This window comes from Myiozetetes cayanensis, unplaced genomic scaffold (assembly GCF_022539395.1).
Source record: "Myiozetetes cayanensis isolate MyiCay16 unplaced genomic scaffold, myiCay2020 scf3, whole genome shotgun sequence".
Lineage (NCBI taxonomy): Eukaryota > Metazoa > Chordata > Aves > Passeriformes > Tyrannidae > Myiozetetes > Myiozetetes cayanensis.
Genome location: NW_026087521.1, coordinates 29,558,453 through 29,702,631, shown reverse-complemented (window position 1 = coordinate 29,702,631; position 144,179 = coordinate 29,558,453). Strand labels below are relative to the sequence as shown.

General features: G+C 37.5%; 1 protein-coding gene across 1 annotated transcript; it reads left to right on the top strand.

Annotated features, from left to right (window-relative positions):
* Nucleotides 1-31,042: 31,042 nt before the first annotated feature.
* On the top strand, nucleotides 31,043-125,258 carry ADAMTS20 (ADAM metallopeptidase with thrombospondin type 1 motif 20). Its single transcript, XM_050324484.1, is given in 40 exon segments — nucleotides 31,043-31,150; nucleotides 31,479-31,825; nucleotides 43,965-44,127; nucleotides 46,670-46,929; nucleotides 58,918-59,001; nucleotides 59,680-59,804; nucleotides 60,704-60,744; nucleotides 61,065-61,170; nucleotides 62,259-62,405; nucleotides 63,066-63,207; nucleotides 64,445-64,549; nucleotides 76,018-76,163; nucleotides 77,549-77,730; nucleotides 77,827-77,963; nucleotides 79,111-79,228; nucleotides 82,929-83,024; nucleotides 83,980-84,146; nucleotides 84,255-84,384; nucleotides 85,461-85,587; nucleotides 86,241-86,451; nucleotides 86,968-87,132; nucleotides 87,839-88,003; nucleotides 89,688-89,810; nucleotides 91,155-91,262; nucleotides 92,391-92,555; nucleotides 92,825-92,984; nucleotides 92,987-93,114; nucleotides 93,446-93,607; nucleotides 95,086-95,262; nucleotides 112,191-112,358; nucleotides 113,527-113,700; nucleotides 117,114-117,284; nucleotides 117,927-118,127; nucleotides 118,256-118,385; nucleotides 118,543-118,637; nucleotides 118,736-118,830; nucleotides 119,228-119,361; nucleotides 120,124-120,215; nucleotides 122,829-122,933; nucleotides 123,598-125,258. Coding segments are annotated over 40 exon segments (5,733 nt in total). The 5' UTR covers nucleotides 31,043-31,059; the 3' UTR covers nucleotides 123,688-125,258.
* Nucleotides 125,259-144,179: the final 18,921 nt, after the last annotated feature.

The window sequence follows — 144,179 nt, the reverse complement described above, 5'->3', positions numbered from 1 at the left end:
CTGAGTCACTGTCAGACTGCTAATCTGAACTGGGTGCTCTTCATAGGTACAGATTAATTTTTTCATAATGTAGACAGTTACAATAGACCAGCTGAGTTGCCTTGTGACAGCGCTTATTTATCTACATTAGCCATGGAGGGACTCCAAGGTGACAGGGCCCTACTTAGTATTGGCCTTTTAAAAATAAACCTTTTGGTGAAGACTCCTACTTAAAATCTCTCTGGTTCTATCTGTAAAAATTATGAAAATACCTTTCTATTCTTTGTTTGCTTTTTCTTTTCAAATGGGATATTTCCATGGAAAAAATGAATGTTTTATCCTGTAAACTTGTGATGTCTACCATGGCTGGAGGGTGGAGGGGAGGCACAGATTCAGACAAGGCTCTTGTTTACTGAAAAATACAAATAATAAGCCATGGACACAGACTTTAATCGAAATAACATTCTCAAATATGATGCACAACAAAGACATTTGCAGTATTGTTAAAGGGTACCAGGAAAGATCACAATGCTCCAGAAAACATTCCCAATAACTGAGAAGAACCTTTGTAAACCTTAGCGATTCATAGGTGTAGTCTTTGTCCCTTTGGTTTACTGAGCTCAGAAGGTTGACCTAACACCAATTGCATCACTGGAGTGTGATTGTTGAAATTAGGTTTTTGATTTCCAGTATGAATTATTGAAAATACGGGAATGAATTACCTGGAATGAGCTTATCTCTTGCAATAGGTAATCCATGTCCAGCTCTCTGAAAATACAATATCCCCTCTGATAGGTAAGTGAAGTTATTTAGTAATTATTTTCCTTTTGGTAGAGCTTTGTTCATGGCAAAATATTTACAATTATCTACTTTGCATTTCTAAGGTCTTGCTCATGTGCCATAAAATGGTACAGGTATTGAATCCCTTTCTGGTGGTTTTGTACAGCTTAGTTAATGGTTCTTCCCATAAATCTGTGTAACTTTTGCTTCCAATCTCCAGTGTTGGAACAAATTTAATTTTTCACAAGTTTTTGTCAAAATAGTTTTATTTTCCTCTCTGGTTGTTTCTAAATAGTTCACAACTGCCTGGTGATATGCCTGTTGCTGCCTAGATATTCTCTTACAGACAGTGGAATACTACAGTTAATGAATTTTATTTCACATTATTCATAAATGGATAAATCATATAAATTAATTCCATCTGATTGTCTTTCATCTAAGAGAGAACATAAGGCACAATGCAAAGTATTTCTAGACAATTAAGAGAGTGAAGCTACTGAGGTTCACACACTTCTGCTGTTTGCCTCCATTACAAAACTGAGTTTAACTGGTCCAAACCAGTACTAGTAGTACTGGTGCATGAGAACATGCTGAGTGGTTGGATAGTGTGGTTTGATATGTAATCTGCCTTCCTCTCAACAACAGATATTGTTCTTTCTCTCCTAAAACTTCACTCCTGAAAAACAAAACACTGTGGAATGATAATTCCATGGGAGGAAATGCTTGCTTCTGATGTTGCAGCTGATGCAGAAACAGTCATTTTGACAAAAGAAGAGGTCTGAGAAAAGCATTCCATCTGTTAAGGTGAAATCAATTTTTTTAAAAAGCAAAACAAAAACCCAAGAGATTGAACTAGGAGAAAGAGAGGATGGTGTGTGTGTGTGGGAAATTAACACTCATGTTCAGGAGTACAGTGACATTGAAAGGAAAGAAGCAAAGAGAATGAGGTACAGAGAGAGCAGAACTGTGCAAATATTTGAAAAGTTTCTCAGAAGGGCTACATAGAAAATAAAAATACAAATGAGTAAAGCAGAGTGAACCACATGTTCTGAGGTATTTAGAGATCCTTGTTTCATTCAACATGATGAAACCTTTTATTTATAACAGTTCACTCTGCCATCACTTAAATAAGCCTGAGCTGATTCTATTGACATCATTAGCTTTCTGTGTAACAATTTTCAAATTAAAAAAAAAGTCAGAAAAGTTAGATGAGTCTCCTGAAATTCATGGTTTATGCTGCCATATAAACTGAGAGCAGAATTTACTGAAGTAAGTTGAGTCAGTGCCAGTAGTAATAATTTTCTGTGCTACATTATTTTGGGATTAGTCCCATAAAGACATGAGGTTTGTTCAGACCTTACTTTGTGATGTTACTTTCATCACCCTAAGAGGTATATTTTTAAAAAAACTCATAGAAATGCAAAAAATAAGCCTAAATCTGACAATTTCTATTAATTATGTTAGTAAAGCAATATAATATGCACTTAATACATAAATATTTATGAATCAACTCTTACCCAGCTAGTTATATACACTCATCTTTTAAGATATAAGCTAATTTTTTATTCACATTTTTTAAAAATACTGCTCATAAAAGATTTTCATGTGTGCTTTTCCTATATTTTTCTTTTGGGATCAACAGTACCCTGAGAGTTACTATGCTCAATTTGTTATTCTTGATGGAGGTTGCTGCAGGTCCTAGAGACCATCCCTCTGAAGTGGGAACAAAGGCAATGCTTCAGCATATCCTTGAAAGAAAACAGTGGGAAAGAAAATTCCAGGCTCTTGGACTGGTGTGAGAGGCTGGAGCATAGGAAGAGTGTGAACTTCTCTTTATACTCTTTGACACACAGAACTGAGATGGATAAAGAGCAGCCATTGTCCAACAGATGTACTTTGAGCTAAGCCTTTATCAATCCAATCATCATTGCATTAATGAAGTCAGATAAAGAGATTGCCCCGAAAAAAGTGACATAAGTCACTTTTCCCAGCTCCCTAATAATTTCCTTCCTTGGTTTTCTTCTATTGCACAGTCTCTATTATTAGATGCCAAAAGTTCAGAGGATTTGGCAGACTGCTGCTATCATGTGGCAACCCCCTTTGGTGCGCAGTAGATACGTTGTGGGTTTACATTGTGTATGTCCTTTCCACATGCTTGAATCAGAGGACTCTTTTTATCCCGTACAATGCTGAAGCATTGCCACACAACTGCAGCTGGAGCTGTAAAGAACAGCATCAACTTGAAGGCCAGCCATCAGAGCAACTTCACTGGACAACAAGGCAAGATTTTAAAAAGAAAGGAACTAAAAAAGGCAACAAGCACAGTGGACTTTTTCTTCCACTTATCAAAGGTGGAGTTTTCGAGTGGGGTTGCAGATTTCCCTTACTAGTGGGCTGTAATGCTTTGCCAATGGCAAGCACCTTAATACCTCCAATGTGATGATTAAAAATTCTATTTAGAATATGTCACATTCTATTATTGTAAGAGAAGATGAAATCAGCGGCTCTCCAGACACTGCTTGAAGGGATAATTTGACTGTTTGCAGGAAAGTGACAAATCATATCCATTAACTCTAAAATCTTTGAGTGAAGGATCTTCCATCTTACAGTATTTCTATTAAAAAACCCCACAAAGTAATAAAGGAAAGTATTAGGAAAATGGCAAAACTATTCTTATGTTTAATAATAGAAGTACTTAAAAATCTCAGGGCACCAGGGTGTATAAATCCTTTTCTGAAAGACAGTGTATTTATATTTTAAATGAGATTGGTAGACAAATCTAGCTGTGGGCATGGATATATTATTATTTATTCTATTATTATCTAGAGAACAAGATACTTTGTGTCAAAAGCAATTTAATGTATGACTGGAATTCTCTATTTTCCTCTCAACAGTTATTAGGAATCTAATCTTTCTAAAGATTAAAAATAAACTTGTTTGCAGCTTTGTTATACTGAAAGAGGATTTTTGAAAAAGTAATTTTTAGCTAAATTAAAGACTTTCTAATCCTCACTATTTCCTTACATCTTTTCACTCTTGTTCTCATTCTATCTGAATAAATTCAGTTTCCTGTAGGCATGAAATCTATTCACGAGTAGGCTGTAACACAGTGAGGCAATTGCATTCAGCATTTCTCCTCAGTTTCACTCTGTCTAGAAGAAAGAGCTACTAAAGGCAGACTGCAAACCTGAATACAGGCTGAAGATGTACAAAGTCAGATTTTAAGGTGAAAGCCTAAATTAAAATATAATGCTATAATAAAAATTATAATTTGATGTTAAAAATAACTTCTGAACACTCTCAGTGATTAAACCAATTTGACTCAGCAAAAATATCAGTGTCACGAGCTAGCATTTGACCCTGGCAAATATTTCTGCAATATTAGTATGTCAGATTTATTTTTTGAGATGCCATAGAACACAACTGTATCTCTACAAATGTTCCATAATAAAATACCTGAGTGGGTAAATACTGAATAGGCTTAATTCTTCCAGATTTTTTCCTGAATCCTGTTTATACTGAGGATACACAGAACTTCTTGCTGTAAAAACTTTTACAAAATATTCTCTTTTAAATTCTGTCACAGCTAAAATATGGTCAAATTTTATGAGTGTTTCTCCTTTTCCTTTAAATAAAAATTATTTTGAGAGCCCATGCCTGCAATGTGCTGGTAGGCTTCAACTCTCTCTGGAGTTGAGGGAAGTCTCACTTTGAAGGAGTGGAGTCAGAATAGCTGTGAAGTCTGTCAAATAGAATGACACAAACCTCCAGAAGTCTGGAAACTGTTGTTAGCATGCAAAGTTGTCTTTATGAAAGTATTTTTTCATATTTGCCTAGAATTTAAGTATATGTAATACTCATCCATGGAACAATAAAGAATTTAGTTAACAATTTCTGTCAAATGGAAACAATGTACATATAAAAAACTTGCTCACTCAGTCAGTAATAAATACAACCAACTTCTTTTAGAAACTGGCATTTCAGTTGTACTTGTTAAAGTTTGAAAACTGTTCCAGGCATCTTTATCTGCAATGCCATTCTCTGCTAATAGTTTGGCTCTGGTTTGCTGTAGTGGATCTTCTCAGGGTGAAAAACTGATTGGCACTGATTCACATTACCTGTAGTATACATGAAGCAAGGGAGCGCTGAATGTGAACAGCTTTGAGCAGAATCGAATCGGTATTTGGAAGCAGACTAAGGTGAAATGTAAGGAAACTTTAATTACTGTGTGCAGCATATTTTGCCATTTTATTGTAATCAGCTGTATATGCTTTTTCATTTTTCCGTGAAAAATTTGGTAAAAAATACAAATAGAGAAGACTATTTCCCATTAAAACAATAAGGCCTTAAAACACAATAATTAAAAGAACCTGAAAGCATAAAAATGTTAAAAAGAAAGTTGGAGGGGTAGATCAAACATTGCTGCATCTTGCTTCATGTAAAAGATCTGTGTCCTGTTCAGTGAGAGTTTCTGCCTTTCAAGTTTCAGCCCCCTGTTATCCTAAACCTCATGCAGGTTTTGGTTCATAACCAAACTCTCAGGACACTGGCAAACATTAATAATATATAATCTCTTGTAATCAATAGCACTTGCTAGCTAATGATACATATATTACACATATTTCTTTGCAGTATGTAAGTGAATATCACACCACTGAAATCAGTGAAGAAGAAGAGCTTCAAGAGACAACCAATTGCTTCTGCCATACCATCACCTCCTGTGCTTGAAACTCCACCTCAGAAGGGTTATTTCTTCCACAAAAATGCAATGTTAACATTGACAGCAAGAAACAGAAATTCTAGTGATATCCTCTTGACTCGCCTTTTCTGTGTCTTCTGAAGACAATAAACTCTTGCAGAAGAAGCATAAATGGTGTTCGTGGCCTTCTTTAAATATGCTGTTAAAGATTAATAATTTCATAAGAGAATCTAAATCTGTCACAGGAGTGAAAGATCCAATTGGCAAAACTGACACGACAATTGTGAAGTAACTGTGCTTCAGTAAGTGCCATGAAAATACACTGGTCTCAGAAAGTACTAAGTACTCTTTCAAGTAATTATTACTGTTAGACTACACCAACATAATAATCCAAGTTACTTTAGGCCAGCAATAAAAAGAGACCAGACTCTAGAATAAATCAAAATAATACTAGAAGAACTGAAACTGATGTCACCAGAAGTAGAGCTGCCTGCACTTCCTAGAAACTACAGAGATGTGTGAAGGCTGGCGATAAGAAGGACAATTTCTTGGAAATGGCAACAGTAAAGAGAGCTACAGCCAAAAGTGCCTAGATTTTGTAATGTATCAGAAACGGGACTCTGCTCTGTCCTCTGATTTTTTTTTGCAAACTGTATTAGAGCATAATGGATCAAAGTCTCTGCTGCACTGTAGCTTAACTCAACCAGAAACATGAGGGTCACTTCTGTGCCAGTACAAATCCTAACTACTGCAGAGCCAAGAGCTGCTCTGTAGCCTGACAACTTCCAAAAGCTTTTCAGGAGCAACGCTGGATGCAGCAAAACATGCCTCCTTCTCTGTGAAACAGTGTGGCTCCAGCTATGTGATTGAGATCAGACTGAAACTTGGTAACCTAGATACAGATTCGGAAAGGACATTGATCTTTCAGAGCATCCAGGCAGCTCTACTGCATTAGGGAAAGAGTGATCACAGAAGAAAAAGGGAAGGAAACAGAACTCCTGCACACCTGCATCTTCTATCAAAAAAGACAAACCCATTTTTGTTCATTTTTGCAGAGCTAAAGTTTCCACATTTTTTTCACACATTTAAATATTCTATACCCTTTAAGCACTTTCACCTAAAGAGTTTAAAAAATATTTTCACTTTTCTGCTGTGACTTAATTAGCATGTATATGTTGCCTTGACAGCCATGAAGAATGAATTCTGATCATCCCTAGAACAGGTACAGCACAATCAGAAATGCTGCTTTTTTTTTTTTAATACATTGCTGTAGCAATAAATTTCATCTGCTGCTCAGACAGAGTACTTGTAGGAGCAAAAGGACAGTTTAATCTTCATGTTCATTCAGTTTTTGGCCTCTGTAAAGAGACTGCCAAAAAAGTTGCCAATTAGTGTTAATTGTGGAGAAGGTTTTTGTGATGTGTGATGTGCACCGTTCTCCACCGAAAATTGGATTACAACCATCAAACTCATTTTCTATGCTGCCGATATATTTTATTCAGGTCACCAGCATTTCTGCAGTTAGCCTTTTTAAAAGTCGTGCCTGATCAGACACAAAGAGAACAGAGGTCGAAGACTAATTGTTTTATCTAACTCTCTTTTCTCTCAATGTGTTAGATTTGTTTGAGGGGTTATGGTAGTTGAATTTTCTCAACCACAATACACAAAAACAAAATAAGACTTCAAGAGTCTTTTGGTTCTCATGTGGTTACGTAATAATACATTAATATAAAGGATTTCCATTTTTAGACATCAAAACCCTGACAGATGTTTTTGGATCTAGTTGCATTCAGTTAGTCTTCATTATTATAGCACACTTTGATCTGGAGGATTCCTTGTCTGTGATCAAATGTAAAATGAATTTAGTTTCATTCCCTTTCATCTCATGCAAGCAAGATGTGTGAACCATTTACTTAGCCCTGCAACTCTTTATGATGAGTATTGTGTTTTTCACTGGTTCCTGGTGAGATTTTTTTCTTTTTCTGGTAGATGAACCAGCTCCTTTATATGATCTTACAAAAGACATAGGCAGAATGTCACTTCACATTTGTCAAGAGCAAGCCCCACAATCTCTTTAACAACTGATGTTTTACTATGTCTTACAGGAGTTTTTTAGCAAACTGATGTTAATTAGCCAAGAAAAAAAGGACAGCAATTAAGGCATCAAAACTGTCTTCAGAAAATTTGAAAGGTTTTACTCAACCTTGGAGAGGTAGATATTATGAAGACAAACATGATAAAAGACCCCTTATCTCCTAAAAACTAAGCATTGTAGTAATCAGACAAGAAAGATTGCCCTTGTTTAGGAGCCTTTGCTGCCACTATTAAGGCTCTGCAGAGTGTTATTAAGGCTCCACAGAGTGTGTTAGAAGAGTTTTTCAGTAATATTAGTTTCTTTGTTTTCAGAGGTTTACACCATATCATTTTCATAGCTGTTTGCATTTACTATTCCTATATGTTGTTGTTACAAAGAATATGGAAAAGGCAAATAGGTAAAACAAAAATACTCTTCCCCTCAAAATTTTACCATCAGTAGTTTAAAATAAAGTGTTACTATATGTACTGAACATTTTGTCAACCATTTAATTTGGGAATTCTCAATTTGCCCATAATATTTTCTTTAACCAATTGGAAAAACTAATGTTCATAGAAACTTTGCAGAACAGGTTCTTACATGTTTATTTTGTACATACGATTTTCATTACCTATTTATTCTCAAACTATTTTACTACTGGCTCTTATGCCTTACGCCAACATCTTTGAAAGTGAGATACTATCATGGACTACAATCCCCCAAGCAAGTCAGAGTGCATGTAAATTCAGTGATTTAATTAGCCACTTACATAACATAAGGGGTGCCTGCACAGCACTTGCAGGAGAGACATTTTTAGACAGAACAGGATAGTTTTAAATTTGTGGTCCTAGGTGCTGTGAGCAATTCAGTTTCAGCTGAGATTCATCTCAGTAGCCAAAACTCAGCCTGGCACTGCGTGACACCTCTGCCATTGTGGATTTCCCTGGGGAATTTGGTTATGTTCTTTCCAGATTTGTCTTGCTTACAAGGTCCTCAGCTTCCTCCAGCATGGGATGTCAGTCCAGTCCTCAACTCCCCAGTGCTAAACTTGTTGAGCATCGATGGTATGGGTAAAGGCCCCCACATCTGCCCATTCCCAGGAACCCTCATGCCCTTGGTTCATTCTCATAGAGTGTCTGACTCACCATTTGACCTTGAACTCTTAAACTGAGGTTTATATGACCCTAATGGGAATTGCAGTTTGCTCTTCTAGGATCGAGATATTGCAATATGCCAAATATCAGTACCAAATTGGAGCATAATTTCAACTTTAAGATACATTTTTTGCCCAAATTATTAACCCATAACTTAAAAATATCAAACAAAAAGGTTGGCCCTCTTGATAACATCTGCAGTTATTTACTTGAACATATGTACAATGTTTTAGCTTTAATTCCAACCCACGTTTATGATAATCACTTGGTTTTTTTGTCTATTTAGTGCATTTGAAATAATTATTCAAAGAAAGCTACTTTGATACCATATTATATTGTGAGTTCGGAAGGGGAAGCAAAGTTTATTGAATTCTTGGAAAGGTCAGTGAAATCAATAACTGCTGAATTGAGAGAGTAGAAAAAGCCTGTGGAAGGCTAAATTCATCTTTTCAGCTCCACTTATGTCTGTGTTGGAGCTGCTTCTGGAAGGACAGAGAAATTGCTGGCCAGTCTTTTCGAGTGAAAAGATTTTAAACCCGAGTGTCACATCTGGCTGGACTGCACAAGGAGAGGCCAGGGGGGCATTGTGGGACTGAAGAAGCAGTTTCTGTAAATACAGAAACTAATACTAAATACCAAAAGATGAGTCCAGTTTCACAAGTAGAAAGATAAAAATATTATAAGCTATCTATTACTGTTCTTTTGTTTGCTTGGAAAAACAGATGATTAGAAAGTGCAAACAAATTTCCGGTCTAAATGAGAAGAGACAGTAAGTATGGAGAATTCAGTAAAGTTTTGAAAATCTACTGTTTCTCAAAACAAATCATTAAAAATACAATGTGAAGGAACTTTTTTATCTGCCATGGTCCAAAAAAGCACTCACAGTGTATTGTTGTTGCTCAACCAATGTGGAAATTTATCAAGCTGTGGTACCTGGGTCCCTTGCAAATGCATAGGTTTCCAGTATCTGTCCAAGGCAAAACTGTATTTTTGCTTTCTTACTACTTTGTAAAACTTTCTTCTATTTTGGCAAGAATTCAACTCAGTGAATCTTTCTCCCCAGGATAAGGTTTTGGAAGGGAAGCTGAACAACACACGTAGGGTAGTATGCAGCTATTACTGATGCCAATACTTAAACATAAAGGTATAAAATGATACATGTGGTATGTATGACCTGAAACTTTTATTAGCACAGGATTGAAATAGCTTTCAGAAGCCCTTTTTTGCTTCAGTTATGTGAGCCGGTATAAATCCCAACTTGCACTGGTAAAATCTTAATGTCATGCAACCTTAATCTTATTTCAAATTTATCATTGACCTTTTAGCCATTTTCTGTTGGAATGCAAATTCTATGCGTCCAACAGATTCCATCATTTCTATTTGCTTTCTGATTGGCTGAAAAGCCTTGGCTGAATTTATTCTTCAACATTTTTCTTTCTCTAAAATAGTGTTTACAAGTAATTAATATTAATAGTGATACTGCTTCTATTGTACCTCTGGATGTCAGTAAAGAGGCTGATGTTAGAGGAATTTTTTCACATGGGATATTTGTATGCCACATTGTGCTGAACACTTCATCAAGCACTTTGAATTCCCAAATGATGCAGTTCTGGCATAACAGGAAGGCAGGGAATCTTAATCTGAAACTGAACTGTTCCAGTCTTCAAGAAACATTTCTGGCTTCTGTTTCCTCTCAATAAATCACAACCTTTCTGGTTTGCACACAGTTCCGTAGGTTATGGCCAAATAATATAATGCCACTTGAAATCACTTAAATGTCATGCATGCTTTCTACAGCAGTACACATACTGAATAAATTGAAACAATCTGAAAATTAGCCCCTGAAATGGCAGATGTGCCTGCTACAACTTATTGCTTATGTAACTTAAGAGATATTTCAACCATCAAATTAACAGTCCAAAAGATACAATCATTTGAATTAAAAATGAATTCTGCATTTTGAGTAGCATTACATCCTGGAGAAATGAATACACAAAGGCTACTTTGCAGCTGTGGAAAAGATTGCAAATAGTTTTGTTCTGCCAGCAACTGCCAGCCAGAAAGGGCATGCAGTGTTATGAGCTGCTGTTCTGTACGGCCATAGTGAAATTTTTTGTGCATAACAATAAAGCGTTATGCTTGTAGACAAATTTCATTCAAAGTAGTAGGGCCCACAGAGAGCCCATAGTTTCATCACATAAAGGGTGATAACAAGAACTGTGAGTCAGGCAGACAAGGAACCTTTTGGTTCTCATAAGCATGTCGGAACTGGTTTGCTATTTTCTTTCAGTTGCAGGATGTTGGGATTTCCCCTTCCTTGCATATAGGGGGAAGAAGGAAGTTCAGTGATTGTCAAATGTTATCAACGCAGCCAAGGAGACCCCCAGAGAGTGGCAGGGCTGTTGTGTTGAGCCTAGAATGAGTGATATGTGCTGCTTCTTTAGAGATATCGTCGAGAGGCAGCATCAAAGGCCTCCTGAGCACCCTTCTGAGCTTAAAGAGAGAGTTGTAGCAGGCATGCATGTTATATTTCTGTGTTATACATCTCTAACACAAATCTCCCTTCCCAAAGGAAGAAGTGATGGTTCAGTTACTGCCAGTGAGTAATCGTCTGATGGTATCAGCCATCCATGCCTCCACTGTACTGCACAGTGTAGGGATCCCAAAGGCAGTTTAGGATCTTCCTCAGTGTTGGTATTGAAGCTACTTCTAACCAGGAGCATTTGTTACCTTCCTGGAGAATTGGAGTTCATCCAAAGAGCACATCTCAGGAGAACTCTCTAATATGGTACAATTAGTATGCAGAGCTAGGCCTGTCTTCTACTTAGAATTACAGCTAGGCAATCCTTCATTTCTTCTGTCAGTTGACTTTGACAGAGCCTGCGTTTTAGAAAAAAACAATATCAGACTTGGGAGAAATACATGTAAACTAAAGAAATTCACTGACATTTGTTTTTGCAAATCTGTTTATGTTACTGTGTTATCCCCAGCAGCCATTCTTCAGAATCTTGGTAAGAAGCTCCTATGGAAGAAGGCTATTTTTCCCATCTTCTTTAGGTCTGGACTGGTGTCAACTGTGATATACTTGTGTATGTAGTCATACATAAAACTGTTTTTCCAGTTGGGATTTTTAATGGGATATAGTAAGCAGGTTCTCTATAGTGACCTGTGAAAACTGTTCATTAGTTGTTAGTGTATGCATGTAGGAAAAATTTAGGAAATGGGTTTTGTCTGTTTACTTAATGATGTACGAATCTATCAATAACAGCCAGAATTTCCAGAATTACTTTTATATATAAAAATTGAGAGTGACTCAAATGCATGCAAATGTTTTCAGTATTGCAACTTCCTGACTTTATTTGCTGTTATTGGTTCCTGCTGCAAATATTGCCAAGACAAGATATCCCCTAAGTACTGTTGGAGTGTGATCATTAACTTCCATTCGATGTAATATTCTGTGGCTGTTCCATTTTATTTTTCTGCTGCCACAATGTCAAGTTGTCTTTTATATTGATGCCTCATGACAAGAAGGGGAAAAATTAGCATCTGCCAGTGTCTTCTTGTTAGTCACTTAAAATAATGGCATAGGAAAGGTGTGACAAGATATCTCATGTTTATAGACGAGTTTGTTTTTACTATTGCTGTTATAAAAAGGTGGAAATTCTAACAGAACTCCAAGTCTTTGTCTATTTTCCCAATGTTTTAGCCTACTGCATTTCAGTCCTCAGCTTCTCAGAGCCTCTTAAGGTTTTCCCTTTCCTTATGGAAGCAGCTACTTGGGTAAAGTAACAGCTACTCAGGAAAGAGAAGGCTTCAGGGTCATGTAATTGCAGCCTTCCAGTACCTGAAGGGAGCCTACAAGAAAGAGGGAGAGACACTATTGACAGGAGCATGTAGTGACAGGACAAGGGAGAATGGCTTCAGACTGAAAGACAGTAGGTTTAGATTAGATATGAGGAGAAAATTCTTTACTGTGAGGGTGATGAGGCAGTGGAACAAGTTGTCCAGAGAAGTTATGATGCCACATCCCAGGAAGTGTTCAAGGACAGGTTAGATGGGACTCTCAGGAATCTGGTCTAGTGAAAGGTGTTCCTGCCCATGGCAAGCAGGTTGGAACTAGACGATCTTTAAGGTCCCTTTCAACCCAAGGCATTCTATGATTCTATGATAACATAATTCAATGATCTTCCAGGACTGGAAACTCATATTTGTTCTGAAAGCCACTAAATAAAGCACAACATCCCAGGGTCTGATTACTGAAGAATACTTCTTTTACATATGCCTATTTCTAGGCAAACAGAAGTTCACTGTTATTCAAGAAATTAAAAAAACCCCATCACACTATGATCCATCTGTGTGTCTAACAAGTATGACAATTAGACTAGTCATGGGTATTTTTCAACAGAAACACTTCAGGATTAAAAAAGCTGTCTTGCTACAATTTTTATCTTCCACATCTTGAAGAAAGATGGAAGATGTAACTAACTTTGTACCCGTCCTACTGGAGCACAGAATTACAACCATTAAAATCAGGGTTTTGGATCTCGCTGAAGCACATTCCTCTCCATAGCACATGCCTCACATAACCTCTGGCACATTCAAAGAGGGGTGTGAATGTGGTCTTGCTCAGGCTGGAAGTACAAACTAATATAGCTCTCTAAAGAATGTAAACCCACAGACTTCACTCTCTCTTCACTTTAACACCATTTCTGAGATCTGTGCACACTGTAGTAAGTGATATAATAACAAGGTGTTGATGATTTAGCTAAAGACATTTGTGGGAAAGGTATGTTCATCTTATGTTCAAACAAAGTCTCCCACTATGTGAACAGTGTTTTCTTGTGGGCCACATACCATACAAACGGTAAAGCTTCAAACTGAGAATTTAAATTAAGTCTGAAGTTCTGGACAAAGATCAAATACAAAAGCACGTTGCATTTAAAGTGTAAGACTTTAGACTGACAGTTTAAAGTGTGAAGTCCTCATATCTGGACATGTTTCAGGCTCTGCTATGGGTTTCTTGAGTGAAGTTAAGCGAGGTCGTTTAAATCATGATATGTCACAGTGTTTTGATCCCAGAAAGGAGGATGATGACAACTGCTCATCAGGATGATTAATATTTCACTGAAGCATTTTGAAATCTCTGGATGGAACTTGATATATAAATATGCAGTATTATTACTGTTGTAACTGGGTAATTTATTCTCAGGGGATACTACGGTTATAGTTGAGATACTGCTTTATACCTTAAGTCATTGTTTGCAGTGGTTTTTCTTGACTATCTTGGACTACAGACTTTATCTACCTTAACATAAAAGTTTGAAGGAAAGCCATTCAGCTGTTATCAGGATACTTTTTTTAAAAAAAAAAAAAAAAAAAGTTCTTTCAGCTGTTAGAGAAACTGGGCAGGAGTATTTGACACTTGGCTTCTAGTATGCATATGCTGTAATTTCCACCATGAACTGCTGCTTTGTAAAAAATAGTTTAAGATCCAAATTCAGTCAGTAATGTTTTTCATAAAGAAGAAGCATAAGGGGACAGAAAATATAATTCACACATACCTTTGAATAACTAAAAATACATGGGCACATGCTATGGGAGTATATTAAAAACTTAGAGGTAACAGTGAAGTAAATCAGGTACAAATAAGACATGTTAAATCTTTTATAAATTGGCTTTCAAACTACAGACATTGTGAGAGCCAGAAGTTCTAATCTTCATCCTCTGGCTGCTTCACTTAAGATTTTCCTAAGAGGGTGAATATCTCTGAATCTATGGATGTCTTGGCACTATACTGGTTTTGCTTCTACTTTCTAGAAGTGGAAAGGAACACAGAGCAAGTCTGTGATTTGGCATCCTTAAATGATGCCTTTGCAGGCACTGACAACTCTATCCAAATGCTATGGATATTTTCAAATAAGGGTATTTTTACCATCGGGGAAAAAAAAAAAAGAAAACGAGTTCTTTGAGGGTTTTTTTTGGCTTGAACTCACAAGTTGTTCACATCACAAGCTATAAAACTATATGTTTGCTCACTAGCATGGTCTTTTTTTCATACACTTTACATCTACTCTGATGAGGCCTTAGCAGAGGAAGGTCAGTCCCAGCAGTCAGACTGAGTAATGAGCTGATGCATACAGCTTTTCAGTGTCTTGGTCTTGACAGATCATATCAGTCCTTTGGTTTGTGAAGATAAAATAAGAGACAGACAGGTCTGACTTTTATGTCCTCTGATAAGAAGTGGTAAAGAGCCAGATTGCACAAGTTTAAGAAGAGAATACATGGCAACCGTCTTTTTTTTTTTTTCATTTTTCCCTAAAGTATCTGTCAGTCCAAGGTTCCAAAGTATCAAATACTTATTCACTTGCTTCCTAATAGCTATGGTTGGTAGGTCTTCTATGATTGCTTAGGACTGAGATTGTACAAGGAAACTATTGCAGAATTCTGTTGTCATTGTTCATAACTTAGCAGACTTTGGACTGATTATATTTTAAAAAAATCCAATAAAACATTGTTGCCATCTCTGATAATTTGAATACATTAAGTTGTTCTGTACTTCCTGAAACAGTGCTGCTCACCTAAAAGAAAGTTTCTTGGAGCAAAGAAAGGGGACATATCATAGTGGGTGGGCCTTTGCATTCTCTCGGATTCTGGCAAATTATAAACCTCTGAAAATTCAGACTACACTAGACTTCCACAATATACAAGTTAGATCCTCTATAGATTTTCACAAAATGGAATTTGCTTTATACTTTTGCAGCTTCTATGCTGATCAAACTGCATGTACAGCATCCTCACTTTTCCTAAAAGGATACCAGGTGACTCATTCTGGCACTTGGTTTGTTAACAATGAAAAATAATTAGTTGGAAAAAGCCTTTTTTACCTTTTTCCTTTTTCTTTTTTTCCTTTTTTTTTTATTTTTTTTTTTTTAACAGAAAAAACCCCAGGTCTATTAAAAGTTTTCATTTCAAATTGGAATGGCCGTAAGGAATTCCAGTCCTGGTTTCTGGTCTACTTGGTTGTGCAAATTCCAGACAGGTCCAGTGAGGTGAGGCCATTTGGGTCTTCTCCTTGCAGCATGCAGTGGCTGAATCAGTATTTATACAGCAAACAGGATTCAATCAAGCTAAATTATGATATCCTCTGCCACAGAGATCAGCAGCCTCTCTCTAGCATCAAGTCCTCTTGCATGGGCACACAGCTGGGGAGTGCTGCCTGATCTCTATTTCTACCACCTCTCTCTTATGATTCAGAGGCCTTATAAGCCAAGAACAGTTTTTGACAGCCCTTCACAAACATCAGCATTCAGTGTCTCTTCCTCTGGCTCTGCTCTGAGGTTCTTCCTCCTTTGCTTTTCTTCTTTTGCCCTTTCCCAAGACATAAAGGAACTTTCTCCTGGTTTTTCAGACAGAAAAATTTAATTTTGCTTCACAATTGTAAAAAGCTTTCAGCTGTCTTTGACTTTGTTCCAGGAGAACAGGAAAATAAATAAACAAATAGGATTAGAATAAAGCATATTCCACTAATTAAATACTTAACTACATTTAAAAAAGCAGAATACTTTTAATGAATGCTGTTGTGCATTTATCTTAATGTATTTTAACACTACTAGCTGTTCATGAAAACTAGCTTTAGTATATTTGGCAGTCAATTAAAAAATAGGTTGTATAATTTAATCTTTATTACAGTGCAGTAATTTTGTATCTTACACAAGCTTTTTTTTCATCAGTCAAAATAACAACAAATATCTCTCTAAATAATATGCTTCAATAACTAAGCTCTGGCAGCTTTAGAAGCGCATTTTAAGGAAGTGTAAAGTTAAGCTCTGGCATTTCTTCAGGACACTTTCTTCTTGACAGTGTTTTATTTTACAGAAGTGTAAAAGAAGTGACAGGTTATTGTGTAGTAATCATGGGTAATTTTTAACTTCAAAAACTCCTCTGTGATCTTAAAAGCTTTTCATTGTTCCTACGCACAGGTTTGTACAAGCCCTGTGCAACATCTGTATGCCATTTTAACAAATAGCTGTAGTGGTGGCTCTCCCTCCCAAAAAAGTTTAATTAGATCTGAAAAGCTTAAGCTCTTATATGACTTTGACATGTATGAGCAGCATCACAAATGTTCCCACTCAGAACTGAAAGATGCTATGGTTTTCATGGAAAAATGTTGCATCCCCAAATCCGGTTGAAATTGGTGGGTTTCAAGGTAAGCAGCATCTCAGAAGATGTGGTCATTTGGACTGGGAATAGCTGGGAACTTGGAAATCTGTGGTAAATCTCTCACGCGCTCTGATGTACTTGGTGAATTTTGAGTCACAATGCTCAAATATTTAGCTTACACTTCAATGATATTCGAGATCAAAAGAATAGAAAAACATAATTGTGAGGACCTATGTTCCCAAACATATATTCTCCATTACCTCAGCATGCACTTTATCACAGATACTGCTTCTCTAGATGTATTTTTCCTTTAGAAACCCCTAAACTTTGTCATTGTGAACATCATACAGATCATTGCAGTTGAAATGTATTGTATATTGTTCATATATTGTCGTGTGTATGAAGTAATTTACATTTCAGTCAACATAGATAACTAAATAGGACTGAAATTATTCACATTCATCAGTAATATTTTTAACTTTGTAGTCAGTTTAATGGCATTCAAGGAGCCATATGTCTATTTCAAAAAAGTTTAAATTTTTTAAAAAATTATTATTTTAAAAATATATTAAAATATCAATTTTTAGAAATTCATATAAATTTCCATTCCTTCAAAAAATCTTAAAGTAATAAAGCTATTATTTTCTATTTAATATTTAAGCCAGCAGTACAACTTTAAAGAGTTCTTGATGTACAACCTTGAGAATTACGTTTACATCCTGATAACCATCTTTTAAGAGCCTGAAACGCTTCAATTAAAAAAACTTGTAGTAGAAGTGAGCTTAGGATAGTTATTGAGAATGGAGTTAATTTTTAAACAATTATCAAAATGTATTGCTTCAGTGAAACTATACCTTATGTTAACTGGTAAACTTGATGGTATTTCTGTTCAAGTAAAAATACATTATTACTCTGAAAAACATGTGAGCGCTTTTAGGATTCTTTCCCACTTAATTCAATCCCGTACCCCTTGATTTTAGTTGTAGAACTGCTGCTCCTGTGCCAGGAGCAGCACTGAGCCCATAAAGTTTGGCTTCTTGTGTGGATCCCATTACTCAAAGCCCAGAGCAAGGGGTGAGGTTTACAGTAATACCTATTTATAGCTCCTGCTTGCTCTGTGAGGCACAACCAGAGAGTGAAATATCTGTCCAGTTTTGTGGTTAGGAACCCTTCAGATGAGACAAAAAAGTGAGGACCTCCTGGGCTATTGAGAGAGGGACAAAGTGCCTGAGTCTCTCTCCAGCAGGTCACCCAAAGTGAGGTGGGGATTCCTTGAAGTCCACCCCCACTGCCCACTGTCACTTGCTGTTTCACATTTAATTAGTCTTGCATTTAGGTTGCTTAGTGTATGGCAGTTTTTAATAAAATGTTTAATTTCTAACTTTCATCTCCTCTTATTAAAGTGCTTTTTGGCACACTCCAAAAGGAACAGTCTTGAGCTGCAAGTCAGATTTTGATACAACCAACTCACTACCAAAGCTATAGTAATCAAGATAATCTCCCACCCTGCGCTAAAAAATCTTGGTAAAAGCAGATATTAATAAAGCAGCTGTCAACATTCAGAAATAATGTTTCCTCAGCATTTCTATTTTATATGGTGTATCTCTCTTCAGCAATTGTAAGTCTACAATTTAAAAAAAACCCTAGCAATGATGTAGGAAAATCTACTTATTCACACTACATGAAGATCATCTCATCAATATTTCTTCTAGAGGATGCTGAGACAAGTCTGCTGTCATTGCTGTACAAGGCCTGCAGTGTATCTGAGGGAACTGTAAGTCATGTTCTTTAGTCATGCTGTGATTCATGACTCAATGAGCCACCTAAAACATATTAAACAACATATCCTGATTAAACAACATATCCCCTTCTGGAGGGATCTCATGGCTGTTGCTCAGTGTTGCTGCTTTTAGTTGGTCCTGCATCTTAATGTCTATCATGCCTTTCCATCTGAGAAGAATATGCCATACTGCAATCATTCTGGCACCAAATTGGAGGTCCCCCAGCATGAATGTTTTGCCCCTCCATTTTTGTGCATATAGGAGGATGTTTGAGAGGAGAAGAGAGTCCTTCAGTTTGGCATGACTGTTGGAATCAACTGTTCACAGTAGAAACAGTTGCATTTCACTACTCTGATATCTAAAGATAGAGCTTTCAAATTGCCCAGTAGGAGTTTTTCGGGGCAAAAATAACTCGAGTATTTTCTTTGATGCATGCCTATTGCTCCTTCACTTCACACGATGGATTTCACCACACTTACCTTTCTGCATACTTCCCAGCAGCAAGTTCGTTCCAGATGAGAAGAAAGTACATGCATTGATTTCTTAATAACTAAGAATTTGCAAAGAAATGTTTGCTGCATTCAGCCTGCTCTGCCTTGTAATAAGGGCAAGAAGAATATTCTGTGATCCTGCCCGGTGTCCTGCCCTCTTGTCTCTGAACATGGATGGTCAGTGGCTCTGTTCCTACTTTTCACCTCTACCCTGATGTCAATCCACCTTACCACCCTTTTGTCAGGTCACTGGGATAACTGCTGATCCCTCTAATCTTCTGCCAGGCTATTTTCTTGGCAAGAACCCATGTAGGATACATGACATTTGGTCTACTTTTACTTTTAAACCTCTTGTAAGAGGATACAACTTTCTAATTATCTAACTTCAGAACTTTCTGTTTCAAAAATTTGAAGCTTTCTGCTGCTACCTCCATTCCTATGACATCTACTTATATAAAAAGTACATTAATCAAGGTCCAGAGTATTTAATAAAATAATGCTACCTAGCAGATGCTACAGTTTAAAAAGAAATTTCACATAATTTAATTTTATTTCATAAAGTTTTGTGTTTTATTTTTTATTTTGATGCACTACACAAATCCAAAAACATTAAGATACATTAAATGGATATATGTGGTGAATGTAACTTGACAGTTTATGTTTAGTCATGCTGTGTGTATAGGCAGTGTATATAGGCAGAGGCATTTTCAGAAAGTCAAAGATTTTATAACAGAAAATGGAGAACTACAGGGAATAAATTTAGCAAAGCTGAAGCAACATGATCCATAATACTATACTGAAAGGACTGTCTCCTATGTGTGTGATAAACAGTTCTTATTGTTAGTTACTATACCATAATAGATCTTCCTATACATATATATAGGTATATAGATATATTCAGATTTAGTAGTTCAAGTAAGGATCTATTTGCTGCTGTGTAGGCTTTTTCCCATGGTCACAGAGATCAAGTTCTAGCTACTTTGTCACTTACTAGAAGGAATGACCCGAGTAAGATAGATTTCTGATTGTTTAATGGTCTGTCACAGTCAGCATTGGCAGGTAATAGTTTTCATCTCTGAGACACTGTAATAAAGTTACAGATAATTATTTGAAGTGTGCCTCTGCAAGGTATTAAGCATCTGTCTGTAAATGACAGTGGTATCAGGCAAAGGTGGCTGAGCTCACTGGGCAAGCATGGTGCAATTCTCAGAACAGTTTAGTCCTGGGCATTCTCTAAATGTGGAAGGAGATGATTATTTTCCAAAGAAGAATAAGGTCAGTAATAATAGTAGTATGCAAGCAACACAGGTTAGTTTCTAATTCAAGATAGATAATGTGCTTGCCATATTTCTGAGAGTCTTTTCCTACACCTGAAGTATTATATAATGAGTGAAGATAAGAGAATATTGTTAGTGCATTCACTAATTCAAGCTTTCTGTGTCCAAGCAGACTGCTAAAATCTGTAGGAAAAATTTCCATATATTATAAAAAATTATCTTTTAGCAACTATAGAAGATAGTCCTCCACAGCATGGTTTTAAGAAAGTTGGATGCAAAATGTTCAAAATCAGGACAGTATCTGATAGCCAAAATTTATGAGTAAAAAAAAAACCAAAACCTAATACTAAAGGTAGTGTGCAGCCTTGAGTCAGCTATGAGAGCAATGTGTGTGTTAAAAACAAAACAAAACAAAACAAAAAAGAGTACATTTATCAACAAAATCCTTTAGAAACAGAAATTTAGAGGAATATCATTATTGAAAACAAAGTTACATATTTTGGAAAATACATTATACATAAAGAACTCGTAGAGGTGTATCTATTGCATTTCAAAAATCTGTTTATTTGAAGGAATATGTACTGAATATATATCTTAGTAAATGAATAGCAAGAAAGGTGAAAATTATAAATAAATATAAATATAATATAAATTAATAAATAATAATATAAATATATAAATAGAATGAAAATAAATAATACAAAAATATTGTTTAGAAAAACGGGATAACAGAGCATATGACATTACTTCATTGAAGAATATGATTGGATATTTTAAAGTAAAATTATCTTGTTGCAATGCAATGCAATTATCTTGTAGGAAGAGGAGAGTTGCCAGCACGGTCCTTTATGGCAATCTGAGAGCAGAGAAATTTGCACACAGACAGTGTGCATACACAGATTCATGGAGTCCTGTGAGATAACAAATACAGGGTAATGGACATTAGGCAGTTTTTACACTTATTTTACAGAGCAAATTATAGACTAAGTACTAGAAAAAAACCCTAAGGAAAGTAAGTAATAAACACTGATATGTATAGTGACAACCTTATGAATTCTTACTTCAATATTTTTGAGCCACCATAACTAGTTCAATTATTTGTGAAATGACTCACTAAAACACATGTTAAGGAGGAATAGTGTTTTTCTATGTTAGTGTTAAACTTTCTGATGAGGCCAATTTGCTTTTTATGAAAAGCCTGACTGATGCCACCACCTGCTAACTTAGGGTCATTGTATCAGATGATTTCCTTCTACCACCTGCTGTGCAGAACAGAGATGGACTTCAGCTGATATTTTGACATACTACTGACAAGATTGTAACTGTTTCTGTAGCCTGTTTTTTAATCTAGGTGTTTTCCCTGGAATATTCTGCTAATTTTAGTTCGTTACAACTGCTGTGTTTATGAATTGAAAAATTCAGAATCTGATTACTTGGGTTTTAAGAATTATACTTTTCTTGCTTATAATTTAGTTTGGTTCTATGCTAAATCCAAATACTGAATTTACTTTAGATCTTTTACCTTTTTTTTTACTCACTTTGCACTTGTTTTTTGTAGGGTTAATTGCCAATAAGATACCAAGCCATGGAGCATGGCATAGTATCTGTAATAATATCATCTCATTATGCATAAATTAGGTTGTAGATTGTCCATGTCTTCTAGAAACAGAAAGAGACAGCCATTCAGAAATTACCATAACTACTATTTTTGCCTGAACAGTTTCACAGGAGTGTAAATATGACAACGTCATGTGTAATTTCTCCCTGTGAGCTCTGATTTGATGTGGCCAGTTTTAAAGAATGGCCAATTTCCCGGTAACTCACTATATGCACCTATTTGCAGTTCCATGTTTTATAGCAGCAGTTTTTGGGAGGAAATGTGCATGTGAATAAAGCACTTTTTCTGACAGCCATTTAAGTCCCTTTCAGGACTCTAAGTAATTTGTGCCTAGCGAACAGTCTTACAATTTTATTAAGTATCAAACAAAAGAGCTCATTTTTGTCTCAAAGTGTAATGAGAGAGCTTATCTTTATGTATGTGTGAGAGACTAATGTCAAAATTACAGTAGAACTAAGGGTTTCTCATTCTTTAGTAGGAAATGCATCATTGAGTAAAGAAGCTTAATATTTCCCTAGTTTTATAAATGAAAATGTTTAAAAGAAGACGGGATTAGTCTTATGAAGATAAAAAGGGAATGAAGGTTTGCTCAGATTCAAAGTAATTTTATTCAAATTACTATTATTCAAATATTGTCCATTTTTTGACTCTGCAAGGTCTGAAATCCAATGACTTGATGATTTTGCCTCAGTGCTTAACAAGCAGAGTCTACAATACAACACTCGTTGCTTGGCAAGAAAGTTTTAGGATTGTCAGTAATAGTTATTTTGATTTTGCTTGTAATATTAACGTTTGTGCCCAAAGTTACAGAAAGCACACATATGGTCTCTCAATACCAGCTTTAGACAAACGCCTCAGTTTTGTACCTCTCATTTGCTGGAAGTTGCTTTGTAAGTCTTACACAAAGTGGAACAGTGGAATCTCAAGAAAATATTGCAAGTTCTTATTAAATCAGTTTTTGAAGCACTGAGGGAGGTACCCTTGTACTTCTACACCCAATTCCCACAACTTATAAATGTAGTACACTTGGTGACCTGTCCATTCAGCAGTCTGAATTTCAAATCGGTTCAGGACCACAGATACTCAAGGTATATATTTTGGATCCTGCTAGGCACTATAAAAACTTATTACCCTTTTTGTTCAGTGGTTGAACCATTTTTTTAATTTTTGTTCTTTTGTTCAAACCTGATCTAAATATTTTTTTCCTCAGAATTTTGGACTAGAGGCTGTAAAAGAACTGGAAAAGCTTCCAGATTGATACCATTTCTTTCAAGCTGGTGAGAAAGAAGTTTTGCCCAAGAACGCTGACTCAGAGACTTCAACAAGAATGACATGGGATCCTTGTGTTCGTTTTGTGTTGGTGCCTTCATGAAATATGAAACCATGCAACAGAAAGCTGATCTAACTGCTACACTGTAACAGATTTTCTGATAGGGAAATGAGTGTAATATACAGAGGAACATCATCAAGAAAATGAGCAACAAGCATGCCCACTTTATTGAACAGTTAATGGAAACACAAGATCAAATTTCCTTTGGAAGAAACAGAATTAAACATGGATTTTCTCCTGGATGAATTCTGTAACTGCTGGATGGGATAAAACATTGCTCTTTCTTAATTAGTTTTGTAAATCTGAAATTAAATTAAGCCAAAATCATCTCCTGAATTTAGATTTATTTATCAGAATAACAATTTCTCTGTAATCTCCTTGCCTAGTTAGGACATCACTACTTTCTGCAAAGTCAGTATGTTCAATTTGGCTATCAGGAGATAATCTTTCAGAATTAGTAAAGGTGGAGACACAATATAATTCTTTACAGACAGCTTTGTATTACTTTGCCATGGAAGCCCTCATCCATCCTTTGTCTTGGTGATCAGTTTGATATTTTTCCTGTGAGTCTCACAGCTGGGAAAAGAAGTGTCTGAAGGAAGATTAAAAAATCCTGTATCTGAAAAAAAAAACCCCAAACAAACCAGAAAGAAGACAGTAGTTTCTGGTATGCTAATTCAGTGACTATCAACTGGCAGAGAGCTGACAACTTTTTTCCTATAAGATTCTTGCAAGACATGAAGCACAGACTCTCCAAGAATAGCCTGTTAATGCTATACATATTTCTCTCCCTTTTTGTCTTCAGCAGTGGCATAAGTCAGAGTTACAAATTCTCACATGTGAATGGTATTCTAACAATGAATGAGAATATCTTGCCCAGTGAGATACTACAAAGATCCACGAATTTGTGAAGTTCCCACATTTGTACAATATGACTATAAATGTGAAATTAGTGCAAAACAAGCTCATACCTCCTCTGAAACACAACACTGGGATATGAGGATGTCCCACGATGCTAGTGTTGTGCTCTAAGTAATCCTTTTTACCATGCTACAGAGCCACACATAGCAGAGTGAATGAAGTTCAGATGCCTCTGGATCCTTTTAGTCTTAGTGCAGTTCACTCACACAGACATATACTTTATTACAAATCTCTGGTTTTGAGGATTTTAATTCCTGATAATGCCAGCATTTCTAAATGGCACAGGGTACCACAGGGCCAACACAGATTTGAGTTAGCACAATTAGGAACCATTTCACTTTCTATTAACAATTTGATGCCCAATTTTATGACTGCTGTTTGTGTCTTGGAATGTTAAATTTATGTTCTCTTGTGGACTAATTTTAGGATACTACTGAGACTGGAACTCTGGAAAAGGCTGGTAGCTAGGAGAGTGCTATGTGAGCCAAACTATCTCTGGCATAACTAACAGTGTTGATATGAGAGATGAATTGGGCCCTATGTCTCTTTACTGTAGGGAATACTTTCTCTCCAGCCAGAGTAACAGCTGCAGTGTGCTTCTGAGTAAAAAAAAAAAATTTAAAAGCATGCTTTTTTCACAGAGTGCACATGCCTTTGTCTTCAAACTTCAGTATTTCTAATTTTTCTGAATTATTTATATGGGATCATTTGTACCTCTCAGGTTAGAGGTGTTTTTTTTTTTGAGGCACACTTCTCTAAGAGTATGTGGTGGCCTGCATTTGCCTCCCCTTGAAATTCCTTTGTCCAATACAACAGGTGCTCTGTGCAGATGGAGCACAAAGGCGGGGTGAAGGTCAGAGCAGGATTCCTTCCTCAGGGTTAGCAGAATGCACAGATCAGTCTGCTTCTGTCTTGGGACACTGAGCCTCAGTACATCCATGGTGCTTGCTTGCACATAATAATACCTTGTAGCTGGCATATGCCTCTTCACTTTCCATTCCAGGGGATTTGTAATGACATCAAAGTGTCTGTCTTCACTTATAATGCACAGAAATAATTTTAATCAATAATAAGCTTCTTAAGTTAGTAGTTAGGACTGCTTGGTGTATATTTGCTTGCAAACAACACCTTTTACCAATAAGTTAGTATTTCATAGACAATGCTGCAAAATTATTCATATAAAATAATTCAGGATCCCACTAAAAACTAAGTGAAGCAAGTTGCAATTACATAGTATGATTTTCAGTGCTTTTCAGTCGCTATGTAAGCCTGTATTACACAGGATAAAACTTGACTAACAACTTCATGTTAAATAATATAAAAGGAATCAAACCTTCAGTTACCTTTGATTAAGGAATGAGTAAATGTGCAGACATTAACTTTAGAGTAAGTCAGCATTTTTGAAAAGCTACTGCAGTGTGAATGTAGATAGTAGTGGAAATATATACATACTGTAGGGGAAAATAAATCCTTTTTTTCCTCCTCTACAGTATGTATCAAAATATTTTTTTCCCCAGAAGAGTTTTCAAGTGAACATAAGAATGAAAAAGATTACAATATCAAACAGTTGCATCAATTTAAAATGTGGTTCAAAATGCCTAAAGATTTCTAATGATTTCTGTAAAATTTCATTGGTTTCACTGCCTTTAAATGCTGTGGGTTCATGAGTTCACCTACAGGGTTCTCCTAAATTTCTCCCCTGTGCTCTGGTCTCCTCAGTATCTATAGATGTGCTTCTGGGCTCTTTCTGGAGTGACCAGACTGGTTGAAGGGACAGTCCACTCCAGCTCCAGCCAGCAAGGGTGGATGAGACCCTACCAGGGTTAACTTCGAGGCTCACCTGAGAGCATCTCACATAGTATCCCTGCTGTCCTCACACCCTCCTTTATGTAATACAAAGCTTGCAGACCTTCCCATCCTGCTCTCAGGACTAGAGAAGACCTTAGAACTGTGCTATGCTATCAAGTGTGGGTTGGTTTTTTTTTGCTTCACGCTTGACCAGTGATAATTTTATTTTAAATGCCCTTTATTCGGACCCTATACTCATTTAACCTCTAGTTTAGTCATATCAGTGACAATATATTTATATTTAATTGCAACATATGTGCTGCCCTTGTGTACTGTGGGGTTTTCATGGCCAGATCTTCCCCTTCCTGTCTAAATCCTGGAGCTGCATCTGGGCTGGTGGGTGGACAGGCACTCTGAGAGGAAAAGCTGAGAACCAAGGATGGTGTGGTGTAAGGCAAAGGAAGAGAGACCAGGGTTCAGGATAGGGTGAATAACATCAAACCTATGTCAGTTTTAAGTTATTGGAGTATGCCCGGAGCCCTTGCAGAAAGGCAGTCTCCAATAGTGACTTGAGGATGTTGCTGCTTGCTCTGAATTTCATGAGAAAAGCCAAAGATATCCGCAGTGAAGTGCCTGGTCATGCAGGAACAGCCCAGCTGCCAATGCATACAGACTACCAACTGACCCGGCTAGACATCCTTCCTCAGATCCTGTGGCTGACGGCAGATGGAGTTGTGCAGGAGGCATGGTGGAGCACAGATGGGAAGGGTCATGCGATAGACATCAGGTTCGCTGCAAGGCTCAGTGTTTGCACAAGGGCAGCTTGCTCCAGAAGACAGTAGCTTTGAGCAATGGGAACTCAGGCCACTCTTGACCCGGTACTGCAGGTCAGGTGGCTTCATGGTGTGTATACATATGGTATAAATATCTCAGGATAAGCATCAGACAAGTTGATGAATAAGAGAACTGACTGTAAACTGGGCAGATTTGTCCAATATATTTAGTGTCCTGACAAGATCAGTAAATAAGAGCCTGAAGGTCTGATTTAAATTGTGTTCATTCAGACAGAAAAATGCCAAGATATAACAATAAGGAAGTAAAAGATATACTTCATATAGTTTCCATTTTGAAATAAAATTTGTAATAAGTCTTAGTTTTTATAACAATTTCACTTACTTAAATGGTGCCTTTTCCTTTCTGAACAACTGACTTTTATAACTCTATTACTTTGCACTTTGTGATTTTAAGTCAAAATCACTCACAAAAGACCACTTAAAAATTGGAGGCAATCACAAGTGAAAAGATTTAATAGCTAATCTGTGGTACGCTGTACTGGACCTAAGGAAGAAATTCATTAACTATTCAGTATGCATTTTTCCAAATCCTACGGTTTTATCTGGTAAGCGTTATCTACTGCAGCATGTTAAGTGCACAATACAAATATTTGAATAATCATGACATAATTGTAATCCTAGTGAAACTCCAAGGAGGGCAAGTGGTTTCAGTGGGCACAGAATATCCTTCTATTTTATTCACTTACAAAGTAATTGGCGCAACATACTTCTTTCTAAACATATCCATTGAGAGAAATAAGTGAAAAGAATAAATACTGTAAATAGATGGATGTATTTCACTAATGTAGGAGGCATTTTAAAGGCAACTATTCAGTAGCAAGCTTTAATGGCAATGCAGATTTAATGAAGTCAGAATACATTACATTGCTGGACTGCATTTGCAGATGCAAACCAGCATAGTTCCACTTCCTTAGCTGGAGCTTTACCAGTCTCTAACTTCTAGCCTTAAAAAAAATCTTTTCAAACATTCTCAGTTGCATCTTCTTTCTTCCTCTTCTGTTTCTTTGTAACCTATTTTCTTCTGCTTTTTTCCCCCTACATCTCTGTTCTTTTAATAGGTCTAATGATTCTCTTCTTCATCTCCACTTCAGTCTTCTCAGTTTTCTCCAGGAACCCTTTTTTCTTTATTTCATAGAAACATATAATAATCTGGACTGGAAGGAATCTCTGGAGGTCACCTATGTCAACCTCCTACTCAAAGCAAGACTAATTTCAAAGTTAGTTCAGATTGCTCAGGGCTTCCTGAACAATTGAATTTTGAGTATCAACAAGGATGGAGGCTGCATAACCTTTCTGTGCCCTTACTCCAGTCCTCAACCCCTCTTTTAAAATTTTTTTATTTGTAATACTACAGTATGGGGTTTTTTGCAGTTCTGTTCCTTTAAACAGCTTCCATTAATCTTCATCTTTGTTTCATCCTTGTGCTTGTCTCTGTCTTTCTACCTCTTAAAGTCATAGCAAACATATTATTTTCCTGGTTTCTGAACTTTCTGATATACTTATACTTCTTTGTATTAGAAATATACCCTTTGCTTTGATATGCAGCATTATATTTGCTCCTCACAAGATTCAAACTGATGCCATATGGGTAGAGGTCATGTTGAATGACCACAGCTTATTGCCCAAAGCCTTTCAGGTAACATAAATACTAGAACTGCCTTAAAAAAATCCCCATTTATTGTACTTTGCTCCTGTGCAGTTAACCCATCTTGCATTTGAAAATCAGACATGTGCCTAATACATGTAGAGTTTCAGTGGTTTCTGAAAGCATAGTGGCTGCTGAGTATAAAAAGGTGTTCAGTTGTCTGGCCTGACATTACCTGAATTGCGAGATTCATGTTTGGAAGATTAATTTTTGTTTCAGTTGAAAGGTTAGGGAAAAAAAAGGCTTAGTTGGCACGGGGTTTTGTCCATGGCGCTGACAGGAGCTACTGGAACAACTGGCAATCTAAATAAATTATGTCAATTTTAAATTTCTCTGAACAGCTGATCTTTAGGCAGGAATAGACCTTCAGTGTTTACTATAGAAGAGCTGGTGTTCCATTTTAATGAAAAATATAGGGAAAGTTAAGCACATTAAAATGAGATTTAAGAAAAGGAATTTTATTGGTTTTTTAAATGTTCACATTTGAAATAAGTGTTGCCTTTTCTCAAATAATGAAAATATATACATTGTTAAAAAACTGAGTCATCTTATACTTGCTTTGAAGTGATCTACAACAAAGCTTCGTTCTTGAAGTGAGAACATTGAACCTTTGACTTTCCTGATGTTTAGCGCTTTAGTGCTTTATTTTTAGAACAAGTAATTTTGCAAATCACAAACAAGTGAAACATCACATCTCAATCAGTGGGTATTTGCTTGTGTTTAATGAAGTAGTACCCATTCACTTCATCACTGACAACTGTTTGCCTAGGAAGGAGATAACTTGCTACACTCTGATTACTGCTTCAACAAGTAAGATTTAAGAAAGGGGAAAATTCTCATTTGCTGGAGAAATCTGAGGCATGTGCAACAATTACTCTTCTCAATTTAATGCCTTCCTATTGTTCATACATTTTATGCAAGTAAACTCAAAGCATTCATCTTTAAACTTTGCTCTACTTTTGCTCTACTCTGCCCATAGGTCAGTTTTCTACAACATCTCCAGATACCAAAATGAGGCTTGTATCTCCATGCTTCTGTGGGGAGAAGGATGGAGCTCTCTCCTCCTACCTCCTATTGTTTTTCACACCCAATTCTCAGAACTGGAGTTTCACTTACATATCATGATCAGTCTTCTCCAGTGTGTGCAGTTTAAAATAAATAGTTTGGAATGCTGGCTTCCTGTTGGATTACTTTGATATTCATGATATTTGGAAACATAGGCTTTCTGTGTGCTCTCACTTTGCAGAAGTCTTCAGATTTCAAATATTTGTTTCTTTTCATATGACAGTGCTTATCAGTGACCCTGCACAGAGAAAACAGTTTAATATGCATTTGAGAGTTTCCCTCTTCTGACTAGTCAATAAGAAAATTTGGTAATCCCAACAAGACTCAGTATTCTCAAAATTATGCTGGATACCAATATACATTGGAACAATCCAGATATCCCTTCTACAGTCCTGGACTCATGACAGGGGATGCATAACTTGAGTAGTGGAGGCTCTTCCAGTACCACATAGCTTCACTCAGTACCTGATGTGCCCATTCCCTCATTTCAGGTGAAAAGTATGGCCTCCTAACAACCTGTTTTAAGTAAGGCAAATAATCCACAAGCTCCATGCAAAGGCTGCTGGGCTACCTGAATGCTGGGACAAGCAGCTTCATGAAGACTTTGCCCAGAGAGAACAACCTAAATGGGGGACCCGGCGTTAAAACAAGTCCCATCTGTGTACACCATGGTGTCAGGCTCTGCCTTGAGTTGCCCTTCCATCGCAACTGCGTGGGGAAACGTCTTCACCTCAGAGCTGAGCGGCAGGGCACGGTGATGGGCCGCGGGTGCGTGTGGGTGACACTGATCCTGTGGGACACTGACACCCCTGGATTTCACCACGCGGCCTCTGCCGCTCCTGGGGCTAGTTCGGCGTTGCCAGGCTTCTCAAAAGACCACACTTTCGCTGAAGCGACACCTCCCTGGCGAAGAACCACCAGCTGCCCCGCCACTCAGGGCCCGCCAGGACGGGGCCGAACCCCCCGGGCCGCCCAGCCCACCCCGGGGGCGGGCGGGAGGGGGTGCTACCCCGCCATTGGGCGGCTCGTGGCCTGGGGGCGGGCCGGGCCCGGCCCGCGGTGGAGTGCGGGGATGGCCCCGCCTGAGGGTAGCGGGCACCTCCGCGCCGCCCCGCCGGCCGCGGGGGCAGCGGCACGGGAGGCGGAGGCAGGGACTGGAAGACAAGGGCCGCCCTCGCCCACCTCGGCGGCGGAGAGGGAGCTGGGGGAGCGGAGGCGAGGGGCGGGAGGAGAGAGAGCGGGGAGCGCGGGCGCGGGGCGGCTTCCCGCGGGTGTGTGCGGGGAGCGCGGGGGCGGCGGGACACGACACGACCCGACCCGACCCGAGGCGGGGCGCGGGCGCATGGAGGAGCGGCGCGGTGCGCGGCCGGCCCGGGCGGGCGACAGGCGCTGAGGCAGCGGCGGCCCGGGGGCGCTGCGGGCACGGCAGCCGCGGAGCGAGCCATGCGGGGGGCGAGGCGTCTGGCGGGACTGCTGTGCCCCCTCTCCCTGCTCCTCACCGCGTCGTGGGGAGTCCGCTTCCACCCGGGACAAGGTAAGCGAGCGGCAACAAAGGCGGCGACCGTCCCGGGGGTCCTGGCCCTGCGGAGTACGCCGTGCCCCGCGGGGCAGCCGCCTTTCCCGGCCCCCGGCGGGCGGGAGGAGGCAGAGCTGCCGCCCGGTGGCAGCGGGGCGGCCCTGGGGCGGCGGGGCCGGGCGGTCGCCGCGGGGTCTCTCCGGGCGTGCTGGCGGCTGCCCCCCGCCCCCCGCCTGTCACCGGAGCCCGGGCTGGCGCCACGAGTGCCGTGCCAGGAGCCATGCGGATGCCAGCGAGGGCTTGCTGTGCTGCGGCGGCAGGCTGAGCCTCCTGCGCTCTGTTGCAGAGTCCTTAGTGAAGCAGCTCTCCTCCTATGAGATCATCACACCTGTTAGAGTGAATGAGTTTGGAGAGGTTTTCCCGCACACGCATCACTTCAGAAGGAGGAAAAGGAGCTTGGAGGCACCGCTGGAGCCTGCTGCTTTCCGAACACATTACCAACTCAGTGCATACGGGCAGGTCTTCCAGCTCAACCTGAGTGCTGATGCAGGCTTCGTTTCTGCTCAGTACACGGTGGTGCACGTCGGCGCCCCGAAGAAGCAGTCCTCCCCTGATTTGCGCCACTGTTTCTACCGCGGTCATGTCAATGCCCAGGAGACGCACATGGCTGTCTTCAGCATCTGTGGTGGCTTGGTAAGCATGTTGATCACTGCTTCCTGTCTCCATTCATATTCTCCTCCCTAAAAGAAATGTGGTGGGATGCCTTTGCCGGAGAGCTAAGCTGGAAATTCTTGGGCATCGTTCCAAATAGTTGGTCATGAAATGTCTTGGCATCAGCAGTGTGCAGTCATGATGCTACTTTTTTGGTGGGATATACAAATGCTGCTTTCAAAGGATCTGTTGCTGGCCAGTAATATAGTTGGTTGATGTAACTCCTAACACCAAGAGCATTATAACAGGGGAAAAAGCATGACTTAGAAACACAGTAAGCTATTGATTTGATAAAATGATGCTGTCAGTCGGCATCAGTTATGTGTTTATAGCTTAACAGATACTGTGATTATGAGTGAGGAATAATGGTGCTTGAGATGATGGGAGGGGAGCTAGTGTTGTTTTTTTTTCTTCCTCTACTTTCTCATAAAAGGGAACGGGAAGTTTCCTGCTAATTTCAGTGGGAGTATGTCTATGAAACACTTCTTAAGAACTGAATTGAGCAAACAAATCAAAGCTGCAACGATATGCATTCTTTACTTATCCCTTCATAGAATTTATTATGTCTTCCAAACTGATAATGGAGAAATAGTATCACATAACTGTCTATCAAAACAGTTGTTTGTGTTGCTGAATTTTATAATTTTTTGCCTAGAAGTCATGAAGACTCATATCTAGAACTTTACCACGTCACTATTTATTGAAATGCTGAGGACAAGTCTGTGTGACGTGCATACTGTAAAAATACGATGTTGTAAATCTTACTGAGAATTTAAGTAGAGGTTGTTCAATTTTTTTGCAATCACTCTGCAAAGTAAAGGTGTATTTTTGGGACCTGAAAAAATCCAACTTTGTATTCTAGTCACTTTCTACTAGCCTACAGAAAATAGAATGGAGTTCATTGGATGTGTGTAGGAGCATTTAATGTTTTAAAAGAAGGTGATACATGTGATGGAAGAGAGAATCAAATGTAACTTGTACTTGAGAGACATCTCTATCTTGTGCTTATTCTTGGATATTTGGGTATATACAACCTTGTCTTTGGGTTGAGGTGTGTTGACTTTGTATAGTCCTTGGAAATTACTGGAGAAGTGAGCATTTGAGAACAGTAAGTCTGTATTCTTCTGAGTTTTTACCTATATGTTGTACTTTACAAACGACTGTCCTTAGTTCTTGACTGCGTTATCCAAAACCCAGTTCAAACCTATACCGAACACACTGTGTAACAGAGGGAGTAGAAAAGATGAGGGATCACAAATATGGTTGTTTTTGTTTTACTTTTTTCATGTTTCACGTTTTAATAGTTGCTCAAATACCATTGGATTGAGAATAATATACTTTATATGGAATAAATATGAGAAGTTTTAAACCTTTCTCTTTTCATAACCTTTCTTGCCTGTTTGAATTCTATTCCTGTAAACTATTGCTCTTCATTACTTGAAGGGACCATGTGCACTGAAAACAATTTTTCTGAAAAACATGTACCTACTGCACATAAAAGTTGTCTCAACTACCTATTATTTAGCAATTCGCAAACTCCTCAGCACAAGACCCTCTTCTATTCTGTACCAATTTGAATGTCTCACTTCTCGTTTTTCTCTCCCTTCCCTCTCTGGCCCCTCACTGGTACATTACAGTCTGCATCACATATGTGGCCACTCAGAAATCCCTGAGTGCCTTTAAACTGAGCCTTTGCCTCTTCTAGATGAGCCTTGTGAACTTTCATTGCAGCTTCCACTTGGACTTTGTGTCATCAGTCATTACCTGACTGACAGAGTGCCCAGCCTGAGCCACCAGCAAAGGCCTTTCTGTCCTGATGCTCTCAGGACCTTCTCTTACCTCTTGTTTCACCTTCTGCCCAGGCAAGCACAGACTTTGAGGGCCTACAGCATACCCAACATTATGGCTGCTTTCTCCTCACTAATGATGCTGGCAAGGTTTTCAGAAGAAGAAGCAGAGCCATGCATGGGCGCTGGTGCACTTTTGTGGGACATGCCTATAGTTTCCTTGGGAGGGACTGTGTGGAGACAAAGAGGTGGTCATAGCCAGCTGGTTGCCTATAACTGCATAGAGTGTCCTCCAAGCTGACTCAGAAACCTCAAGCTTATGTTCTTCCTCATCCTCATGGATTCGAAGCAAATGTGACACTCGTCGTATAACTACCAAGGGAGTTCAGAGAAGTATGGATGTGAAAAGAGAGAAAAAGAGGCCAAGTAGAATTGTCCTTTGAGATCTTGTCCTCCCTGAATGCATTTCCCACTCCTAGATGGAGCTACCCTCAAAAATTAGCAAAAAGATGTTTTTATTCTCAAGGTTTTAAAATTTCATAGGTTTGTGCATTCAAAAAATATACCTGCAAAAATACACCAGTCAGTTACTGCTCTTTTACTGAACAGTGCCTTGCTTCATGAATACATCCAAACATTAGTCGGATTGCTGCTGAGGTAAGATACTATTTATTGTGAGTGAGGCAATAGAAAACCAAACTAGTGACTCAGTAACCTTGCCTTATATTTATTTTAAGTAAATCCCTTCATTTTGTAGGATCTGTTCTCCTTGATGCTGAACTTGAGCTTAGTATAATGGAAGTCAAAAAGATATTGCTATGAACTATTATGAATAATTTTGTCTTCCAGCTTTGCATATATAAGCCATTTGCTTATATTTGACCAATGCTGTAAAAGCTAGGGAGGAAAAAATGACTTGAATGTAGATATAAAGGTACAAGAGATGTAACAAGAGAATTTTAAAAATTGCTCTGGAGATGTGCCTTAATCATCTGAAGTGAAACCAGGTACTTGTGTTCATTTTATCCTGTAGGCATCTATCCCCAAGTTCTGCACTACTTCCTTCACAGCTTCACTCCTGCTTCTCAAGTTCCATCTTTTTTTTGCATTATTTTGTGGAGTGTGTTCTCCCCCTCCACTCTGCTTTGCTTTTTCACCCTCAGTTAAGCCTTTTTCTGGGTGTACTAGGGGCATGTACAACCCAGAGTATCCATAGAGCACTGCTTAATGGCTCCTGACACCCTGTATGCAGTTTTGTTGTGTTACATTTCAGAGCAAGCCCTGGGTTCAGGGGTACAAATGGCACAGGGAGGTTAGAAGGTCAGCAGGGAGTCTATAGTAATTGCAAGAAGGGAGTGTGTAATTAAGGAACTTTGGGATCCATCAAAGGCAGAAGGTCATTTGGAGTGATGGCCTTGGTGCCTAGTTGAGTATCTGATCATATACAGACATATTTCTTGCATCTACAGAGTAATTTTTGAGGTTTCATGCTTTATTTCACTTTATTTTCTTACATTCTGTATCTTTTGTTACTTTTATTGTGTTAGTCAGTTATAGCTTTGTACAAACACAGGAAACAAGATCTGCTGAGGATGTCCCTGGATGCTTGTAGACAAAAGAGAGCTCTCAAATGTTAGCCAGACAGCAAAATCAAAGAGATAAAACCCCAAAAGCTTAAAAATCATTTCACTTTTGAGAACATGCCTTACAAGTTTATTGACAAATACAAGCAAATGCCAGTGAATTAAATGTCTTAAAATAAGGGACCTGTCACCATTTATTTACTAGAAAAAGGAGCTGCTTCTTTTTTTTTTTTTTTTTTTTTTTTTAAATCCTGAATGAATGCTATAAAAACAGTTTGTTTAGTCCTTTGAGAAGCTTGGTATTCTTTCTTGGCGATTAGGAGTATGTTGACTGATGCTGAAGATAGTTAAAATCGGTTATTGTGAGCTGGGAGGATGTGCTGAAGGTGACTACTATGAGAGAGGGAAAGGTAAGAAAGGAGGAAAAATGCATTGTTTTGAGTGTATCATCTGTGTTATGTAGAGCAAGTTCACATGCCCACTGACTGGTGGAAATTAAGAGTAGAAAAGTACATGTGAATCTCTTCTTGCGTGGATTTGATAACTGTCAGCTTTCTGCAGTCCGGGAGGGCAGGACTGCTTTGTTCTAATGTAGCTTTGAAGTGTAACAAGGTCTGTGTGACAAGTTCCTTAGCAGCTCAAGGAAACTCCTTGGTAACACTCCTTTACTGTACATCACACTTACTTTCATCTGGAGAATGGCAGGAGTATGAACCTACATGAGGATCTTCAGAATCCTCAGTACAAGAGGTTGTGTTTATTTTTTATTAATATGGGTCAGTGAATCACTTTTATGAGAGGTTTTGAAAACAATTCTGCCTGGTACTATGGATGGGTATAGGAAGAAAAAGTAGGCAGTCCTGGAATTTCTTTTAATGAAATGTGATTTTTTTTTTAAAAACTAGTTGGTAAATAAAACCCCAAAAAAACAAGGCCCAAGAACCTAGTGTTAGCATAGCCAGCATCTGTTTTCTTGTGGAGATCTATTGGAGGTCACAGACTCCAGATTACTTGCTCCCTGGTTTTGTGCTCCTTAGTACTAATAACTTCAATGAGTGAAACAAACTACATCATTTTTTCCAAGACAGCTCTAATACTTGTAACTGAGAGATATGCTTACCTTGATGTAACTTAAAGCATTAACTGAAAAGCTGTCAGCTCAAGAAAGTTACCTTCCAAATCTGAAAGGGAGGATAGTTTTCAGCATTCAGGTCACACATATAAACCTATGAGTATCCGTAAAGCACATGCTAGGTTTTGTAGGTTTTTGTCTTAAAATACTGATTCCATCATAAGCTAGGAAAAAAGTCCTATGAAAATGTCAACTCAAGACAGTCTTTGTTTGAATAAACCAAGTCTTAATGCTAATGACTGTCTGATGTGAGGATCTCCACGTAGTAGTTCTAGTTTCTAGTTTGTCATATAGGTGTACAAGATGAGACTCTAGCCCTGAATCTCTGCAAAACAGGAAAAAATTCAGTGCTTCCATTATAACCCTGTGCATTGTCTCTGATCAGTGGTTTCAAGTAAAAGGATTTACTTTGTAGGTTAATGATACAATGTTCTTTCTTTTTGGCTGTTATTTTTGTATCTAAACAGAACAAAAGGTGACCGGGAAGTAGATTGAACTCTATCTTTACTACTTGGAAAAGGTCTAGATAAAGAATTTTGTCCTTGATAATTTCATTTAATTTTCCTTTTTTCCTGCTTTCTTCTGCTTACTTATTCTTTTGCTCTTGACTTAATTTCTTTTGCAATTTTCATCTCATTTGCTTTGGTTTACATTCCTATTAGTTTTTCCCTAATATGTATTCACACAATTAGGACCAGTTTTTAAACACTTCCACTTCTGTGACACTTGATCTAGCATTTTTCAACAGAAGTCCATTTTAATGACTGCAATTGCCTCAAGTCTTCCCAGTGTTGCTCTGATGGTCACAGAATGAATGAAGTACATCTTATACTATTATCTCATATTTTTTTAGCTTTGTTTTCCCACATGTAGTCACTATGCATATTTCACATACATCTGAGAATGGACCATAACACTTGAATTTACTTCAATATGATTCTGTGTCCCAGAGTCAAATTCTGCCTGCCTGCCTTGGCAAAATCACTATTCATCACACAACTTGTTATAAAATAGTGAGATAGCTTAGGTACCCCCTACAGCTGCTGTAAAAAACCTGAAACCTCTCCAGTATATTTTCCCCAGGCTCCTCTTTTCCAGAAAGTATTTCCACAGGTGCTATACCTTCACACATGGGCCAGCACAGATCAGCAAATACAGTTGGTAATTGCAATTGTAAATGGAGGAAATGTATAGAGTTGCTGATTGTGCAGCTGAAGATCTGCCACAGAAAACATCTTTATTGAAAGCAGTAGGACCTGAGTATGTGCCTTGCTGCTCACCAGCAGTTCTGCATGAATTGTCCTTTAAACAGACTGGGACCTGCTTATGTAACATTTTATGTCAAGGGTGCTCAACCATCACTGGCCTGCCTTTTACCCACATCCTGTGTGTGGTGGCCTTCCTCCCCCATGGCTACTTGGGCACATTCTGTTTGCCAAATAAATTGTTCTGATGACTGTAGCCTGTTGTTAACTACTGCCTTTATAGTTTGGATCTATGTGACACAGGTGAGTTTGCTGGAAAGCTGTGGACAGCCACAGGAAGTTTGGTTTACTTTTATATATATATATTTACATATATCCATGTTCAGTAAACTTCCAGGAAGTACACAGAAGGTTCTGTGCATGAGTGTGAGTGATAGGAATGTCAGGGGAGGGCAGAGGGAAACCACGTGTGGCCCTTTGCTGTCACAAGGTGAGCTAAAGTACTGAAATGGTGTGCATACAGCTTTTTAGTTGGTTGGGGTTTCTTTGGGTTTTTTGTTTGTTTGTCTGAAATTAATGCTTCTATCCCCAAGTGGCAGTCAACAAGTCAAGAGTTAGCTATCATGTATCTTGGGAAACTTTGTACTCTTGGAATAGATAGGCTTTCCACATGAGATAATGTATCTGCGATAGTCTCAGTTCTCATTCTGTTTCAGACATAGCCTCATGTAGAAAATGGCAAGGTTATTGTAGCAAACACAGACCCTGAGAACCGGTTATACCTTCTGGGAATGTACATATTGACAGAAGTACTCAAGGTAGCTTGAGCTTGTGTGGCTGACTAAAGTGAAAATCTAACCAGACCTTGTGTGTACTTGAGTGATAACTGCCTGATGGTGCTTGTGAGGTTGAAAGGACTATGTGGAACTATTCATCTCTCAGTGAGAGAAAAAGGTGGTTCTGCATGTACTTGAAAACATCAAAACTAGGACATTCTCTTTAAATGGAGATAAGTTGCAATTGTAAATTTTCTTGACATTATCTGAGATGGTCGAGGCACGATGATATGATGGAGTTTCCTCCAGGATTAAGAGTATGGATTTCCTAGGTCTGTGCTCTGTTGGAATACTTAGCTTGATGATAGTTTCTGTTAAAACCAACCCCTCTAAAAACCAAAAATCAAAGCCAACAACCCTCCCCCAGAAAACCCCAAACAAAAAACCAAATCCTTTAATGTATATGTACCATTTTGTTTTGGCAGTTTCAATAGATGTTGCAGAATAGCTGCCTTTCTGTAATGGAATCTCCATGCATATAACTATGAAAAAAACTGTTATGCATATTTTTAGTTGACTTGTCTAGCTTGTCCACTGTGAATTGTATATAAAGGTAAAAATAATTAAGTGGCCTCTTTCTCTTCCTTACACTCCAATGAATCTTGTTAATTGCCATGAACCTCTGATCTTTCCAGCTTGCTTTGAGATTGTTATTGCAACATTCTCTGAAGTTCTCTGCTATTTAACCCGTCTCTTTTTGTTACAAATTGTATTTAGAAACTCCTGAAATACTGTTTTCATTAGGTTTCAGCCAGATTTTCTTGCCTAGAATAGCTTTACAAAGTGATGTTCAGGGTACCTATTGCCAGGTTTTATATTTCCTTCTTTCCTCTATATGTTATTTTTTCCTGAGTGAAAGTAACTTGGCAGTGAGGACACTGGATCCAGTGCTGTGGTTATCAGTATGGTTATATAAGGTGTGATCTAAACATACAAATAGATAAGATTTCTTTAGGCATTTACATGGAACTTAAATTTCAGTCTGTAAATAGGTAATTTTATTTAACCAGTTATTAGATGACTTTGCAGACCTGGATGCTTCCAAACTTAGGTGAATGTCCCATCAATTCTTTTCAAGATGTGATTAAGCATACTAAAGATGTGATTACTGTCAACTTACAAAATCTTAACATCACAGAATTTGTAAAGAGATGTAGTTAGATAACAGTCAAACTTACGATGGAAGTTTTTTTTTTTCCTATAACTTTTAGCATTTTATTCTCTTTCTAAGAACTTCAAACATAATGTTGCTTTCAATCACTTCCAGTAAGGCTTTAGATATTTCTTCCTGTGACTTAGGTGGTGTATTATTTATGATTGAATTGCTATTTTCTTATTTCTATTATATTAGCTGTGGTCTTAAGATATTAGCTTGCAACCACTAGCTGTTTTTTGTGTTTCTAGCTGAATTATCTTCTAGTAGAAATGCTCCTTCCGGATGTTGGCAGTGTACCATGATCAGATAGCCTCTAATACTTCTTTCTTTAGTGAAATAATTAAGCTATGCTGCTTAAGTCTTTAATTAGAAAACATAACAGTGAAGCAGAAAGAAAAAGGTGAAGGACTTCTCACATGATTCAAGAGCTCTGAATAAACACAAGAGGGAGGAATGGAAGAGAGGAAGAGAATAATAGAAAAGGAAGGGATTTTGTAATTTACTTTGACCATTAAAGTGCTCTTGCTGTAAACTTACTTGCAGGTTTTTAAGTTGAGTTGAGAAGCCATACCTTGAGGACGTGAAAAGTACTTGAGCATGGGAATAGAGCTTACCTGAAGGGGAATCTGCTGATTAAGAGTCATGTTTTCCAGAACTTCAGTTGTTCTTTTAGAGTTTTTATGAAACCTTTTCAATTGTGCTGTTGGGCATATTAATTCCTCATTTATGAAACCTGCTGTATCTCCCTTATGTTTTCCATGCATTCTGTGAAGTTGCTATTATACACAAAGATGTAACTTGTGTATGGGCCATGGTGCATTCTTTAACCATAATTTCTGCAGTATTTATTTCTATTGCTTTTGTAAGAGAGAAAATACATTGGTTAAGACTATACAGTTTTAAACCACTTTAAACCATGAAGCCATACCATATATAGTGAAGTAGCTGTGTTGATTCACTGAACCTTGATGTAATATAAAGTGTTTAACTCATCCATAGTATTTTAAATCCAAAAAAAATATAATTATAATTCTCTTATGGTTTTCTCATAAATTTCCTCAAATCTATGCATATGCATAGTCCTTGGTAGCACTCTTTCTTTGGACCACTTATTTATGATGTGCAAGAGACCGTTTTCAGTTTTGTATTCCACTTCTGCTGAAGAGGTCTTTTAAATTTACTTTTATCTCTTTACCTGAGAACAGAAATAGAACGTTACAGATGGATTTCTGGTTAGATGATTTGAGAGGCTGTAGTGGGTTGACCCTGGCTAGATACTAAGTACCCACTAAAGCCACTCTCACTCCTCTCTGCAACTAGACAGAGGAGAAAAAAATATAAAAAAGGGTTCATGAATTGACATAAGAACTGGAAGAGATCATTTGCTGATCACTGTCATGGGCAAAACAGACTCAAAGTGGGGTTATTAATTACATTTATTACTAATAGAATCAGAGCAGGAGAATGAGAAGAAAAATAAATCTTAAAAACACCCTCTACCTCTCTTTCCTTCCAACTTCTGTCTCTTTCCCCTTAGTGGCTCAGGGAGATAGGGAATGTGGGTTACAGTCAGTTCATCAGAGGTTGTTCCTGCTGCTGCTCAGGGAGAGGAGTCTTTACCCTGCTCTGACCTGGGGTCCCTCCCATGGGAGACAGTCCTCCATGAACTTCTCCAGTGTGAGTTCATCCCATGGGCAATAATTCTTCACAAACTGCTGTACTGTGGGTCACTTTTCCATGGTATGCAATCATTCAGGAACAGGCTGCTCCAACATGGGTCCCCCACAGGGCCACAGGTCCAACCAGGAAAACCTGCTCCAGCATGGGCTCCTCTCTCCCAAGGTCAGCAGGTCCCTGCCAGACCCCTGTTCCATCATGGGTCTCCCACGGGGTCACAGCCTCCTTCAGGCATCCATCAGCTCCAGCATGGGCTCCTTCACAGGCTGCAGGTGGATCTCTGCACCCTGGTTATCCTCCATTGGCTGCAGGGGCACAGCTGCCTCACCCTCACCATGGTGTGCACCATGGGCTGCAGGGGAACCTCAGCTCCAGCACCTGGGGCACCTTCTCCCCCTCCTGCGCTGACCTTGGTGTCTGCATTGTTGTTCACATGTTCATTCACCCTGCTCTTCTCAGCCTGCAATTTTCATCTGCCCAACAACTTTTTTTTTTCTCCTTCTTAAATATGTTACCACAGAGGCATTACTGTCATTCCTGATTGGCTCAGCCTTGGCCAACAGCAGGTTCATCCTGGAGCCGGCTGGCGTTGGATATATCAGACATGTGGGAAGCTTCTGGAAGCTTCTCACAGAAGCCACCCCTGTAGCCCCCCCACTACCGTTCAGTTCATCTTTTCCAATAGAAGTCTGATATTCTATTATGGAAGTTGAGTTTAGTTTAAAATGTAACTCTATCCTTTTTAGTTCTGGACTACTATTATAATCTGTGTGTTCTTTGTAAAATCCAGAAGTCTGTTTATTGGAAAAGCCATGGAAGAAACAAATTCAGAATATCTGCTCAACCTGTTTGAAAGAATAGAATGGAAATAAAATGTATGCATGAAATAAAGCAGTAGCAATAAAGTTCTTACTTAAATCTAGAAGAACGTGCTTTAAATGTCTGTTGTCTAGAAACAGGGTTTATAGTATGTCAGGAGAAAAGAATTAATTAGCTTGTTAGTGTTGACCAGTAGTGTGGGGTCAAATTTATTATGTTTTGTTTAATGGGACTTTAATAGTATATGTAATAAACACTTAAATCTTAGTGGCAAATATTGATGCTTTGTCCCTGAGTGACATGCTCTTGTCTGTCCCTGTAATTTTTCCCAAAGGTTGCACTGACAAGCTGTGTCATGTCTGTTTTCCTGAGGCCCTTTCCAAGGAGACACATGGTGTTCTCAGTACACTCGCTCTGCTGTCCTCTACAAATCGCATGCCCTGGAAACACTGGATGTGAGAAGGCTAAACTGAATGTAAAAAGGATCTGGCATGAAGAATACTTGCAAAGAATTTAAATGAAGCTGAATGGAAAAAGTGCTTCTATGAGTTAGATTTAAACTGTTAGATTTAGATGTTACATCTAACTCTATGAGTTAGATTTAAAAAGTCTTGAAATGAAAATACTATTTAGCTCTGTGGTGCAGAGGATCCGTTCATGCTGTGTTTGCAGTATCTTTAATAATGTTATGTATCAGGCAAGATTACAGATATTCTGACACATACCTGAAGCCTAATAGACTGTTAAACAAAGAAAACTGGTAACTGCTTAGAAGGATCCCAAATTCGAGGGATATTACAATTCCAGTAAAATACCCTGGCCACTAAGGTAGTCTGCAGCACTTTTTAAAAGACTTAGGTTTCTTTCTAAAACAACCTACTTTCTCTTCTCATTTATCCTTCTCTGCCACTCTCTATAACCTGGAGTTTCAAGGTTGACATGAACACTTAATCTCTTAAAGCATATTACACAGATTATTGCTATTATCTTATTGGTCAACATACCTCACTGGCAAAAGATCTGCCAGGATGCAGTACAACTACTCACTCAAGATGCTTAACGGACTTAAGTGAGGAAGTTACTAAAAACGTCTGAAAATAATTAAATGAAATTCTTGCATGTGTTTTCCTCCTCATGGTCTCCTGAAGTCAAGTTTTTAAGCCATAGGAAACTATAAATTTGGTTGGAAGTGCAGTGAGAAAGAAGTGATTCTGTTTCAGGATTTCATAATTAAAAGGATTATGGGGCAGGGCGGTTGTGTATGTGCCAGTGCTTTTGTTAGTAATCAAGTTCATTTGGTTCCCATTACATAGCTACCCATGTGTGTCTGAGATGGGCGGGGGTGTGTGTGTTGGGGGAATCAAGGAGAAAAACACTTTAATGTCATTGTCATCTTTGAATTCCTAGTACTCATTTCAAAGTCTTTAAAAAGAGTATCAGGTTAACATTGTTTCTAATCTATGAGGAAAATTCAATTTTAGAAGAAAAATATTTTATAAATTATGTTAAGGACAGAAGGCAACAAATCAGTCCAGAATTTAGACCACACTCAAATTATGAAGTTCTTGATGGCCTCTGCTCTCCTTTGCAGAGTTCCCAACTGGTCCTGCTTTGTTATACCTAGTTTCACTTTATTTTTGTGATCCCCTTTGTTTTATTAACTCTATATAGTGATTACCTGTGATCCTTTGTTAATATGCAAGTTAGTCTGAGTTACCCTGGTGGGACAAGTCTCAGAAAGCAAACTTCTCTTACCTTATCTTCCACCTTCCATCTTCAGTGTCCACTGAGGTTTCCTCTGTCTCACATGTAAATGTATTATCATTAACTTCAAAATATTATCATAAATAATTTTTATGTCAATGAAGTTTATTTTTATATCGGTATTTTTATGGAAAATAAATGAATTGCTTCTCTTACTTTCAGATGGGCACCTTTAAGGCACATGATGGTGAATATATTTTAGAACCTCTGATGAAAGCAGATGGAGGTGAACATGAAGATGAACATAACAAACCACATCTTATATACAGACATGAAGAACTTAAAAAAAAATATCAGAAATCCCACAAACCTTATGAGGTTTCAGGTATAGTCATACTTTAAATTTCTTTGTGACTTTTTCAAATGTCAGATTTTTTTTTTTAAAGTGGCAAGATTTAATGTCATAAATAATATTTCTCCAGATTGTTCCATTTGAACCTACACATTTCTTTCACATAGGCTTGACAGCTCTTCCTTTTGTTTTGTGTCAGTGGCTAATTCAAAAGTAGGACAGAATGCGCAAGTAAAAAAAAAAAGATGATATTTCAAGAACTTCTCTGTGAGTTTGATTTTTTACGTATGGGACAATGTAGGTGTAAGAGTAGATCCATGGGAATTGTTTCTTGTATTCACAAAAGATAATGAGCTTATTATAAGTCTAACAGATAATACAGGATATCTGTCTTCCTTAATAATGGAAAAATCTAATATTACCCATTCATGTAGATTTTTGTCCTTACGAGTATTTTAATAATGTATTCATGCTACATTTTAATAATACTTAGTTTTATTGAAAATAGAGTGGAGTAATTTACAAGCACATTATTAGGATATGTGACAAGGGAATGACTGTACTTTCACAGATTCACAGCATATAGGTTAATCACAATCATGGCCCTCTGATTATTACCCACTTCTGGTTTCCAGGTTGGTAATGATGAGGTTTAGAGGTCCTAGGGCAATCAAAAAGGACTGCAGGGCACTGGGACAACTAGTTGAAGGGACAGGATCACAGGTGGTGTTTTCCACCATCCCTTAGGTAGCAGGGAAGAATGCTGAAAGAAATGGGAGAACCCACCTGATGAACAAGTGGCTTAAAGACTGATGCCATCCTAGGGATTTTGGCTTTTTTGATCGTGAGGTGGTTTGCCTAGCACCAGGCTGGAGACAGATGAGGTTCACCTGTCTAAAAGGGGAAAAGGGTTCTAGCCCGTGAGTTGGCAGGGCTGATTGAGAGGTATTTAAACTAGGTTTAGAGGGGGAAGGTGGTAAGACTAGGCTTACTAGAGATGAACCTGGGGATGCCAAGCCTGTGCTGGGGGTGAAATCAATAGCCCAGCTGAAGTGCATCTACACCAGTGCGCAGGGTATAGGAAACAAAGAGGAGGACCTGAACGTCTTTGTGCAGCAGGAAAGCTATGATGTAGTCGCCATCACAGAAACATGGTGGGATGACTCACGTGACTGAAGTGTTGCCATGAATGGCTATAAGCTCTTCAGAAAGGACAGGTGAGGAAGGAGAGGCAGTGGGCTGGCTCTGTACATTAGGGAGTGTTTTGACTGTGTAGAGCTCAAGGATAATGATGATAAGGTTGAGTGCCGATGAGTAAGAATCAGGGGAAGAATAACAATGCAGAAATCCTGGTGAAGGTCTGTTGTAGATCACCCAACCAGGATGAAGAAACAGATAAAATATTCTGTAAGCTGCTGGCTGACATTTCATGAAACAGAAACTCACCATGGAGAGGAGGCAGTCTAGGACGTTCCTGGAATGTGTGGAAGATAACTTCCTGGCACAGCAGGTGAGTGAGCCCACCAGGGGTGATGTCCTCCTAGACCTGTTTATGAACAGAGAAGGGCTGATGAGAGATGTGGTGGTCAGAGGCTGTCTTGGGCATAGTGACCATGAGATTTGAGTTTTTGATTCTTGGTGAAATAAGGAATGGGGTCAACAAAACTTCTACCTTGGATTTCTAGAGGGAGGATTTCGGCCTGTTCAGGACACTGAGACATATTCTTTGGCAGCTACTTTTTAAGAAGGAAATCTAGCTTCCAGAAAGGCAGTGGAGATTTCTTCAGAGGGTTGTAAAGTGTATAGTTAGCTGCGTAAGTTCTGAAGAGTAGTGACAATTCAGGTATGCTTCTAAGTTAAGGATTTTTATGTGAACTGTTGCTAAGGTGATTCTGAAAAATGCATGGATTTTATGTATCAGGCATCAGAAGCCTCTGGTGGCTGGACTATACAGCATTATTGGAAGTATTGCAGTACTTAGTTTGGAGATATCTGAGATTGCATATTTCCTTTAGAACCTGATCCTACATAATGAATATTTACAAAGATGTCAAGGAAGTCACTGAATGTTTTTGATGGGTACTTGTGTATGAAGTAAACTCTATATTTATTTAAATATGTTACATAAATTTAAAAGTCAATAGGGACTTAAATTCAGGAGTTGGACCTAGTTTGTTTTGTTTTTTTCCACTGGTGCCAAAAGTTTGTGTGTAAAAATATGTTTTGTTTAACTAACTTGCTTCCTTTGTTGTACTGCTTAAGTTGTAGTGCTTTTCTCCTTCCAGCCTGCCTGTTTGGATTATACCGCATTCTAGGAACTACAAAATACTCCTGCCTTGTAACTAGTTTTTAACAAAGAATCCATTTATGTTAGAGCTGTATGAAAATGTAAAAGACATCTAATTTGATGTTCCTATTACAGTCTTCTGTGTTTCATATAATTTTCTTTTTAGTTCTTGCACTGTTTCTCTTGGAAATAAGATCATAAATATAACTTTACTTTGTGTTTTGGGAAGCCCTTTGCTTCTTTACGTTTAGAAACTGCATTTAACAGTAAATCTTTTTTGCTTTGCAGATAAAGAGTTGAAGAAGAGCACTTTATTACATTCAACCTTCAGCAGTTTAAATGAAGAGAGCAGTGTTTTACAGAAGTCTCTCGGTTTAAAGTATGGTTTAAATAACCTCTCTATAGAGGATGGTGGCAATCCACATTCCAGGAAAAAGCGTTTTCTTTCCTATCCAAGATATGTAGAAGTGATGGTTACAGCTGACGTCAAAATGGTTCAGCACCATGGGCAGAATTTACAGCACTACATACTAACACTGATGTCAATAGTAAGTAAACTCTGGTTCTTAAGTATTAGCAATTTCAATTATTTCTATTCAGTTGTTCTCTTTTCTACAACTGTCCTGTCTTCTGGTTTGACCAAATTTTGTATCAAAAGAAAGAGATTCTATAAACATAAATTAAAAACTAGGGCCAAAATTTCTGATTGTGGATCTTTTCAGTTTAATGCAGTGTAAGGTGTCTAAGTGAAATGATGTGACTGATTTCCTGATTTTCTGATTTTCTGTTGCTTTAGAAGAATTCTTAAGCTTCAGTGAGTCAAATGTATGGATTAATTACAGCAGACAGATGTTAAAATGCATTGGGGAAAAAAATGCTTGGTTATAGTAATCCTAGTTTTTCAAGTTTTCAAGTAATTTCAGATTAATATGGGTCAGACTTTGAGTTGGCATCATTTGTTTGTGATCTTTCTGTAGTAAATTCTTTTTTGAAACAAAAGTCTTTACTTGTATTGATTCAGAATATGGTGCAATAAGCTTTGTATAATCAAAAATTTACCATGACATCTGTTGAATCATGGAAAAGCCATGCTAACATATTCTACATTGTAATTGTTTCTAGATTTCTGTCCTTATATCTATTCAAGAAGCTTAATTTATATGAAACTGCATCTACCTTGGGGCTTGCAAATTAAAGCACATGCCATATAGGTATCTATAGAGACATCTGTGTTATAGACAGCTATTCACTTGACCAGTCATAGACATCTACTTTTCGATCAATTAATTTACTTCATAGAAGTGCCCAGTGCCATTTAAGAAGCATAGGTCATCTGGGTTGGCCTGAGCTGCTTCACAAAACTCAGAATCACAGGATATGCTGAGTTGGAAGGGACCCACAAGGATCATCGAGTCCAGCCCTTAGCCCTGCACAGGGCCATCCCCAAGAGTCACATCATGTGCTTGAGAGTATGATCCAATCTTCGTTACCCTCCTTTGGACACTCTTTAATAGCTTAATATCTTTCTTATATTGTGGTGCCCAAAACTGCACACAATATCCAAGGTGAGGTCTCACCAGTGCAGAGCAGAGCGGGACAATCTCCTCCCTCGACTTTGATGCCAGCTTCAATTCTGAGCATTGGCTGCATAAGTTTTCTCCCTACAGCAGCAAGCAGCATCTCTGAATTCTTACCATGTCACTAGACCTTGCTTCCATTGGGCATACACCTTCCTTTTTTGCCTTATTTCCAAGAGAAGATCCAAGCTGGCCCTCTGCCTTGCCTGCTTGACTTCTGACATTTGGGAATTGCCTGCTCCTATGTCCTTAGGAGGTGATTTTTGAAAAGGGACCAGCACTTATGGATGCCAGCACCTGCACAAACATCTTCCCAGGGGACCTTACTTACTAACTCTCTGAGCAATCTGAAGTCTGCTCTCCTCATGTCAGAGCTGAGATTTTGCTGACACTTTTACTTCTGTCAACAGAGATTTTAAACTCGATCATTTCATGGTCATTGTGACCAAGACAGCCACTAATTTCCACTTTGTTCACAAGATCCACTCTGTTGACAAGCAGCAGATCAAGGAGGGCACCTTTCCAAGTCGGCTCCCTTAGGACCTGTGTCATAAAGTTGTCATTCAGGTTTTTTAGGCATCTTCTGACCCAGGTTGTACCAGCTGTGTTATGCTCCCAGTTAATTTCTGGCAAGTTGAAGTCCCACATAAGGACAAGGGCAGTTGACTTGGAAGTGTCTCTTAGTTCCTCAGAGAATAATTTGTTTGTGTGATTGTCCTGGATGAGAGGTCTGTATCAGACTCCCACAGTGACATCTTTCATTATTTGTTTGCCCCTTGATTCTTACCCAGAGGCTCTCAACTGTGCCAGTGCCAGCTCTGAGCTCCATACATTCTAACCTCTCTATTACAGAAAGTGCCACCCCTCTGCCCCTTCTACCCTGCCTATACCTCCCGAAGAGCTTGTAACCATCAGCAGGACACTCCAGTCACAGGTCTTATCCCAATAGGTTTCACTTATGCCAATGATGTCAAATCTCTGCAAGTCTCCTGTAAATGGTGAGTCATAACTGCCAGTTGTGTATAGGTGTCCCATAACCTATAGCATGTGAAGGGATGCTGGATAATACGCAGTTAGACAACTAAACTGAATTCTGCTCACTCTAATATCTGTATATCCAGCTGATGGCAGTAGAGGTGCTCTCGTCTATTACACACATGATGTAGGCAAATGTAGAAGATGGAGTTTCCTTTTATTGGTTTATAAAAGAAATAATGGTATTTTAAGGAGATCAGCATACTTTATTTGATTAGGTCTTTTGAATTTTTCTACTTCTAGTGGTGTGAAAGTCTGAAAGTTCATATATTACAAAAAAAAAAAAACCACCAGTGCTGAAAGTTGTTTTTTTTCTCTTTAACTTATAGTACAGACCCAACTTGGGGTTCTTTTAGAACAAGTGATCCCAAAGATGCCATTTTTATAGAGACATTTTTAATAAAGACCTGTTCTAAGAAACAAAGTGGTCAAAACATTATTTTAAAATGTAAGCTGTTTTTTACAGAAGTTTACAATGAGATGAAATAGAACATTTATGTTATCATTTTCATAAGGTGGTGTTGTGGTTATAGGTAGTGTAATTACTGGATTTTTTTTTTAAGATCAAAACATTGTTCCTGCATCTGTAGCTGTTGTTCATTCAACTACAACTCCTTACACTGCAATGTTTCTAAAGTCTCTTTACTTACATAATTGAACTTCTAGGTAAATAAGAGAAGCATTGTATAATTGCTGCTTTAGAGAATCAATATATGAACAAGCATTATACTCTAGTCTTGTAATAATTCTGTAACTTTTAAGGTTATTCAGTTTTGGCTTGGATTTTAAAGAAACCTAAAAACTTTAAGCATATAAATCCCATTAAATTTTAATGAAACTTAGACATCTAGCTCCCAGAAGAACCTTTGAAATCCTGGCCCATTTTTCTGTTATTTTCTTTGGGTTTTTTTATCAGCAACAAAGCCACCAAAGTAAACTTGCTGCTGTTTTGTGAGTGGAAAATAAGAACTGAAATATACTGCTAAATATTTTTAGGGTTTTAAGTGTCTTGTCACTCATCCAATTCAACCTGAAAAGGCTTAACTCTCAGCATGCGAGTAATCCCATTGAACTGGAACTGGAATGCATTTTCCAATTTCTTTAAAGTTGCATAAATGTTGGCAGTATAAGTATTCACATTATTTATACTATGTCTTGGAAATACTTACTGGTTCTGATTGAAATACGTAATTCAAAAGACATGCAATACCTTTGCCATAGAAATTTGTTAAAAAATTTGTACTGAAATACAGTAAAGGGTGGTATTATTTAACGTGAAATTCTAAATAAAATAATAAAGAATTCTGTGATTGCTTAACTTGCACTGTTTTTTATTATTTCTCCAAGTGTTGTATCATCAGAACAGGCAGTAAGCACTGCCTTAATAGATTTAGTAACTGGAAGACTTTAAGATTAAGATTATCTTCAGGAAGTTCAAGGCCCCTAACATGAAGGCTTGATCTTAGCAACTGAAGTAATTAATTAAGACACTGGAGTTTACTATAAAAGCATCAAAACCAAACTCCAATCTGGTTTCATGAGACATTTTGAGGTACTATCCTCATTTTCTGTATAAAGTAGCTGATTATTGGCATCCATTTAAGTACTGTACTGCTTATGTAGTTAGTTTGGTACTAAAAAACGACTTGGTCTGTTCTTAGTCTGTTTGCAGCAAGAACTTTGTAATCTTGCCTTTTTGAAAAGAAATCATGACGTGTAAAACTACCTGTGGTAGGGCTGTGGTGGCCAACTCAGATCATGAACTCGGCTGACTGCCTAGTCACGTGAGTGCTAAGATTGGAGCATGGGTGAGGTGCAGCCATGCATTCAAGGAGAGGATTGAGACAGCATCAATTTAGATCATCTAACATGCAGTGAGACTGTGGAATCATAAAAAGGTGTAATATCATGGTAAAATAGTACTATTATGATATGGTGTTAAAAGCTGGTGGGTTTGATTTTCATCAAGGCAGGTTCCTGACTTGGACTGCACATAAATGACCTTGACTGTCCGTTGTTTTGTTCATTGTGTAGTCTTTCAGATCTGTGCAAATGATGAATGATGATGGTTATCTGTCACAATGGGAAAAAAGTATAAACAAGGCTACAACTAGAAAAAATCTTACCTGTTACTCACTACCTCACTGCCCCCATCATTAAAAACAGCCCAATGATTTTGTCCTAATATATATGGAGTGAATTTTAATAATGTTCTTATGTTTTCTTTACAGGTCATACTATGGGAAAACATAGATGCATACTAGCATTTAAGAATATTTGGCATTACTGATTCTGCCTTATAGTCACAATTTAAAAATAGGCGTTAGAATTGAATAATTTGTAGGTTAATAATATAATTTATATGACTAGCATCTGAAAGGCAATGAATATTGTTACATTTAAAATTTAGACATGAGTACATTGTTCCTTGCATCTGCTACTTGGACTACTAAGGTTCTATATTACCCCTTTTTCTCTCAGATTAGTGTATTAGTACTAATGCTACAGGAATGTTCTGTGCTTTTTGTCTCTCATACAGTAAAATCTAGAAATCCAGCACAAGGCATTTATTCCTTGGCTTAGGCTCTATACCTTATTATGTTTCTTCTGTGCATTATAAAACCACATGATCTTGTGTATTTGACATGGTTAAAATGAAAGTGGGTATTTGTTTATGCACCAATGACTATACATAACAGAAAGCAATTATTTTCAAAGCATTTTTCATATAGAATTCTCTGAGATAGACTTCTTGTTTATCTTGGTATATGGGTATCTATGTGAGTATAAAAAATGTCTACTATTTTTTAAATTGTGACTGTCCTTCTGCTCCAACTCCAGGGTGCCTGTATATAAAATGTCATAATGATACATCACTACATCTTGAGGTCCATCAGATAATACAGAGGTGATAGTGTTCCCAGGTAGCTAAGAAAGCCAATGGCATCCTGTCTGGTGTTAGAAATAATGTTGCCAACAGGACTAGGAAAGTTACTGTCCCCTTGCACTTGGCACTGGTGAGGCTGCACCTCAAGCATTGTGTTCAGTTTTGGTTCCCTCACTACAATAAAGTCATTAAAGTGCTGGAGTGTGTCCAGAGAAAGGCAGGAAGGCTGGTGAAGGATTTGGAGCACAAGTCTAATGAGAAGCAGCTGAGGGAGGTGCAGTGCTTTTTTTTTCCTGGAAGAAAGGAGGCTCAGGGAGACCTTATCACTTTCCACAGCTACCTAAAAGGAGGTTATATTGAGTTGGGGGTCAGTCCTGTCTCCCAAGTAACAAGCAACAGGACCAGAGAACATGTTCTCAGGCTGCATCAGGGAAAGCTTAGGAAAAATGTCTTAATAGAAAGGGTTGTAAAGCACTGGAACCAGCTGCTTGGGAAACAGTAGAGTCACCATACCTAGTAGTAGCTTAGCGACAGGGTTTCCTGGTGGACTTGACAGTATTAGGTTAATGGTTGAACTCAATGATCCTAAGGAACTTTTCCTACCTGAGTGATTCTATGAAGTTTTGCAGTATGTAGGGAGGCACATACTTGCCCACCTTTACACTTCACTGCTGTTAGTACTATTTAACCTAGGTGCTAGTGGTTGTTGTTGATTAGATATCTGATGATTAGACAAGTACTTGTCTCTGACTTGCTTCTGAATAGTACACTGTTCAAGGACTATTTCTAAGGTGAAGCCTTGGTACTTTTTGATTATGACAAAGGTCTTGTTCTGAGCTATTTGGGACCCTCTCATGAATAACGAGCCAAGCAACACTCATGTCTTTCTCTGAGTAGCTTCTAGTGGCTAGAGATGCCTGGCTATGGTTGTATCTTGTGAAATGATCTTGTGAGGTAGTCTCTTTCAGATACTGAAAGGAAGTATTGATATTGATATCTGAGCTGTATGTGATGGCATTTGATATGATCTGATTATAACTGTGGTGCATATTTTCATCAAACAGTTGTAGATGGTGATGAGCATGACTAAGTCATTGTTTGCTGAGTTATTGCAATATTAAAGGGATATCTTTGCACCCATCTCAGTCACAAGAAAGAGCATAGGCATTCCTGACAAGTTGTTGTGGTTTCAGCCCAGCCAGCAACCAATCCCCACTCAGCTACTCACTCATGCCCCCACCAGGATCAGGGAGAGAGTTGGAAGGATAAAAGCTAGAAAATTCATGGGTTAAGATAAAGAGAGTTTAATAGGGAAACCAGAAGCCACACACACAAGCAAAGCAAGACAAGGAATTAATTCCCTGCTTCCCATGGGCAGGCAGGTCTTCAGCCATCCCCAGGAGAACAGGGCCCCACCATATGTAACATTTACTTGGGAAGACAAACACCTATCAATCCAAATCTCTTCTTCCTCCTTCTTCCCCCCCTTCCTGCTTTATATCCTGAGCATGATGTCATATGGTATGGAATTTTTTTCTTTGCTCAGTTTGAGTCACCTGACCCAGCACCTCCAAACACCTTGCCAGCATGGTGCTGTGAAAAGCAGGAAAGGCCTTGGCTCTGTGTAAGCCCTGCTCAGCAATAACAAAAACATCTGTATGTTATCAGCTCTGTGTTCAGCACAAATCCAAAACACAGCCCCATACCTGTCATTTTGAAGAAAATTAGTTCTACCCCAGCCAAAACCAGCACACAGGGTGACTAAGCCTTTAAAAGGGATTTATTCTTTCTTTATGCCTTCACTAAAGCATTCTACTAGGTGTCATGTGGAATCTCTACCTGGTTAACTCAAGGGATAGTAGATTGAAGATGACTTGGATGCGGGGACAGGAGATGACCTAAAACTCTTAGTGGAAAAAATGGTAACTCTGAGACATATAGGTATACTTGTGCAAGTTTGCATGAGAAGTCTCTTCTAGCATTAGGTTCCACTGGTGGAAGCCAGTTTAGTACAGAAATATGCACAGGATAGAGTAAGAGCAACACCAGCAGAAATGACGCAGCTCTTTCTCATTCAGTGAAGCAATGACTTCAGACTCATGACTTCAGACAATTTTGTGTTCTTATGAAATATATGACAGAATAAGGGTATGACAGTGGAACAGGTGAAGGAGAAATCTCCCAGATCCTGGAGAAATCTCATGGATCCTGGATATCTTACATCCTTTCAGCACTACAGTGATAAATAAGAGATAATTGGAGCCTGCAAAAGGCATGTGAGCTATGAAGTGATACCTGTTTCTTCCAAAGAATATGAAAGTCTGTATTTTCCTGGTATCATGGTTGTGTGTAAAAGACAAGAGGAAAAAGAAAAAGAGGCCTTGTGATACAACATTTAGGGGGAAAAACAAAAAGGGAAAAAAGTTGCTGAAGAAGTCAAATTGGTTTTGGGTGTATCATTTATTTATCTTCCAGCCTCTAGGCATACTTGCTTGTTTATTAATCCCTTTTCTAAAAAGGGTATTTTTCCATTATTCACAGTCACACTTTAATGGACAGTTACAACAGGGATGTCAAGAGAAACTAAACTTTATGACCAAGTTACTTCCAGTCAACTGGCAGCCACAGCTGTGATGATGACAAGGTTTGTCTTAATGTTTGAGAATTCCGTGAAAGTAAAAGCTGTGATCCTTCCACCAAAAGCTAACTAGTTTCATTTATATATTTTTTCCCCTTCTTTGTTGCTGTGCAGTCAGAACTCTTCTGTGGTGTGGATGCTGGTTTTAAGAGTCTGAAAAATCTTGAAACTAATTTCACTTTGTCTTAGCTATTACCTCCTACTTTTGTGAAACCTCTATTTAGATCAGTGTAAAGCAAGTAGATCTGGAAATTGTAAAGAAATGGTGTATTCTATTAAATTCTTATCACATTTCATCATCCCTTTTCATGAATACTTCCAATAAGAGATGATGGAGAGAGGTATCTTTAGAATACAGGAGCAGGGAGTACTTATCCCTTGATTTTTTTCACTGAAAATAAGAATCTCATATTCCAGATCTTTGATAGTTCTGTGCATTGATCTGTCATTTCAAGTCTTAGTTGATTACTTTAAGTCTGCATAGCACTCTAGGTTGGTGGTTTGGTTTGTGGTTATCAACTGTCAGGATTTTTCTCTTCACATATGTTCAGCCAGCTTGAGAATATACCTTTGTATATAGTAATATAGTAATATAGTAATATAGTAATATAGTAATATAGTAATTAGATATAGTATATAGTAATATAGTAATATAGTAATTAGAGTTGGATCAGGGGTTGGACTTGATGATCTTGGAGGTCTTTTCCAACCCAATCTATTCTATGATTCTATGATTCTATGATTTGGTGTTAAGGGCAACTAGTTATCAGCAGTCTTGCTCTTCGATCTTTCGAAAGCAGTGGTAATGACTAAATGTTTGGAGGTCATGAAAGTGCCCATGAGGCAAAGAATCCATACTTTGACTCAAATGTAGGATTAATGAAAGCAGTGTTACTTTTACATTTAGCATTAACTTGTCTCCAGTATGAGAGAAAGCATGCTTCAGAATTTGGCAAGAGCCTCTGGCACCTACATGACATTATTTCAGTCCTCAGCTCATCTCCAGATATAACCAGTGGATAATTCAGATGGTGTGTATAGATATGGTGTTGAAAGTCTTGCAACAGATTCTCTTCAGGTGTGCAATGAGATATTCTTTTCTTACATACTTATTCCATCTATGCATCTCCTTGAGATATGAGTAGCTAGTACTGGGTTTTGAAGATATACTTTTGCACAAATATTTTAAATGGACATAGTGTCAACAGACAGGAAGAAGGACTGTTAACTGTGTTTTGTGTTGGTTTCTTTGCCTCCTCTGTGTTTTCAGATTTTGTGAGCAGGATAACCTCATCAGACAGCACAGCAGTAACAGATTTTTGTCAAGGGACTCTTTAATGTACGTGAGGGGACATACATAAACTACTATACAACTGCTACTACAGCCGTGAACTTGAACTCCTAAGTTTTAATCTCAAGAAGGCTTCAGCTTGGACTCCTTGCCTGGATCATTCTAATCACCCAGGATCAGAAATGAGTCTTCTTCTCACATATTATGTATGGTACAGGAGGCCTTTAAGAAACTCAGAGCTAATGTTCCACTGAAGGTTAATAGTCACAGTTTAGGCACTCAGGTATTATTTGGTGTTAGCTGAACCTAGTTAAGCCCCCCATTCATTTTTCAATCCCTTTACCTATTCTACCTGATATATACCCTTGCAGTACTGGACAAATCCTGCATTGTTTTTTGTTGACTATGTCACTACCTCAGATGATTGGCATGCTCTTTACTTGACAGCCAGTGAAATGCATGTTTCTTGAGTTTGAGAGCTTTCTGTTCCAAAACCAGGTGTTAACTAGACTGATTTACTAGTTAATTGAAAGATGTTTCTGACTAATCTAGTGGCATTCTATGATGGAGTGATTGCATCATTGGGCAAGGGAGGAGCTACAGATGTCATCTGCCTGGATGTCTGTAAGGCCTTTGATACAGTCCCCACAACATTCTGGCCAGTAAATGGGAAAGTTTTGGGTTTGGTGTGTGGACTGTTAGATGGATAAGACATTGACTGAATGGCCATGTCCTGAGAGTTATTGTTAATGCCTCAGTGTCCAAATGGAAACCAGTAGTGAGTGGTGTCCTTCAAGGGTCCATACTTGCACCAATACTTTTTACTATCTTTGTCAATGACACAGACAGTGGAATTGTGTGCACCCTCAGCAAGTTTGTAGATGACACCAAGATAAGTGATTCAGTTGAGTTGCTTGAGGGAAAGGGTACCACCCAGTGTGACCTTGACAGTCTTGAGAATTGGGCCCATGTGAACCTCATGAAGATCTATAAGGCCAAATGCAACAACTGGGTCGAGTGAAAGAGGTCTCTGTTAACACTATACACATATAATCTTGTATAGGTTTCTACTGCAACAAATTCTCAGTTTTAAGTGGCTCTTGTATCGGTTTAAATGGTAGGAAAGGCAATCCTTGGAACAAGCAACTTCACGTTATAAGCCAAAGATCCTCACAGATCTCATTTCAGGTTCCTCTCTGACATGATTTTGGAATGCCATATGAACCAATCTTCTGTTTATTTGCTAAATAGAAATAAAACTTGAAAGATTTGGGCTGGAATTAATCTCCCTCAGCCTCGTACATCTGAAAATCTTATCTCCTTCTGTAGTAAAGGGATGAAGTAATGAAATAACTTCTTTTACTGTCTTGTATGAAAATATGTATGTCTAAATACATATCTAGATACTCATGTCTACAGAACAGTTCATCCCTTTTCCTTCTCCTCTGACGATTGAAGGATTTTAGACAACTTATTTACTGTTACTTACGTAAGCTGAGATGAATGTGATAATTATGTTCATAACATAACAGTTCATACAGGAACATGGTTTGTGGCGAGGATAAATATCCCTTCTAAGTTTATCAAAGTGGATCTCAAAGTAGAGAACACATAAGGAGCTTGATTGTGGTAAAGTCATTTTGGTAGTAGAAAAATGGTAGTTTATTCCACTCAAGTTCTACCTAAATGGTACTTGAGCATTTCAAGCACTACAGCAAGCATATCCTTTTCTTTGATAAAGGATTCTGAATCTGCCCAAGCCCAATGGATTCAACTCTTCAGTGAGTATTTGAGACACATTCCTTATTCCCACCTCAGAATAATTGGATGCTTGCTGGTTAGTGACCAAGAAAGGAGTCTGTATGGAAAGAAGCAAACAATAGCTGTACTGCTCTGAAATGTGTTTTCCACATGGATTCTGAAACTCTGGCTTCTTCCCCACCCTTATTGAATCCTCTATTTCCAGCTTGTGTATCAACAAAAGAATGAAGGACAGTGCTGTGCGTTGTGCTCTCTCCAGTTTAGAGAAAGGTGGGGCATGAGTTCAGAGCCAGTGCTCTGTCAGTTCCAAGTTTTAGCAAGGTTACTTGATCTCAGGTAAATAGAATTCATATACTACAAGGCTGTAGTTTCACCAGCAACTTGAGCCAGTTCAAGTATAGGTGACTTTTGAAAGAAGTCTGTTCTTCTTCATCTCCTCCTCTGTCAGCACCTGTATTGGAGGAATTGCACCAGGAATGAGATAACACTGATCAGTATAATGTGATTTACAAAAAAATAATAATTTTGCAACTGGATCAGTTCCTTGATCACTTTTGTAGCCTGGCAGCCTTAACATAAGCTCGAAGGGAGGAAAGTCAGTTCTTCTGTGTTCAGTGGCAACTCTTGTTTACATAAGGTTGTGATTCAACAGCTGCTTTAAGCCAAACTGTAGAATCCATATGGATGAGATATCTGAAGCTGTTATTGAGAAGGTATAAACTTTTATGAAGAATAAAGGAATTTACTTCAGTGTGTGGAACTGACTCATGATTTTTACTATCTGTCTGCAACACTTATGTATAAAAATGCTTGTTGGGTATGTAAATACAAAATTTATGGATGAGAAAAGAAACCTGTGTATGTGTCATGCATATTTGCAATAAAGATTTACAACTCAATTCAGCTTCCACTAAAAGCAAGGGCAAAAATTTACTTGTTCAAAATTACTTTCTAAAACTCTCTTACATGTTAGGTATTGATTCCACAAATCATCCACACAAACCAGCTTATGCCTAATAGTTGCAGTAACATTACTTTTTTCTTTCTTTGATATTTGATTAATAAACTACAGGTTTTACAGTGTATAATAAATGTACTTTTTATATTGTTTCAACATGGTGTCTAAGTATTTGGAAATTAATATAGAATTGTAGTTATTTGCTGTATTAAAAGCTAGGCAACCCTTTTGATTTGTCACCATATGCTTGGGTAGAAGGTATAGAAGGATGCATGATATAACTGTTGTGTAGTGACTTTTTTTCTTCAATTTTCTTTTTCTTGATTAAAAGAGATATAGTTTACCAGATGAATTAAATTTTCTAATCTTCTGAATTTTTTTCTCTATAGGTTGCAGCAATCTATAAAGATTCAAGTATTGGAAATCTTATAAATATAGTTATTGTCAAATTAATTGTAATTCACAATGAACAGGTAAGAAAAGTAAATATTTAAAGATTTCTTTCTAATGTAAGAAACAAAATGCATGAATTTACATTGTAATTGCAAAGTTTAATGTGGTTTAGTTTTAAACACAAAATATTTTCTTTAACTATAAAATTTTGTTTTAAAATAGGAGACTAAATGTCAAATGTGATTTTAAATTCAGGGTGTGTATTTAATGCCTGTATTTTCCTGTCTCTCTAATAGCACCTCCAGTTGACCTATATTGACATAAATCAGATAGTATATGAAAGCTTATGGTGTAACAACCTAAAGCGTGGTTAGACATATGGAAATGTGACTGGGAAATGACAGCTTTTATAGAGTGCTTTGATGGAGTGTTTTCAGCCCTAATAGTTGTAATATTTTAAGATTGCAAGACATATATGCTTTTCTAATATATGGGGTTTATATTTATTTGTCACTTTTTAAAAAATATTTAACACATAGTAAATGCTCATGTGCATTGTTTAAAATAATGGGTTCTCATGTCTAAGGACTTGTGACTTAATTCAGATCTGATCCTAAGGGAATTCTTATGTGCAGTCCTGCTGATTTTCCATGCACAGTCATTATTTTACAGATTAGCAGCACAAATGACAACATAGTAAGCGCAAGTGTATGAATATTAAAACCCTTATTTGATGTTTTTGACCATTTCTTGCTTAGGAAGGACCAGCAATCACTTTCAATGCAGCTACCACTCTTCGTAATTTTTGTTTATGGCAGCAATCACAAAACACTTTGGATGACACACACCCTTCTCATCATGATACTGCTGTTCTCATCACTAGGTACGATATCTAAAATAGCCACAAGTACTCAGCTAGGCAAGACAAATGCTTTAGGGTTTTTTCACAACATCATCTTTTAACCATTCCACTGACATTGTTCATAGCTGAAGTGAATAAAGACTATCTTCCACTTCCCAAACCACTGATTATCAATACATGAGCTCTGACTATGTTGATAAGCATCTGATGATCCTTTCATTAAAGACGATAGAAATTACTTAGACCTGAAATTGTGACAAGGAAATAAAGTCTTTAACTATTGTACATATATGTGATAGGGGCAGTATTGTACTTAATGAAATCAGCAAAGGACACAGTGATGGTCAGCTCCTGATAGCCCACACATAATCAGAATTTAAAAAAGCTTAAAATGGAAAATATACAAATATTAATATATATTCTTCCTGTGCACCAATCACCTTAGTGAAGGTTCTGATGTTCATTCACTGAAATAGAGTCTTTCTTTTGCTCTTCTTTTTCATTAATTTTTCCCCTCAGTGTGCAAGTTGGACACACTCCAACACATCACATTCTTTGATGTTAGTCCTGAATTTTACATTGTTAGTTTGGCAGATGGTCCACAACATAAGGTGATTTCCAGTATATTGCAATCTGCATGTTTTTCAGCAGCGTTTCATAATTGTCTACTGTCTGCATTGTAGAGAAATATCTTAGTATTTTAAGTTTTATTCTTTTCACACTAGAAAGCAGTACTGTGAGCTTAGTCTGATGAATTTAAATTACTTCTTTCACTAGAATACAAATTGTTTGAATGGACTGTAAGATTAAAAATTGAGAATCAGGTTTTCAATTGCTTTAAGTAGTATAGCAACAATAAAATACTTTAAAAATGTTATTTTGCATGCTGTAATAATTTTAAATAAATGTGTTTCTTCAAGGGAAGATATCTGCAGAGCTAGAGAGAAGTGTGATACTCTTGGTGAGTTACTCTTTTTTAATCAGTATGGTTTTATAACAGCATACATGAGAATTTCACTGTACAGAGAAAAATAAATTAGGAATAAATCATAAAATAGATTCAAAATTCAAGTCACACAGACAAAAATAATGGTTTCTTATTTCTTACTGCTGTTGCCTCCTGGCATGTAGTTTGGTGCCAGGAGGTTGTTTGTTTTGTGTAAATTTGATGCATACTTGAGGCATGACTTTCAACCTGAGTGCCATAGTATTTTTTGCGCTGCATGGCACTACATGAAAATTCATTCTGTTAAGCATTTATTTAAGGATTCAATTTTGCAGGTTTAGCAGAGTTAGGTACAATGTGTGACCCACTGCGCAGCTGTTCTGTAAGTGAAGAAAATGGATTGAGTGCTGCTTTCACTATAGCACATGAGCTTGGACATGTGTAAGTACCTATTTCCCAGCAGGTAATTTTTTTAATTTCCTTTTGTATACAATCAATGGGCTCTGTGTTTCTAAGAAAGCACAGTCTGACATATCCTCTTAGAAGAGTCATTATTTTTGCCCCTTTCAGCGAGTCAGCTCTGCCCGTCACCTAGAGGTAAAGAAATTGTGAATTCTGTAACCTGGTTGGTATCTTGAATTATAGGAAAGACTGGCCAAAGAGCTGAATTCTGTTCTTTATTCATATGAACTGGTTGAGACAATGGGACATATTCTAGGCATACAACATAGTCTGTTAACTCCAACTGCATTCTAGCCCTGCTAGGAATTTACCTTTAAGAAAAGAAAATTGTTAATATAACACAGAAATATTCTTCCTTGTGTTTGATCCTTTCAGAATACAGTAGAGTAAGACAAAGAGAAATACATTACACAGAAAAATAAGAGGAGATGACAGCATTTTATTTTATGAAGCATACCTCATCAGTGATGGCAGAAAGGTGCTATACTCTAGCTCCATGAGGCATGCTACAGTGTAGGTAACAATGACGTTACAGAGCTCAGTAGCTAGCTTGTTGATTTTCATGTGCCTGCAAGTTCATTTAGACATGTGCTGTTCATCATGGTACTTAAACTGAGATGTAAAATAAGATGATGTGTTATTTGCATGAAGTATAATATTAATGTGCTCTGTAGTTTTTGTTACTGAATAGTAAGAGTTACTATGCAAATATTGGGGTAACATGTTGTGGACAGTCTGGACATGACCTGTATATGCACTTGAGGAGATGGGTTGTTCCTTTAAAGTGGCATATTCCTAAAACACTGGAATTTTTCTGGTGAGCTAAAATATTAAGTAATTGTAAAATCCTTCCTGTACCCAGGAGGGTATTTGGTTAAGGAGAGAATTATATAAGGCATTTTAAAGATACCTATTGCCATAATATCTGATAGATATATTGAGTTCCATTAAATTTTAAGATATTTTCAAACTCATTTGAGTTGAAAACACGTTTGCTGTTACAGCAAAGAGAGTTTCAGTTAATTATTTCTGAATTTGTTTTGCAGTTTGTCTGTTTTGCTTTTTAGATTTAATGTGCCTCATGATGACAGTTTTAAATGTAAAGAAGCTGGAATTAAACATCAGTATCACGTGATGGCTCCGACTTTAAATTATCATACAAGTCCATGGACCTGGTCAAAATGCAGTCAAAAATATATCACTGAATTTCTCGAGTGAGTGTCAATATAATGCTGTGATTTGGAGTGTTCTTTTTCTTATTTTTTTTTTACTTTTTTCCAATTCAATGTATTTCTGAGAAGTATTTTCAAGGTATTGCTTAAATACAGTTTTTACACTGCTCTTAGGTTTAACCTAAGAGGGCCTTAGTACTCCAGAAAAATACATGATTCATGACTTTGTTAAAGTTGCACTGAATGTGCAAATCTAAAGGATTTTTATTTTTTTAAATGTAGTTTAGTTTGTTGAAAAAATAGTTTCAATAGTTTATTGAAAAAATCTTCAGTATGATAATAGGTTAGAATAGGAACTATCTATTTTCTGAAGTTTTTCGTAAAAATAAGTGAAAAGTACAATTTAGGCAGTAGCATTTTCTTTTTTTTTCCTTTTTTTTTAATGAGAAATGTCAGCCAGAAAAAAAAAAAAAGAACTTCATTTTGTTTGGTGGATCTAAATGCAAAATACGAAAAAGGAAAACCAAGTAACCTCGTTTATTTAATTATTCATGACTTTTAATTAAAGTCATTATATAGCAAGTAGGCATGCAAACCCATAACTCCACTGAGATATACATGTGTAAGTGTTGTGTGAGTAGTGAGAAGGTTTCCAGTGAATTAAGAGCGATTTGTTCACATTTTGTTTCTGTTTTACAACAGTACTGGCTATGGTGAATGCCTCCTAGACAAACCTAGTGGAAAAATATATGATCTTTCCTCTCAGCTGCCAGGGTCAATGTATGATGTCAACAAGCAGTGTGAACTTACGTTTGGTATTGGGTCACAAGTGTGCCCATATCTGGTGAGTGAAAACCAGACAAAGTCATGTTCAATCTAGACTAAAAAGTTACTGAAAATTACTGGTTTGGGAATAATTTTATCCTGAAATAAGTAAAAGTTCAGGTTATATTCTTCTGAAAGGGAAAACATTCAGTGGACAGCATTGCAATTTCATATGCAAGAAATATATAGAAATAAAAAGTAGGATGCATTCATTTTGATTTCCATGTCTGTGATTGTGATAATTTCTTTAAATGATCCCAAACTGCATAAATTAAGGTTTTCTGCAACAAGTGAAAGGGAATTATTTCAACACTTCCTGCAAATGTTTTCACATTATAGGTCATATCTTACATTAGAAGGTCTTGCTTCTCTGCTTCTTTTAAAAATTTGTATCTTTAAAGCTAATATATGATCCCAAACATTTGTTCTAAATGATCCAAATTGACTCCCTACTTTCTCAGAGAGTCAAAAAATACTTTTAAACCTGACAGAGTGTATATATTGTATACAAAATTTAGATATGAAAAGAAAACTTGACTAGATTAATTTTTAAATTGCATTGTGAAAACTTAATGTGGCCATTTCAATATAAACACAAATATAACATTATGATTTTATACATTACTGTCAGGATGTCATGTAGGGTTAGATTTTGTATCAAGTTGTAAAATACCTCTACTAATATTACATGGCTTGTTGGAGCTGTTTAAAGGAGAGAGTTTAAGATCAGATTCAGACTAAATTAAGTGGAGGTGAGATAAATTGGTTTTTTTTGAGGAGTCAGGCTTTATTGGGAATATTATAGAAAAGGAAAGAAAATGGTACTTCGAAGACTGAAGATGGTGTTTCTGTAATCCATATGGGTTATTTTTCTGTTAAGAGTCTTTTAACAATTTGAAAAGGAGGCTTTCTTCTTAATTTTATAGTCAGTGTATTTAATTCTTGCTGAACTCAGAGCCTTTTTTTGGGGGATTATGTGGAAACTGAACTGCATAGTATGAACCATAAGCTCTTATATATTTTAACATTAATTTTTTTACTGAAATAGAAAATAAAGTTATCTATTACTCTAATGGGATCAGTTTCAAATATTCCACTTTCCTGCTTGGCCTTAATCAAGGTCTGTTTTGTTTTCGTGGGGTTTTATCTGTGGAAAATGGTAGTACTAATAGCAAACACTAAGCCCACACAGTATGAGAAAGTACAAATATCACAACTAATGTCTAAAATGGTGTTAAAAGTGTTTTTCTTTTCAGAAACAATGCAAACGCTTATGGTGCACAAGCACAGAAGGTGTTCACAAAGGTTGTCGTACTCAGCACATGCCTTTGGCCGATGGAACAATTTGTGGTGTGGGAATGGTAAGCCTTGATTTGTTTCTCAGTACTTGCAATGTTTGATGTAGGTAAGAAAGATCAGTGCTCGCTGTGTGGCAATACTGTGCCTGTAGTATACTGACTGTGTGAAGAGTGTCTGATTTCACCTGCAATTCTGTAATGTTATGTCATAAAAAACATCATTGTTCAGAGTAATTATTAAAGTTTACAGATACCACATTGGTTAAAAATAGGTGAGAGAACTCAGGGGGAAGTTGCCATCTTTCCCTCTGTTTGAAAAATTCAGGTCATGCATAATAACTTGGGTTTTATCCTGATCAGTAGTGCTCCAAAGTAGAATTATCTGAAATATGACATCCCAAAAGTGTATTTCCCCCAGTTTGTCTTGTTGAGACTGTTTCACTGAGCCAGAACAAATTAAGTATGAGTGTTGTGGGTTTGCTGACCAGTGCCCCCATCAGGACTGAAAATAGTTTTTCCAGGTAGATTTCCAGAGCAAAGCCAATCAAAAGTTTGAATAACGCCTCTGCTAATTACATTTTTAAGAAAACAGAAAAGAAGGTGTGTGGTGCAGACCCCAGGTGTGGACCAGGCCCCTCTCCTACCTCCGGCCCTGGGCTGGGGGCAGGCGTGGCCCTGAAGCCCCCCTGACCAAGACATGTAACAACGTGGAGGAAAAACTCTAAGGAGAAACTGCCTGGACAAGACATGCTGCAGAAGGAATTCCAGGCAGAGAGATAGGGCAGCCTCCAAGGTCAAAGCTGGCAGCCGGAGGAGAGAGAAGAGAGGCCCGAGGTGGAGGGCTCCTTCTCTCCCCGCTCTCTCCCTTCAGCAGGGAAAAGACTGAAAACTAAAGAAACCCTGCCATCTGTGGAAGATTACTGAATGAGGAGACCTCTTGCAGCTCATGAAGGAGTCCATGCTGAAGCAGGTGAAGGCATGTGAGTGCACGAGAAGGCTGTGACCCTGTGGGAGGGCTAAGGTGAAACAGAGTCCTGCTGGAGACCTGTGGCCCATGGAGAGAGAGACCTGTGCTGGAGCCAGTTATCCCGGGTAGGACTTGTGATGCCAGTGAGGGATCCATGCTGGTGCAGCTGAATTTGTGACCCTAAGGGACAGCAGAGAATGGAAGAACTGTTGCCTGAAAGTGGACTCACACTAGGGAAGTTCATCAAGGACTGTCTCTCGTGAGGAGGGACCCCACAACAAACGGGTGGACTCAAAAGCCATTATCCCCTGTAACTATGGTTGAATACCATAGTGAGGCAAGTGTCCCCTTGCAGTCCATGGAAGAGCCCATAAGACCCAGCTAACACCCAGGATGGGGTAGGCCCAGCCCTGAAGTCAACACAGAAGAGAGAGAGACAGTTCCAGCTGCAACAAATTGGAGCTGTTGTCCTAGAGATAATAAAAGAGGAACTTTCAAGTGCTGCAAAATTATTTAGAAGACCTGTAGCTCTGGAAATGGAAAAGAGACTCTCCTCCTAAACTGATACAAGGGGAGAAGGGTATTTCTGTAAATACATAGCACTTTTGCCTAGTTAAAATTGTTGTATATATTGTTCTTCAGTTTTTATCTTGCTAGTAAGAAATACTAATATTATTCTCCCCACATCACATCTCTTTTGTCTGCATAAACCCTCTCTCAACTTATAGCAGTTGTGTGGGGGGTGAGAGAAAATCAGCCCAGAGTATACCCATGACAATGAGTCACTTAGATACAGGTGTACGCTTTTTTGGAAAGAGGGAGTCTTTGGATTAGCATCTGGTTTCAGTAGTTATTTGCACACTGTATCTGTTCCAGACAAAATATGAAAGTATTTCACCTTTACCTAGTCCAGGGAGTGCCTTAACCACACACAACTTTTGTTCATTTTCTGTCTTGCCTATTGTAACATACTTCAGGACACTTGAATCTGTTCAGTGCTAAAAAATGGAACTGTCTTCTCACTTATACCCTGATGTGTAGGATGTCCTGGCTGTCTGAAGTATGGATTGAATTCTTTGACAGATAAAAAAAAAAAAAAGAAGTGGAAACTGTGTTTCCTATACCCTGCTCATTGATTTATTTGGTAAAGATGAGAGTGCCGTTCACTGCTTCCTCATTTGGTAGTTTGTTTTTGAATGCACATCCTGATCTGTATCCTTGGATGATATAACCTTTCTTGAGCTGTCCATAAGGGTCATGAATATCCAATTAGTAGAACCTTGATAGAAACAGAAGTAGTGAGGGAGGCTTGTTGAATCCAGTTACCAGTGGAGATTTGAGGCTTGATTTTGGCTTTGGATTTGTATGTAGTTTGGACAGCAAACTGAAATTAGGTGCTTGAGTTCCTTATTGGTCTAGTATTTGGCTTTTTCATGTCTCACTTCATGACTGGCAAACAGGGTACTGTAAGAAATATTTTTCAGATTTTTTACACGCTCAGGTATGACAGTGATTATCTAAATAGGGATCCTGAGCTGCTTTTAATAGTTGTGTGCTTTGGCAGCTTCAGGGGCTGTGGGAGCAATGTTAAAATTTTTCTAAATAGTTTTATATGTTCAAAGATGATTAAAAAATCTAGTTTAATTTCTATGTATGATAAACTGATACATTTCACTCCATTATTTCTACATTTCCCCCAATAATGTTACAGATTCTGTGTTTGAAAAGACAGTATTGGTGAGAAGTTTGAAAACAGTGTCTTAATGGATAACAATTTAGGGGTTAAACTGTCTCAAAAGGTTTCTTTCTGTCTTGCAAGATTATAAAAAATTATTTGAAGGCTGCAGTGGAGGCTTAGCTTGATTATAGTCCATGTTGCAGCTGGTTTTACAATGTTTAACCCATTTTTCAGTCACTGATCAGAAAGGAAGTTCATCTTTTATGTAAACTTCAAATGTAATCTTCAGTTAAATTGACTCTAATTTGCCAGCATCAGAGGATTTCTTTTATATAGGAATATAAAATCCTGTTTTATGTAATTAGTGTTGTGAAACCATTTTTCTCTAGGAAGTGAAGAGCTAATTACAGTCATTACCTCTGAAAGATGTAAGAAAGAACAGCAATTAATTAATCTGACAAATTGTCATCTGTTTCTGTCTAAGGGACAGCTCTTTTCAAGTTCAGTCCACAAGCTGCTGTTGATGTTAATGGGCATAAGACATAGTGACTAGTAATTGTAATTAATATTTACCAGCAAGCTAAATCAATTTATATTTGGCATTTGTGACATTATTGCTGTGATGAATATAGAAAAGGTCAATGAAAGGCATTTTTTATTTTAGTATCAACTTTTTAAGCCTAAATTTTACAGGTTGTGTGTCTGATTAATGGGTCTTACTCTGGACTACTCTAACAGTCCTTGTGTCTTTCCTTCCCAAAAATTACAAGATAGAAATCTAATAATATCAGAGACTCTTAAGTGCATACCATACTTTTCCTGAATGACTGCACTTCCTAATGGAATATTTTCTTGCCATATGCGATCTATCAACATGTACTCATTTTGAAAGAGACACACATCTAGAGCTCAGTGACTTAATATATATATATAATATCAGCAGTAGGTATGGGTAGCATTTTCCTAAAACATTAAAGGGATAATACAGCCTAATTCTTCAAAGTCTTATAGACAATAAAGAAAATATTTTCTTGGTAATCTGAACATTTCCTGTATTAATTTTACTGAGTTAATATTATTATCTGTAATTATTATTTCTAAAAACACAACCCTTTAATTTTACTTCAATTTACTGACTATTGAGCTGATCAAACTGTACTTTGCTTGTCCTAGAGCTGCCTGTAAAAATTGATTATATTTGCTTGTTTGGCTTCTGCTGAAATATCTGAAAATTTCTCTTCATCTCCTGTTATTATACATTCTGAGTGCTAAGGGTTGACAGTAGCCTCTAAGTAGCAATTCTGCCATGTCTGAGTAAAGTGTCTCACTTCCTCACTACTCATGTTGTGTCTCATCACCTCAGGAACTATTTGTCTATTTGGTTTCACAAAGATTTGTAGGAAGTCCAAGTTTCTGCCAGCTCTTTTAACATCAAACAGACCTTCCCTGAAGCAGGGAGTGCAGCCTATGGCTCACTGGGGAGGTCCCACATGATTGGAAGTTGGCAAATATCACCCCAATCCATAAAAAAGGCTGCAAGGCTGACCCTGGTAACTACAGGCCTGTCAGCCTGACCTCGGTGCCTGGCAGAGTTATGGAACAGATCATCCTGTGTGCAATCACACAGCACCTACAAGATGGACAAGGAATCAGACCCAGCCAGCACGGGTTTAGGAGAGGCAGATCCTGCTTGACCAACCTGATCTCCTTTTACGATCAGGTGACTCACCTGGTGGACGAGGGGAAGGCTGTGGATGTGGTCTATCTGGACTTCAGCAAAGCCTTTGACACTGTCTCCCATAATATACTCCTGGAAAAGCTGGCAGCCCATGGCTTGGACAGGGGCACTCTGTGCTGGGTTAGGAACTGGTTGGAGGGCCGGGCCCAGAGAGTGCTGGTGAACGGGGCTGCATCCAGCTGGCAGCCGGTCACCAGTGGTGTCCCCCAGGGATCAGTGCTGGGCCCAGTCCTGTTTAACATCTTTATCGATGACCTAGATGAGGGGATTGAGTCCATCATCAGCAAATTTGCTGATGACACCAAGTTGGGAGGGAGTGTCAACCTACCAGAAGGCAGGAGGGCTCTGCAGAGGGACCTGGATAGGCTGGAGAGTTGGGCTGGCTCCAATGGGATGAAGTTCAACAAGGCCAAGTGCCGGGTCCTGCACTTTGGCCACAACAACCCCTGCAGCGCTACAGGCTGGGGACAGAGTGGCTGGAGAGCAGCCAGGTGGAAAGGGACCTGGGGGTGCTGATTGACAGGAGGCTGAACATGAGCCAGCAGTGTGCCCAGGTGGCCAAGAAGGCCAATGGCATCCTGGCCTGCATCAAGAACAGTGTGGCCAGCAGGAGCAGGGAAGTGATCCTTCCCTGTACTCTGCGCTGGTGAGGCCGCACCTTGAGTATTGTGTTCAGCTCTGGGCCCCTCAGTTCAGGAAGGATATTGAGGGGCTGGAGCGGGTCCAGAGAAGAGCAACCAGGCTGGTGAAGGGACTTGAGCACAAGTCCTATGAGGAGAGGCTGAGGGAGCTGGGATTGTTTAGTCTGGAGAAGAGAAGGCTTAGAGGTGACCTCATCACTCTCTTCAACTACATGAAGGGAAGTTATAGCCAGGTGGGGGTTGGTCTCTTCTCCCAGGCAACCAACAACAGGACAAGGGGACATGGGCTCAAGCTCTGCCAGGGGAAGTTTAGGTTAGATGTTAGGAAGAAATTCTTTACAGAGAGGGTGATCAGGCATTGGAACGGCCTGCCCAGAGAGGTGGTGGATTCACCATCCCTGGAAGTTTTTAAAAAGAGATTGGACATGGCCCTTAGTGCCATGATATAGTAATTAGAGTTGGATCAGGGGTTGGACTTGATGATCTTGGAGGTCTTTTCCAACCCAATCTATTCTATGATTCTATGATTCTATGATACTTCAGAGACAAAATGATAGCCAATATAACTAGACATGCCATATGTAAACACATATTAGTTTTGCAGGGGTGAATTTCTACACACTATAGGACTACATTAGTCATTACTTGAAAGTGTTTCTGGTCTTTTATGAGAGATATTATTAAACACAAAAATATATATCCTTGAGTTGTCTTCCTAAATACAATTACGTCATAACTACAAAATAAAATTTGTATTAAAATGGTTTTTTTATTGTGAAACGGGGCACAATGCCATGAAAATATTAGATCTTTAGTGCTTTACTGTGTCTTGTTTCTGTCATCAAAGCTACCGTGGGAGTTTCTTTGAAATTAAGAACAGTGCTGTATGATTACTCAGATGTACCCTTCTCACTGAATACCACAATAAATTTTGTAGATACAGTTGCAATTGTTGTCATGGTATAAACTATATATAAATTAAAAGCATAAATCACAGTAAGAACAGTATTTATATGCTGCATTGAGGACCAAGATAGCAGAGGATGCTCCTATGCATTACAAGACATATGAGAGAATTATTTTGCATTAGGACAGAAACTGAGCTGCTTTAATTGGCCTGGTTTTCTTCTCTTAGCCATAATTCTCGTTATCTTGTTCCAGATAGGTGCTAATTTGATGGATGTTTAGGAAACGTGAACATCTTAGAACAGAAACTTCTAGACCTGCTTCCTCTTGGGTTTTCTTGTTGCGTTCCAGTCGAAAATTTCTTTGCGCTTTGAAATTTCTGTAGACCAGCAGACTCTTGTTTGGATTATGTTTTCAGTTGTTTTCTTTTATTTTGTTATCTGTTTCTTTTATTTTTGGGGTTTCTGTAGTGAAGAATTTACTTGCATTTATCCTCTTGGGATAGTATAAATGATTTTTCCACACCTTAAACATGAGAAGTTTTGGAGGAGTTTCCAAAGGAGTGAGTTTGGAGAGTGATTCAGGTTTTGATATTTTGAATATCTTTGTTCATATTTAAATACAAACAAACAAAATTCTAAATCTCAGGGTACCAGTTTTCACAGTGTGCTTGATGACATTCAGAGAAAATACTTAATCCCATTTCATGGTGGATCTAATTAAAAGGAGTAGGATTCTAGAAGTGTTATAGAAAATAAATATCTACACTATTATATGTAACCAAATTAGCTACAAGCCAACTGATATACAAACTCTCCTTACACATCCATCTCCAGCTTACACCTAGTTCAGAATCATGGCTTCTGTATAATGAAGTTGATGCAGTTTTTAGCAGTGTAATTTATATGATATTCATTCCAATAATGATAACTCATCTGTTGGAATTAGTGATATACATCTGAGCCCCAAAAAGAGATCTCCAAAGAGAAACAGTTGTTGAAACCATCTGTCTTCTAGGAGTGGCATTCTCTGAACAAGTTGGTTTTGCTATGAAAATAACAGCAAAAATACCCAATAAAGTGTGGGGGGTTTATAATTACATTTTGAGGCACTTGAAAGGGTTACACTCTGGTCCTTCCTGTGTTCCTGAGGAATATAAAAATATGCCCATACTGCATTGATTCTTTGGACACTGAAATGGAGAAGTAGGAGGTAGCTGTGTGATTCTGACCCAAACTTTTCCATGTCCTGGAGCAGTCCCATTCTACATAATGGCAGTTTGCTACTTAAACATAGGAAAAAAAAATGTCATAGGAGTCTGGAAAAAACTGTGTAACAGCAAGAAGGAATTCACAGGATACAAGTAAAAGTTTCATTGGAAAGCATGTACCTTTGTGTCTTTTAGAGAAATGTTTATCACTTCTATTCACTGTAGATATATATTGAGCCAGCATCTAGAACAGGTATCAAGTGAATTAAGTTTTCGTCACTTTAACACAGAAAACAGGGTTACAGGGACAATTGAGAATGGGGATGCAGAGCAATAAAGAATTACTTTGAACAATAAAAGAAGTACCAGTCTGATTCTGGAGTAGGTTTGCTGTTCTTCAGTTGTAGGTTACTACTCATGTATTGATTTCTATTAAAAATCATTGCATAGCTTGACTACCTCATGAATGTAATACATGAAGATATTTTATCTGAAAGAATAAATCATTTTATGTGTATATATGTAAAGTAAGTATAAAAAATTCAGATGGATTTTATCAGAGCTGGGTGATAGGGGGATATGTTCACCATCTGGAAAGCAGCAGCAGATCTTTTGAACTGTAAGAACAGAGTAAAGTATGGGCTCAAACCAAGAATTTTTCTATAAACTGAGATTTCACAGAAATACTTTTCTGATGAGATGTAATTACAGAAAATTAAAAGTTTCAAGGGAAAAAATAAAGTAAGCAGAGTTTTTGTAAAAACAAATTGAAAATTTGAAAAAATAAAAGTTTGTGGGGTTTATAGATAATGTATTTGAGTTATAAATTTAGACTTGTCTGAGGATCCATGCTACAGAGAGACCTGAGATGCCATGATTACAGCTTCAGTTAGATATCTTTCCAAGCTCCATTTCTTCTGTCTTGTATACTAATTTTATTAACTGCTCTATGAGCAGCCTGGAAAATATAGGCAATAAGAATGAACTTGGAGTTCTTTTCTTGCTGTGAGTCATACAAGGCTGTGTAGGAAGTGCTTGATTTCAGAGGAGCTCTAGTCCTGTTCCACATGCATCTATCACTCTCCTTGATTCAGTCGAAATCAAGCATAGCCTGGCAAGTAATGCTTTAATAATTTCTTTCAAAGTTGCTTTCCTAGAAATCTGACAAATTCAGTGAGAGATAAGTTGGAAGCACTCGATTTATCAAATCATAGGGTAATCCATAGGTAAGAGTCAAAGTGTTTATTTTAAGCAGGTTATTAAAAAATACAAACCAAATTTGAATCATTAAGCCTCCCTCTCATCTCTGAAGATGCAATAATTAGATGCAGATTTGGGTCAGAATTTCTGTCTTTTTGACAGAAAACCAATTGTTGATCTTGGCTAGAGCAGCATTGTCACTTACTGCAGTCAGTGTGTTTGGAATTAAGTGTGATACCCACTTTACATGATACATACGTTATATTTGCCATAAAAAACACAGGAAAAAATTGTTCAGCAATTATATTTAAGTTTATGGAAGTTCTGTATACCATAGTATTCTCAGTGAAGCAATGATTCAATCAAGCACAGAGGAACATCTGGAACATGTCTGGTGCCGGAGTTTTCTACTGTGACTTCATCGTGTTGCTTCAGTAGGAATGCAGCAGAATAATAGCTGAGACAAGTTTGTTGAATAAACTGTTAAATATCCCAGATGTGAACATATGCTTTGCATTTTTATGGATCAAAATAATGCTGTTATGGGTATAAAATTTCATTTCACAACTCTCTCTTTTCCTGAAATTTCCCTTCAAGTTACTGTAAATGTTTTTCTGGATGGAAGAAAAACTTAAATGCTAGGTCATTGTCACATATTAGAATGTAGTATTTGTTTTGTGAAGGAAGATTTAAAATCTTCAACCTATAGTCTAAGAAATTATTTCCTTAGATGCTAATGACAGTTCTTAGAAAGGCAAGTTTTTAATGTTTCCTCATTTATCTTATGGCTGCACTATCTTTTATTGCTATGTACTTGATGTTAAGTAGTAGAAGGTTTGTATGTAAAGGTACTGGTACCGTAAGGGCACCTTGAAAAAAATTATAAAAACTAACAGTAAGCACTCCTGTGAGACTTCATATGCACATATGTAGTTTTTCTTGGTGTTAAGTTAAAACATTAGTCTTAGCATCAAGCAAGTGCTGATCTGGCCATTCATTTAAATGGTTAAATGAAAAGATAGATCTAGATTTTTTCTGTGTTTGCTTTGGGCTTTACGATCACCTGGAATGGTCATGTTCTTAGGGAAAGGCATTCAGGGCTTAAAAGATATGGCCTATGCACAAGAGTTGGTGTGATGAAGAGTTACCAAGCAGGCAGTTTTGTCATCAAGTTGAATTAGGAACTCAGGCAGAACCCTGAAAAGAGAATCAGATTCTGTAACAAATTCCTGTTTTGAGAGCAAAATGATCAATAGCATAGAACGTAAATATCAATATAATAAAAGCATACACTAATTATGAAAAAATTGCATTTAGGTATTATTTTACCCAGTAATAAAACCACTGAAAAACTTTTGAGTTTTGTGCCATTTGGCTATATTCAGAAAGATTGTACACAATTTTTGTGTGTTCAGCAAAATTTATGTTAATTGATACTTCCTACAATAAATTTGTAAAATGATGTAGTTGTAAAAAAAGGGATGTAAACCTTGAATTATTTTATGTTTTGTGTATCAGAGATTCTGAAGTTGTTTAATGTGCCAGAGACTTTAGTTATCAAAATCCTTCTAGACTTTAAGGTAATTCAAGACTCTTTTGTGTTGTGGACAGGCAAAGCCTGAGCTTCAGATATAAAAAGCAGTTGAGTTAACATAATCTGCTCTGATGATTTCAGTGACTGATCCATGTACATACTGCACGGAAAGATGGAATAAGTCACTCCCTGTCAATATGACTAGGAGAATCCCTCCTGACAACGAACCTAATTAATGATCAGTCTAATTCTGAGTCTGCAAACAGGCATCTAAAATGAAGAATTCTCTCTATTATGTACGAGCACTGAACCCATGTATTCAACCCTACCCAGTATCTTGTCTCCAGATATGGGCAGTCTTTGATGCCTCAGGTGGTGTTTGGAGTCCAGGACGAAGTTGACACATTATCCATATAGAAGTCAGCAGGATACATTGTGCTGACATTATAGTATCTTGTAAATATTCTATATTAGTATGTAAACTATTCCACTGTGTTGTGATCAAATATACTACTTGGGATCTTCTAAAGCATACAAGTGAATTAGAATTCCAAGTACCATAAGTCATCAATAGGATTAGTGCTGGTAATTCCTGCCAGTTCTTTGGAAAAAGTCACACATGCACTAATCATAAGATTCTCATTTAGACTTTTTAGTCAGGTACTGCTTGAATAACCACTGAAGCGCAGTCAGATACTGGACAGGAAATATTTAGAAGCAAGAGATAGATCCCTTGATGCTTCTGGGGAAAAAAAGTAACTACAACTTTCTATAAATAATAACAGTTCACAGTTACAGTGTATTGAGGTCTCATAACTGACACAACCACAAAAAATAGTTTTGCAATCTTTGTCTTCTTAATAATATAAATCCCAGCAGATGAAATGAAAATTACTCTTTTATGTAAATTTTTAGTTGGAAATTGGTAGTTCTTCACCAGAAAAAAAATCTGAAGTAACAGAATAGACATTGTAAACTAGTATCTTGCTCTAAGAGTTATTATTTATCTATTAATTCCATTTTAATTGTAATAACAGTTTTTTTAATTCATAGTAAATAAAAACGATTTTGTAAAAGATAAATAAAATATTTCACACCTTTTGTTACAGGTGTGAAAGTCTGAGTTTAAACATGAAACTGTAGCATCACTTTGCTTTACCATAACCAAGGTCGTAAGTGCTTGGCTGCTTTTCCCAAACAATTCCTCTAGATAGTTAGCTTTTGAGATGTTCAAAACACCCTGATTTTCTTGGTGGTTTGTTATAATTTTTCACTTTTTGTATCAGCATGAATTCCAAATTAAACTGGAAAATCTCAAACATAAAGGACAGTTGTAAATCTATTTTTGAAGTTTGTGCAAGAAAACGTACTGGGAATTCAGGACTGTAAGAGTCTTATAGAGACATCTGAGTGAAGTGACTAGACTTAAATATATATTCAGCATCCAGTAGCTTTCATAGTGAGCAAAGAAGTCTAGGCAGAATTTTTGAAAATATGAGTACTGGGTAAGTTATCTCAAAGGAAATTGAACATTTTAGAAAATATTTAGATCCAGATAAGAATAGTTAGCTCTTAAATTTTGTTCTTTCTGTGGCTAAAATATACAGTAAACTTTTGCTTGGAATTAAAAATTTTATTTTATTTGTCAACTGTGCAGCATTGCCGCCATGGAATTTGTGTGAGCAGAGAAATGGAGATGCGTCCTGTAGATGGAGAATGGGGGCCATGGGGACCTTATAGCTCATGTTCAAGAACTTGTGGAGGTGGAATCAAGAGCACCACCAGGCTGTGTAATCGACCAGAGTATGTTTTTTATTCTGTTCTACATTAGTGTATAATGAAGATATTAAGAAAGAATGGATTGGTTCAAATCAAAATTGTGAACTGTGCAAATCAGATTGAAACACCTGTAAAAACATGCTTGTTTCAGCCATGTTGGGAAAGAGCTTTAGGTCTACAGACTCTAATATGCAGAGGACTTTTAGATTACCCTTGTCCTTAAACAATATAATGTATACTTACAGGTGTTTCTGAAGATGTATTTTGGCAGGGTTGTTTTGTTTTGTTTGTTTGTTTTGGTTTTGTTTTTTTTTTTTAAGATTAACTGTTGAGATTTCTTTAAACATTGAGATGCTTTCTTTGGAGTAGGAGCTGAAAAAAGAAATATATGTATTCCCTACTAATCTAATCTCTTTAGTGAAACACTTGATTTGCTTTGATTTAAGGATTTCCCACAACACCGCCACCAGTAACGCCCCACAAGGAACACTGTTTATAGAAGAGTCATTTACAGCTTACCTTTGTAATGAGAAACTTACACTGACCGAAAAATTCCATGTGGGTTTCGTTCTCTGTAATAAAAGTGAAGGAAAACTTTACCCTTAACTTGTCCAGAAGCAGAACCACAGCTGCTCCCTGGGTTGTTTCAGGGTTTTTCTATGAAGTCATGTCCTCTTAATATTATCATTGGGTAAATTAACTTCTATCAGATGGCCCCAGGTTATTTTATTTTCTCTGATGAGCAAGATGCAGTAGACTAGATTGCCATTAGATTTGCCTCTGTTTGTCTGTAGTAATTGATAGTGTCAATATGACATTGATATATTCTTGTCTTCCCCAAGAACATACTGAATTATTTTGTGTCAGGATTTATGACTGTTAGGAAATGTATTTTAGACTTTACAGTAAATGGGGTATTTTCCACAATTTTCCCTTTTTATTTCTTTTGATCCCCAAACTGAAACCAGTATTAGGACTACAGAAAAGAGTGTCTGCTCCTAATTGTCTTCTTCCTTTGTCATTCTGTAAAATAATAATTTCAAATTACTGAGGAGATGATGCTTCTGTAAAAATAAGGCTATAATCTTAGTTCAATTAATAAAAACATTGAAGTTAATAATGCTTTTTCCTAGGCAAATAGTTATAACACTAAGAGAAGTAAAATTGTAATAGGCATTAAACATCAGTAGCTTGATTACTACCTACCTCAGCAGTAGTATTTCACAAGGATTATTTAGTTTTCTTGTCGTGGGTATAAATGATTACACAGTGCAATAGAAGTTAAGTGTGTGTGTAAGTCAGTAAGAGCTGACAGAATGCTGTGTGAGATTTTGCCTTTTATATCAGTGGCTCGAGCCACTTTTAATGGAAAACAGCAATTTTACAAAATGAGTGCCTTTTTTTGTTAGGCCAAGAAATGGAGGAAAGTACTGTGTTGGCCGCAGGATGAAATTTCGGTCTTGTAATACGGATTCATGTCCAAAAGGCAAAAAAGACTTCCGCGAGCAACAGTGCTCTGAGTTTGATGGCAAACACTTCAACATCAATGGTCTTACATCTGCGGTTCGCTGGGTTCCAAAATACAGTGGTAGTAAGTAATTATGCATTTTTTCAACTAACAAAATAAATATGTTACTTTATTTAAAGTTTTAAAACAGACAAGAAACCTGTTGGATTTTCTTTCCAGTTTCTATGAAAGATCGCTGTAAACTTTTTTGCCGAGTTTCTGGAACAACTTCCTACTATCAGCTGAAGGACAGAGTTGCTGATGGTACTCCCTGTGGAGCAGAAACCAATGACCTTTGTGTTCAAGGCTTATGCAGGGTATTTAAATCTAAACTTATTAATTATTAAAATCAATTTTAACAGATGGTAAAGTAGATATTAAATATTAATCCAAATAAACATTAATGAAAATATGATGATCTGAGTTTGCTTAAGCTAATTTTATTCCCTATCAAATTAGACATCTAGAAATTGAGGCAGTTAAGTGAATAACATATAATTGAACCTGAAGACCCAGAGTCTTGCCTCGTCAAACCTCATATGCAAGAGAGTTAATATTGTCCAAGTGAGTAGAGAGCAACTGATCTAAAATGGGCATAAAGAAAAGAAAGGAGCATGCTGTGTGTTTATTACCATTGTATTTCTGGTACCAGAGAAGTAAAAGAGTAGAAAATCCAAGGGTAGATAGATTACAATATTATTATTTCATTGTAAAATCAGGAGGAACTGACTCCTGAAAGGGATCAATTCAGCATTCTTTGCTTAATAAAAACTATGGCATTGCCACAAGATTTTATTGGGAGAAGCAAGATGCTATGTTATAACAATTGAAGACTTTTTTGTCAAGCCCAGGTTGTTCTGCTGATTGCAATGAAACTGAGTAAATTCAGGATGAGGAGCATGTGTAGCTCTTTTTATAGTGTTGGATCAAGAGGAAATGCCAGAGAACTGTTCTTTTTATCATAGCTCAATAAAAAGGGAAGTTTAAGTAAAGATACATAAACAAAAATCGTGCTTGTGTTAGTTTAACCATCATAGTCCATGCATATTCCTTTGCTTACTTTGCAGTAATGACAGACTTTAAAGGAATTGATGACCATGTACACACACATACTGCTTTTAGGATTCCAAGACTTTTAATGTAAATATAACTTAAAATTTATACACTATGTTGATTTTTTTAATACAAAATCTTTATGTACTGTTATGTATTCTTATGCAGTTCTTTACGCATTAAGTCTTCTGTCTGGATTGTACATTCTTAATACAACAGCATCACTGTACTTTGCCCTTATATCTCAGCACCCAAAAACTTGAAAGGCTTTTAATGAATTTCCAAGGAAGATTAGATATATACAGTGAACAAGAATATTTTGGGGTAGTGGGAAGGTTATATTGTTTGTTTTCATTCTTTACCATTAGGCTGACTGACACAGGGCTTTTTTATTATTTATATTTTTTGTAGCAAGCAGGCTGTGATCATGTTTTGAATTCCAAGGCAAGGATAGACAAATGTGGAATCTGTGGTGGTGATAATTCTTCATGTAAGACACTTGCAGGCACTTTCAACAGTGCTCATTATGGTATGTTTGTTTGTGTTTTTAAATCTTAATACATGTTTCAGTATGGCTTAGAAATTATGCCTTGCATTTAAGGAAGTAGGATGTCAGTGTATGTTCTTTAGGGCTTCTATCAATAAAAAATATTTCTAATTTTCAGTGACATTCCCTCTCAAGGATACAGGGACCAGCATTGTGACATAGTAACCCATTCAAGTGGCAAAAAAAATCAATCTACCCTAAGGTCAAAGCAAAAGATATACTGAGAGTAAAAGTATTTTAAAAGGAAGAATGGTTCCTGCTTTGTACTTTTCATTCTCTTGTCTGAAACTATGCAGCTGAAGGACATACTCCAATGTCTCCTTTTGATTGTGTGAAGAAATAGAAAGAAGTCTGTTGTGAGCAGCTGATGAGGTTCCTTTTCTCCTATAGTGAAGAAATAATCTGCATATAATTATTCTCCTGTGAAATGTGAGCCTTATCTTTCCAGAGAACAGGGAGAGCAATATTTATGTTCTTTCCTCTTCATTGGCAGGTACTGAATGAGAATCTTCTGAATAACCCTGGTATTTCCTATTTATTTGATTTAGTTTCTCTAACAGAGCTACTGATAATTCTTCTATATGTAGTCTGTTTTGGGAAGTATGGAGAGATTATTGTACGTGTGTAGCAGTGCAATTAAGTAATTAGAGCATAGAACATAAGGATAGAACTCTCCAGGTTAATATCAGCCTAAAGGCTCCTTCATGCCACTTCACTGGTTAGAAGAGACCATAGGCTAAATGAAAATTATACCCAGAGAGCTACCAAATAGGATCATCATAGAACAAAGGAGTTACTGGTGAAGAGAAAAGTATGCCAAGTGTCCTGTTGGATTTTCTCTCCTCTGGTAGGGGGCTTCCACCAATTGAAAATTACCAAAAATCTTGAAGGTGGGATACAGGTACCCTTACCATACAAATACGTGTATTTTTTCTTGAGTTTGTCCTGAGAAGCTGCTTATAGGCAGTGCATAACTTTTGTCACAAATACATTCATTACAATTCAAGTGACCATTATGTGAAACTGCCATTTATGCAAATATAGCTGTGACTGTCAGTCTCTTGCTGTTCATCAACTTTCCATCGTCACAGACTTATTTGCTTCAAATTGAAATTGGAGGGGAAAAAGCCCCATGTTTTGGGATGAGGAAAACCTTGATTTACTATTTGGCTTTATATTTGTTGAATGTTTAAATTATGTTCAAATTCTTGGAATTATAGCATATAAAAGATGATACTGTGTTATAGCATATAAAAGATGATACTACTGGACACTATGCTAAACATTCGGGATTATCATTTAGGCATGCTCAACTAGGAGTAAAGCAATGCAAACAAGAGGTTGTAGTTAGCTGACCATTAAAACTCCAGCATCCATGGGAGGCCTAAGACATACCTAGGCAGATGACTGAAGACATTGTCTGAGGAAATATTCTTTTTCAAAAAACTTCTGAATTAGAATAACAAGATAAGTATACCACAGTCTGTGCACTTGAGCTTTTTATTTTAACTTCATTTGGTTCTGTTTCATACTGAAATCAGTCATTTTACTTGTAAGGTAGAATTTGGAATTGACAATAGCAGCCTGCGGTATGTGTTTGTATTCATGCAGTTATAATGTTGTCAGTAACTGTTTAAACAGTATGAAGTGATCATCAGAAATTCATTACAGAGGAACACTAATTTACTTGACTCCTATTTTCGGAAATGGTAATCTAATGATGTACACATTATTATCATTATTATGTTGGCTATTATTATTGTGTCCCATTAGAGTATCTGAGGATTTCCTGGACAATGGTCATTCTCATCAGTGCCCTAGTATGTGATCTATTCTCTTTGTGTATCCTTGACAATGTGCTCTGCAGTTTTGTTTATAATTTCCCCCCATATTTGGTCTTCTTTCACTGCATTGTCACAAGGTCTTTATTGTATGAGATGAGGGGCTTTTTTGAGTGTGTTTTGGTTTTTTGTCCCAGTATGCTGGAAGATTGATCAAACTGTATTTATCCGGAGCTTGCAGTGTCAATTTGCAATTGCAGTGCTGCCCCCAGCTGGTAAATGTGATAGACCTGTAATTAGAAATCTTCATTTAAATGCATGGTGTAGTTTTAATAGGTTAAAAGCACTGGAAAGTTAGTGAGTTATGAAATTTTTCGTGGTTTAACCCCAGCTGGAACCACACAGCCACTCATTCACTGCCTCCAAGTGGGATGGGAGAGAGAATTGGAAGAGTAAAAGTGAGCAATCTCATGGGTTCAGATAAAGACAATTTAGTTTAATAAGTAAAGCAAAAGCCACAAAGCCACAAAGCAGAGCAAGGAATTAATTCACCACTTCCCATGGGCAATGAAAGCACGGCTCCATCACAGGTAACAGAGACTTGGGAAGACAAATGCCATTACTCCAACCATTCCCTTTTCCTTCTTTCCTCAGCTGTATATGCTGAGCATGACACTGTGGTCTGGGATATTCCTGTGGTCAGTTGTCCAGGACACAGCTGTCCTGGTTGTGTCCCCTCCCAGTTCTTGTGCACCCTCAGTCTTGCTGCTGGTGGGGCGGTATGAGAGGCAGAAGAGGCCTTGACTCTGATGTAAGCTCTGCTCAGCAGTAACAAGAACATCCCTGAATTATCAACGTTTTCCAGCACAAATACAAACACAACCCCATGCCAGCTACTGACTCTACTACAGACTCTATCCCAGCCAAACCCCATACAAAATGAAAAGAATATTGTCATTTAAATTTTTACCCACAGAGGTGAGTAAAGTTAAATCCCAGCAAGATTGTTAAACACAGTGAAATATGTGGAAAAGTTATCAGAGCTTATGTTAATACTTTAGATTGCATGTTTGTGTTTATTATTTGTTTGCAGGTGTTTGCCTTCCTCAGTTTCTCTCAGCTGTAAGAATCCTATAGAATTTGTGATTAACATCTGTGAGAAACAGGTTGGGATTTTTTAACCTATGTTTATATGCAGAGTGACTGTTTTAAAAAGTAAATCTCAATGCACCTTATTTTGTTACCTCATGACAAGGCTACTATCTCCACTAGTAATTGGAGATATTACAAGAAATGATGGCTCATTTGTGAAGCGTTTGTATTTTAAAGGAAGTGCAGTCAACCTTTAAACAGGAGAATAATGATCAAGCATGGCTAGTTTAACTGAAACATCTACCTATGCATACGGCCTGCAACACTGCAATATTTTAGACTCCTACTTATTATTATTATTTTATTATATTCTTATTATTTAAGACTCATTTTTTAAAATGCTGTCATGAAATACTCTTGTGAGAGAAAAAACTACCTCAACTGTATAAACAGAAAATTGAGATATTTCATGTTAAATGACTTATTCAGATTTCTATAAAAATTTTGTGGTCAAGTTTTGAGGAGTCACAGTGTTTTCTGAGTCCTACTTGATATACTTCACTGCTTTCTAGAGTAGTGCTGCTCCCTAGGGATTTCTCTGAGTAGGTTGAACTCATGTTAGTGATAAGAATTGAATTTATATTTCTGAATGCAGAACCTAACTCTTCACAGAACATGAGGGCATTCAGTATTGTTTGTCTCTGGTGCACTGTAGGGTTTTACGAATAAAACTAGTTAAATCTATGTTCATATTTACTAGTATTTGACTATTTTTCTATATAATTAATTTGTGATTAATTACATTGCAGGTTACAATGTTGTAGTAAATATACCCAAAGGAGCAACAAACATTGATATTCGACAGTACAGCTACTCAGGGAAACCAGAAGATGACAACTACCTTGGTAAAAGCCTCCTGTGTACAACATTGGTGGATAGGTTTTGTGCTCTTGCTGTGGATCTTTCCTAGAGATGTGTATTATCAGAAGTCTGATAAAGATTTTACATGAAATATCTAATTACTTCGTATCTTCATTTGCCTGAGTCTCTCAGTAGGTATTAATTGCCATAAAAATGAGTGAGATATTGTTAGGTTTGTAATTCTTAAAAGAGTGCATTCCTTTGTCAGATAAGAGGAATTATAGCATGTGGCATCGTTTTGTCAGTTTTTTACTTAGTTGTCATAGTGTTAATTAAAACTCCACAAGTGAACTCAGGAATAATGCAGGTATTTGTTGTTTTAAATCTTGGAAGCATACACTATTTTACAAACAAAGCAATCTGACCATCAGCAAACTTATCAGTTATCTCATATTTCACTTTTTCTATCATGTCACCTGAATAACATGCCTGTACTACAAATTCTACCTGATTTCAATAAATTTTAACTTGTCATTCATCTTCATTATTGTAAATTGGTCATTGTATTAAATGGCTATTATAAAGCCTTAATAATTTATTTTTACTTTCAAGTTTATTTTAAAAGCCACTTCACTAGAAGTAGCTGTAGCAAATACAAGGATGTGGGCTGTAGAATAGGACAGAAATACAGATAATTATTGTTTCCTTCTGCATAGCAGAACCTAAACAAATTTAGAAGTCGTGACTGCATTCAACCCTTCAGCAGAACACATATTATTAAATTAGTATAATGCATAGAAAATCCATGACAGTTTACTCAGGTGAAAGTTACTGATGATTAGGATTGAATTCACTTATTAGAAACTATTTGATATGACTTTATACATGGACTAAAATAAGGCTAAGTGTTGATAAGAAGTTATATTATTAAGAGTTTTTATTGAGAGAATCTCTTAACTAAATAGATGCTTTATTTCCAATATTTTATTTCACTTATAGCTTTATCGGATATTCATGGAAATTTTATCTTGAATGGAAACTTTGTTGTAAGCATGTCAAAAAGAGAAATCAATATAAAAGGAGCCATTTTTGAGTACAGTGGGTCAAACAATACGATAGAACGAATTAACAGCACTGATAGAGTTGAAGAAGAGCTAACCTTGCAGGTGCATGTTTACATTTTTCATAAGTTTGAAAATTTCCTACATGAACATTATGTTCATAATTTTATGTTCATGTTCACTGAAAAACAGCTATCATTTTATCTCATCAAGGTTTTGTGTGTAGGGAATTTATACAACCCTGATGTGCGTTATTCATTCAATGTCCCAATAGAAGATGGAAGTGATTTATTTACGTGGGATCCTTATGGGCCCTGGCAAGACTGCAGCAGGATGTGCCAAGGTACTGTGAATTATTTTTTCACCAGAACCAAAGACCTGATGGCATTTAGGACGAGACTAGTCCTAAGTACTCTGAATTTTCACCCCATTTGTAAGGAAGAAATTTATTACTCTCAGTAAGCTTTAAGTGCACAGAGCCTTTAAGGACAGAACAGCTTCTGATTTTTGTTTTTGCTATTTTCAGTACTTATGTAGTGCAATTCTATACTTAAACCTACATTTGTAAACATAAGGAGTGGTTTATTAAAAAAGTTGAATCAAGTCTAATGCATCCTTAGAAAGCGGTATTGTATATCTACTAATATGCATTAGGCTTGCATTATCCTATTTCGAGATGGTCACTGATTTGCCTAGTATTTTTCTTATACATTTATTTGTTTGGGTTTTTTTTCATTATCTGCTACATGAGATAAAACTCTTTAAATATATATTTTACTATTTTGGACTCTTATTCTATAGGCTATTCCAGTGTAAAAATAAAGGCACAATATTTATGAAATGTGTATATAAAAGTGTAGTACAGAGCTTTTTGACAGATACTCCTATTAGTGGGTGTTAGAAAAGCCCCAAGTTATGGGATGATGAGTTTCTTCTGGTTTTGAGTCTGCCTGTAGACATTCTCATGTGCTAGAGAAGCGGAGCATCTGTCAACTGTGCTACTTCTCCCAGCACTCAGGGTATCTTTTAGATGCCCTGTGATCAAATTTTCTGCTTCCTTAAAAGAAAGGATCACAACCTCTTAGTTGACATCGTGGTTTGAAACTATGTTAGTTAGCAAAGGACAGACATGATACATTTGGAATACTCAGCCTGATGAGTGAATGGAGTGTTGCACTTTTGTAGTTCACTGGAATTTGATATCCTGTAAGACTACGGTAGGACAGCTGGGAGATGGCAAAGATCACTGGGACAAGGTTGTTTGCCACCTGGAATGTAGTCAGCATGCTCGGGCAGAATCTGCGGTATACAGTGATTAGTATTAATGGGGTATCTCAGTTAAATTCCTAAATGATGAATGGAATCCATAAGGTACTCCTATTTTAGCCCCTTATTTGCTTTTTTTGGTGCTTTTTCAAGGTATCCGAAGAAGAAGAATGACATGTATACGTAAAAGTGATCGTGTGGTAGTGTCTGATCAAAGATGTGAACTTATACCCAGTGTACCAAGTGTCTTTGAGGAGTGTAATACAGAGTGTGAATTAAGGTAAACAGAGGTTTCTAACTGATGGAGATATTGTGGTCTTATATATTTTTATTGATTGAGATTGAAACAAAGTAATTCAGATTGCTTTATCCTCTATCCATCTCTCCTGCTTCTCCTCAAATCTATTGGCATAATGGGTACATTATATTTACACCTCTGAATCTAAGTAGAGCTAGGGTATTTTTCTAATTTTTATTGGAAAATTACAAAATCTCTTGTTAGGATTGTGAATCCATTCTGTATATCCTGGCAAAAAACTTGTATCACCGTGTGGAAAACATTTTCCATCAGAATTGTACCCACAACTGGAACTAATTTGAAACAGACTTGTGTTTTTGCACTCCAAGAAAGCCCATGCTGAAGTATTCAGAGGATGAAGGGTTAGAATTATAGCTTACATTTTTCAAAGTCACCTAGGAGATTGAGACAAAAGATCCTTTAAGTTTAAGAAGTTGTTTAAAGCCTGTGAGTCAAATCCTTTTATATTGCTTTGAAAATTCTAGTCATGAAAGAGACTTTACAGTTCTGTCTGTTCCCTAAAATGCACATCTGTATTTACATTATAATCCTTGGTACATACTCTGAGTGCTTTATTTGCCATGTTCATATTTTTTAAAACATAGTTAGCTTTCTACAACAGTTTGTCCTTGTAGGTGGCACAATGTTGGCAAAAGTGACTGCACATCAAGGTGTGGTCCAGGTTATCGGTCTATTGAGATCCGCTGCATGAAATACTCTAGTTCCAAAGGACTCAGTGCTCCAGTGGATGATAAGTACTGTGCTGACCAGCAGAGACCACCAGCCAGAGAGCCCTGCCATGGTGACTGTATGTTAACAAGCTGGCACTACACAGAATGGTCAGAGGTACAAATTACAAACTTTATAATTGTACCATTATAGTTCTACTTAGCATTCATACCAAATTTTTCTTTCCTTTTTTTTTTTTTTCAGTTCAACTAAAAGGAAAAAATGTTTGACAAATACAGATTAATTGAAACAGCTAATACCAAGCTTTATATTTCAGCAACTTCCTCATACTTTCGTAAGAAACTGTAGCTTGTTTGCAGCTTGGTTTTTGGAGTCAGCAGAGGTCTGGTAGTTAAAGATGTATGTTTTATTTACAGTCTTAATAGTTTAGTTCTGAGGGTATTTTGGAGAAATGAAGTAAGTACAAGTTCAGTTTTATTCTTCATTCAAGAGTTTTATCTTGGAACTACTAAACAAACTCAAATGGACATATTATCAGTCCGTGCATTATAGGTAGGACACATTTGTCTAGCACAATCTATAATGTCTTACACATTTAAGAGTAATAATGTATTTTGACCTGGTTTTATAGTATTCTCTTTCCTGTTTTGTAATATTGTCTATACACTGCAGTGTTCCAGGAGCTGTGCAAGAGGTGTCAGAACCAGAGAAGCTTTTTGTATGAATAACTTGGGTCGTCATCTTCCTGACCGAGAATGCCAGGAACTTCCAAAAGTTGTAACACAGAGTTGCAATGAATTCTTATGTCCAAGCTGGTCAGTTACTGAATGGAGTGAGGTAATGAAACCATGGAAAACTTAAGGCACATTTGGTCCTGGTCATCAATATTAAAACAAACTGCATTAAGTGTTTAGGGTTTTTTATTCTACTTTTGGGCACACTGCAGTAAAAATTCTGAAGTCTTATGATTTAGCTGATACGCATCCCAGATGTAAGAGAAAAAAAATTGCATCAGAACTTCTGTAAAACACTTCTAGAATTTATTTTTTCTCCTAGATTTTGTTTCACAAATATGAGGTAATGAAGCTACCTAAAGTAAATCTATTTACAGTAATATGCATGCCTTCCCTTTTTATGAAGCAATGAGAACTATACAGCCAACTGAAGAACAAAATTATATTCATTTTATTACAGATTATATGGATATAAAAGAATCATGGTTAGTTTAAACATTTTTCCAGTGAAAGCTGTGATATATGTACTCCTATTTTAAACAAGTATTCCTTATTCTAACGGAAATAAATGATCTGTACATAGTTCTCATATTTTGTATCTCTAGAATCTTAATAGTGATTCCTTTGTATTAGCACCTGAGTTACTGCTTAGAGGAAATAAGAGAACTAGAGTTTGTCTGACTACTAACATTCATGGAATATTTTTGTAATGTATGCAATCTTTAAAATCCGACAAATTACTAGAAGAAATTGAAGCCATTAATGGAGATTCATGTCTTAACAAACTGATGATTCTAATAATGTTACAGTGTCCTGTGACGTGTGGCAAAGGAATGAAGCATCGTCATGTCTGGTGCCAACTTAACGATGAACAAATGAGAAATGACTTCTGTAATCCAAATGATAGACCAGAATCAGTGACACCGTGTGAACTTCATGAATGTGCATCTTGGCAAGTAGGGCCTTGGGGATCAGTGAGTACATAAGGATTCCTAGCTTCTTGTTTTATAGTTCATACTATGAGCGATCACAAAACAGTAGCTTTTAAACATTTTACTTGAATCTTTAAGGAGTTGTTTCAGTTGAATTGGTTCACATGTTTCTTTGCAGGATCCTTTTGGCTTTCTAACTTGTAATTTAGGAACACTCACATGTAAGTTTCATGCCTAAAATAGTCATTGATCCTGAGCCTTAATATCAAAGATGCTTTTGTGCATCAGTGTGTTACATCACCAAAATAATGAAGATATGGATAGCAAACTGTTTGAATGAATAAGACAGATAGAAGACCAAATGTTTATAGGGGAGTGTGCATATTCAAGTAATAGCTACAATTAAGATCATAGAAGTGTATATGCTAATAATAGCAGGCAAAACTTAGTATTTTGTACTTTTGTATACGACTTAGTATTTTGTTGTTATGTTTTGTTTTTACCTTCAGTGATAAAAGATCTGCTATCTCTTTATGTGAAAATGCTGTTGAAATATGTGTTCCTGTGTGTAATGACACTAATGTAAGGTATACCAGAGTGGCTTCAGAATTCTAGAACAAAGTGAATTAATTTGCAAAGAAACATTTTGTCCCCAAATAAGAATTAGTTAAAAAAAATATAAGGTACTCAATTTCATGTAGCTTTTATAAGATCAGGTTATTCAAACCAACAGAAGTGTTAGATTATTCAATGTTTTTTTTATGTTAGCGAGAATTTATAATTGAAGAGACAGCTGATACTTAATTTTTTACATATCTGTTAGTAAAATACAGAATAAATATATCTTTGGAAATTAAATATATTTTCCACTAGAATTTGTTTTATTTTTTTACTATTTTTACCTTAGAGACAACCACCCTGTTGAATGTTGAATTCCTTTTGTGTAACCTTTTGATCACAAGGTGATGACTTTCCATTCCTACAAACTAAATAAAAAAAAATAAAATATAAAATTAATTCAGTCCCATGATAGAATTCTTCTGAATTAAAAATAGCTTGCTGGAATAGCTTGTACAAGCAATTTATCAATCCATGTCACTGGAGCAGAACTTTTTATTGAAGTTTTTCTACTTTACCATTTGGTAATAGCCATTCACAGCCGAGTTTTCATAAGTATTTGTGCTTGAACTAGAACATTTATAGGATAGGATTTGTGTCACGTTCTTTTCAGCCAGCTAACATTTTAGTTGCCTTCTGTAAGTGTGCTCTTGTCAAACTCTATAATGAAGAGAGACATGTAACAGCTGCAACTAGTGATTCATTTGGAAGCCACTCCTTACTCCTGCTTTCCTCCACCTCCACTTTCTCTACACCAATTTTTATTGCTGAGCATAGCATTATATAGCACAGATTGTCCCTTTGATCAGGTCAAGTCAGCTGTTCTGGCAGTGTTCCTCCCTGCCCACCTCCAGCCTACTCACTGCAGGGGATAGGCGGGGAGAAAGGGAGAAAGTTTTTATCCTGCACAAACACTGTTCAGCAATAGCCAAAACGTGTTGTGGACACTGTTTAAGTACCTTATGGTCTACCACAAAGCAAGTTAACACCATCTCAGTAGTCATTGCTATTCATCCTGGAAAGTGTCTTAAAATAGAAGATTTAACAAAAGTGAAATTTGATTATAAATGGTACCATTTCAAGTATGTGAAATTATTGACTTTAACAGTGTTCTGTAACATGTGGACGTGGATACCAGATGCGTGCAGTCAAATGTGTTACCGGGACTTACCGTGCTATTTTGAGTGATGACAGGGAGTGCAATGCTGCTACTCGTCCTAGAGATAACCAAGTAAGTTAAAAAAGCCCTCTCTACTTAGTTAAAAGCCTTTAAATACAAGTGTTGTCTACTTGACTCTTTGAGGGAATTTGGAGGAAATAAGTTCTAAAATGAGAAAAAAAATGTTGAAACTGTCTGCTTTTTTTCACAAATATCAAATTCAGCATCACGAATAAAACAAAGAAAGAGTAATTTGGACATTGAAGGTCTGAAAATTTGGTATATAATCGAAGGGTTAGGGTATATGATTTGAAGGGATCCAAAGGCCTGTGATTATTTGGGAGCAGGAGAAGCTCTAACCTGTAGAATATTATAAGGGCATTGCTTTCCTTTGTGCTTCATAAATAATAGTACCTAACTGGCTTGATATTCCCTAAAATTCTACTTGTATATAGTTCTTAAAAGAACAACACGATTACTTGAAGATTCAGTTGCTGGAATAATACTAATTAAAAACTTTGTAGAAATGGATTACAGTTCAATATGGTTTCTTACCTTTTCTTCTTACTTCAGTTTATTTACTTCATCACTTCACTTGAGTTAAATAATGTCATTTTTCAGAAGAAGTGGTTTTAATACAGTCAGTGGGTTTATCTTTACCTAAAAGCAATTGGTGTCTTAGGTGCTATTAGTTAATATGTCAGTGTGGCTACCACATTGATACATCTCATGGCAGTCCAGCTAAGCCGGAAACCATGTATCTTGTAAAGCACATATTCTACCTTTTGTCTCGAGGAGAAGAGGGCAAAAAAAGCATTCTATGGTCCAGAGTAAACCAGACACAAGTTACCAGCCATCTGGTACATGGCTTCTTGAATAAGATGTCTAAATATAAAAGCCAGTTAATTGATAGAAATTTATTTCCACTTACGCATGAAAACACATGCTTTGTATTTTCAACTGTGGTACTTGTTTGGCTACTGACTGAAACTGGGCAAATTTGTGTTCTCAGTAGCTGAAGGTATAAAGGACAGAACAGCACACCCACTGTGTTTGCTGACTTCTTCTGTACTGCCTGTGGTATGAAACAGGACACTGTAACATCTGTGTCCCTTGTCTCCAGCAAGTTGCCCAATTAACTTGGCATTCTTTCTCCAAATGCCAATATTATTAGTTATTACTAATGCAGTTTTAACTTCAAATAAATTTTCTTTGGTTCTTGATTTGAAACAAAACAAAACAATTCAATGAAAAGTCTCTGAATAACTCCAGGGAGAAGCTAGCAAACGTTATTTTCTTATTAATGAACGCTGACTTATTGTAATAGTAGGATCTATGTCTGCAGAGCCTTTTGCTTTACATTTGGCTCTTCAAAAATGTATATTTTGAAAAGTTTTTTTTTTCTCACCCCCACAGGAATGTGAATTGCCCTCTTGTCCAGAAAATACAAAATTATGGACTACATCACTTCCTTCAGTTCATGTGGGGAAAGTGACCCAATGGAGATATGGATCATGGACACCAGTATGTAATGTAGCAGTCCTCCAATCGTTGACCTATTTTTCTATAAAGCTCTCCTTAATATATTTTTCAGACTTAAATCTACTTGTGATAAATTAAAAAGGAATTCTAATAAATTTTTAAGAAAAAGACCTGTTTCTTAAGGAGGGCACTCCCAGCAAACCATGTGCTTCATATCTAATCAGGGAAAACAAGAGGAAAAAGTCAGGATTCTAGGAGCTGAGATTCTGAACAAATTAGTTTTCATATGATTGAAAGTGTGATAGGAAGTGGTTTTAAAAGTAATTGATCACTTTCTGACTATGAAGAATGTCTTTGATTTTAAATATCATTTAAATCTTTTATGTCAATAGTAATATTAAACAGTTTGGGTCTTTACAGGTCTAATTTACCATTTTTTGTAAAATCAACATTGGTTGATTTTACAAAATGGTTCCTACACAAACTTTCTTCAGTGGAAGAGTTTTTTATTTTGATAATGTGGAAAATTATATTTACTTGATACCAAAGTAAAATTTTAAAATTATCTGTAAAAATGTGTGTGTGTCTGTTTATGATATCTTCTATCTTTGCACAACTATTTTAACTAAATAGTAGTAAAGAGTGCATGGACTGAGGCTACTCAGCAACTCCTCACTAAATCCATCTTGAAATCTTCAAATACAAAGGCATCAGAAAGAGCTCAATGGAAAATACTAATACAAACCATAATAGCAAGTGGATTGTGAATCAGTTTTTGTTTTAATAGTTGATGTAAATATTTCATCACTGTGTAATAACTAAAATGTTCTGGAAGTTACTGATGTTTCTATTGTTAATAAATAAAAAAATTGCCTTTGTAACCATGTAAAATTATTCCCTGTTATAATGTAAATGCTGCCTGTTTATATACACTGAATTACTTCATGAGAAATAAGGCTGTACAATTCAGTTTCAAGCCAACAGGAATTCTTAAGGCCTATACCATCCAGCAGTATTTCACTTTCCTTTCTGGATGCATGGTTCTGTTATTGTGAAACAGAATTTAATTCTGAAGCCAAGTTGATACTAAGCTATGTTAGTATTTTAGATGCTTGCATGATCTTGATTTGTTCTCCTAAAGTGTGATGAGCTTGGATTGCTCTCTGACAGTGCTCTGCAACCTGCGGGAAGGGTGATCGTGCTCGCTATGTGAGTTGTAGAGATGCTCATGGAGGAATAGCCGACGAGTCTTTCTGTGCTCATTTACCACGACCAGCTGAAATTGCAAGCTGCTTTAGCCCGTGTGGAGAGTGGCAAGTTGGAAATTGGTCCCCTGTAAGTATTAATGGTAAAATTTTTTTATGTCTATTTAGTTTATTGGCCAAAGTTTATTATATTTAGTTATTTAGTTTATTGGTCTCTGTTTAGAAATTGGAAGTTCATACTTTGTGCAAGTGTGATTGAAATTGATTATATTGAAAATAATTGATTATTCCTTGAAAAAAACAAACTGTATGTTTCTTCTTATCAAAAGTAAATATAAATGTCTTTGATTATTAATTATCAATTTGCTGTTACAAACACTGTGTTAATTTTTTGGTCAGTGCACAGTTACATGTGATAGTGGAATAGTAACAAGACAAGTTATCTGTGTCAACTATAATCAACAAATCAATGAGAATTACTGTGATCCTGAAGGCCGACCATCTGAGGAACAAGAATGTAACATGCCACCATGTCCACCGGTTTATCATCATATTCCAAAATGCATGACCCTCCAAGCCATTTTCCAGAAATAGATTACCTCCCAATACACCATCCACAAGACAATTTAAACCAGTGGAACCGTCCCTCTGCGGGAGGATATCAATGGAGAACTGGACCCTGGGGAGCAGTAAGAAACTTTTTTAGAATATTATAAACTGTTCTCTCACATGTGTGTTAGCATTTCTAGAAATGTTATTGCAGTACAGACTTGGTTGAAAGAGAAGCACATTAGTTTTAAAAATTATTATTATTGTAGTTGTTATTGTTTTCAGAATATATTAAATTCTAAATGTAATTTTTCAGTGATTTAAAACTTAAAATACTTCTACAAAGTATTCCTTTTTATTTGCAAGTTTTAGTTTTGAAAGTTAACATTTAAAACCAAGTTGTTTTAACCAACATATTTTGTATTTTTCTGATCACGGAATGGCGATACAAATGTTTACATGTTTTGGTAGTGCTCTAGTACTTGTGCAGGTGGATTTCACCGTCGAGTTGTAGTATGTCAAGATGAGGAAGGAAGAAGTGCTAGTTATTGTGATGAGGCAACAAAACCTCCAGAGTCGAGACACTGTGATTCTGGACCCTGCCCGCGGTGGAACTTTGGGAACTGGGGAGAAGTAAGAGCATTTCACTTTCAAGGGGAAACATTGTTTGCCACATAAGCTTAGAAATAGAAACATATTTGTTTGACTGCGAGTGGAACTGAACACCTTTTTTTAACTTATTTAAAGAGTGAGTTTCAACCTGTTTATCTAAACTTTGTAAATATAAATGTAATATATGTATAATGTAATATAAACTTTGTAAATATAAATCCAGAACTGTAGTGGAGATGTGAGTGGTGTAAACAAACATCCAAAAGAAGAAAGTATTTTGTGAGGCTAAGAATAGTGTTGCAGTAGCATCTTGAATCTTGAGACATACAAAATTATATTCTGTTACAAAAAGATGAACTGTATGCAGAAAAACTTCAGTGCAATAGCTAGTCTAAGAAAAAAATGAGCACGAGAAGCTGTAGAGAAACCTTATTACATCTAATTTCATAGGTACTGACTAGAGTAACTGCAAGTAGTAGTAGCTACTGAGCTGTAGTTACAAATTAGAAGTATGAAGATATAATCAGGCATTTAAAAGGTGTGCCTGGGTAAGAATATTTTGATGAAGCATTTTTTGTTATTGGACAAAGAACAGTTTCTCCATGCCATGTGATATCATATCTCGACCATGTGTTCTTGCTCAAACACTATGGAAAGAGATAAAACTGATTAGTTTTGCATTTATTCTAATTTAACCTCAAGTGATTCCTGTCCACTTTTCTTATTCTTGATAAATCAATAAGTTGAGTGGAAAAAAGAAGAAAAATTGGTTGAGTAACTTTTCTATTTTTTTTGCCTTCATTTTGTCAAGATTTAACCATTCAGTTTTCAAGGTCAGTCTGAGTGTTGGTTTTTTTCTGTCTATAGCCACAGACTTGGGATACAGTTAATGCAGATACTGTAGTTTTTGTCTAATTTAGAATCCTTTGGAATACAGTAAAATGCTATAAACTATTATAGGTTGTTTTTATTAGCTCATTAGGAATGAGAATTAGTATTTTTGTCTGCTATTGCAGAACTACAGGCAAACTGAAACCCAGAAAACACGTCCTATAAGTATTTTATGCTTAGTCACTATAAATTAAACTATGTAAAACTGTACCCAGTGTCTGACTTTTCTAAGTTTTCTGCCCAGTGTCTGACAGTGAAAACTAGTTTTAAGACAAATTTCCATATTTTCCTCTTAGTAAAGAAAGATATACATGCACATTTATTCTCACAAATGTTTACTTCTCCCTGACAGAGTAGAGTCTGAGACTTTCTGCAGAAAATTACTTGATAAATCATAAAAATGTAGTTTGGTAAATGCTTTGGTGAGAGAATTTTTTCATTAAATGAGATTAGACTTTGAAGTCCTTATTCTTGAACAGGATGTCAGGGGAATATGGAAATAAACATAGTAAATAATAACATCTACTGATCATTGCTGTATCTTTTGGTTTAATGGTATGTGATGACTCTCTTAAGAAAATTATTGCATATAAAATTCTGTATTTCAGTGTACTCAGACTTGTGGAGATGGAATAAAAACAAGACTGGTGATTTGTCAGCTTCCTACTGGCCAAATGTTGGGTGATCAAAACTGTGAAATTCTAGACAAGCCACCTAATATGGCGCAATGTAATGTGCATTCTTGCCCTGGTGATGTTTCATGGCATCGGGGACCGTGGAAATCGGTACGATAGCATTCACTAATATTTTTTGCTTTCTTGTTCTTTGTGTTACTCCATTTTCCCTTGTCTTTTAAATGTTATATTATTATTTGATTTGATAACAGTGAAATAATAATGCATGTGGAATATAGTCTATCTATTTTTATTAGGAAATTTTTCCTGCAGTCATTGAATTATGTGAGAAGCAGCCATTTCCTTCAGTGGGAACAGTATCATGTTCTGTAAAAGATTATGGGGAATATCTTGAAAATTACCAGAAATCATCATAGTTGTTCTATTTTGAAGGGTTGATTATTATTTGATCTGTGTTTAAATTTAAATGCATATGCTGTAATTTATGCTGTAGTATTATCTACACATTTATATTTGTAAAAAAAACCCAAACTTTTTAGTGCATAACTTTGTTCTTACAGTATATTTACATATGAAATAACTTACACACATGTATATTATACTCTGTCATCAAACATTTTACTACGTATTACCTGTACATTTGTGTATAAAAGTTTATATTAGTAGTTTTAAAATAGGGACTAATTAAAGCTATCTATGTATAATTATGTATGTAACTATAATATGCTATTGTCTACATGTCTATTAATGTGTAAAAATGCCTGCTGTAATTGCCATTAATCTTTAAAATTGCCACTAGCATATTATTAACATACTATAATAATAATAGCAAGCTCTGCAATATAGAATACATTATATTTCCCAAGCTGTGAATTTGATAACAATATTGATTATTATGCTAAATTCTAAGGAGAATAATGACAATCAAAGGAGGTTGGATCCAGTTCTGGTTCCATCAAAATCAACAAAAAACCTGTCATTAACATCCCTGGGAGATGGGCTGGGATAACAGTTGTTTGGTTTTTCTACTAAGATAATTATGTAATTTAGTTCTTTGAATTAATATAGGAACATTTTTAAAGTAGTGTCCAATTTTAAACATAATAATTTACTAGTGTTTATATAATCTATTCTAATTTATTGCAAATAGACTGTAAAATGAAACTTCAAATTAATAGTTTACAACAGTTCTCTCTTTCTTCCACTATGCAAAACAGAGTTTTGGTTTGTGTTTAGCAGGCATTAGAGTATCTTATTTAGCCATTAGCCAAATAATTAATGGTGATTTGCTAATGCTTAATAAATGTGTGTACTTCAGGTGCTGAGAAGATAAACAGGGTTCAGCACACAGTTGCCTTTGAACTCAATGTTTGTTTTCCTTTTAGGGAAAGAATTATTCACAGCCTGTTAATTCCTTCAGTGATGCAGTTTGTCCTGCATTAATGTTACCTGTGAGCTCTTGTATTGTAAATGTTACATATGGCTTAGCCTTATAAAGATTTTCATGTTGGTTTATATCTCAGTTGACATGAAAAGCCATTTTAATCCTTCAAAAACTAAGTTTAGAGTTGATTGTATTTATCAGAGAGATAGTGGGGCTCTGTGGTTAATCTGTAAAAGATTTAATTTCATTACACTATCTCATGGTGTTGTGCAGAAACAAACTTAGCAGATTCAGGAAATAAAAGCAGGCTCACATATTGAATATGCTGTCACATTTTAGTAATTTAGCTAGTTTGAATGCTACCAACACACAATCTTTAGTTATTTTTTGTTGCTGTTTAAAAAGAGCAAAATATATTCATTGAGAATGACTACTGTAAAGGAGCAATAAAAGCTTTAGTCACAGGAACATTACTGTAGCCTAGCACAAACAGCTTTGTTTAGCCATGATTGACTAGTGATGTGTTAGTTTGGCTCTGACTATCTTATGCATTTTTGACATAATACATGCTCTAATATAGAGAACTGTTAAATGACTGGAGACTGAAGTCTTCAAGCCTGTCATATCTATAAAGATGGCAAGAACCAGATAAAACACTGCTTATATTTTTCATAAAAGTATTGAGTCATATTTATGTGTCAGAACAGCAATGCAGTGCACTTTTGTGTCTACTAGTGAGATTCCAGTGTTAAAACTTAAGCAGAAACTGAGATGCAAGAATTTCCACTTGTAGCTTAATTTTCTGTGGTAGATTCTGCCACCTTTTTCTTCTGGCATGCATGGCAGAGATAATATATGGGGAGGCTGAGTAGAAAGAAGGGAATTTCTGACTAATTGCTTTACCTGTAACAACTCCTTGACATTCTCGAATATGGACTCTTCTCTGGCCCAGCTGGTTCAGAAATGTGTATCAAAATTGCTTAAAACTTTTCCTTATTCTGATGTAGCTTTGTCTAAACCATGTCTGAACTAAAAGCTTCACTCATGGAGTATTCCAACTTTTCCATAGCAAGATAGTTTCCTGTTGTATTTTAGATACCAGCAGAAATAGATTGAGAAAAAGTCAAATTAGCTAAGAGTAATTAACACTGAGTCAAGAACCTGATCCCCATGCATAAGGATTGTTCTGGTTTAGCAGTGTATTCTGTGCTTTCTTCTATATTGGGGCATTCTAGCTTCTTTCTAGCCGAGAATTCTACCAAGAAACAACTGGATATGGCATTTAGTGCCAAGGTCTAGTTGACAAGGTGGTGATTAATCAGAGGTTGGACTAGATGATCTTGGAAGTCTTTCAACCTTAATGATTCCATGATTCTAACTTCTTCCAACAGCAATTGCTATATATTTGAGAATAAAATTATAGTCTTCTAAGTACATTTCTTTAAGTTATTGTTTAATTTCACACAATGTAATTAAAATAAAACATATCTGGTAAATGCACAATAGGGCAGTTGCGAGGAAGGCTCTGTTTTTGATTTAGAGCCAGAATTTTGGTTGATGCTTTCTGCAATTTAGGAGCTATGGGCTGTTACACTTTATAAGGTCTGTCTGCGGCTGCTGGAGCTGACCATCACAAGCTTAAAGGCTTTGTATTCTGCTCTTGCTGGTTTCTGCAGTTGTCCAAATGGATGTGAGGCAAGTAAATCTCAAGTTCTGAAGGCTCATACCACTCCAGGAAGCTTTCTCAGAAATGTCATGCATACGTGGAAACTTTGATTTCTTGGTAATCTGTGAATCTTTAATTCAGGCCAGTATTTTCATATAATGATATTGAAAACAGAAAGATTTTCTGAAGTTTTACAGGGAGGATGATTAGGAAATGCATCCTCATACCTGTAAGTTAAATTCATTTGATCTGGAGGTCATTGAGAGACTATGACAATGATCTTTTTAGAATGTGGCTTATTTCTTCGCCCTCCTAGTTTTGTTCAAGTTTCTAAGTGAATTTTCTTTAGTAAGAACTGAATCATTCTTTTTCTTCTTTTGTTTTCTTGATTGCCTTTTTACCAAAATCCAGAGGAAACAGAGAGGGTTTGCACCCAGTCCATTCATCCTGAAGGACTTTGCCTTTTTTTTAAAGGAATGTTGGTGTCAATTTTTAATGTAATTGAGCTTGATAAATATTATACAAGCATTCCTAAATTCAAGTGTTTCAAAATTTGAAAAAATTTATTTCAATTTCATTTCCAAATTGTTATGTATTTAAGTACACCACTTCTTTTTTTGATATATAGAAATGACAGTACAGATGTATACATTTTCATATACACATATCTGTAATGTATTTATGAGTTAAATAATACTTTACGTAAATATGGCTGCTTATTTTAATGTAGCTGCACCACCGCTACTCTAGTTTCATTGGTGAAGGGATTCCAAAACTTCATGAAAGCATAAAAAGTACAAGCTAAAAAGTATGCAAACCATATGTCACATTATCTAATGTCAAGAAAAATCGGATAGCATTCTGACAGCTAGCTAAGAATACTTTGTTCTAGTATAGATTTTTATTGTATCCCTTCTTTCCAGAGTGCATTGTTGGATTTCTGTGTTTAGTCCATGGAGTAAGACTTCTGGTTTATTGTATTAATTTTTATCAGAGTTGTTCTGGTTTTCTGAACTTAATGACAACCAGTTGTGTTTTACATAAAGCATGAAAAGAGAGAGTATTACAAATTTGCAAAGACACCATAAGGTTTTTAACTGAACCATAATTAGTAGATTTAACAATTTTGTGCTAGAAGAGTTGTAGAATAGTCTATCTCAACTGAGTTCAAGAATAATGCTTTGTTACTTTCAATACTAAGGGTTTTTTTCCTTGGAGCAGTATTTCCCATTTGCACATAGCTTCTTACAGAAGATAGTTATATTTTGTTTGTCTGAAATGTCCCTAAAATATAGATTTAAATTTTTTCTAAATCTTTTCCTCTCTCTCAGGATTTGTATGTAATTCATAAGTATTACCTGTGATTCAGGGAAAACAGGCATAAAAAGAGTGGATCATCTTCAAAGTTGCCATTAAGTGTTACTGCTATTACTTACTGCCCTTCAGACACATAATGTAATATTGTTTAAAGTGGCTGCTTTTCTAGTTCTTCAGTTTTCTACTTACCTGCTTCAGAATAATTTCTATGTAATTCTGTCTTTGCAGTAGTGGAAGAAATCTATTATTACTTTTAATGAATATAAATCTATTTTTTTTTAAATAGTCCCAGTATCTTTCCAGTGTTGTTACTGCCAGGCATCCCATTGACTTCTTCAGGAGCAGAAATAGCCCAAATTTGCATAAGTAAAATATTTATTTGTTTTTGTTGTAATGCAAAAATTCTTTCTATGTATGATAAGTGCCTTCATTCACTTTTTCTAATGTGTAAAAAGTATTTATATCTTTAAAAGTAATCTTTTATATTAAAAGGGAATTCAGAATCAGTGAACTTGGTTTTCAAAACCAGCTTCAGTCTTTACCTCTACTTCTGCTGCTGCCTAATGTCAAACTTCAAAATACCTCACTGCCAATACAGCACATTAAATTAATATCCCACGGCCTGAAATCTTAATGTTAGCATCTGCTATCCATTTTGTAAAACTTTGGAAATTGATAGTGGGAGGCCTTTTCAGAGATAACTTATAACATATGTCACTGCCCAAATAATGTCATAAAACAGACTTGGGATAGTGAATTTCATTTAGGTCATTCTGATAAAAATGAAAGAAAATACTTGTTTCCAAAATTCAAAAGCAAATATTTGTGTAATGTTAATCAAGTTTAAAGGAAATTTCTCCTTTTTGGTGCTATGTTGCCTGTATAGCTTGAAATAATAAATAATTTATAATGTATGTGTGATAATTTAATTTAATGACTGTGACTTGTGTCTGTGAAATACAGTTGCATTTTAACTCTTCTTTTTCATGCATGTTGTGTGGCTTCATGTTTATATTTATTGTGCCCTTTATTAAGGAATTTTAATGTTTAAGGTCTTTAAAAAATAAATAAAAGGGTGGGACAGGAACTAAGCACTTTTGCTGAAAGTGAGGGTTTTTTTACTCTAGAGTAACCTTTGTGTTGAAATTAACTACATGTCACATTTTAGTGGCATTATTTTCATGGGGAAAGCTCTTAAACAGAAAAAAAGTACTGTTACTGAAATAGGTAGTTGACCCATGATCTTTGATGACAAAGCTTAAAGATCCTAGCTGTTGAACCTTGTGCTGGAGGTTCAGTTTTGTGGCCCAGTCGTACCTCCACTTAGCGACAAAAGACATGGAAAACTGAGGATCATAACATAATGCTCGGTTCTTAATCTCAAAGACATAACATGGGTTTTTACATTCCCAAAACACTTTTGCAGGAAGAGGTTTACAGAACTTTCAGACCCTGCTTTTAGAAAGAGGATAAGTAGAGGGTAACATAGTCAAAACAAAAATAATAATAATGATAATAATTAAAAACCCCACAAAACCCCAACAACCAGAATATCATGGAAGGGGAAAAGAAACAATTGGTCCTTAATACTGTACCTAAATACATACAGCCATTTAATGAGAATGGAAGGAATGTGAAGTTACTGGTGTCTTTATTAGAACTTTCAGAAAAGCTGAAGTGTTCTAGGTGGTCAGATCAGTGTGAAAATCATTGTGAGATGTGGTAGTTTCAAAAACCACAGTCAGAACTCATAAATGTTGTTTCAAAGTGTTTTTGAGACCCACATTTAAAAGTTGTTAAGCATATGAAAGTGTAACCATTTCCAAGCATTTATGAGGGTCAGTACACAAATATTTTTATTACCTGTCATGGGTTGGAAAATGAGCAATGTTCCCTAGTTCTGTACTGCAGGAGTTCCTAGTCCTTTCTTTGAAAACCAGTAAGTGTGGGAGACTGGTGACTCCACTAAAACAGCCTGATATTCGTATCAGTATATGTTCTAGTGTGTATCTATCTGGCCCTTTCACTTCAGTGAGAGCAGGATTGGGCACTTAGATTTCCTGCTGAACCAGTCAATTGGAAGCTTTCATGCATGCTCATATTTATGCACATGAAATGTAATGTTGGAAAGCTTGATTGTTAGTAAATTGAAAATACACAGAAGGGTGGCTTAGGTTAAAAGCAAACTGGATTTCAACACGTGAAGGTAGGTAAAATGTTTCATTTCTCATCTAAAATATTTTTTCATGCCAAAATAATATTTAATATAAATTTGGGGGGAGGGCGTAATTCTTTAGGTGATATTTAGTTCAGTGACATAGAAAGAGTTATATTTTGTATACTTCTAAAAAAGTTTGAAAAGATTCTGGCAATACTATATTGTTGCAGTATATATTGCTTTGTCTTTTCAGTCTTTTAAAGTTCAAATATGAAATCTTAGATTTTAATAAAATGAAAAAAGTGAAATGATATGAAGTTACTTTTTATAGGGCAGAAAACCACACAAGAGATCATGTATTTGTCAGCCTTTTAATATCTGAGCTACTGTTTTGCTGTCGCTAACATGAATAAAAATGATAACTCAGAGATTGCATCTTGCTGGTATCCAGGATTTCTTCTGCTCACATTTAGGTTTTTGCAAACTCAGAAACTGATTTGCCTACTGTGTAAAACTGCATTATGTCTAGTTACTTTTGTAACTGGTTAATTGAAAAGACCCTATCTCTAAAGATAACAAAATAAAATTTTAAATTGTGAAAATATTATAAACTAATGCTTTTTTACTGTCCAACCTCTCTGTGAAAATGTAACTTCCATAACGGAGATCCTCCATCATGTTAAAAATATGGTCCAACTTTCATTGTGAAGACCTATGAACAAAATGTTCCTCTCAAGGGGCCAAAATTACTTTTCAGTGAGAGTGCAGATTGTGTCATTCCTGTGCATTTTTTCAGTTTTCCCCAGCTTGGCAGGAGGCAGGAGTCTAACCCTCCTGTGATACAGTCTATTAAACTGTGTCCAGTTTTTGGAAGCAAGAAATGGATTCACTTTGGGTTTTCGTGGGGGTTTGTGAACACAACTGCTGGATGGACACAGATACAGTTGTTGTTCTTTATTTGGAAAATGTGTCCGGAAAATTATCCATTTATTGGAAACAGGGAGGGGAAAACCCCATGTTTATTTTTCTCACAGTGGATTTCCCTAAGCTCTTCTAGCTCCATTTCTGCCATCCTTCTGTGGTGATGCTTGCATTCTATTTACTGTCTCCAGTGCTGCTGCCTTCATATAATCACTTAAATGTATTACTAGTGTTACATGACTATGGGATAAAGAAAGATGAGACTTGCTGAAGTCTGGACAAGTCAGCAATTTGACATCTGCAATGCTGTAATGGTGAAAGTGCCTGTATGAAGCTCTTGCAGAATGTATCGAAGGCAAAGAGCAGGACTGCTTTTCGATTTTGTAAATCTGACACAAATTTATACTTGTAGATTAGATTTGCAGAAAGGCCTAATGAGTGTCTAGCTCTGTTCCCAATTGCCACTAATTTCAGAAGGAAGGTAAGGCAGAATGGTTTGTTGGTGATGTTGCTTCTTTGTTTTGGGGTTGTTTTTTTTTTTAATTTACTAATGTTTCTGTATTTTTTATTGTGATTTACCTCAGCCATCTGTCTGTTGTATGTATCATTCAACTGTCAGATAGATGATAAAGTTAGGTACACGTACCAGATGTGCTACAGGAATGCTGGCTGAGCAATGCAGTTTATCTGTTCCCTCCCTCCCAGCAATTAATAAGCTGATCATACTTTTCATCATTTTAATATATACTGTCATGAATGACAGTGATAATGTTGCTTGAATAATGGCTAATGGTGGAGTTCCTACCAGAAGTACATACAGACCCTTCAGTGGCATTTAAGACCTGCACACAAGGTAGCTGAGCCTGCCAAATGGCTGCTGAAAGGAGGCAGAAATACTTACTGGTTTCCTGGTGTTCAGGTGGTAACCAGACAGAGCAGATTCAAATCAAGAGCAAGTAAAGCAGGGAGAATAACTGTGTAACTAAATTTTTACTGTAATTGAGAGATTAAATGGAACATATAAATGAAGAGTTAAATGAGATACCAAATATGTCATTACTATTGAGAACATGTTAGTCATCAACTCATAAAATTATGGTTATTATTTTTAAATCCACATCCAGACATATATCTCCATAATCCGTTGTTCTTGTGTTATTGTAACAGCTAAAAGCTTGTTTGAAGGTCTAATTGTGTTATGTGTATCGTGTAGGTAAAACAAAGAGGATGCTGACTGGAAAAGCTTAGTCTCATTTATGAGATATATGTAGACAGAGTGAGAATACACAGCTGAGTATCACAGTAGGTGGAGACCTGAGTGTGGTAACAGTCTATTTTTCAAATGCCCTGTAGTTGGCATCAAGAAGGATGTCAGGCTTTAGGCAGTGGTGAGCAGAATAGTGGTGTTTATCCTGAGGGGGAAAGATGTGATAGAGCTTTCCTATAAGGACCTGTTAATCTGTTTCATTTGTGCTGAACTCAAGGTAATGGACAGCGTTTTGAGATGTCAGAGAGGCAGGCCAAATTAAGACTTACTCACAAATCTAACTGGAATGAATAAAAGAAATTTTGTGGATGATCATAAAGTGGAATTTCAAGAGTTCTGGTTCTGATTTTTCCAACAGCTGCAAAGAGTATGGTTGTTCATCCGCCATCCAGGCAGATTGCTGTTTTCCCTCATTAAGGCTACTGCCAGTTGCAGATCCACATGAATCCTATAATCTGTCTTTAATCCTCTTTATTCCTTCATAATTCCTGCTTTTTCTGTCCTTATATATATATGTATGTAGTTTTCTCATTTATGTCTGCCTATTAAATAGATACACTTCAGCATGCTTGGAAAATAGTTATTCAGGAGGGGTTTTTTACCCTTCAGATGAAAATTGAAACAAAATTATCTTAAAAAGAGTCTGAAAAAAGCTGCTTTATAATGGAGTGTACAGTACTCAATCCTGAGAAAAAAGATATGGCTAGGGATGGCAGACAGGTTAGCTGAACTCAAAGAGTCAGTACGGTCTCTGTTCTCAGCTGTGACGCCCAGACTGGCTGTTAGGTTGTATTGCAGCACACTGCAGAGTCTCCTACTCCCACACTGGGGCTGATTTGGAGAGTACTGGTGTTAACATCCACAGTATGTACCTGGAAGCCCTGGAAATCAATGTAGGCGTGTGCCTGATTCTAAGCCTGTTACACACCCAGAATATTTAGCTAGGCTAAAAGTAAAAAAAAAACCAGTTCCTCTTGGGCTGACTAGAGAAAATAATTACTGCCTCCTTTTGTTGCTGAGTTAAAAAAATTACAATATTTGATGATAACACGTGGGCCAGATTGTTCTCTGGCTTCCATTCCAGGGATAGCAGTAGGTAATAGCAGTTACAACTGTCCTCCTGAGCTGCTGTGTTGAAGAGAATGGCTTCTGAAAAGCAAATTTACAAACTTCCCTCATGAAAAATAATGAGAACTGACCTTCAACAGTACTTTTCTTTACAAAAATCAGTTATTCTATACCACATTTGCAAGTTTTTAAATTAATTACAAGTAATTGAGATGAAATTGTTGGGGGGGGGGAATGGTCTTCAAATGTAAGATTTTAAAGTAACACTGTAAATAAGATTAACTCAGAGCAGTACTTTTACCAGAAAGCTATCTGAATACAAAAGAAGTGTCATAAGTACTGCAATTCCAATGCAAAAATAATATCAAACCATACTTTCTGGATGAAGTTTAGTCCAATGTGAACTAGAAAAACATGATAGATATCTGGAGAATCTAACTATGATAATTCAAGTGTTAACTATTGTACTTGCAGTACTATGGTATTTTTGGAGAATCCAGTCACAAAAAAAGGAGGATGATTTTCTTTGTGTGTTAGAATAAAGAGGCTCTGAGATTCTTAAACATATTTGCATATTTCCTCATAAAAATGTCCCTACAGGTCACAGTAATATTATTGCTTATATTGGTTGGGGAAGGATCTGGGATAAAATTTAATTCCAAAGGCTGTTTAATGTTTTCTTCCTAATTTAGGTGAGGGAAGGTGGTTGTGGAATCGTAGGCCATCCAGGTTTAGCAAGAATTCAGAAGGGACTACAGGCAGCTCTAACAAATACACGGGGGAGTCAGTGTTGGACAGATAATCCAAATTTGAAGTTTTTTAGGAGATAGTAGTTGCAACAGCTAAAAACTGTGCCTTTTTTGTGACATAAAACTGGCAACCTATACTGTGAAATCTCACTTTAGAGCTTGAACAGAAGAATATCTGTATTTTTGACTCTGCCTAAGGCCTGGGAAAACAAAAGTTGAACAAAAGTTGGACCTGTTTGGCTAAGAGATGTGTGATTAGACCATACATTGCTGGGTTTTCTATGTGTTTTGGTTTTCAGATGCACTACGGTACCTCAGGGCATGCTTTGCAAAAGTTTTTGACAAGTCCAGCAGTAGGAATATGGAACTTTACCTTGTGTTAATGTGTTACTGAATTTGGAAGATCATCTGTCAGTGTCACGGGAGCTCAGTCTGTGCTGTGGGACTGAACTTTGCAAAGTGTTTTCAAGTTTCAGTGCTGGTTTCTCACCTTGCACATTTTGACATACAAGGGGTCAAATTCAATTTAGAAATATAATCTTTTTTGATTCAAACAGAAAAAATATGTTTCTGAGCTTCGAAATCCAGTCAAATTGTGTGGTAGGAACATCATTTAGGTAGTGTTTGGATCAGAGTGTAGTCTTGTAGTATTGCAGCCCTAGTGGGAATATGATTCGTACTTACAAGAGGGAAATGTATTTATAATGCATTTACATCAAAGATCCTATGACATTAGCTGTGGGATTTAAAATATTACTACAGAAAGTGTTAACTCTAGATCTTATCTTCCAAATGCCATCTAGAACTCTGCAAAGTGGGAGGCCTACAAAGAACTGGAATGAAGGAGAATAATACTGGGTATATGCTTTTTGGGTATATTCTTTTTGTCATAGCGTATTTTAACTCTAGTGCTTCAGTTGATATACAGCATACAGTCTTGGATACCTTCTCATAAAAAGCCACACAGACATTTGGAGGGTTTGGAGGGCAGCCACTTAAATGGTAAGAGACTTGGAGGAAAGACTGGGGTAGCTTGTGTTTCTCAAGACTGAAACTATAGAAGAACAGACTGAATGGGGTATTCTTGCAACCCATAATCAGTGGTTATAAAGAGGTGAGTGTTTCTAAGTCTGCTAAGGGTAGTCTCTTTAATGGTAAGAGAGACTGTCATTAAATCATAAGGTACTTTTTCTAACTGTAAATATGGTTATACAGTGGAAAAATACATGCAAGGAAGGCTGTAGCACCCCTGTCATTGAAGACAAGACTGATAAACTGCTGTCAGGAATGGTCCAGATACAGCTGATTCAAACTCTTAGCAGCATGATGGATTGGATGGGGTCTTTAAGTCCTTGGCCTAACCTTCCTCCTTTCCATTGCTATATCTGCAAAAGCATATTCAGAAAAGTGGCAAAGCAGACTTGCAGACTGCAGATGAAAGGAGGATTAATCAAATCAAAAAATTTTCTGAACATCATTAACATTAAAGTTTTGAAATCAAGCTGTACTCAAATGAGATAACTTAAAAGTATCTTCAGTGTAACTTCTGTAGTTGACATATAATTTGGATGTAACAGTAAATCATACATATACCTCTTGGAGTTCAAGACGCTCTTTCTCAGCAGTGATGGAATGTTTGGTCCTTTGGAAGCAGGTCCTTTCTGAGTGTTTGAGGTAATGGCACAAGTGTTAGTACTTGTTTTAGTGAAGAATTACTAACTCGGAATCAAAGAATTCAGTAGGACCTAATCACAGAGTCTGTGTTCTTCTTAAAGGAAAGAACAACTTTTTGAATGCTTTTAGCTAAAAAATGTGCTCAAGCATCACAATAAACCCCTGGGGAAATGCAGCTAGCAGAGGAGGCAGGCACAAGAAGAGCTAGTTCTAATAAGGCAAATGAAAAGTTGAAAGTAACTCTCAACTCAGCAATGCTCAACATTTTGTTTTATTATTGTCTTGTGATCTCAGTGTACTTCTAGAATAGTTTCTAAAAGAGTCCAAACAGACTTTTGGGACAACTAGAAATCATCAAAATGCAGTTTGTCAGACAACTCAAGCAACTACCATGTTTAATCCTGTAGGTTTTAAACTGATCTTCGTGTCCAGTCGCAGAAGTTACTGATGGAAAAAGACAGAGAGGAAGAAAATACCTTTTAAAATTTGGAATAAGTTTTATACTTTTTCATTTCTACTGTTGTGGCTGCACCCCAGTAGGCAGTTAAACCCTTCACAGTCATTCACTCCCTTCCCCCTGGCGATATGGGGCAGAGAATTGAAGGGGTAAAAGTAAGAAAACTCATGGGTTAAGAAAAAGTAATTTTTGTAAGTAAAGCAAAAGCTTTATCACGAAGCAAAGCAAAACAAGGAATTAATTCACCACATCCCATGGATAGGCAGGTGTTCAGCCATCCCCAGGAAAGCAGGGCTCCATCATGCATGACAACTGCTTGGGAAGACAAATACATCACTCTACATACTCCTCCTTCCTAATTGTTCCCCACAGATTTTATTGCTGACCACATCACTTGTTCTGCGATAACCCTTGGGGATCGCTGTCCCAGCTGTGTCCCCTCACAACCACTTGTGAACTCCCAACCTCCTCAGTGGCCTTGATGCTGTGTGAGCACTGTTCAGCAATAACTATAATATCCATGTGTTTTCAACGCTGTTTTAGTCACAAATCCAAAAACTTGCCCTATAGTGGCTACTGTGAAGAAAATTACCTGTGTCCCAGCCAATCCCAGTAAAGTTACAGTACTACTTTTTGTCACGCATTTATATTTTAAATCTTTATATAACTAATATGAATATAAAGAGAAACTGTTGCATGCTTTGTATTTACTGGCCTGTTTTTCAGTATCCAGAAGCCCACTGAGCCACCAGCTAAACTAAAGAAAACACTTTCTTTAAACAAAAGGTTAAGGAAATTTGGTACATATCCAAACTCTTGGAGTTCAATCCACCAAACAATACAAGATCTTCAATTTTTCAATTAAATAATAATAGCAAGAGAATCAAAAAGCTTTTAGTGAAGTTGCATGTCTGCTGCAGAAAGACCCTCAATTTTGTAGGAATTGATGATGGCATGCCTGTATGAGAGTCCATCTGTGCCACAGAAAGCACCAGGAGTTCCATCAGGCTGATCCTCACAGAACTTTATTGCTATGAAGAAAACACAAACAGATGAATCCTAGTTACCAGTGTTATGGAATGACTTTGAACAATAGTAATGAAGTCCAGCTTTTTCTGCAGATTTATGTATTTAAAATAACCTGACATATGGGAAATATTAAGTTTGCCAATGTTGAGACAGTGCTAGAATTTCTGCGCAAAATGGTTACAGGATGGGTTTTTTTCAATTTGCAATTTTTAAAGAAATGTTCAAATTTCTTATGAGATTTAAAGATTTTATGGATTTTTTTTTCTACATGTGCAGAAAATATATAAAAAATTGTACTCTCTCTCCATAAACCTCCAATTGTGTGGAATGTCATACAAGTGGAATCACATTATAGAAAAATTGAGCCATAAATTGAGCTGTTCTTGACCACGTTCAAGTTTGAATGAGAGATATATCAAGCAGCCATAGTTATGTGCAGTTGTACTTTCCCCAGTCTTTCTACACAGACCACATAATAACACTTTGGGAGCTTCAAGAAGAAGCATAGGCTTATGAAGGGTGAAGTTCAGCCTTGTAAGAAATATTCTTTAGGCTGGATGTATTAAAAGACAAGAACAGAGCAAGAACAAAGCTTTACGCCTGTACCAGTGAGAATTCGACACTTCTTACTGATGTTACAGAGCTGAAGGGAAGCTGGTCAGGCAGCTGCCTTAGATCAGTGTTCAATATGCAGCCCTCTAAAGAAAATACTGACAGTGAGGATAGAGGAGGGCAAGAGGTCTCCCTGTAAACTTAGAGGCCTTTAGGCACTTGGGAGTCCCACTCAGGAATCTTCTATAGACTCTATATTTTCATTCTAAGACCTGAGCAGGATCTATGCTCTGTCCTTACAGAAGTGTTGAGTCCTGCCCACTTTATTATATTGATTAAAGCTTTTGATTCAGCATTTGAGCAACTTGGTTTTCTGTCTTTGCTATTCGTTTTCTGTAATGGAGGACAGGCAACACCTACTTGTCAGGAGCCTCCCATGAGAAGTTGTATTGGACAGGAATAGTCTTCATTTCTCTTGCTAAAGGTGAGCCACTATCAGCGAAGAACACAGCTGCGCCTGCCTGCATCTGCTGCCAAGGCACTTGGGGAGGAAATAATCCTTTTAAGTATCTTTTTTTTATAGTTTATCTAAGGAATGAAGCCAGAATATGCCCAATTTCAGGAGAATACTGTACATACAGAGTAATATATCCTCTTGAACTTTCCACTGACGATCCTGGATCTGCTACATCCAGGGCAAGTGTATTAGCTTTTTTATGTGTTAAAAAAAAAAATAATAAATTAGGAGCATTTTTCTTTCTTTAGTTGCACTAAATATCCTTATCACTATGTTTTGTAATGTGCCTCATTCACCTGCTGCGTGTTCAGTATACGCTCAGAGCAATTGCTTTCTTTTTTTAACTTGTTAGTAGAAATAGAGGAAAATCTGTTTTCAGAATGCTGATCATCCTTATGGGCATGTAAAGCAATGAGCTGATAGTCTGTTAAAGAGATTGTGCATGCTGGTAGAGTTAGAGTGTTCAGTTATTTTTCAGTGAACTTTTTTAAGGTCCTTGACTGTGGCTCAGGGCAAATTAGGTGCTTCTGTAACTGGTACCTTTGCAAGGCTTTAAGAATAACAATCCTTTAATTAGTTGCCTAAATTTTATTAAGGTCTCATTGAAACTGTAAAGGATCTGGTCCTTAGAGATAATTAGGTTTCTATTCTTCCCACTGCTGTTGGTGGGAAATGGTCACTGCAGCAGCTGTAAGAATCTGGCCCTGTGGAACCACACTGAAGCAGGTAGGAGCTGTTCCATGATATTCCAGGAGATGAAGTACCCCAAGAACTTGGTTCTAGCAAAACTGCTTGGAGGCACACCCTAGTTTGGTGTTTTATTTGTTTTTAAATTTTGCAATTGTATGTAAGCAGGAGTTTAGAAATGCTTAATGTCTGGAGAGGTCTTTTAGCTTTTGTCAGGAGCTTTCATTCCTTCAGAGCAACAACACATTAGTGTAATGAATTTAACAATGATCTTACATGGATTAAGGTAAAAAAATGCAACTAAAACCACAAAACAACAACAAGAAAAAACAAATTGAAAAGCTCTTAATTTGCAACCCATAATATTAGGATACTGTTGAATCACCTCTTCCACTGTGAAGGTCCTTTTTGTCGGTGTAAGATCTATTCAACAGGAGGTTTGGGTTTAGTGAAACAGAAAATCAGATCTGTATCTTGATGAATATGTGAAAAAATAAGATAACAAATCTATATGCAGAAATGCTGTCTCTGTATTTCTGGAAAACTTACACTTTTTAAGGATTTGATTCATTTAAGATTTTTTTATATAACCCCAACCTGTTGAATGTGTTTTTTTAAGTTTTTAACATAGCATTAAATTAACATGGAATGAAACATTTCCCTGGAAAAAGTTATTTAAATGTGAATATTTCCATGGTATGAGTTGGCAATGTCCTGTAACTTACTGTCATCTTACAGTAAAGAAAAAAAAATAAATTAGATGACTTATACAAAATTATATTCCTGGAAAGATAAACTATATTCCTTGTAATTGATTTTTTTTTTAAATACAAACACTTTTAATAATTGAAAATATTTTCTACCTACAGATTTTAGGTATCTTTCATTTGTGTTTCTGAGTTTTACATTAAGATAACTAGGTTTCAGCTCACTTTAGTCATCAAAGCTGAATGGTATTTGAGTGAAATATTTTAAATAACTGTTCATAAAGCCTCTGTTATTTTTAACATCTAAACTGGTATTTTCCTTTCTGATCTCCCTCTTCAGCTTCCAATCTAATAGCATTAAAAACAAATGTGGATTCTCTTAATTCCTCCGTAATTCTATTGTAATTACAAAATTTAGTAGAACATCTTTATGAAAGAGAAGCAGGCATTGCTCTGGAACTGCTAACAATATCTTAAATAGACTAACTGAACACACAAATCTTCAGTTTCTTTCTTTAGAAGAAGGAATAGCACAAATTATAAAGGCCATTTAAATTAGGCCATTTAAATACAGCAGAGATAACTCAGTTGAATTTGGACCAATGAAGGGAAAAACAGTCCACCTAAAAAAATTCAAATCCAGTTCTAACCTGTGTAGAAGTAAACACATAATGTTATATATCTAGTAGGGAGAGATATGGGAAGATCTTCCTAAGACTGAGATACTGGATAAGCGAGCTTACACAAACAAGCTTATACAAGAGAGCTTACACAGAAATTTCAGATATGTACAGCAGATGTGTCATATTACAGAAACTTATTCCTATAGTCACTGAGTCGTTTTGGGTGACTCCACAACTTCTTTGAGTTTTCTTACTCCTCTGAGACTTTTAGTAAAGTGATGACGTAACACTTTTCTTTTCAGTGTTCTGTTTCCTGTGGAAAAGGTTTGAAGTTTCGTGATGTGCATTGTTTTAATAGCTTCCAATCTAAAATAGAAGAAGAAAACTGTAAACATTTGAAAAAACCACGAACACATAAAATATGTAGAGCTGGAAGATGTCCTGCCTGGAAGGTCAGCAGATGGAAAGAGGTAAGATGACACACTGCTTCAATGGAAATAATTGTCAGGAAGGTTTTTTATATGCACATCACAATGAACTTTACAAATTAGCAAGTAGTTCACTGTATTTTCTTTCTTTTAAGAGTAATGAAAAAGTCTGTAAAAACCAAGTATTTGCTAATCTGAATTTTGTACTGAATAGGTACTTAGGACTCTCCTCAACTTACTTACCTTTAAAGTTTACTTCTTACCTTCTGTGATGGATTCAGTAGTATCACTGTATTTGCTATCTTAATCTAAATATTGAAGTGAAACCAGGTTTGCGGGGGAAGGACAAGAAAAAGGGCTTGTGGGCACAAATATCAGCTTTTTTACTGGTTTGGTCTTATAAAACATCTCTCACCTTGTAAAATTGTGTGTAACTGAGCACATTGCAATATTTTGCATTTCACTCACTCTTTCAACATATAAATCCCTCCATTTACCCCTTATTGATAAAGACATGCTATCACTCTCCACATTTTGGCCACACTTGATAGAACAATGTGAACCTGATGATTAGGCTTGAGAATCTTTAGGTAGGCTTTGGGACCTTCTGACTGCTGTAAAAGGGGGTCTGTCTATCTCAGTAAGCATTAGGGGTATAGTGAAATGCCTTTGGCCAGCAAGAATGAAAAGAAGCATTTGGCATTTAAGTTCCTCGGGTTTCAAAATCCTTAGTACCACCTGCAAAAGAAAAAAAAGTGTCCTCAACATACTGCACCATTTGCAAGATTTTCTAACATGAAACACTGAGGGTTTTTTTTAATTTTGATACTTGCATTTAAAACAACAGACATGACTGACAGTCTCTAATAAAGGCAAGATGTAAACTCAGAGCTGCAAATGTTTGATCTTGCAAAAATGTAAATTTTGCTTTGCATTATACCTATAGTGGTTGTCCATACTGGGAAAAAAGATAAGTGGAGATCTCAGTTAGATAACTCATAAGCACTTGTTTTCTGTCTTTCTTAAAAATTTTTATTTTAATGCTGGTTTTGCATTTTCAACATCAGTTTCTTTAGGTATAATGAAACACCCATAAGGGATGTGAAGTATATTTTGAATAATATCCTAAGAACTTGCAATAACGACAACTGTATCCCTTCTGGGGACAGTTTAATTTCACACTGACATAACTAATTTTGATCAATTTTAGTGTTCTGTATCCTGTGGAGTGGGGATTCAGCAAAGGGACATCTATTGTCAGCTGACAGGCCTGGGGCAAGTGAGCGAAGCAATGTGTAGCCATGAGATCCGCCCTGCTAGCAAGAGGCATTGCTGGCTGCCTGCCTGCATGGCCTACCAGTGGTTGGCAGATGAATGGGAAGATGTAAGTAAGACTTTCAACTTGTATGAAGTAAACGAGTGATGTCATACATCATACTAAGTTTTCTTTTTTTTTTTTTCCCCACATTTGGAAGCATTTTTAATAGCTGATTTTATGCTACTGAATAACAAGTGACCATGCTGTATATTTTGAAATATATTTGCAAAACTTAAAAAGTGACAAAAATGTCTAAGACCTTCTTTACTTTCTTATTCAGGATTTACTTATCTATTGTTGTAGAGAAAAGCTCTGGTGGAGCTCTGAGCAGGTACCTATTCATAGGACTGTTGCTACTTAGTTCTCTACATAGTGCATAAGATGTTTAATAAATCCTCATTATGAAATATCATTTGAAAAAGGAGTCTTCAAAAATAGAAATTCAAAAGAAATGTCATGTGGAAGTAAACAACTTGGAGATAAAACCTTTGGACTGCAGTGTTTTCAAAATGTTCTGTATGGAAGACTTAAAGCATCCTTAAAATTTAAAGCATCTTTTCTTCTTAAAGAAAAGATACGAAACAAAATAAAACTCACTATTCTCCTACCAATTATGAAGCAAGATAAGAAAATAAAGCTCAGCATTCTCCTACCAAATGTGTTTTTTCATATTTAAGAAAATCTACTGTTGCCTTTAGAAAAGAGGTGTCATTTCTCAAAAAGTGATGACTATTTTCTACATGCTAAAAATTTAATAGCTGCTGTTATTTACACAAACATGCATTATGTATAATTCCTGAAAAGGGTTATAAAAGAGCCTGTCTCTTACTGTACAATTGTGGCATCTTAATAATCTCCACTGCTAAAGTTCCTAGGGCAACAACCCCTGAAACCTTGAAAATGAAGACTCAGAAGTCTCCGAGGCACAATTCTGTAGAACTGACAACTGTTAATATATAAAACATTTTCTGGTGCTCTGCAAAACCTGGATTATAGTAATACTGTTTAGACGACATATTCTCCTGTCAAGCTGTATTGAGAAAAGAGTCCAAATATATATTTCTTTCAAGTGTTCTCTTCTCATATGTTGCTGCTAAAATCAGAAATTAGTGAAAGTGACTCAGAACGTCCTTTTAGCACAAATATACACTTTCAAAGAATGACAGTGAGTTTTCCTTTCCCAGAAAATATTTGTATATTCCAACTGGGTATTTGGAGCTCTCCACTACAAATGCATTGTGTTTCACTACGTCCTCCAGCTATTTCATAACCTCTTCCACACAGATATTGCCATTTTCTTGAAATTCCTGTGTTCTGTTCCCTTTTCTCACCACATTCGTATACAGCTCTGTACATGTAGTGTTAGTACACTAGTGGAATCAGACCTAGCCAGCACAGGTTTAGGAAAGGCAGGTCCTGTCTGACCAACCTGATCTCCTTTTATGATCAGGTGACCCGCCTGGTGGATGAGGAGAAGGCTGTGGATGCGTCTACCTGGATTTCAACAAAGCCTTTGACACTGTCTCACATAGCATACTCCTGGAAAAGCTGGCAGCCCATGGCTTGGACAGGGGCACTCTCTGCTGGGTTAAGAACTGGCTGGTGGACCAGGAGAGTGTGGTGAATGGGGCTGCATCCAGCTGGTGGCCGGTCACCACTGGTGTCCCCCAGGGATCAGTGTTAGGTCCTGTTTAATATGTTTATTAATGATCTGCATGAGGGGACTGAGTGTACCATTAATAAATTTGCAGATGACACCAAGTTGAGGTGGAGTGTCAATCAGCTGGAAGGCAGGAGGGCTCTTTAGAGGGACCTGGACAAGCTGGAGAGATGGTCTGATTCCAGTGGGATGAAGTTCTGGGTCTTGCACAAGGCAAAGTTCTGGGTCTTGCACTTTGGTCACAACAACCCCCTTCAGTGCTACAGGCTGGGCACAGAGTGGCTGGAGAGCAGCCAGGCAGAAAGGGACTTGGGGGTGCTGACTGACAGGAAGCTGAACATTTTCGCTCTGTGAGTGACTAGGTTTCTTAAAGGCTTAATGCATTTAAGACTTCCATTGCTGGGCCACAGTATCTTGCAGGTCTTCTGGACAGGTAGGTAAGCCTCTCACTGATTTACTTTCACTGCTTTCTCTGATTTCCTGCCATCCTCACTGTCACCTCACCTTTTCAAGAAAGAACGTTATCACACAGCAAGATTTGGAGATTATAAGCACTTAATACCCTAGTCATGAGTCAATGCTTAAATTTCTCCTTCAGTCTTAGAATCTTACTTCTACCTAATGTAAGTGAATTTTTATCAGATGTTTTTTCCTTAAACTCTACCCCCCTTATCTGGGTCTGTACATGTTTACAGCTGTCAGATTAAATGAAGTTTGTAAGCCTAAGTGTGTATTTTGCATCTTCTTTCATTAGTGTACTTAGATTAGCGAATTTTGTGGAGCAGCTCCTTGGGGCTCAGTGCTTGCTCATCAGTTTGCAGATGGTGCCAAAATGGGGAGATTGTTTGGCTTGCTGGAGGGCAGGGCTGCCATACAGGGGACCTGGACATGCTGCAGGAATAGGACCACAGGAACTTCATGAGATGCAACAAGGACAAACACAAAGTGCTACCCCTGGAAAGGAAGCACTGCTGCAGCAACTCAGGCTGGGGATGAGCGACCTTGGGATCCTGGTGGAAAGCTGAGGGTGGGCCAGCTGTGCATCCTGTCAGCAAGGATGGCCAGCAGCCTATAGACTGTAGTAAGTGGTGCTATTGATTATGGCCTCTGCTGAGACTGGTGAGTTTTTCTTCTTTATCACAGCAAGTCCAAGCAGCTTAGTTGAGGCACCCGTGGCTGGGGACGTGATGTTGATCTGTATTACTTAGCCTGCACCTGCACTTTTCTGGATTCTGGTGGCAGCCAGGTTTTCATCTTGTCCTAGTAGAGCTGTGATGACTCTCCATTCCAACAGTTTACCATGGGGAGAGATTTGAGGACCCTGAGGGAAAAGGCACAGGCTCAGCAGGTACTGATACCCAAAGCTGTCACTGGCTTGATTAATAGGCAGTTCTCTTTTTATTTATCAGTGTAATATGTACATACTTGGAGGTAGACTTTTTGTTTTGTTTTCAAGACCAGCTTACTCCTTTCATATTTTACTGAAATCCTTTTTTGGCTCTTCCCTTCTCAAACAAAAGAGCTTTTACACTCACCCTATCATCTTGGCTTGACATTTTCATTTTCTTCTCTGTCTCACCCAACAGTTACAGTGTTGTTATTATACATTGTTGTTTTTTGTCAGCTGATTAGAGGTACCTGAACTTTGAAAACAATTTAAAGGATTCTGATTCAGTGAGTAATTCAGTCTGACACTGATAGCAGATGTCATAAAAGGTATTGCTGTCTGGGTCTTACTGGTGTGTGGCAATCGGTAGATAACTTCATTCCGTAAATGTCTAGTTTAAGTACAAAACCTGATGGATTTTCTCACTTTTAGTGCTCATCATCATTTAGAAGAAAGAAAATATACCGAAAAATTAGATGTGTGAATGGAAACCAGCTCCAAGTGGATGAAAGCTTATGTGATCCTACCACAAAGCCTCCATTATCCAAAACCTGCAGAGAGGCTCCCTCTAAATATGTTGTGTTCACAGGAGAACTGTCACAGGTACAGTAATTATACTGCTCACACATCTTTTATATAACTTTACGTTTAAGAATATTGTATTGCTCTAAAATGTACTATATGTGTGTAGCAAAAAAAAAAAAAAAGTATGTTTTCATTTGAACATGGTTGTCTTTCTCCACATTGACCCTCCCAGTCAGCCATGGCTTATTGTAGCATCTGTTATCAGTCCTCTGCTGACCCGCCAGGACCTGTGATCACCAGCTATAGGAGAGCTACCCCTACCACAGAATTGCTTTGCTGGTTCCCAGGAAACTGTCTTACAAACTGACATCACTGAAGTAACCAAAATCTTTTCCTTGATGTCAGTGAAGAGATTGATTAGTGCTTTGTTTCCCTTGCACATCTGCACTACCTGTGTGTGTGTGTCTGTGTGTGCATCACAGCTTTGAGGGAATGGCTCTGGAACCTCTGTGAGCTCTGAAAAAAGGGCAGCATTGAGCTTTCCAGCTCCTTGCATGTGTAACTATTGTAGATCTTCACTTCTGCATACTGATGTGCCAGCCCAAGGTGGCACATTTGATCACAGGCTTTTGCCAGAGCAAGATCAGAGCTGATTTATCTGTAATGCCAATTCTGCAGAAAGGTTCAGTTTCACAGAAATAATGTCTGTACTTATTTTAGTGCTCAGCCAGCTGTGGATTTGGTTACCAGCGGAGGATCACGTACTGTGTTGGAATCCATTCTGTTCAAAACCAGCATACCCATGGCCTTCAAACTGTAGCGTACCGAGAATGCCCAGTAGAGCCATCCCCATACATTTATAAATGTAATATCAATGGATGTTCAAAAGCAGCTACCTGGAGAGTGGGGAAGTGGACCAAAGTGAGTACAGATCTGCAAGCTCATTTTTGATAACTGTCTCTAACATAAAAAAGAACTAATTTTCTGACATAATTATGTTAATTATTTACTACTTTCTAAACTAACTCTTGATGACTATCCATGTCTAGTGCTCAGTATCTTGTGGAGTGGGAATAAAAGAGAGAACTGTAGAGTGTATGGCTGAAAATGGCTTATCCAGTGACTTGTGCCTGCCACACTTAAAACCAAATGCCAGAAGGATCTGCCACGAGGAAGAATGTAAGTGACAGCTGTAATTTTCCACTGAAGTTAATATTTTCTCAAGTTGTGTATATTAAAGCTATAAATATATTCAGAGCACAATTATGCAAATTTAAGTCCTAAAAGTAAGCTCTATTCCTGAAATATTAATATGATTTAATCATTCATTTTGAAGGTGAAATTCTTACCACCTGCAAAGATATGCAGATTAAAAAAGGGATTAGAAAGGATGGTGAATACCTACTTAACATTAAGGGAAGCATGATAAAGGTACTGTTAATATTTATGAGCTTTTATGAACTCAAATGTTTATGAAATAACACTTTTCTAATAAAGATTTTGCTAAAGGGTTGTATGTTCTCTTCCAGATCTATTGCTCAGGCATGCACTTGGAGAATCCCAAAGAATATTTGACATTGATAAAAGGTGAAGCAGACAATTTTTCTGAAGTATATGGATTAAGGTACGTAAGCAGTTTTATAACTTTATGAAGTGCATTTATTCCTTCCAAAATAAATTAATAAAAAAATACTTTCTATGAGAAAGATTATTAGGTTATTTGTCCTTGATTTTCTGTTTTAAATATCCAGGCATGTGAATGCACGTATGGAAATGTGGGTACTTTTAGGCTGAAATAATATTAGTTGCAGTAAATGATTATATTTTTTTTTCTATCTTGACTTTAGTAGGAACGGCTTCAATCAACAATAATTTCAGTTAAACCAAGATTAAAAGCTGAACTTTTTGTTCAGTAACTGTTATTTAATATTTTTTTATGTAACATATACACTTATTTTTCACTATGATATTATGTTATGGAAAAATGTCAAAAGTAAAACTAGATCTTTACTATTCTCTAGGTTGCAGAATCCATATGAATGTCCTTTCAATGGAAGCAGAAGGCAAGACTGTGCCTGTCGAAATGATTACCTTGCAGCTGGCTTCACAGTTTTTAGCAAAATAAGATTTGATGTAGCTTCCATGCAAATTAAAAGTAAGCATTTTGTCAGTTTTAGCCAATGTGAGCATTCTATTGACATTGTACATGGTCACAATTACCAAATTACCATTTTGACCCACTTACAGATCCAGCTGTGCCATTTTGGGGCAAAGAAAATTCTTATTTAGTTTAGGAATTCAATGGGAATTTCAAAGGTTAAAAAAAAACAAACAAAAAAACCCCAAAAAAAAACCCGCAAAAACCACAAAAAACACACTACTTCCTATGTTAATTTTTCCCAAGTGGTCAAGTGGCATGAATCTCACAGATTCATATTTTATATGTGAACTATCGTCATTTTATATTTTTTTTCCATTTTAGTCCATGACTTATTTTTCTTGTGGAAATCTTCCTATGCTGTACTAAGTCCCTTCTCAGAGCTTGGCACACACTAAATAAACGGACAGGGAATCTCACAACACTTTCAAGCCCCTGCCTGAAGCTGGCAAGTTGTCCCACAGCCAGCACACTTGACACAGTGTCCAAGTGTACATCCATCTTCCTCATAGCCCCCTTGTATCTCAGAAAGAAATCTGGGCTTGTAGGTTGGACTAGTGTTGCAATAACCAAAATTTAAATAAAGTGTAATTTCTCAAATCAAAACACACATCCTCCCCCTCCAAATAAAGAATAAAAAAACAAAACAAAAAAATCCCTCCCAAAGCCAAAAATAAAACACTGTTAATGACTTTTCATACTGTTTTCACCTGAACTGTGGATGCAGCAGCTTGGGTTGAGTAATTTTCTGTTTTCTAGCCACAGATTTTCTTTTTGCTCAGACTATACTTGGGAGAGCAGTACCATTTGCTACAGCTGGAGATTGCTACAGTGCTGCCAGATGTCCACAGGTATTCAATGATTCAATGATTTCTTATCTCCTTCCTAAAACTTCCTAAGAAGTTTTGCAGATGAAATGTTCGCATAAGAGGAGGGAAAAAATATTTGTGTGACTCATTTAGAGCTGCAAGGTTCTAAACCAATCTCCTAATCTGTGTTGTCAGTGTACAACATTAATAAGTACTCTTTTCTTACTCTCTTCTTCCTGTTCCATTATCCCCTGCTCGCAGTTTCTCCCTCAAATTGTTTACTCTACCCTTTCCCTGTAGGCTTCATGTATGTATATCCAGCTTTTTGTGTGTTTCATTTACTACTCTCCCTCCCTCTCGATCTGATGTATTCTTTGTTTCCTCTTCTCAAGGGCAGTTTTGAAAGACATGAACAGGATGCCTTCTGGGTGAAGCTAAACTAAATAATGAGCTCAGGGGAATTATCATATTACACTCTTATTGCATTCTAATGAGGATTCAGTCTGTGGAACTAGAAGAGAGTTAGTCCAAAGGAAGACCCCTAGTTGTACACTGTCTATAGATGTTGGGCTCTCTGACCCAACGTTTTCACTCTACAGGTCTGCTCATACTCTGTATCCTTCTCAATAACACAGATGTAGTCCTAGTCTGAACTAGTCAACCTAGGCTGACTTTGGAACTCACTGGCAGAAATAGGATTCCCTAGAAAACACTTCAACTAATCTTACTCTGTTAGACAATTTAGTATGAGGTCAGCTGTCCTCTGGAAGTGAATTTCTTGTCACTGATTATAAAGGAGTTAAGTCCAACTGGCTCAGACTTGCACGGACATGAACCTCTGACGTCTATCAGTTCTAGGTGACTAAACTTAAGCTCTGTGGGTAGAGGCAACCAAGGGCAGCTAGAGGCAATTTATGCGCAATTCGTGTGCAAATGAAGGACCTAGGTTCAGCAGACTTTACCCCTGACAAGAAAACAGTTGGATACCTTCAACCTGCAAACTCTCTGGGTGCAGTGCAATACAAATCTTTTTGCCATCTGTAACTTCTGTTGTGAGGTCATTCTGCTTACATGGTTTGGCACTGACACATTTCCATCTTTAAGATCTGCACTGAATCTTACACTTTTGATGCAGTCAAAAGGCCTCCATTCCTGTACTCTCCATCCATGAAATCTGTTCTTGGCCTTGAGCATGCTGCATGATATGTCAGACAGCTGTTAAGCTGTCATTATAATCGTGCATAATACTTCTCATTTATTTTTGCAAAGTCACTGTGAAAGAAGTTACTTTGGGCCTGTTACCATTTGTAGGAATTTCCTCCTTCATTAAATGGAAGTCTTCCACTTTGTGGGAACTTGAAGAACAAAAAGTGCTATCCATAAAAGTTTTTGTTAGCTCTTCCTGAGTTAAATACTATAAGCACAGCAACTTTACACAGAAGTGCTCTCAAAATAGATCTGCCATGCTGAACAATGGAAGACTGAATTTTTGCAAAGGAATTTTAGTGAATCACGAGAATAAAAGTTGATCACTGTAATTTTATACATGCACACATACATATACCCACACAATTTTATATATATATATATATATGTGACATTATTAAGCAATAAAACACAGAAGCTACCATTTGTAATAAAAATTTTACTTTTGCTAAAGCTTTGATCTTGGGGTATAAGCATTTAAACTAGGTCTGAATACAGAAATTCAGACCTTCAGTGAGTGAATAGTGTGGAGGTGTGCAGTTTTCTGACTGTAGTGCAGCCTAAACTAACCATTAGGCTCTTTGTGGAGGTAGTATTTCTTTCCAGCATATTGCACTTCTGTATTAATGCAGTTTAATAGTTTTATGCATCCCAGTTTGTTTACCAAGGTAGTGCAGTTTGTTGCTTTTAATATATTTCCTATTCTCATATGAAGTGACTATTTTAAAGCTAGTTTTTGACGTATTTGCATTGGCAAGTATTTTAGAATAAGCAGCTTCTATATCTGTTTCGAACGGTTTGTATCGCAAAACATTCCATTTAACTACACATTTATTTATTTTAACCTCCATTTATGTTCATGTTCAATTATCTTACTGGTTATACTGAAAAAGAAATGGAAGATGATAAAATGATGATGCTTAGACAGTGTGTCTGCAAAAATTTGAGAATTAGATGGCTAAGAAGTGATTTGTCTGTAATTTCCAAACAGTAGTATGTTTTGACTGTGTTGTTTCCAAAATGTTTTGACACTTTAAAGAACAAAAAAGGTCCTTCAAGAAAACCATACTCATTCTTACCTTTTTCAAGTTTGTACTTTTTGTAAATTAAAATATCTTGTGTAGAAAGGGTAAAAATAATATTAATTGTCTGATGTTAGTTGTGTCTTCAGACTCTGCAGACAGATGCTACAGATCAGCTGATGCACAGGTAGTGCTTACTGCAGAATAACTTGTTTTTTGTGTCTATGTCATGGGAGTCCATAGAAAGGGTATATTGCAGTGTAACTAACTTATATTATTTTTACGCCTTTGAATACTTAACATTTAGATATATCCCAAGTGATACGTGCAGATATGCCAATGTAAAGTGTTTTAGTGTTTTGAACTCTTGCTTATCAGCTCTGTATTTTCTTTTCCTCATCTTTTTCTTTTTTTTTTTTTTTCCTAGGGACAGTTCAGCATTAATTTGACTGGTACAGGTCTGAGACTATCCAGTACAGTTAGGTGGATTGCTCAGGGCAACTATGTGACTGCTGACATACACAAGTCCCATGTAAGTCAGTGATGTTTTCCTTTACCTGCTCTTATGGCTCAGAATATTATGCCTGAAAAGGTACAAGTGTTGACTGTAGTTGTGAATCAAAAGTAGCACTCAAGGTCTAAGTCTTGTTTCAGATGTAATGCAGAAAACAATGTTTAATCACACTGTCCAGTATCTAATTTAGACCAACAGTGCCTGCCTAAGCTTCTGTTAACTGATTTTAAGATTATTGTCATATTAATTAGGTTTATTTGAAGTTTTGCAGATACCTCTTAAAGGGGATCTTCAAGTATCTTCCTAAGATAATTTTTTTTAAAAAACAAACACAACACTCAAAGCCCCACATTTTTTTAAAGATATCGTAGTACAGATGATCCTTATATAGATTGCTTACCTCCAAATTGACTCTCATGGGAAACCAAGACCAGTTGAACAGGAAAAGCAAGCATGCACAGTTTAAGACAACAATGGATGGTAAGACAGGAAACAAAGTATGAAGTGATAGTGATAAAGGATCTCTGTGCCCATTTTTCTAATTTGATGCTGTGTCTTGGTTTAGTATTTTCAGGTGCAATTTGTCAAAATGCCTGTTGTGTGCAAACTTTGAGAAGCTTTTTGTACAACTGTGATTTTAATTGCTTCTCTTGATTGACTGTTCTCTTTGTCTAATTCCCAGGATGGTACTAAAATCTATGGAAGATGTGGAGGATTTTGTGGAAAATGTGTTCCTAGCACAGTTACTGGTCTCCAGGTTCAAATACAATGAGAACTCTGATGTACTATGAGCATCAAAACAGGGACGTCTGCCATTTTGGCGCAAATTGTAGATGCTATGTATATATATTTTAATTCTTTCATCTCTGTAATGCTCATTACTGTGACACTCACTACTAAGAATTCATGTTTTTCTCAGGATTTACTTGGGATCATGTTATCTGTATGTGGGCTAGCAAGAGCATAAATGACAGTCATAAACCTTCAGGTTTTAATGGGGGGCATTAATTCAATATACAGCATATATTAGCAAGTAAATCGCACTGAAGTTACTACCATGGGTAACACTCTAAATTTTACCATAATTGTAATTCTTTACCTGCAGCTGATCAGTGTGATACCTTATGAGATATTCAGTAAAATTTACACTCTACTGGTCTTCTTGATTGACTGTACTAAAATATAGAAAGGAAAGCTTTATTACCGTACAGGGAAGAAAGGTAATAAATTCAAGTCCTTACAATTTTGTGCAAACTTTGAGAGATTGTCTGTCAATAACTTATAGAGTAGTACATAACCAAAATGCTTGAGATAGTTTTATAGATCTGTGTGTTTCTCTGTCAGTAAAAGCATTTTTCTCCATCCCTTTCATTATATTCTTCTTGGTGCTCAAATCCTGGCAGTAGTCCTGAGAAATGCAGTTTAACCTCTGTAGTCTCTATGGCACATGTTAAACATCTGGGTTTAGGTTTGTCGTGGGTACAGGAAAAGAAAATAAGGAAAAAAATTGCTTTGAAAACTGATTCTAAATCCCTGCCTCTCATTCAAGTATACTGTAAAAGCAGTGTATTCTGTTTACCATACCATCTTGTATGTGGTTGTAGAACTATATATTTGCTTAAGCACTTTCCATATACGCCTTACTCCTTTACTCTGGAAATTGGCATATTAGTAAAGGCTGTAGTATATGTCCTTCATATTCCAATTCAACATAATTTTCAATAACCTTAACCAAAAACCTGGACAGAGGCAACATCAAGTCTCACAGTGGTTTTGCTGTCCATCTTCGACTCAGTTTGATTTTTTGATTTTTTGATGTTTGCAAATACAGTTCTAACATCTGCTATTTAAAATTATTTCTTCGAGAAAAGTAAGTGTATGAAAGGGTTACAAGGTTCAGAAAATTATTTTGCTCTTTGATTTGTTGTTTTGTATTACTTTACAGTCCAGAACTGTAGAAATATATGCATATACAGATAATGTGTTTCAGGGCCAACTCTCAGGTATTCAGAATAAAATTTTCTACCTGCATAATAACATATATTATGTACCACATACTTTCTTTCAAAATATGCATTCTGTATACCAAATATTTATTTTGCATGCTAGTAAAATTGCTAGATCAAGTGGCAGCTATATCATATTTTTACCCATGAAGAGTTAGTCATGAATTAGCAATATGTATTAATTAAAAACAATACTGTACCACAGAAGTGTATGCAGCTCCTGTTTTAGATAACACATGTACGTAATTATTTTGTGATCTCTGCATCAGAAATGTATTTTTGCACTATGTGCCTTGTAATAGTTGTAAACATTAATAAGAATATAAAACATTATTTTCCCAGAAGTGTTTACATTTACAATTAAAATCTTGTAATTTATAAAATATTTATGTAATAAATATGTTTGTGTGAATGATACCAGAGTACTTTTGTTTGGAATTTTTTGTTTTGTATCATATGCTTAGTACAAATGTTGCAAAAATGTTTAAACTTCTTTATGCACAGAATAACTGCATTCGTAATATTTCTTCACAGTTGACTTATACTGGAATAACTGCCACACAAGCAGGTTATAGTCATAGGAATATTTTCTATGGAAGCAAATCCTGCTTCAGAGGGACAAACTCCATGTCTATGTTCCCTTTGCTGTTATCCGCTCCTATTGCCCTATACCTTTCTTGGAGGGTTGCCCTGTAAATCATTAACTGAAATAATTCAGAAATCTGAAATAATCTTCCTTTTCCTTGTGCTAATTCAAACTAATTCCCTCCCAGCCTGGTCCCTTGCCAGCTGCTTTAACAGAAGGGAAACTGCAGTTCACCTCTATCCCCAGGAGGACCTTTTTATTTTCAGCCCATCTAAAGGCTAGAAAGCACTCAGCTCTGCTGCCACAAAGGCACTGTGAAAATCCACTACCAAGCAAAATATCAATGCAATATTCAACACATCATGTTTTTCTTGGGTAATACAAATTATTTTTGAGTAAAAATGTATTTTCTATGATTCTAGCAAACCCCGTGGCCCACTTCAACTTCTGCATAGAACAGCACTGTACTTTATTGTAGTTTTTTGCATCTTTTCTTTCTTTTATCATGGATTCGGAGTTTCAGCCTAGTGTAGGGAAAAAGTAATTGCGTGTTCTGACATTTTGTGACTCTCCTGAATTTTGATTTTGTTGGGGAAAAAGGGCTTAGTCAATCACTCCATTTCAACTTCCTAACTTTTTATCCTGAAGGCAATTTAAGGAAAATATAAGCCTGATGATCAGCTCTAAAGAATGTGGAGACTTGATGATGCTGACCAGTTAGAAGGCCCATGCAAAAAAGAAAAAAAAAAAAAGAGAGAATCATGGGTTGTACTTGCAACCTTTAGTTGAAATTGATGTGAATGTCCATCACATGGGGCAGCCCAGATGCCCAACAGAATAGCATGATGCCCCATGAGAGTGCTGTGAGCTCCACCTCATGGGTCTGCATGTGCTGAGCTGCCCATGGCTGGTCACAGTCACACAGGTTTGGTTTGTGCTTAACTGTCCCATCGCTATTCCATACAATAAAAAAAAACCCAAAAACAAATGGTAATAGCTAAAGATGATACATGGCTTCTAGGATCTTTTCAATCCTGTCAATAACAACATATTAGGTGACACAACTGTACTTACCTTGCTTGTGTGAATGCATGCACACATTTAACGTTTATCTGAACATTAAATGCCAAAGATGGACTAGAGGTAAAAAACCTTGTTTCTCACATTAATCTAACAAAATGCCATTTGATGTGCTAGGAAATGGTGTACTGCCATGTGACAGTACCTGTGACTACTCCTGATGAAGTCATTGTTTACATGCCTTCTACTCGTATTTCCCCAAAGGTTGTATGTGGGAGGTAGCAGAGCAGATGAAAACTACGGGTACACAAAAAGTCTCTGTTCTGGTGGAATTCATCTTGCTGTAGTCTCCCTCTACAGAGAAGAGGGATGTGCCCAGGCATTTGGTCTGGAATACGTGTGATGTGCAATCCACTCAATCTTGCATTCAAGGGAAGAGCTGTGACTATGTGACTTCAGCATGTATATGTGTCTATGCTGGTTTCTGATGGATGGTCATGTATTTTTCTTACCTAACTGAAAGGCTGTAATATCCAACACATACTTGAAAAGATGAGGGAAAGGTTTGGGTTTTCTTCCGCTCCTGTAACCTGGAATATGTTCAGCATAACTTCTCTGTTTTGTTGACTATTTGAAATGAAAATTACATATAACAGGAAGGTGGTTTATGTCTTTGCAGTTTTATTACAGTAACACATGAGATCCCTAAGAAATTCAGAATCTGAATAAAATATTACTGACTTGCAAGGGCTTTCTACATCTTGCAGGGCTTTAAATAAGATTAGGGAGGAAGATGAGGAGTTGGGTTTTATTATTTCCATAAAGAAACAAATATGTTTATGAAAACTGATGTCCTGTGGCTATCAAAACTTAACTTGAATTAGAAGTGGATTAGAAATATGCTGCAATATTTTAACTTGAAAAATAATTTAAAAAAAGGAGCAGGAAAGCTATTTACAAAAATAGCTCTCAAGTGAGATAACTGAATATTTAAATAAGGAACAATAAAATGAGCATCACATATAAACATCACAACTGAGATTTCATAATAATCCATGTTGGCAGTTAACCCATGTTGGCTTTATTTATAAATTGAAACAGTTTTCAATTGCACTCTAAAGAAGCTTGCCAAAACATTTTTCAAAATTTGACTTCCATGATACAATATACTTCCATATTTCTACTTTTGTAGAAATTGAACCATGAAATACTAAAGACTGCACTAAAATACCTTGAATAGTTACACGGTGTGTTACTTGATGCAGGTCTGGAGGTCACCATGGCAGAACCAATGCTAGATAACGTCCTCCTGGCTACAGAGTGGCTACTCTGGAAAGTATTTGTATCCTATTGACCAGCTTATGGTCTCTCTTGTATGACCTCTTTTGCTCTCCTGTAATACTTGGCTTTCATTTCCTGAGCCTTTATGATTTTTCAGGATGGTCTCATTGTATCTAAGCATTAAAAATAACAATGAGGGGGGCCTCAGCCTTTCTCGCTCTCTCTCTGGTGTACTTTGCAAATAGGCTGAATAGATCATAAAAAAGTTATTGCTTTTGAAGGACATTCCTGCTTCACAATATTGCCTTTCCTTTGGACAGAGCAAAACTGTGACAGTAGCAGGGGAAAATCAGCTGCATTTTGTTTAAACAGAGTACAAGCTATCTGACTTGGAGTTGGATCTGTCATTTAACCTTCCTATCCACAGAAGGCAATTTGCTTTTGTACAATTAAGTTTATTTTGCAATACCATAGCTTGAGAGGCTTTTCTGGGCTTTGTTTATCCTGGCTTTAGAGATGCAATCTGTGCTCTGTTTCTGATAAATTTCTCCTTGTGCTCAGTCATGACAGATATTCCTTTGAATTGACTGTATAAAAATACTGTAGCAGCAGAGCAGAGCAAAGATCTAACTCTATTTATGTCTATATTCTACCTTTAAACATGAACAGCTGGGCATGCATTCATCTGTCTCATGTCTGACTCTGTGCTGCCATCCAGAACCTTTTCCTTTTTAATAAACAAATGTTTTCCTCTTTAATCTCTGTGTGTGTGTTTTATCTCTGTTCCTGAAACAAAACTTTCTTGTCCACATACGTTTTTCAGATCTTATTTGTATAATTAAACAAAGTATGCAACAGGAAGAGTCCAAGACATAAATGGTAGTAAATGGCTCTCTTGAAAGAGGTGAAATAAAACAAGCTATTCCTGTGTTGCACATCATTACTATTTTGTTTGAGTAAGCGAAACCCCTCATTTATGAATACTGAAAGACTTTTTTGAAATTGCTTATTTTACAGTCTGATTTACAGAAGCAAGAAACATTCAAGGAGAGCTCATGAATTTTCTGTATGCAGAAGACTAGCGTGATTCATAGCAGCAGCATATATTTATGCCTTATGGGATTAAATCCTTTTTTGCACTTCAGTTGTCTCTGGCAGTCATTCATTGATCGTGATAATGACATTCATGGTCAGTTCCTAATTTTCCATGAGTTTTTTGATATTCCTCTGGAAGCTGCAATAATTAAAAATGTGGTTGCACAGAACACAAGTGGAAAATGGTACTTGTAAAATCGGGGAGCAGAAAGTTTAGTGCTTTGTGTTTAAAGCATCTTGCAGAAAAGGCTTATTGTAAAAACATTTATTTAACACTTCTGTAAAAAAACCCAGCATCTCTGCTAGTATTTGTATTCCTGGAAGCTCTGCAACTCTGACAGGGCTAGGAAGGCAGCCACCAGCAGCCCCTTTCATCAGGATTTACAAGGTATTTAACTAAGAATACTTTTGCCCTTCAATTATTGTTTTCTGTCTTGGGTTTATTACTACTCTTGCCAGAAAAGTAACACTGTCTCCAGTTCTTTAACTAAATTCCTGCTTCTAACTTCTGAGAGAGCAGGAAAACAAAGGAGTAAATTCATAGTTGCTACCTCAAAGGGAAACCACACAACCTGTGTGCTGACATAAAAGCAGGACCAGAAAGTGCATGGTAAATAATGACAGTATTTTGCTTCTAGATGCTTCTCTTCCATGCCAGGATTACAGATCCATTGCTGCTTTTTCTTTTGTGGCTGGGTGTATTTTTGGTATCATGCTGCTAAATATTTACTCAGAGGAATTATTTTCAGACAGAGCTATGGAGAATGCAGTTAGGCAGGCATAAAAAGGGAGATAATCTTTGGGCTGGAAGTGCACTTCTTGCAATGTGTTTGCCTGACCAGCTGTCGACAGCATTGCTTCATATGAAAGTCAATGTTCAGAATATTTTCCAAGCAGCAAAGGAAGTGAACTGTGGAGTGCTGTTTCCAGCAGTAACTTATACCCTGTTTAAGCAAAAGGAGAGGGAGGTCTTTAATACAGAAACATGCTCCTGACTACCTGAAAAGCTTACCTAGCCGATAAGCAAACAAACCTCTCACCATTGTTATCAGTGTTGTGTTGTTACTGCCATGTTAAATTATATATAAGCTGTAAGAATCATAAAATTTTAATTAAAAAATTGTGTCTACAGGCAATTCTGTGTTGTGCAGTGGCTTTTTCTCTGTGTTTTGTTCTGTGCATCAAAACACTACTTCGTACCTTTTGGATGAGCTTGACTTTTCTAACCAAAAAAGTCTTTGTCTGAAGAAATTAGTAGGGTTTTTTGGATGTTTGTTCTTGGCCATGTGCCCTCTAACATTTTGTTCAGGACAAAGTATGTGATTATTTTTCAAAATTTACAATCATTGTAGAAATATAGGATAAATGGTATAAAACAGTAATGCTTGCGGTATTTTTTTAATCAGGAGTTGCTATTTGAAACTTCTCTCTTACTTGAAAGGTTGCCAATTAAATTCCCTGTAGCTACACAAGAATCACTTTCTCTGACAGAAGAAATGTCATGAAAATCTGAGGGCACATTTTACTTTAAAGATCTATCTAACTGTATACTGTGCTGCTAATTCACACTGCCTTTACCATATGAACCAAAGCTAAATGATGTGTTCACTACCATGCCAAGTATGTGCTAAAAATATCAGAATAATAAATATGAGGACATTCAAATGACCTCTTGGTTTTCTTCCTAAAAAAAGGCATGCTCCCAATTGCTGAATTACAGAGTATGTCCAAGAATCTCCCTTGAATATATACAATCCCTGCTTGTTCCTCTGGGAAGCATTCCTCACTCATCTCATTGACCCAGTCTTTTCTCCAGTGATAGTGTGCTGATGTTTTGTCATCGTGAGGGGGTTTGTCTGTGAGGCATGAGGGAGGGAACTGCTTCCTTCCAGTGTAGGCTCAGTGGTCAATATGGAGCTCATGGCTTCACATCACCAAGCGGTACTATGGTAGCTGGTTCCCCAGGATCACAGGCTACCTATCAATCTCATATTTGAGCCCTAGTTCTTCCTACAGGTTCTGTCAAGGAGACCAGGTGTCCTGTGTGCAGCTTCGAGGCTTGGCACTGGGATGTATGTTGTGTCCTGCTCAGGAGAGACCTCCTTCTGCCCTGCCTATGTTCAGGAGGCAGCTGGTTTATGTTCTTAACATTTACTATGTGTAACAATTTTCATAAGTCATTACAGCAATAACAAGATGTTCCAGCTGACATCAGTGGTCTATTTTATACAACCAGAGGCCTTGGGACAGGAAGACTGTAAAACACTGAGCAGTTAAAGACATAAGGTAACATATGATGTTAAAACCCAGGAAATAATCTGATGATTTCCCATCCAGTTCCCCACATACCTGCATTAGAGTCAAAGGTACTTCTTGACAAGAAAATGCGACTATCAACACAGACAAGAGATATTTAACAGGTCTCACCAGGCATCAGTTAAAATCTTACCTTCATGTCCTACTAAGTAGTGGCACAAGATCGTCCACCTCTGTATGTCTATAGGTATTAATCCCCTCTCCGAGGCAGGGTCCCTGCTTGCTGCAGGAAGTCTCTGGCACATGCTGCTCCAAAATGTACCCACATGCTGTCTGGAGAGCAGTACAGGCCAAAATAGCACCAAGAAATGTGGTGACAATTTAATGCCAGAGCCAGCAAGGTAGAAGTCACCCTCTGTTTCAGACTTGCTTAGTTCACTGGCCCCAGAGCAACCCTGAGGCTGAGAGTAAAGAGACCCTCCTTGTTCCTCTTGCATACAGCTTATGCCCATCACCCTGGCTGCAGAGCATCATTCCTAGACACATTTGCAGCAAAAGGCAGGAGAGATGCAGGGATGAAACTCTTGCTAATATGTTCTCAATGGGGTCATGCTGGGTCAGTATCACTCCTCCCTTTCCTCAAAAACATCAATGTTAAAGTATATCACTAATTTTCCCTGAGTGAATTTCAAAGAAAGGCTATACTCACTTGAAAACATCTTGTATTTTTAAGAAGTTGCGACAGAGTCTGTAATTCTGGCAGATTGCAGGAGAGCGGAAATTTGTGGTTTTGAATAACACAAAATGGTGCCAGCTCCTCTACTTTTATTCCAAGGGTAGTTTTTTTAATAGTTGGGAAATACAATCTGACTCCTGATTTCTCTCTCACAGACCTCTTGGGTACAATGTCCTCGGCTATCGCAGCAGCAGTGGGAGGGCTGGCTGTGAGGTGACATCCATGGGCAGAGCTGGCACAGAGAGATTGCCATAATGAACCTGTACAGGCTTGGTGCCTGGTGTCTGTTCACTACAAATCCGTTTTGCTGTGCTAGGTGCTGTGCAGTGGTCCTGGAAAGACGGAGTTCTGTATTTTGGTGGCCAAGCACAGGAAGAGGAGTGCTGTGACAGTGAAGAGGTGTCTTGAGCAGCATGCTTACCCAGACAACCCTTTACTGCTGCACAGCTCTCTTGCACTGACTCAGGATAGAAACTTGGGACAGAAGTTCACAAATTAGGATTGGGGAACATCTGGTTTGCATTTATCCAGAAAAGTCTGCATCAGACTGCTTGGACCAATGGAAAGAGGGAGCATATTTCTTAAGTTTCTTCAGACTAGGCACAGTTTCTGAATTTGAAGTAATAAATTAGGGCTTAAGGAAACCATTTGAAATCAGATGGCTGAAACAGAGACATTCTCTGAGAAGACATAACTGTTTATGTTAACAATCTGATTTCTCTTCCTCCTTTATTGTGCCAACTTTTATAAGAATCTGTATACACGCTTTGGGAGAAATATTTGGCCAGAAAATGGGAGAGTTTGCTCAGCAGGACCATAAAACTGCAGGAGCCCTAAACTGCTCTAAAAACAATCTGAAATTTTACAGTATGCTGTGCACTGACACTAGTGTAATATTAGAGCTATCACTTTCTCACCATTTTCTGCAGCACATATTGAACTCACAAGCTGAAATCAAAAGCATGCCAGATGTTACCCTAATGTCCCACAAGATGGTGACAAAATAATTCTAATTACACAACACTTTGATTTGTGCTATGTACAGACTTAGTGACTCCAAGTATTTTCTTACAATGCAGTTGCATTAAACTCTGCTTATATAAAATACTTTGGGCATACTTTAATGGCTCACTCATTTGACAGAAGTTCATTCTTTTTAAGTACTTCGTTGATTGTATTTTAAATTAACTTCAGGACTACATAGCAAGTTTCAGTCCTCCGACATTAGACAGTCAAAAGTTCCCTAGATGCTGGAGAAGGAAAAGCACTTTTATTGTTTCTGATCCATCCTTTTGCCGGACTGCTTCTTCTCCCTCCCTCCCTCCCTCTGTGATTTTTATTTTGTGTGAGGCCTTGTGGTCCATAAATGCCTTCCTTTCTGAATTAAGCATGAAAATAGTGGCATGGTACATTAGACATAAGAAAGGTGGCCACTGTAGAGCAGATACTTGCTCTCTAGAGGCAAGGCTAGGAACAAATATGGTGGGGAAGAAGTGAGGCTCTAGAAGCACAGGAGGTCTGGAAACCCTCTCCCCTACTCTTAGTCCCTAAATAGTTTATTAGACTTCTTTTTTATTTTTAACTATGACCAGTTTGGGCCAGTTTCTTCTTTGGGCAACCACAGTGGAGAAACCTGAATGGGACCTAAACTGTAGAATTTGCCTCTTGGAAGTTGTGCCCTCAAATTGGGCACTGGAGATGGAGCAGGCATTCCACATTATAAGCTGCTGGTCTTTGAAGAGTAAATGTATCGTGCAATATTAGAAACAGTTGTTTTCCTGGATCGCATTGTTTTAGAAACAATAAAGGCAACATAGAGTTTATTCAGCCTTTCAAGGGACAATGAATACCCTGTAAATACTAGCTCTTCATTTTGGTGAGGGCAGGAGCTGATTTTCATAGACTGAATGGCTCTGGCCCCTCAGGTGTCTGAAAAACATTGTAAAAAAATACATTCTCAGCTGTAGCCATGAGTTGCTGCCAATAGATGGCAAGATCAGATTACTCCTTTGGCTAAAACTTACAGATGCATTTCAGTGACTTGAAAGCCATAGAATCAGATTTTCAAAGGTGTTCTGCCATCTAATTCCCTGTGATTTAAATACAAATTTGGTGTCTAAATATATTCCATTTCTGGCCAGAAGTACCACTTAAAAATTATTTATTCATTCAGGACCCAAAGCCTTTGTGATAAAATAAGGATATGCAGAGACACCCAGCTTGTTCCAAACAAGCTTGTTTGACTATGAGACGTGATGCATCAGCCTGTTCAAGAAAATCAGCCCTGCTGAAGCATGTACTTAGATCATCTCCAAAATCTCACCTCCCACCCTCTGCACTGCAAAGATATTTGCTGTGAATTTCTTTACTATGGATTTTGGTCACAACCAACACAGGGTGATTGTGATGTGCTTATGACTTTTAACACTACATACAAATTTCAGTTGGATTTCTTTGTAGCAATGTGCAGCTCCTAGCCAGGGAAATGGAATGCAGCCAGCTGGAAAAGTATGCTTTGATGGCAGCATAAGTGGTAGCAAGTGAGATGGTTTGAACATGGGGACAGCCCTGTCCTCAGCAGCAGTAGCTTTGTAGAACTTGGCAGGACTTATAATTTTCCCACTTTAAATCTAATTTTAAGGGTTATTCTCTCTCTCTCTCCCTCCCCCTCCATCTCTGTGTCTCTTTCTTCAAATGCCATGTAATCTCCATCCCATAACTGCTCCATGGCAAATTCCCACACAGGTGCAACTTCATTTGGATGTTGTTCCACACCTTTGTTGTTGTTTGATGCTGCATTTGACACCTAATAGTGGAGGAAACCCTGCCCTCCCATGCTGGCACGGCTGTGCTGTATGAGTTCCTGCTGTCTACACCCACTTTTTGCATGTTTTTACATATAAGCAAAGTGGATGATCACAAGTATAACCACGCTTGTCTGGAAGTGGGCTATTCACACTTGTATAATTTTCATATTAGAACATAGATGTCCAAACTCATGTTCAATATATAAATAAACACGCTGTAATTTTAAGCATCTCCCATTCCCATGGCCTTTGCAGACATTATTTAAATGTGCAGTCTTTGGCACCCAGCTGGGAAAGATTCGGCTGATGTTTCCAGAGGCCTGTAAAAAAGCTCATTTTTGTGCCATTACTTAAAGACATAAATACAGTGATCTGAAAGCAGGCTTCTGGGTTTACCATCAGTCCTGGGCAAAACATCAGAGTTAGTGATGAAGATGTTCTCTTCGCAGCACAATGCTATCAGCCATGCCAGTTGATATGGTTTTATGGAAAGCAGTTCATCAGACTCACATGGTATGATTTTTTGAGCTATTTTAACACAGAAGTTTTAACAATATAAGGTCAGCTGATAAAGGTTTTAAGACGATAAAATTGTTTAGGCTTCTGCAGTGCATTTAACACAATCATGAGTTTTTTCGTTAGCAGAAGCAACAAAAATGTAAATGTGGGAAACATCCTCAGATGACAGTTTTTTTAGTCAGGCCCCATAGGGACTAGTTCTTGGCCCTATATAACAAGGGGAAAATCATCAAGCTGTGCATGACAATACCACATAAAATGTAGAGCCCTGCCTCTCTATTCCTAGTTGGCTTTCCAACTAGAAGGCTAACTAAATCAGGTTGCTCAGAATCTCATCAGGTATTTGAGTTTTGAACATCTCCAACAATGGAAATTCCACAATGTCTGAGAACCCTCTTCCAGAGTTTGACCACTCTCTTAGTGAGGAAAAAATAGTTGGAATTTTCTGTGTTGCAATTTGTCTGCTGCCTTACACACTTCCGAAAAGAGTATGGTTTCTTCTTCTCTATGCCTCCATTTACTTTTTGTTGACAGGAATAATGCCCCTTGAAAGACATCTCTTCTCTGGACTGAACAATCCCAGCTCTCCCAGTGTCTCCTTATATGCCTTGTCCTCCAGCCCTTGATCAGCTTGACAGCCCTCTGCTGCACTTGCTCTACTCTGTCAATGTCCTTCTTGTACTAGAGCTGACCCAAATTGGACCAAGTACACCAAACCTAGTTTCACAACTGCTGAATATAAGGGAATTTGATATCTACAAAATCACTGAGAGTGCACTTTATCCCATTGTCTATAGTTTTTATAAAGATGCTTCCCAGCCAGATGAAAAGGTCACTGGCTGGCAGGCTGGGTGTGCAATGCAGCCTGTTCTATACCATGGCATCCCACGTACTGGGACGGGGATTTCTGGCAGGGGAAGTGAATGTAGGGGGGCAGAGAGTGGTCAAGCTGTGATCCCTCTGCCTTGGAAGGAGCTGGCAGTGCTCTACTGACAGAATCCTTCAGCATGGCAGAGGGGCTGACGTGGTGCTGCAACGCCACTTCTTCCGTGTCTTCAAAACTGAACTCTTTCATTACTGCTGCTGCCTCCCTTGCCTCTCAGCTAAAGAAAAAAGGCTCCTTTCTGAAATTTCTGAAGCAAGATGTTCTCTGAAAGCTGCTTTTTGCTGAAACCACTCTGAAAACACAGAATGTTGAGCATTTCAGAACATGAGTGAAAAAGAAAGGCTCAGTGCTGGATTAAAGCCACTTTTGGCAAGAGATAAAAGTCTCTCTCCCCCTCTCCCTCTCTCTCTCATGCACACACACACACACACAGACAAACAGGAAGAAAAGCTCTCAGGGGCACAATCAATTACAGTTCATATCTCTTCTGAGCTGTCAGAGATAGTCTCTGGCACAGACCCTGCTGGAGTGTAAACCCAACAGGGATTTCAAAAACAAATCCTCAGCTGGTGTATGCCTTGTATACCAGTATAGCCCACAGCAATTTGTGGAACAGGAGGAAGACGACTAATACATGATGATATATAAGCACAAGGAATATTTTTCTCTTAACTGAATTTCCTCTGGCCTTCTGTAGCGAACTGACTGAAACAAAGGCTCTGCTGTTTCAGGCTGCTCATGAAAGGTTTAAGGTTTTGGAAATTTGACTCAGTCCTAACCAGGACAGACATATCTTTACACATACACATATGAACAAATACAGATTCAAATAGGAAATTCTAAAAGTATCTGAAATGGAAAATCCAACATCCAATATGAAACACAGACCTGCTGCTGGTGTACGGGTTTGTCCATTCTGCTGCTGCTGAAAATGGCTGTAAAACTGGCAAGTGTATGAATAGCAAACTCAGAGGGATATCCTGCTGGAAGATATCATGGAAAAGCCACCAGACCTTCCTCGACAGAAACAGCAACATGCATTTTATCAGTTACAACTGGGAAGCATAACTTGAGTGCAAATATTTGCAACCAACCCAGACTTAAATATTTGTTCTCTTATCAGGGGATCAGTGCTAGGTCATCGTGACAGCCCTGTAAATCCAGGCTAAGATGGTTAACATGAACAGTGGGGAGTTTAGCTGCAGTCATGTAAGAAAATGCCGTGTCCACTTGATTTAGTTATACAAAACACTGGGACAAGTGATGGTGATTTTTCTGTAGGGATATGTGTGTTTAATACTGAAGGAGTGAAAACAAGCTGAGCTGAAAAGTGATGAATCAAGAGCCATCCTCATCTAGCATACTTTGGGTTTTTAGGAGCTGAGCAGTGACTGTAAGAGCCTCATCCCTCAGACTCTTTTCAGGTTCCCAGTCCTCCTCTGGCAACAGAGGATTTAAAGGACTACAAATACTTAATAGGTGCCCCAAGTCCACAGGGACCATTGTTGAGGGGATGTGGGTCTTGGTATCTGCTGTATGCCACCCTACTGGGAGGCAGGCGTCACCTCTTGATGGGGCTAGTGGGGACATGCAAGGGATCTTGGGTCAGGGATGTGACCTGGGCAGGGGATGCTTGGACCAGACCTGCCACTGACAGGGATGTTTAAAAAACCCCAAACACAAAGACATCTCAGAGAAAGGCAGATGCTTTGTAAAATACAGAGGAACAGACATGTCAATGTGACATAAAAAATAGTTGAAATCTTCTGCATAAATGTTACCATCAATTTTTCTGCTTCAGCTTTTGGGTCAATGTCTGAGGGTAGGCACAGTGCTTCAGTCACTTCTCTGAATGTTTGAAGTAGAGAAATCACAAAGGCCATGCAAGTTATAAAAACTTGTTAGACCTCTATACCATAGACACAGAATTACTGTGCAGCTGCTTGTGAAGGTTCTCATAAAGGGTGCTCTTTGGGTGTCTTTGGGGCCCCTATGGCTGCAAGGTGGTATCTTCTGATGCCAGATTCAGTTGGGGGCTGTACATGGATCTGTACATGCTTGAGCAGATCAGGAGAGTGCTAACGTGCTGTTCATGGCTCCTTTTGCTTTCCCTCTAAGGCTTTCCTGACACTTTGGACTGTAGCCAACAGGTAGTGCAGGGCTGTGTGATGTTGCTCTCTGACTCCAGAAAGCACCCTCTCACTTCCCATGCACCCCCTTCTCAAGCCTATGATAATGTGTTGCTTATTCATTTTGATGTTGCATTCAGCTTATTTTACACCCTTAAATATTGCTTTCTGACCTCTGTGCAGAGTTTTGCAATCTGAGGGCAGAAGTGCTGTGTGTGGCTGTAGGGACAGAAGTGGCAAAAATTAAGAGCCCAGCTCAGGGAACAGAAGGGACACATCTCTCCCAAGAGGGCCTGGAGAGATCCTTTGGTTTTTAGGAGTCTAGGAAGCCTTGACCAGGATGGTAGAACTGCAGTAATCAATGAAAAAAGGTCAGTTTAAAGTGGCAATGAATACAAGTTAAAAGCATAAATTAGAGTCTAAATCCTGCTCAACAGCTCTTTAAATCTGGGGCAACGATTTCAGCCACATTTCTGATTATAGTAATGGAATATTTTAGCATTGCTTGTAGCTAAGCTTAATCATCACTGTACTTGGTACCTCAGTGTCTACAAAGGGCTACAAATCCCTTCATTACAAGCCTGGGCAGCTGGCAAGGGCAGAGGAGCTCAGGGGTGGTGTTGGTGTGGGGACAGGAGCTGACCTTTTGGTTCTGAGCTGTGGATGAATGTTTCTGCAGTTATAGGAGTAGAGAGAGCTGCTAGAGCAATAAACAGCCCCGTTTCCAATGATCAGACCTTTCTGAGGGCTGGGGAGAGGTTCCTGAGCAACCATTTCGTAAGCAGCCTAAGACATGCAATTCTTGGTGGATCCTGTCACCAGTGTCACCCTTGCTACCCAGGGCAGGGCTGATTTACCCAGTCCAAATCAGGATGCCAGGACTCTGTCTGTGCCTACAGACTTACCTCTGTCCCAAGGAAGAGCTTGCAGAACTTTATTCATTCAAATTTTCACTAATTGTTACTGATGGTTAATATACATATGCTTTAAACTCTGTTGGGCATGGCACCTTTGTGCATCACTTTCCATGAGATCACCATGGACCATGGCAGGAGTTGCTGAATTTGGAGAGGTTATTGAAATACAGGCCTTTGAAGGGGCAGCTCAGTTTAGCTTTTTTTATTTAATTTTTTAACTGTTTTTCTAAATATTGTGGGGCATGTTGTGGAAAAAAAATTAGCCATCTGTCTAACAGATATTAGTAAGACTGTGTTAAAAATAAAGTCCCAGGTTGTCCTCTGCAGAAAATTAATAAAAAGAAGGAAGTGAAAGACTGCTCATTATTTTTAATGACTTTGCTTCCAGCAGAGTGCCTGTATCTCCCTGCCTTTACATTCTGCCTTATTTCAGTTCATTACAGCACATTCAACTGCCCTGGAGAATGATGGCTTTGTTCTAAAAGACTGAATATATTAAGAGGCCCCTGGCCCAGCCTGGCCAGGTTGTTAATCACAGCCGCAGTGCCAGAAGAAGGATGTCGAGAAGAGCCTGATGCACAGCAAGTCCAGCCCGGATGGCTGGGAGCTCTTTGGCAGGGAAAGCCGGGACCAGCACTAGTGCTGCTGAATGCTGCGTGCAAAGCTGTCAGCAGAATCGATTAGGAGGTGCTTGGTGACTGCCTGGGTGTTTTCCGCGTGCACATCTCTACATTAGTCTCTCTTAGTGGCTCCACCTGACGTTAACCTTTCATTCCCTGTCAGCGGATATTTGCTTTATTAACTTTAAAATATAGGATGTGTTTCGCAGTTCAGAAGATGAAGATTCATGAATGTGCAATTCAGAGCATAGCCCCAAGCAAAGCACCCAGAGCATCCAGCTGCATCTGCAGGCTCCTAGCAGCCAGTTGGTAGAAAAGATGAAAGCAGAAGCTGCATTTCTAGATTTGAAAACAACTAGGTTTTCTCAACAGCTTTGCTTGAAAAAAATCCATACTGTGATTCTCTTAATCTGAAACTTTTCTGATATGCTCTTCATAAATAAAGGCCCATGTTACAACCAGACACAGTTTCAGTGATCTATTTGCAAACAAGATGTGTATTTTCTAGTACTCAGAGGAATCACCTAAAAGGGGTCCACAGTCAAGCTCCAGAACCTTTGCAGGTTTTTTTCTTAGCATCTTCTCAAAAACTCATTTGCCAGCAGATTTTTTTGTCATGCTCTGCCTCCTCTTCTTGCTTACTGATGGTTGAGGCCCTGCAGCAAAACCTGCATCTTGCATCTCATATGTAACATGAGTGCAAAAATTCCAAACACCATGGAGAAGCTGCTGCATGGCTTGGGGCAGCAGCAGGGGATGCAGAGAGACCTCACACAGCTGTGCTCGCAGCTGGAGTGCCTCCTTGGCTATTTCCATGCCTTTCCTGTAGCTACCATTCCTGATCTCAGCTGCTGCTCCTTGAGTGTGCTGGTTTCAGCTGGGGTAGAGTTAACTTTCTTCACAGTGACTTGTATGGGGCCATGTTTTGGATTTGTGCTGAACACAGGGTTGATCATATAGAGATGTTTTTGTTATTGTTGAGCAGGGTTTACACAGAACCAAGGCCTTTCCTGCTTTCCGTACTGCCAAGCTGGCAAGCAATTGGGAGTGCATGGAAGGCTGGGAGAAGACACAGTGAGGACTGGTGACCCAAAGTGAGCAAAGGAATATTCCATACCATATGGCATTATGCTCAGTATATAACGTTGCAGGGAATAAGGAGGAAGAAGAAGTTTGGAGTGATGGGTGTTTGTCTTCCCAAGTTACATGTGATGGGGCTCTGCTCTCCTGGGGATGACTGAAGATCTACCTGCCCGTGAGAAGCATTGAATTAATTCCTTGTCTTGCTCTGTTTGTGCGTGTGGCTTTTGCTTTCCCTATTAAACTGCCTTTATCTCAAACTGAGTTTTCTGGCATTTACCCTTCCAATTCTCTCTCCAATCCTGCTGGTGGGAGAATGAGCAAGTGGCTTTGTGGGGCTTGGCTGCTGCCTGGGGTTAAACATGGGGTACAGAGGCTCAGGGGAAACTGCAGCAGGGAAATTCATAACCCTAAGGATCATCCAGAACAAAAGATACTCCAGTGGGACAACTGCCCTCATGACCAGCCTGGCCAACAGGAGAAGGATCAGGTTTTCCTGAGGCTGCAGCAAGGGTCAGATGTGGTGTCAAGGAGCCAGTGCTGATCCTTTAAATTCTAGGCACAGAAAAACAGCTGATATTTTGGATTTGCTTACTTTTTAACACAGTACAAGGCCAAAACTCATTTATAATGGCTAACCACATTTTTTTCTGCATGTCTTAATCCAGGAAATGAAAAACATGACCAGAAGTGTAGCCCCCTTGTCTAAACATTGGCATGCTGGTGTTTATAAAAGAGAACTCCACCATGATTTTTCCCAACTGCTAGAGAAGTGAAATGAGAGCATCAGCCAGGGAGGAAAATGAGCTTGATCCTGCATGAAAACATAGCATGGAGTCAGGCAGAGGTTTTTTGGGAGTGGGATGCATTGGTTATTTGTTTTCCAGCTCCACCAGACACCAAACTTGGCTGTAACTTGATAAGATGTTACAAAGCACTCTTCTGTCTGTAAGTTAATGAGAGAAACATTTGATAGATGGCTACTGGCAAGCTAATTAGAAGAGAAGGTATTCACTGGATTGAAGGAAAAAACAAAGGGAAGGGAATCAAAATGTTCAAGCAGATCGTTTAAGGTCCTCATTCTGGGAGAGAGGGATTAACTGATTTCACTTCCCAGAGGCTAATCCTGCTCTAATTGACTTATTATTCAAGTCTGAAGGAAAACAATCTATGTGGCTGTGACAGCAGAACTACGGAAAGCATGATTATTGCTGCTGAGGGGAACATGGGGAGACAATAGGTTGCAGTGTGTGAAGTGACACAGGATAGCATGTGCAGATCTCAAAGGCATAAAAGACCTAACTGGGCACACTGCTTAGTGTTACACTGTGGATGGGGAGCATTGAGAAGAGGCTCATGATTGATTTTGACTCAGTGGTTTCAAACACTTTCTTCTGTTAGAAAAAGCTCAACCTCTTCCAAAATGCAGACCAGACAACCAGGGATCACATGTTACAAAAAAAGACAATGTGGGAGCTGTAGCTTACTCGTGAACTACAAAAAACAAATGACACATTTACAAAACAAACTTGGGACAGCAAGATCCTGGCTTTGTGAAGGGTGATGCTATGCACGTGGTACAACAGAGTTTTAAGGTGTGTGAAAATACAGTAAGTCTGGGAGCCAAGCAGAGGCTGAGAAGATTTACATCTTTTGGCACTGGGAAAATTTGTTGTGTTCTCTGTTAACATGGCAAAACTGTTTCGAGTCCCTAGTTTGCATAATTAAAATACATAGCTAAATAGGAATTCAAATTTGGGCTAAATTACACTGAGAAAAATACATTTTGTTTTGATTGTTTTGCAGATCCTCTTCAGATAAACTTTAATCCAAGAAGTATTTTCCTGACTGAAATGGATGGAAATGTCTTCTTTCCAGAATGATTTGAATGGAATGAGCAAGTGTTGAAACAGGTGACTACGTGATGATCCCATCAGATATTTGATTAATAGCTGTGGTTTGGAAAGGAAGGTATAAAAATCTGTTAAATTCTGTCAGACCAGGTTTTCTGAGACTTTGGGTTAGGCCTTTCAAGCAGAGTTAAAAAAGGTATACAGCTGGCCAGAAGTATTTTTGATTGTTGGAATATGTGTATGTGCAGGCAACGGGCACTGCTAAGTAAGGAAAAGCTTATTGGAAAACAAGGAGTCAAGAGACATCATTCAAGTTGCAATTTCAGTGGGTACAGCTATGAGGAGACAAAAAATGAGAAATGCTCCTCTCTGAACACAGCGTGTGGTACAACCCACCACTGAAGGTGGAGTAACTGACGTTCTTGTTAATAATAGATCCCTTGGGATAGATGAGAGTGAAATGACAAAAAATGATTTATCATTTATAAATATGGGGCTCTGCTTGATGGGTCAAGTGTTTTATCTGTAGTTTATGAGGGAGGGCTTGTCATTCTAACATCTGCTCCAGAACCATGTTTTCTGGTTGTAGAGACTAAGAAATACACCTAATACACCTGCAAAATTTAGTAAAGTACTCTGAAGCTAGAAAATTTCATAAATTCTAAAAATCCTCTCAAACTTTGACCTTCCTGCAGACTTCTTCATGTGAAAGAACCATCTGCTGTACCAAACAGTAAAATAAAAAGAACTCTAAAAATAAACACAGGTGGTAGGGCAGGGGAAAAAAGCTCTCAGAGCAATTGGTGCATTTCTCACTTATTAGGACATTTCCTTGATTTTATGCATAATTTATTCTGTTTCAGCCCCATGGTTTCTGCACATTTCCTTTGAAACATCTGTAATTCTTTCTGGCAGAGATCCGAGGCAATATAGTGCAGTCTCAACTGGGAACAGTATCCTAGGAAAGCAAAAATATCCTGAAGCTGTAAAGAAAATAAAAATAATGTTACCATTGAAGAGCTTGGGAAAAAATGGACTAGATCAGATATAAGTGAAATCACCTCACTGGGTGACTTGGGCAAGGAGGAAGAGTAGGAGGAGGCTGGTGTCAGCCTGCCCTGTGGGCCTGGGAGAGGTGTCCTTTCTCAAGCCTCTGGAACTCATCAAACCCCATTTCTGGTAGAATTGCTATTCATAGATGACTGAATTTTAAGCCAATTATAATAAGGGTGAGACATGAACTCTCTCCTCAGGGGAATCCACCCAGGAGACAGAAACTGTGATGGAGGAGTCAGTTATTTGGAGATTACTAAGGCAAAGACCTGAAATGTGCTTTGGTCCTGCCAGTGGCTATAGAGTCATTTCCCCAAGAGAGGACTCCAGCATGAACAAAGGATACAAACTGCTCACTCAGACCAAGTCTGGTGGTTCAGCAAGGGCTGAGCATCAAACAAACACCAGGACTACACTGTC